Here is a 142,068-nt window from a genome sequence, read left to right on the forward strand (position 1 = left end):
GGGAAAACAGAGAGTTATTGGGGTGGGAGGGGTCCTTGGAGATTTTTGTTGCTCTGGTCCTACAGAGGCTGGTGTAAATGTCTTGTACGCAGGGCAAGGCAGATCTGGTGCAGCGCTCAGCTGCTCTAACCACCCTCTGCAGGGCTTTCCGGTCCTGGACAGAGCAGTTCCCGAACCATGATGGTCAGTATGCTCTCTACAGCAGCCGAGTAGAAGGCCTTTAGGACAGCAGGAGAGACCTTAAACCTCATCAGCTGCCTCAGATGGTAGAGCCGCTGCCTCGCCTCGCTGACCAGTGTCCGTGAGGAAGGGTGAGGTCTTTCTGTAGGTGGACGCTAAAGTATTTCAAAGTGCTCACCCTCTCCACCGTAGCACCGCTGATGTGGACAGGTGAGTAAGAGCCCTGCTACCTCCTGTAGTCCACAATCAATCAGTGAGACATGAGTGGGTTGACGCCCGCCTTGAGGACACCTCTGCGTCACCTATTGCTCCTTGAGAAAAGATATGTCACGATTAGGTGCTGATGAACAAACAAACTATATTATTTGTGCCCTGACAAGTAAAGTGTTACCGGTTTTCTCAAGCCCTACCAGACAAGCACAGTGCCGCTCACCCCCGCTTAACTGGGGTTTGGAGGGGAGCAGCAACTCTCCCCAGAAATTGCATTTTAGTCCATGGGATTTAGTGTGATAGTGCTGAAGCACTAAGTTTACGTTACGTTAAGCATTTTTCCTCGCTTGTCCAGACGAGGATGTGGCTAAGCTTGTTTGCCGGAAGGACGACCTTCTTTCCTGGGGTGTAAGGTCATGCTGGGGTCGCCCTTGTCCAAGATCCCTTTTCTTTACATTGTTTGGCAGTAGCACACAAGAATTTATTAATCTGACATCCTCTCCAGTAGATTAATCCTGGGAACACTTTGATCAAGGAGCTGGTGGCTTATTTTTTTGGTGAAAATTTGAACCAATCAGCAATAATCAATTAGCAGAACAATGAAAGATCAAAGGTGATGGGGAATGTGCATTAATCTCTGCTCGTGCACAATAACACAGGCTCATTAGAGTAATCACGGAAAGGCTGCACATTAAACGGCCATTAGCCGTGATGGATGGAGAGACGACCATAGATAAACAAATGGCCTTATTGCACCCCTTCACCTGAAAGGAAAGGAAGTCATTCACCCAGACTCCCTCGCAGTCCCGCACGCCCTCCGTCAAGCTTAGGGGCTGTCCGTCACTCCACACCTAAGCAGATAAGGCCAGAAGCGTTGATGGAGTGAGTGTGTGCGGAGGTGTGCATCTGTGTTCTAGTGAAGTACGGCAGGCAGTAAGAAACATAGAGTACAGATGGCATGGAGGTTAGGGCAGCCTGGTGTTACCCCTGAGCCTGTAGCGTAGACGTGGTGGAGGTGAGGGGACCCCATGACAGGGTCTGTTAGCCATTCCTGAATTAGATGACAAGGCCCCAACACTCCGACACTCGCGTGGTGGAAATTCCATACAGGCCGAGACATATTGCTTTTATTTCTGGGCAGGGTAGTGAAACCCCCCGACTCCCAAGTTCACCCAGTTTTGAAGTGTTATGTCGACCTTTATTAGGTTGGAATGGGTGCCGGTTTCTTGAGAAACCTCACAAAATTCTATGGGTGGGTGTTCCCAGTGCCCTGAGGTACAGATCCGAGTCCTGGTACCCACCAGGCCAAGGAGGGGGGGCTGCTGACTGATCACCCCAAACAGCGTTACACTCTATAAGCTACTGGAGCCCTGCTTCTGCCGGCTGATCCGATGGGGTGGGACCATGAAAGTGAATTTGTGATGTTTCCTGGACTCTGACAGATCATTGCCAGATCAGGCTTTGGTAAATGTCCCCCCCCTCCTGCAAATGCATGCACGGGTTGGTGAATGTGTACCGCAGCAAGGAATGAGGACAGAACGCATTCCCTGTTTCAGAAGCATCAGCTGCAGCTACGTGCTGCTACATAGCTCAGTTCTGCAGAGGTTCGATTTCCCAGAATCCCCTGCCGGAGGCCAGGTTAAACAAGGTCTCGCCACGGCAGCGGGATGACATCCTGCATCCTATTTTTGACCGCGTCTGTGTTTGGAGATGAGAGCCGTGGACAGACGGAGACGGATGGTCAGGCCAGGCCGGGGTCCTCCTGATGTTCCCATGCAGCAGGGAAAGAGGCAGCTTGCTGGGCGGCCGCCAAACCAAACGTGCCACGGAACGCTGGTGGAAGCGGAGATCGCATTTCTGTTTCCTGAGCACTGAGCCAATGCCAGTGACCGAGGCGGGTAGGGGGTCGGTGTGTGTGTGTGTGTGTGTGGGTGTGTGTGTGGGGGGGTTAGCAATGAGAGCTGAGCCAGGGGGGTAAAAAACAGAGAGATCGAAGAACTTTAATTAAAAACCACTGGAAGGATGTTCCCAGATGTAACGATGGCAGAAAACTTCTTCTTAATATGGGACAAGCTATCCTTCGTTCCATGACGCAAGCCCCATGGGATTCTGGGATGAGCTGCCTGTATGTTAGTGATTAATCCAGGCACCTGAAGACCCTCCACTCCCTCCCGTGATGTCACCGATTGCTACTTCATGCGCCAAAAACCAGAGAACACTCCCAAAGGAGAGCAGTCACGAACACCCCCCCCCCCCCCCCCCAAAAAAAAAACACGCTCCAGAAATCCCCCCCAGCTGTGTGCAGTTAAGGGCTCTTTTGGTTTAAACTGAAGCTGTTGAGTTCCCCTGAAGTCTGGGCGGACGAGGAACAGCATTTACTGTCTGACAGAGAGCTGGGCCAATCCTGTGTTTATCCTGCTCGTTCCTTAATGAAACTCGGCATGTTCTTTGTAACGAGCGCACTAATCAGGAAAACATGGATGAACACAGAGCTTTCCTCAAAATGGGGACAGGGATTTGTCAGCTTGTATCCGCTGCTGTGTGTCACCCTGCAGTTAGCGATAGACAACGTGGGTGAGGGTGCTTTTCATGACATGTTGGTATCAAGTCCAGTCCAACCAGCCTGCCTCCTCATAACCCCCCCCCCCCCCCCCGCTTCCCGCTCCCTCTAGCCTAAATTTAAACCATCCCAGGGCGACCTTGAACAAAGGCGGTAGCGTCCGCCAGGAAAGCAGGCCATGACTGCCCCCCCCGACCCCCCGTCCCGGTGGAACGGCCGCTCTGTGCTCTGAAACAACAGGAAGCACGTGTGGGAAGGCAGATAGGGGGGAGGGGGGCGGCTCGTGTGCACCGGGACCGTGCTGGATCACTCCAGACCCTTCCTCATGGGACACTTCCTCATCTAGCTGGGATGGTGGGGGGGTCATGGGAAGCTGAGCCAGAAGGGAACATTTGAGAAGTGGGGGTATTTTTATCCATATCGCAGGGAGGGACAGCCGGTTGTCATCCTGTCTGCCACATGAAAAATAATCACATGGTTCCAACAGAGGGTGAACACATCCTGGTATGCAGGTCACATCTGAGCTTCACTCTGGAACAAACAGCTTCCTGACTACAACCCAGACTCAAATTCTGACTCAAATCTTGACTCTAACCCTATCCTTGATTCTAACCCTGACTCTAACCCTGACTCTAACCCTGACTCAAATTCTGACTCAAATCCTGACTCTAACCCTATCCTTGATTCTAACCCTGACTCTAACCCTCACTCCCTCCAGTGAAGGACCTGGTTGTCGGGGAAACCCAGAACAGAATGGGTCCCAAGTAGGACCGTTAGAGTCAACTTCTCCCCCACAATCCCCCAGTCAGCACAACGATAAAAACCGTGAGCCTGAATCATTTTCCACTGAAATATCTACTGAACAATCGTCAGAACTATGCAGGGACACATGGTAGTCAGCAAAATTTTTCTGTATTTTTTAATCAGGCTGAGCGCGCTGGGGGCTCCCCACATGCCCCCTGGTGGTAAGATAACCATATCCCGCCCACTCTGGGCCATCCCCAGCCTGCCAACGTCAATGTTTGCCAAGTACAGTAGATGAAACGGGTTTCGGGGCCCTGAAGGGGGGTCTTCGAGTCACCGGACGCCTTTCAATAACACTCCAGGGCCAAATCGAGGCAGGAAGCGCACTGGGAGGAAAACACCCTGATCCCCACTGGGCCAGAACACGGCGGAGTCGTGCTCCTTTCAGGCTCACCCCAGCGTGTCTCACTTCCCTCGCGATCTCCTCGTCGCCCCGGAGCTGATGACCGGGATGGTCCGGGATTTGGACTGAGGGCGTTTATCTGCAGGTGCGATGCAGGAGCAGATACCGCAGTGAGTCACGCACAGGCACGCGCGCACAAGCATGCGGATGCACATGTACACGGCGCACACAAACTTTACATTAAAGGTAGTGCTCGTCCTGTCGGGGCATGTGGGTAATCAGTGCGAGTTCAAAACAATCGCGGGGGGAGCCATGCCGTGTTACTGCAAACCCTGCAGCTGTGATGATGGGAGATACAGTGTGAGCAAGGACACGAGGTAAGCTACCCCCCCTTCGCTAGACACACATATGTGGTGGGGCTCTGATGCCCACCCTCCCCCCTGAGGGAGACCTTGCTTTGAAAACTGACAACACTGACAATTACCATGACAACACCGCTTCCGCCTTTATCTGATCCCATCCCAGGTTTGACATCTAATTTTATCTATTTCCTCCTCAATCTCAGTGCCCCCCCCCCCATTCCAGAATAATACGAAGGCACAGGATTTGCTGGAAGAGTACGAAAAGAAACCCGTGGTTTCCCAGGAATGGCGACGGAGGCCAAAGCCGGCACGCTTGCTGCAGCTAAACAGATTTCATGGGAAAAGGAAAGAAAAAGAAGTGGGGGTGAGAAATGGGGGGGATGGCAGGTAGGAGAGAGGGAAGAAGTTCAAGCCAGGCTGGGGAGCTGACCCAGCACCTGGACATCTTCCATTTTACCCCCCCCACCACCACCCTTGGCCCTGTTTTCCCTCCCTTCTCCAGGACTCGCTCCCCGCTCTCCTGCTTCCTTTCTCACTCATTTTTCGGGATCTAACCCTTTTCCAAGACCAACAGTAAAAATAAACAGAGTTCTTGGGAACCTTCATGCATCCAAGGGAAATTCAGCTGTGAAGCAACACCACTGTTATATAAGCAATCTCCAGTTTACATCACAGTTGCGATATTTCAAAAAACAGAAACGCACACACACTTTCTCATTTAATTGCATATGCTCCCCATATCCAGACGGGGCTGGAGGGTGCAGTGGGGCGGCCTGATTCGGGAGGGGGGGGTTGAGCACAGAGACGCGGGCCAACTCGAAAGTCTGACGACTGGCTTTCTCTCCCGACCACGGCGACAAGCAGTTTCATAACCCTTCCTTTTAACGGCCTTTATTTATAACAGAATTATACACAGCCTGACCACAAGCTTGCGGGGGATGGGGGTTGTTGTGGGGAGATGGGGCAGAGAGGATGGGGGGGCGTTCGACACGCTGCTCTCTGTTTCGCCTGCTGAAACGTGTCGGGTCGTAACCAAAAAAGCACGTGCCCCCCCCTGCATGCTGTTGATAACCGGCAATTTGAGCAGGAGTAATGCAGCCAGTCAGTCAGCGGGCACAGGGAGCACAGGGGGCACTTTTGGTATTTGGGTTTGCTGAAGAAATTACATAATTTTTGCGGAAAAGTTTTCATCTCAGTCAGCCGCTCCCGGTTACCGTAACCTCAGCCCCAACTGAAACTAGTTAGTTATTATCTGTGTCGTACTCAGTCGATCACCTGCATCCGGTTGTGTTTACTTAACAATGACACGCGGGAGTATCTTGAGGATAGCTTCAGAGTTTTGTTTTGTGTCAGTCGCTGCGGTCAATGACGTTTCTCGGTGTGATGGTAGAGCCTCACGGGTCAGTAGGTAAGTGCTTCCATCCTTGTGAGGTTTCTGACAGGCCGCGCTTGGCGTGCACATCATTCCGCACCTCCGCCTGGCACCGCCTGACTCCACTCTCAGAAGAACGTTTCAGCGCGTTGAGGGGGATGGGGGAGAACGTGTCGAACCGATGACATCTCCATCACTCATGCCTTATCTCCGTTCTTGCTTCACGTCTTTCGCTGCCACAAAGCCAAGGCCTGGACCACAGGGTCATCCTCCCCATAACCCCCATAACCTCCCCGCGGTGCCCCACGGATTCTACCATATCTGCTGGAATGTCCCTTTAGGTACAGATATCCTGGAGATTTTCCAAGCAGCTGAACAAGGTTCCTTTATGGGCATGAAAATATTGTGGGATCGAGTATTATGTGTTGGGGTCTCGCATACTTGAGGGCAACAATGGCACATTATGTCTGGATTTCTTCAGGTTGCGGCATCCTGCCATGTTTTCAGAAAGCATCTTTCCATGCATCTCCACTGCCTGGAGCTGACAGTCTCTGCTAATCGCCGGCATCTCCAGCCTGAGACGTGGAAGCAAGAAGTGCATGTTGGTGGAGTCGCTCTTAAAGCCTGTTACGGCGGGGTAAGCGCACCATGGAGATAAGTGCTTCACCATGGGGGTTGGCGGGCCCCGTGGACACGGAGCGACCGGGCCCCGCGTCGACATCTGCAAGCCGTCAGAGTTTCCGCGTCAGCGCTCGAGGTGTTGATAAGCCACAACACGTGTTGGGCCCAATCAGACGGTGAATCAGGGAGGGAGGGAATCTGACGGCAGGGGTGGGTGTCGCTGGTATTCTTAGTGGAAGCACGGGGCCCCAAATCATTTTAACTCCTCACAGCCCGGTCTCTGTTGCTAGCCCAACAGAACGACCGCAATGACCATTTATTACCCTCATACCTCAACACGGTAGATCCACGCATGGCTGGTACCCCTTCCGGTGTTAGAAACGGTCTCCTCCGTGGTGCTGCTCCATCTGACACTACTTATTGTGGCGGATGAGTAACCTCATCCAAACGCTCCAGAATCCTGCAGCAGATGAAGGGTAGTTTTGATTGATTGGGGTAGTATAGGTAGCTAGGTCAGCCACGTCATGTAACTACTCTGGAAAGTGAAAATAGACTGTGAGGATTGATCTGCAGGTCTTGGCTGAGCTGGTGACGGCATGGATTCCACCCACGTCTGATGTGACCTTGCTAGCGAAGGTGTTTTCCCTGCAGTGGTTGTTACCTTTGCCCCTAGGCTCTAATCATCTAATGCCTGCATGGTTTTATTGGAGCTCATGTGCTGGTTTCCAAGTTAAAAACTTTAGTCCCTGCGGCTGGTCATCAATCTCATTTTGGGGTGGGGGTGGGGGGGGGGAGACTGGGGGTAGAGGGTGCCTGTTGGATTCTGGGTTTCCCCCAGAGCGGCTGAGGAATATAGGGATTAGTTAGGGATTTTCAAGATGGGGGGGGTTACAAAGAGGTTCAGGCTCATAAGCTGAGTGGGGGGGATTGACATTAAGCAGCTGTGCAGGATGTCCAGACCGTCGGCGTGGGAATGCCATGGCCGCTCTCCCAGGAGGGACCCCCCCCATCCATCCTGTCAGGCTGCTGCTGATGGCTGAACGCCGCATGGGCCGGAGGTGGCCTTGGCGTCGGCTGCAGACGTACGTGTCATAATGGCGTGACGCCCATCCAGGAGACCGACAAGCCAGGAATGCAATGAACAAATCCTCAGGAGTTTGTATGCCTTTGGCGGGGCACGACTGCATGTCCTAAGCATGGATCTCCAAGGGCATCTGGGACACCGGGGCATTGTGGGAGCAGCGCCTTCACTGACCCTGTTGGATACATGGGAAGCCGATGAAAGTCTTCGATACTGTCAGGAGCCTCCATACCGTTCCTGAACACAGATTATTTATTCTCAATCACTCAATCAATAAAGAATAAATCCATTCACCAGTGTACAGGAGCATTTGTACTGGTGCAGAGATTTAGCGCCGCCCCACAGGATGCCCGGAGCATGACTCTGCATATAAATACGCCGATTGTTGCCTGCTTTTCCGTTGCACTCTTCCGCAGGCTTTGGCCTAGCAGGATTGGCACTGAGCCCCCTGCGCCCCCCCCCCCCCCACTTAATGGCCAAAGTGCCTCCGTTGAACGTCCAAACCCACCACTTTCAGTAATCGCCCCACATTATTGTGAATTCAATAAAAATAACAAGTCCCGATTTTCGCGTTTTTCTTTTTTTAAGGGTTGTAATTACGGGAATCGCAGACCTGTGGGAAACAGCCCTAAAAATAGTGAGCTGGGGGGGGGGGGGGGGGTACTGGACTTAGCATGACCGCCGCCCTGCTCTCTCTGTTTACTGGCCCTTCTTGATTTGTGAGCCTTGTGCTGTAGTTAATCATATGGCCCCCACCCCGCACTCTGGGACCGTTCTCGCTACTCATATATGCTGGGTGTCTTACTGCAGCTACCTTAGACTGGTTTCACCCGGTTTCCCATCCCCTTTTTCTGGTTCTGTGGGGTGACCCATCTGGCCGCAGGCTGTTTCGGCCGCGATGCGGGTGAATCCTTGCATGTGTCGGGGGTCTGTTTCCGCAGCGCCATCACTAACGGACCTGAGACCCTGTGAGCAGTGCTGAAAGCCTGCAGAGGCAAATATATCAGTGTCTTGGAAGACTGCAGGTCAGCAGCTGTTTCTCATTCCCCAACCGACCCCCCCCCCCCCCAAAAAAAAAAAAAAAAAAAAATATATATGAGAAACACAAAACTGTACCTGAACTCTAAATTACAGGAAAGGACCTTGGGAATGGGGCTGCAGGGAAGGGAAGGGCAGATAGACCTGTTAATGTGACCCCCCCCCAGCCCCCCAGAGCAGCCCTCAGGCTCCTAAGTACCTCTGAGGTCTCTGGTAATTGGTGTGTTTAGCTTCTGTAAGAGAACTGTGCTGAGGGCTGACCGTCATGAGGCTGATCCCTTAGGCCGGTGGCGTGAAATTCATGTGTGTGTGTGTGTGTGTGTTGACGAGCACGTGTGTGTTCCTGTGGTTCCCAGGTGGTTCAGTATCTATGTGTGTGAACATGGGTTATGTGTTGTGTGCTGTGATGGTCTGTGTGTCCACTAGTAAACAGCGCACTAGGCCCTCAGTTCTGCACTGGGATTTCTGTGGGTGGGTGGGGGGGGGTGGAGCAGCCTGTAAACTAGCCTGTGGACCCCCCTCCCTCGAGGCCCGATGGGCTCTGCGGCCATTGGCGGCAGAACAGACGTTCCCTGAGCCGTTTCTCGGGAAGCACAGCTAATAAACATAGTAAACATAGTCCTCTCTCACACACACACTACATGCTGCAGAAGCTCAGGTACACACTACTGGAGTGCTGTGTGCAAGCAGGAGTCCCTTATGTGTGTGTATGTGCACATGTGGATTAGGATTATGTTACATTGTGGGGACCAAATGTCCCCCACAATGTAATAAAAACCAGTTTTCCCCATTTTTCAAGTCCCCACAAAGATATGTGACTGCAATCAAAAAACTAAAAATACCATAAATCTTGTATTTAGTTTGGTTACTTTTGGTTAAGATTAGGGCTGGGTTGGGGTTAAGGTCGTCATGTTGGGAGTTTTCCCCATAGAAATGAATGGAGACAAAGATATAATTACACACCTGTGCGTGTGTGTGTGTGTGTGTGTGTGTGTGCGTGCGTGTGTGTGTGTGTGTGTGTGTGTGTGTGTGTGTACACGTGTAACGCACGTGTTCATGCTGCATTAAGCTGTTGCCCTTCATACCCTTCCTGTCTTTGTGAAATCCATAATGACCCCCCTCTTTTCTATTCTTGTGTCTCGGGTTATAAAGCTCATCTTTTTTTTTTGGGGGGGGGGGAGGGGGAGGGTTGAAATGTCGCAAGGACACAAAGGCCTTTTGTCCTGCATATCTGAGCAGGGAAATGTAAACAAGTGCCATCTGAGAGATGAAGGGGTTGCGACCACTAACGTGGCATGATTCGATCTGACCCTAATTATGTGGGCATGGGGCGGGAGGGGGAGTGCTGGTTACGCTGGGGAGGGGGTGACTACCCACCTGCTTTCTCGCAGGGTGTAATGCACGGCACTAACCCGGTCACACACTTTGTGCTTCAGAACTTCTGCTTTTGCTTTTCACTTTAGTTAAGTGGTGGCATACGAGTGCACTTCACTGTATTCAACAGGTATTTCTTAAGGTATTTTAATTACGGTGTAAATATCTAAATATCCATTTACTGTCCCCTTGCTAAAGGTTGTATGATTTCTGTTATTTTTTAATAAGCATTCACTCTGCCCAAAGGGAAAAAAACACAGTAATAAAAACATGAACTGTCCTTCTGGTTAAGAAAGCAGGCTTAGCTGTAGTTTCAGATTACCTGAGAGCAGGGCTTTCTAGAGCAGCTAATGTCATGCTTCATTTTCCCCCAAGGCCGCCGCAGAGATCCGGGCTGCACTGCGGAGGCTAATTATGCTAATTCTGAGTGTAAGGCATCTATAGCGCAGAGGCCTTACACTGATACCATCAGGGTGGGGTGCAGGGCACGTCACACAAAGCAAGCTTCCAGGGGGGGTTAGTAATAACGAGCTGACTTAAGATAGTAAAAATGATGGTAAGTTGATAAGATGATTAAAAAGCTAAAAATGGTCCTACATATGAGAGAAACCCCATACTCTGGAAATTATTAGATTTTTGAGACTGTATTTTCAGCACATACCGCTGACGTAAGCGATAATTTGGTTTGTGTGCACTTTTTATTGGTTTTGTCTGCTTATCTCAGTTAATGGGGAAGTAATTGAGTTTAAAGTAGCACAGTTAGATTTTTGGGTCCTACTTTACAATAAGGCTACCCATATAAAGGGTTTATAAATGGTATATAATCTGGTTATTAATTATGTTGTAACACTTTGTAAATTATTAATAGACAATTTTAAACAAGTTTTCTTTTTATTAATGAGTTACTGCCATTTACAAGTGGCAAAGGGGAACCTTATTGCAAAGTGGTACCGATTTTTGCCAAGTGGCACAACAGGAGGACACATGATTGGCTGATGCATTAATGACTGACCAATCAGGAGAAGTGTGGGCAGGGATTTGCTCTCGATTGGTTGTATCTTATTCTGAGCAAAAGGACCATTAGCACTAAGGTTTGCAATTACTACTGTGGGGGAGGCTAGGGACAGCCGGGTAACCTGGAAGGGGAAGAGTAAACTGCTGCTTTCTGGCCTGAATCCCACATGCAGCCCATGGCATGACCCCCCCACCAGGTCTCTTTCAGCACTTGCTTGTCTGCCACCGTTGCGGAGCTTTATTTGGGGATCAGGCTGCCCCTTCCCAGGCCGTTTGCTGTCCCCCCCAGCTCTGCCTGGCAAGTGAACATGCACACACATGTTGAGCTTGTGTGAGCCATGCGGAGGGGCGGGGGGGCTGCCCAAATTCACCCTATAGGGGGGTGGTGGAGGAGTGTGTGATCCCAGACCTGCAGCATAAACAATCCCAAGAGTCCGGCTTTTAAAATGTAGAAGAGGAGATACAAAGAAATAGCTGCTTTGAGTGACCCAGCAATGAAAACAAACATCTACATCCTAACAGCGGTTCCTTTTTTTTTTTTTGCATAGTTTTCCATTCTACTGTGCTGAATGCTGTAACATTTCAATGCAGACATCCTCTAGTACAGCTACGCATCTGGGAGATTCTGACTGATAACCAGCGGATTTGGGACATTAGGGCAAAGCTTTATCTGACAAGGATTAGCCAAGCTTGGAATAGATCGGGGGGGTGGCATGGTGGTGCAGTGGTTAGCACTGTTGCCTCACACCTCTGGGACCCGGGTTCGAGTCTCCGCCTGGGTCACATGTGTGTGGAGTTTGCATGTTCTCCCCATGTCGTGGTGGGGTTTCCTCCGGGTACTCCGGTTTCCCCCCACAGTCCAAAAACATGCTGAGGCTGATTGGAGTTGCTAAATTGCACATAGGTGTGCATGCTTGAGTGAATGGTGTGTGAGTGTGCCCTGCGATGGGCTGGCCCCCCATCCTCGGTTATTCCCTGCTTTGTGCCCATTGCTCCCGGGATAGGCTCTGGACCCACCACGACCCAGTAGGATAAGCGGTTTGGAAAATGGATGGATGGATAGAATAGATCCAGACTAACTGCCAAAGCAGTTATGGATGGATGGGTAGGTAGTAGAGTTGCACAGTTTTGGGTAAAATATATATCATGATTTTTTTCGCTCCCGATTAAAACTATGATCATTACTGAAATAGGACTGTCAGATCACCTTTGCAGAAGAGCACAATCCTAGGTTTTTGATAAGTAACTGATTTCTAACTGGAAGAAATTCTAAACCAGATTTTAACTTTTCCTAATTATAATACTTTCAAAAATGTTTTTACAAGAAATTTGTGTTAATTCTAAAAGTCCCCCATTTTCAGTATGAGCACAACGTTATTGCTTGAACTTTTACAAACATTCCCCCTCTTCCTCACTGTCATCTTGAGTATCATTTTATTCTCGTTTTCAAAGCTGTTTCTTTCAATGCAGTCCTGTTAATGTAGCTTATGGAGAAAAGGCGAGCGCTTGGTGTGATCCAACAGATCTCCACGCTAGGGCCATCTCGTTGGTGTCGTGTAAGAACGAGCCTGCACAGAGTGACAACTCAAGATAGTGATTTTAAGACGATTAATTGTGCCCTCCTAGTAGATAGATGGGTAATATGGGCTCACCATCAATGCCTATTTAGCTTGATGTGATAGAGCAGATGATTAATGCATATCAGCCACAGTGGGAGTGGTCTAATCAGTCCTAGCCCTGAAGCTCTACTGTGTGACATTACAGCCCTGCTCATCCTCTTTGTGTCTGACAAATGCTGCATCCGCACATCAATTGCTTGATATCTGCTTTGTCCTGATTGGCCCCCGCCACTCCTGGGAACTTGATGCAGGGGCGTGGGTGGGAGTGCTCTCCCCTCATTTTAACTGCTTAATTGATGTTTTTGAGTTTCAGCCCCCCGGTGGTCTTTCTCTGCGATTACTCTCCAGGTGATGTCAGGGGACAGTTTTTTGGGAAGGGGAGTGTAGAGATACAATTTGTTATATAGTGGTTTACTGACAAATAGTGAATAACAAACAGAGTTTGCTGAGCATCGAAAGCTTTTCCCCGTCAGTAACAAGATCACTGTACTTCATGGACCTTCTGCATATACGAGTCGACCATCAACCCTTGCCTGACTTGTAATAAGTTGCACAATGTAGCAATGACGTTACAGAACAGTTGTTTGTTAGTGGCATTTGAATTTACCGCTTAATGCCTATCATCGCCTACCAATCGGGTTTTTGAAAAAAAATTAATATTTCAGAATACTTGAGCACACCCTAAATGTCAACTAAACTCAATAAATTTTTTTGAGTGGAGACTTGATTGAGAGGGTGAGAGGTTAAAAAATCTAAGGTTGAAAAATAAGGGTCACCCTAACACACACACACACACACACACACACACACACACATACACATTTATATCTTTCGTCTATTCATTTCTATGAGCAGCACTCGAACCCTAACTAGGGTAACCCTAACCCCTGCCCAGCCCTAAAGTCACCAAACAAAATACAAGACTTTTCGCATTTTTAGTTTGATTGCAGTCACAGATTTTTATAAAATTCAGTTACTGAAATGTTGGTCCCCACAATGTCAAAATTATAGGTTTTTATCGCGTGCCGGGGACATTTGGTCCCCATAATGTAATAAATATATAACCCACACATACTCATGCACACTCCTGGCTTGCTCATACAACATAAACACATACTCCAGCTTCGGTCGACCCCGCCTTACCCCCCCCCAGCCCCCCCATCTGCCTCATTGTGTTTCCATTCTTCCGTTCAGCTACCTGATTGTCGTTATTGTCTAAACAGACAGACCCCCCCGGTGAGCAGAGATCTCCTGATACCTGGCCTAAATGTGGTGGGTCGGGGGGGGGATCAGATTGCAGCGAATCCTTTTGCATCCCCCCCCCTCACCCCCATCCCCCTAGAGACATCTGAGAGTGTGTACGTGCCAGGCAGGAGCGGGAGGTGTGATTTACCTGTGGGGAGAACCCCTTCCTCCCCCACCACCACCACAAATTGCAAACTCACCCCCCCCTCCCCACCCCTAGCGCTGTAAATTTCCCCTGTCAGGGAGGGGCCCCGCTGGCATGGCAGGACACGGCATGCCTCTGCCTATCAGGCTCCCTCTGCTTTATATAACCTGTGACGATTTATCTTCCTTGTTTTTCTTAACTCACCCACCCCCACCCGCCAAATTCATCTAGCAGACGCAACTTCCAAGGCTATGTTCAGATGCAGCGTGAAGCCAGACTGCTGGGAAATGACAGAAGGTTTACATAAGGGCCCATGTCATTGATTGGAGTAACGGCACGGGGGGGGCAGGCCTGCTTCCAATAAACGGTAACCACCTCCCTTAAGGTATAATACTCACAGAAAACCTTATTGTAACGCTGCTATTTCCTGCTGGGAACTACAAATTCTCCATGCGACACTTTTGTTTTGTACCTCCGTGTGCCCCCCCCCCCCAAATTCTCTCCTTCGGGGTGTTTCGTTTCAGCGTCTGCAATAACCCTCAGTAGCCTGTTTCATTTCCCATGGCTTCCACCAGCTCTAGTGTTTTGGTGTCCCGCTTATTTCAGTTAAACCTTACAAGTGTACTAAGGTCATAAATGTTGCAGTTTCTTGCTTTATATGTCCATCTATATGTCTTTGTGAGCCTCCTGGCCTCAAACACACAAACAAAAGCACACACACTCACAGAGATGAGTGGCCGACAGCGTGAGCTCCGATACTCACATTCGCTGACAGGCAAACTCTGTCTTGAATAAAAAAACTGGAATGAAATGCGACTCGACACTGAGCTGATGTCTTTGGGGCATTATTTTCCTTTGCGATCAGGATGGGGGAGGGGGACTTATTTTCTTCTTACCTTCAGACTTTATGCAGGCCCCTGGTAATCCCTGTACACGTTTGGAGACGCGGTAAGTGAATTCACTTAAAAAAGCATTTATAAATACTGCCAGTGTCAGAACTCTAGGGACAATTCTCATCTTACATTGTGTGAGCAATAATCTAATTGGGGTCGTATCAGTGGAAATTACAAACGTATCCAATGCATTCCACCTGATCCCGCCCAGAAATCCGTTTAAGTAATTCCTGGAAGTGTGTCTCTTCGGGTTTATGCCTCGCGTGTTACTATCTTTGTTCGAAACGCCTTCGGAGAAATTCTGACGCAAGTTGGATCCTGGTGTTCTGTTCAACGCGTTTATGAAAAGAGAGAGGGGAGGAGGGACAGGGGACAAAGAGGAGGCTGGAGGGGGGGGGGGGGGAACAATACGGGGTCACCGTGATGCTCAGGGATAGGTCCACGGTCAGGAAAAGGATTCTTCCATTTTATCGTTCTTCTGTCACTTAGCAACTATCCCGTAAGACAGGACAACTTTGCCCACTTCCATATGTATGCTTATTAGATGTATTTACATTTTGGGTACTCGGCATTAATCCTACAGAGAGTTAATCGTAGGGATGGCATGGTGGTGCCTGCCTCGTGCCCATTGCTTCCGGCATAGGCTCCAGCCCCCCTGCGACCCAGTAGGATAAGCGGTTTGGAAAATGAATGGATAGATGGAGTTAATCGTACTACGTTCACACTTCTTTCGAGCATGCTGGATGTGTGATCTCGCCCCTTCTTGACCAGTAGCCTCCATCTGCATTACATTTGTCTGCAAGCTGTTTGATCTTCCAGCTGCCACCAAGATTCGACTCTGCGAGGCTAGGTCTTGTTTATTTGGGTTCTGCCTCCCTCTCTTCACCCCAAAGACCACCCCCGCTGGGCCTGATCCATGTTTCAGGTCCGTGGTTCTGTATCACTCCCCTCCCCCACCCAGCAGGGGGCGCTCTGCGCAGTGGCCTGCCAAGACCGCATGTGCGCTGCTTTGAAGCATGGGTCAAAAGAAGGCAGGCTGACAAGGGCGTCCTGCTTTATTTCCTGATGTCCGTCCAGCCGGAATGGCAGGTGACTCTCCCGAGTCTCCCAGAGCAGCCAGAGGCTCCGGTTTAACCAGGAAACCTACCCCTGAGTTTTATTCCTGCATTACATCTCTCTTCATTTTGGCCCCGGACTCTAAATAGATCCCAGATGCCCGTGGCGATTCTGGCATAATCGGATCTTCCACATGCGCGGAAAGAGGAGTAATGACATCACGCTGGGCCTTTATAAATAACCAGGGCCTCTCTGGGCCCTCGTAAATTGCGGAGCCTCCCCGGCTGAACAGACAGCAGTGCTTGTGGAAAACACGGGGTTGGGAGGGGGGGATAGGGCAGGGTCTGAGGTGATGACATCACAACACCAAACGGGTAGTGGGGGCGATGTCGTGGCAGGAGGGGTGGATTATGGAAACCCAGGAAATCATATTGCTGATGGGGGGAGTCATGGCTGATGGTTGAGGGATTGAAGGGTTCGGTTGGGGTGGAGTGGGGTGGGGGGAGGCAAATGGGATGCGGGACACAGTTCGGCAGCCCTGGTGAGGCCCATTTGAATGGCAACGGCCATTGTTGTGAGAACAGTTTGTCCTGTGATGTCACTTAGGTGCCGTGAGAGCTGGAAGACATTCACCTTGCCCCAGCCCATCAAACCTCCCCCCCCCACCACACACACTCGCACACTTGCCCCCGTCTCCCGCAAACCCCCTTCCTGCTGTCTCTGAGTGTTTCATTTCACTTCCTGTTCTCGCACCAAGAACTTGGCCATTACGTTGACTGACTTTAAACAGCTCCTATACGTTCCAGCACATGTGGATCAAACCATCTAAGGGGGGAGGGGGGGACATTATTCCAAAAAAAAAAAAACAAGCATCTCCTTCCATCCATCCATCCATTTTCCAAACCGCTTATCCTACTGGGTCGCGGGGGGTCCGGAGCCTAACCCGGAATCAATGGGCACGAGGCAGGCATCTCCTTCCATTGACTGCAAAAGTATGTTTCAGCCTCCCACTGATTCTTAGCTGCTAGTCACTTTTTATGGCCTTTAAAACAATGACTATAGAGGGGACTTTGTTCTAAACCAAGGTGGCCTTGGTACCGCCCACTGGTTAGAGGATGATGGCTGTGACCATGAGGCATGCTAATGTTTTGGTTAGCTGTGAATTACATGGAAACACCACCGTGGTCAGAAGAGCTCTGACCTCAGCACAACACGTCTTCAGGATATACTGGAACTCCTAACCTCACTGATGCTAAAAAGAGACCGTGAAGCTCAGCACAGCCCTCAGAAATGAATAGAAGACCTTCCGCCTTATATTCTATCCTTGCAGATGGAATGTTAAATTGTGTGTGTGACTACAGATGTGCCAAGGCTTTTGATTGGATAGGGTGTCAGTTTTAAAATCGGAGCAGTGTTGCCTTTGACCAGGGGGTTCTGCTCCTTTGTATGTTTCAGTGCATTGTCTTGTGTGATTAACGCTCACCTGGGGGGGTCCTATGGCTTGTCTGAGCACTCACCTGGGGTGCGCCGTCTGCCCCGGCATGCTTGGGCTCCTTATCCCACCGCTGGTTGTCTGATGGCCACACCCCCATGCTGGTGATCCATGCACTTGGGGCATGCTGGGATAGGGGAATGGGGCAACTCCCAGGAAGCCGGTCTGACTTGTGTGTAGGTGTGTGTGTGTGTGTCTGTCTGGGTGTGTGTCTGTCTCTGTGGGTGTCTGTATGTCTGTGTGTGTGTCTGTCTGTCTCTGTGGGTATCTGTGTGTCTGTCTGTGTGTGTGTGTCTGTCTGGGTGTGTGTCTGTCTCTGTGGGTGTCTGTATGTCTGTGTGTGTGTCTGTCTGTCTCTGTGGGTATCTGTGTGTGTGTGTCTGTCTGGGTGTGTGTCTGTCTCTGTGGGTGTCTGTATGTCTGTGTGTGTGTCTGTCTGTCTCTGTGGGTGTCTATGTGTGTGTGTCTGTCTGTGTGTGTGTGTCTGTCTGGGTGTGTGTCTGTCTCTGTGGGTGTCTGTATGTCTGTGTGTGTGTCTGTCTGTCTCTGTGGGTATCTGTGTGTCTGTCTGTGTGTGTGTGTCTGTCTGGGTGTGTGTCTGTCTGTCTCTGTGGGTGTCTATGTGTGTGTGTCTGTCTGGGTGTGTGTCTGTCTCTGTGGGTGTCTGTATGTCTCTGTTTGTGTGTGTGTCTGGGTGGGTGTGTGTCTGTGTGTCTCTGTGTGTCTGTCTGTCTTTGTGTGTGTGTCTGTGACAGGGTTTAGATTACAGCTTGCGTGCTCTTGGCTGTGAGTGTGGGCCTGCGTGTTTGGTGAGTGTGTCTTTGTGTGTGTGTGTGTGTTTGTTTGTTTGAGAAAGCCGCATGGGTGGGTATGTGTGTGCAAATGCTATATAAACACAGGATGGCTAGAGTCGAAGTTGAAGGCGGCGACGCAGTGGGGGGGGAGAGGGTCGTCGCTGAAGTTCACTAATAAATGTGGTTTCCGAGCAAGCAGAGCAAACCCTGGGCGAACGAGCAGGCCTGCAGGTTCTGCAGTTTTCCATGTGTGTCTCTCGTTCTCTCCATGGGGACGTGTAAGCCATGCTGTCAGGCCTCCTTCATGGCCCAGTGCCTGTAAATTAAGGTAGGTGGGCGGGGCAGGCTGATACGAGAGGCACCCATAAACCCCACCCCCCGAGATCCTCATTTACTGCATCAATCAACCCCAGTACATGGGGAATTTTCACCTTCTAACTCATGTCAGAAGCATTGCGTGTTTTGTGTGCTTTTACATGTTTGAAAGGAACCATCTTTCAGTGCTTTTCTCTGTGACGTGCGTGTGCGTGCGTGTGCGTGCATTGATGCGTGAATGTTCATGTGCTGTTGCTTTATCTCACCTGTTTGTGCTGAAAGGTCTGTTCAGAGTGGGACTGTGCTGTGGGCAGCCTGATCTGTAAGGCCTTAACACCAGAGTCTCACCTGGGTTCATTTCTGATTAAAAGTAAGACTTGAGGGTTAAAAAAGGAAAAAAACTCAAAGGGTTTTGTTTCTTTTTTGTCCCGAAAGCGGAAAGTAACAACGTGAACCAAAGCAAATACAGGGAGCTGCATGGGAGGGGGGGCACAGCTGTGTGGCTTCCCCTCTGTTCCAGCCCCCGACCCCACATCCGCTTTGCTTTCACTCCACTGCTGATTGGTCGCTCCCTTGACACAAATGGGCTTGAGGCTCACCCTCAATCCGTCTACTCCAGAACCGGGCCCAGTCATTGGTTCTGTAGCATGAGGATAACGCGGATGCCCTGTCCACCTCACTGCTGTGCCCAGCACGCGTGTGAGCTTGTCGTGGTGATGGTGGACGGGGCCTGTCAGCGGAACCAAGAGTGTGTTCATCCACGCATACACACACACACACACACACACACACATACACACACACACACACACACACACACACATACACACACACACACGCACACACACTTCATTGCTCGCCTCCTGCCAGGTCACTCCCTCAGCTGTCCCCTTGAGATAAGCCCTGCACATCTGCTCTCCAAACACCAAATTTGCACAGAAACACCCCGTCCTGCCTGGAGGTGATTCTGAGAGCGGTGTGTGCCCCCACCACCCAGGTTAAACAGATTACTCCCCCTCCCCTAACCTGATTTGCTCGCATACACGTGGCTTTCGGCCTGACAGTCACCAATTACGTCCCATTAATCCCTGGCGTGACATAAACAGACCCTAGCTCACCCTATCTGTCTTCTGTTTGGATGTACCGCTTATAACTATGCTTGCAGTAAGATCTAATAACCATGAGTAGCCTCTCTAAGATGCTGGGGGGGTGAAGTCAGGTGACTCATTCACCTGTGCTGAATGACCGTATCAAACTGGCTTCCGCTCCCCCCTGTCCCCGACCGGGGTTCTGATCCCACATCATGCCGTAGCCCTTTACGCAACCCCATGCACACAATTTCCCCAAAACGGCTGCCTTTCATTCCCATACGTCTGCATAATTTCATTAAACCCGTCTCCACCTATGTTGGGATATGCACTAGGATATGGACTGGGATATATCTTAGGATGCCACCTTTGCAATAAATCAGTTTGTGAATTTTTTTCCCTGCTTGATATTCCCTGGGCAACTGTAAGTGGTATTATTTCAAAGTGGAAGCATTTAGGAACAACAGAAAATTGGCCACGAAGTGACAGACCGCATGGAATATCAGAGCAGTTCCAAACTTCCTATGGCATTAATCCCAGCACAAAAGCTGTGCGCTACAAACTTCACGGAATAGGCTTCCGTGGTTGAGCAGCTGCATGCAAACCTCACATCACCAAGGGCTATGGCAAGTGTCAGATGGAGTGTAAAGCACACTGCGACTTTACTCTGGAGCAGTAGAAACGTGTTCTGTAGAGTGAAGAATTATGCTTCTCCGCGTAGCAATCTAATGGATCTGGGTTTGGTGGATGCCAGGAGAACATTACAGTTGGCACAATGCAGTCAGGCAGGTAAAGTTTGGTGGAGGGGGGATAATGGTATGGAGTTGTTTTTCAGGCACTGGATTAGGCCCCTTAGTTCCAGTGAAGGGAACTCTTAATGCCTTTGCATTCCAAGACATTTTGGACAATTCTATGCTTCCAACTTTGCGGGAAAAGTTTGGGGACGGCTCTTTTCTGTTCCAGCATGTCGGTGCCCCAGTGCGCAAAGCAAGGTTCATAAAGACATGGTTGGGTCAGCTTGGTGCAGAAGAACTTAATTTGCCTGCCTAACCTCAACACCATCACACACTACTGGGATGAATCAGAACAGAGTTTATGAGCCAGGCCTTCATGTCCAACATCACGGTATGACCTCTCAAACCTCTGCTGGACAAATGGGCAAAAATACCGACACTCCAAAATTTTGTGTAAATCCTGACCAGAAGACTGGCGGCTGTTATAGTTGCAAAGGGGGGGGGCAACTCCATATTGATGCCTATGGATTTAGAATGGGATGTCATAAAAGTTCTTGTAGGAGTAATGGCCAGGTGCCCCAATACTTTTGTACATATAGTGTATAGCTCTCACCCCCTCCTCCCATGTCACATGATGTCAGATGGTTCTGTTCATGGTCTCTCCCGTTTGAAGGCTCACAATGTCCTTATACTTCATGTGTTTCTTTCACGCCTTTCTCCTCAGCTACCTCCTCAAAAGTGTGTCCATCTACAGAAGACTTGATGAATCTGAAATCTGCCTGGAAACTCAGCTCTGCGTTTCAGAGACTTGACCAGGAGCCACGGGCTTCACGCATCTCACTTTTAGAGCCTTTTCCCTAAGCAGGTTTTGGCCAATCACAAGACTGAGCTGGTCATGTGACCCACACACCTTTAAAAGTCAACAGTCGATAAATAAGCAGCTAACCAGCTCGTCACATGTCCATCCGGGTGTCGACGGGCAGCAGTTTGTATCTGTGTCTGGTAAAAACAGCTGATTCTTCTAACCGCAAAAGAAAATGTAAAAACTTTTGGGGGATAGGGGTGTTGACTGATTTAACAGGTATGCATATTGTGTTAAGAATCATGTGATTGGGGAGTGATATTTGAAAGGGGGGAGTGAAAGGGGCTGTGGAGGGACGAGAGGAGGGGAGACAGTGCCTCTAAGGAGGAGCAGGCAGCCAGGACGTGAGCATTAGGGTTAAACCGAGCGCTCCTCCCTGGGATCAGACTGACTCTGAATTCACTGAAAATCCAAAGCCGTCCAGGATCGCCAAGTGGTCTCCTCCCAATCTCTCGAGAGCCACATTGAAATTCCTGGAGTAAAACACAGACGGAGCGGGCCATTGCTGGGAATCAGAGCAGCGACGGGCTGCAAACTCAACAGAACTCAGATGGTTGGAAAATATTTTTCAAAGAAAAACAAATAAAATTAGCGCCTGCTATGCGGTGGGATTCCTGAGCTGAGCGAGTTCCGCTTTCCTGCAGAAATGAGTCCTGTTTGATATAATAACACACAAAGGGCCTGCCTGGTACTTTTTTTTGTCTTTAAAAAGATCCATGTGTCATTTTCTCAGAATAGATGACTGGTATTCTGTCTCCTTTGCATTCTGCCAGGTTTGGGGACAACGGAGGTATTGTGTGTGAAAAGACAGGTGAAATACACGGGTAAAAATCCCCAAATCTAAAAACTTTTCCACTATTACCAAGTTATTAAAGCTGGCCCCATATTAAAACTATGTCTTACAGTCTGCATGAAAGAAAGGTGGGAGATGGGGTCAGAGATCAGGCGTTGTCATGGAGATGGTCCTCGAGTCCCAGCTCCTGAGACGAGGCCTGGCTGCCTTACTAAAGGGCATCTCATCTCAAGGGCCCATCCGCTGGGCCCCACCTGGTGCATTCTGGGAGTGCGCCCACCCAGACCGGGGACTGTACTGGTGAATGGCTTCCTCTTTTGCATTCCTGACGGATTTGCTATAAAGTGGATAGTAAACAAAGGCACAATAAGTCCTGCCTGTTGTTACTTCCCATTGGTAGTAAATCCAAGTCAGGTCTGCTTGTTGGTTCTTAGTTGTGACAGATGTTTACAGGCAAGGAAACAGCTGGCTAACAAAGACACTGGCTTTGACAGGTCACTTCACTGGGGTGCTCTGGGGGCTGGATCATAAAGGAAAAGATCGACCCCCCCCCACCAGTCTCATCGGCTGGATGTCTTGTAACCAAGTGTAACCTTAACCAGGTAAATGTTGTACTGACACAAAGCTAGTCTGCGTTTAAAGAGTGTGTGTTTTACAGTCTGTATGGCATTTCTGCATCTCACACTCAAGTAAGGCTGGCAAACACATTCTCCAATGGCTACCCCCCCCCCCCTTACAAAAACACATTTTCCTGCATTTGCCCCGCCCCATTTGCTATTCTACATCCCAGTTCTACCTACCCTGTGCCATACCTGACCCCCAGCTTCTCTACTCCCCCCCCCCCCCCCCCCCCCCACACCACAGTAACTGTGGGGGCTCTGTGTTCACCCCCCTCTTGTAAACATTATGTGAATTCCCCGGATTCTCTTCTTATCTGACACACGCCGAGCGCTTTGTGGCCGCTGGATGCTGATCGTTAACGGTCATTCAGAACTCGATAGGATCGGCCATTAAACTACCCTAAAATGCCCCCCCCCCCCCACCTTGTGTTTTGTAGTGGCTGCAATCACAGCCAAATGCAGGTTCACGCTCGGTGAGGACTCAACTGAACCTTTTATTCCTGCGCTGGGTGATGCCGGTTCTGTTTCCTTTTCACCGGTTCCCACACTGTTTAAGCATCTTACTCAGTCCCAGGCGGAGGGCAAGGACTCGGTTAGCAGGTTCCAGAAGGACAAAAACAGACTCATATCTGCACCGAGGGCAAATAGGCAAACAGTATCTCTTTATGAGTCTGTGATCTGGGCCCTGCCCCATGCACTTTATAAGTACCTGAGGTTTTTCTTTTTTATGTGTGGGATTCTTACATGAACCGCGGTCGTTAACGGTAACAGGCTTGTTAGTGCCTGTGCATATGTGTGTGTGTGTGTGTGTGTGTGTGTGCGACAGCTCCACCTTGAAAATGAAAAACAAATTAATTAAAACCGATCGTTAGACACCTGTTTATTAAACACGTCTGACACATGTTTATGAAAATCAAGCTAAAATAGGCCCCCTTCTCTCCTGGCCTTTTCAGACCTTTCCTTCTTTCCACATCCCTCAGGACGTTTTCTCAACATTTTCCCAGCGTCAGCCGCAGAGAAGCTGGTTTTCTAACTGCTCACAGACAGGGCTGACAGGCTCCCAGCTGGGGCTGTGTTGGGCTAAACGCTGCGCCTCTCTCCAGAGCCTGTCTGCTTGGGGGGGGTGGGGGGGGGAGTGCTCCTGCCTGTGCATGCAGGCTGGTCTCGCTTAGTTTCAGCACAGGAATGTATTATTGAGAAAGGGCTTTACCGTGGCCCCTCCTATCCCGTGGTCATGTGACCCACCCCTCCCCCCCCCCAGCCCACAAAGTATGAAATGCTGACAAAGACACTTGGCAGGCAGTTGTTATTTATTGTTTTTTATTTTTTATTTTTGTCTGTAGAATGATTAGATACAAAGTTGTAATGTGCCATGATAGGGAGTGGGGGGACATTTTGAGCTCAAACCCAAACATGGCAGGGTCACAGATTGGAGGATACCACCTTAACGGTGCCCTGTCCTGGAATACAAGCCTCTTCTGTATCTCCGACTGGCTGCTTTGAAAGCACAGTAATTCACAACATTTTGCTCCTTTTGCAGAAGATGTTGGTGGTGGTGGTGGTGGGGGGGGGGCAGCATGGTGTGTTTGTGCTCAGTATCCTGGAAGCCCCCCGGAATATCTAGCAAACTGACTTATTGCGAATGTGCCATTCTATAACAGTTACCACACCTGAATTCACTGAGCTCCTGCCATTTGTCACCTCATGCGACATGTGGTGCATTATCTGTTATAATTATGCAGCATTCCAACCTCATGAATGCAAGCAGGTCAGGTACAGCTTTATTGTCACACCATCATATTCAGTACGCTGCATATCACGATGCGAAATAACGTTATAGAAAACATTATATAAAAGTAAAATAAAGCAAAATAAAAGCAAATGATATAAGAAGAGAAAGGATATTGTTGGATGTGACCCATACACATTGAAAGCATAATGCAGGGGTGTCCAATCTTATGCGCAAAGGGCCGGTGTGCATGCAGGTTTTTGGGGTATCCTGTAGGTCAGGTGTTCAGCGTAGCGTGCGTACTCTCAGCATCCTAGTTCTTTGTACTTGCGTATACCCTTAAAATGATGCTGAATAACGACTTACGAAACATTTCAAGTTACGAATGGCCATTCGGAAAGTATCTCATTCATAAGTAGGGGAGCGTCTGTACAAATCTCATGCTTCTTATTCGTGTGTTTTGTTTTTATATTGTTTATCGTGACCTTATTTGCGTCATATAATGGTAACGTTACGCAATTACATAGCCCTGTGCTATTAGAGTATCGTTACAGTGCTGTGCCAGATGTCATTACTACAAAACATCTGTATAGTAGCACATAAATGAATGTCTTTGAAAGGTAAATTGCTGACTGATTTTATCCCTGGATGTGTGGCTTTCATTTAGCAAAAGACACTATCTTTAGTTATTTCTTTTTGTGTTTCTCGCTTGACGCCTGTGACATTGTCAGACTCTTTATACTGCTGTGTATATTATTAGTGCCCAGGCAGTGCTGCCTCTGTCATGTATAGTACCTGGTTTGGCTAACAAATTGCCTTTAGGGCTTGTTTTTGTTTCTTTGCTATAAAAACCATAAAATGACATATTCACTTTAGGTTACATCAGTTGCCACAATTATTTGTGGATCATGAGCTATGGAAACTAACACATAGAAAGACTAGTAAGTTTAGCATTTTTCTTACCATTTAGAGAGTAATCTCTGCAAACTTTGGCACTGTTAAGGTTCTTGTCAGTACTTTAGGAGTGTAAGCGTTGTTAGCAATGCTCGCCAACAATTTCACAATTTCTGGGATCCGTTAACTTTGCTGCAGAAACTAATGTTGTTGCAGCCGGATACACCCGGCCATGGCAATCGCAGAAAAACAGCACAGATCGTACATACAGAGTATTATGCACCAGATGGGAAATTATGCACCAATATGGCGGATGATCCGATTATGGTCCTTGTTTAGTGTGGATGCTGTGTCTGAATTCAGGGACTGCATCCTTCAAAGGATGCGGTCTTTGAAGGTCAAATGGAAAGCGTAGTCAAATGGGACGGTCTGAACATCACCAGTTGTTCCCACCCATACCTTTTGAGTCATGAAGTACCCTTCCTATCGTCTAGCTGCGATCTTTGGTGAATCCTTTGCAAGTCGGCAGAAAGAGGGTGTATTTCCTGGTCCAGCGGTGTAGCCCCCGAATTCGGACACAGTGACAGTGTAATGTCTGCAACTCTCCTTTTCTTGGTTACTAATAATAGACACAGCAGTATAAAGAGTCTGACAATGTCAGTTGCTAGATTTTGCCAGGGCCCTCTTGATTGGCTCTTGCTGGCCCTGCTAAGTGACCAGATAATCCATAGCTGTATCTGAATTCTGGGGCTGCACCTATCTAAGACTGCATTCGAAGACTGAATGTGTCAGAGGTGTTGCGACAAGGCTGTCCCATTTTGAAGGCTCCTTCAAATGCGGTCTCGAAATGCGTCCTCCTCTAGCCGAGTCGCAAAGAATCCACCAATTTACGAAAAATGTTTAAAATTTCTCTTTATTGTTTTTCGTTCCTAGTTGATATAATTGGGCTTTGCAAATAGAGAGGCTGCATTTGCATATTGTATGAGCCTGAAGTGTGTTTGCATTGACCATTTATGGTTATTTGTGGGATCTCAGGCTTTTGCACAAATGCACATTTTCAAGATTATTTCAACATTTCCAAGGGACAATGTGAGTACACCAGGTCTGATAAACCCAATTTTATTTGTGCATATGCATATTTTTCTTTTCATGTGTATACATTTTTTCGTAATTAAATCTGATAAATGAGGCCCCTGGTTCCTGAAAACGGTTCCTGTTCCTGGAAAAAGTTCCTGCCGTGTGAAAGTGCCCAAAATGCGTGGGTGTCTGGGACTATATCTACTGTCTTTGTCGCTCTGGGCTGTAGGGTGAGTCAGAAAAAGGCTTTTCTTCACCAGTACACTCACCTTCCCAGGAGAACACAGCGAACTGAAAGAACAGCTGTGGAGAAAGGAGACTGCTTCACCCCACCACTACTATAAGACACACACACTTCTCTCCTAGAACCTCACAGACATGAATCCGTATCCCGGTAACCATCCTGAGTTGCTGTTGTGGGACTGTGATTTTTTCAAAACTTGGATAGCTTTATTTGTAGGGCTCAGTTACATTTTGGTCTGACATCACTGCCCTCACTGAAAGTTCCCACTTAGGGTAAAACGAGGTGCCCATCTCCAAAAGCAGCCCCACCGGGGGGGATTAAACGAGATCGACGGCAAGGCAAAAGAAACTGTGAGGATAAACGAATGGGGGGGGGGGGGGGTCACAGCTGGAGAGCAGCCGGTGTTGGAGTGTATTTGGTTTTGCGAATTGGGATGTGGGATGGGGTCTTGGTTGGGGGGGGTGACTAGTCGCAGGGAGTAGAGGTGCCTAATGAGGTTGGACAACAGCTAGGTGATGTGTGTATGGGGGTGGGGTCATCCCGTGTCATCTGGGACTCAAGTGTTAAATATATACTGTCAAAAGAGGGATGGGGGGAGGTTGTGCTTTGCTGCACCGCTGAACAACGGCAATGTACCGTTATCAACACTGAGCCGGTGGGCCTGCCCTTTGTCCTGTCCTCTTGCCATAAAATAACAAATGTCAAACACACTCGAGCACAGGGATTACAGGGACCAGGGATCTTTTCGTGGGGGGGGCTGCAGGGCATCCTCCTCGCCTCCTCTGGCTTATCTGCCATCTCTTCACTCCCATGGCACAGAATTGCACATCACCACGGCCTAAATAAGTCCAATCAATGGATGATGTGGTCGGGGGGGGGGGGGGGGGGGGGGGGGGGGGGGGCAGGTGCTTGGAGACACTGATTCCAGATGCCTGTTTGGATATCGAGGAGCAATGGGTTGTCTGTGTAAGGATGGACACTTGGGGGTACCTGTCCTCTGGGGGTGTCTGTATAGGAGGGACATTCCTATCGACAATATTCATAATCCCTTTCCTGCATCAGCTCTACTAAGGACCAGTCAGGAATTATTTTCCGTGCGTGATTTCTGTGAATTTACTACTCCTGATCAGCTGAACTCACTCTATGCCTGAGGCCTGACTGAGTTTTGGAAAACTGCAACTATACCTCTGCCTGTGCTGTGTCTGTGATGCTGTCCACTGTGGAGCTTATTGCCATGGTGATGGATATCCGCACGTGATTCGCTGTTGGCAACCATGCAATTGCATTCGTCCGTGTTCCAGCCCTGGGCCCAACCCTGCTGGAAGGGTTGGCGCCCCCTGCACCCCCACCAAAGTCTCTTGATCCTTCCCAAAGCTTTTGCCTGCTGAAATCTGGAACAGCCCACATGTCAGCTCCAGCCCTGCAGCGCCCCCCCGACTGCGCTGCACAGACAGCCTGACCGCTCACCATACCCTCTCCAGCAGTCTTCAGCTCTTTCATCGGCTGTTTGGGCCTGGAGAGATTTCCCAGCTTCCCCCGCTGTCCATGTCTCTCATCTCTGGGCCCCTGTGGGACTTTTAAGCTGGATGACAGACAAATAGAGGCATTACAGTCCAGCAGGAGCACGATTTTGGGCCAGAGTAGTGTGGGGTGTGGGGACACGGGCAACTTTGGATGTCTTACAATGGTCTGAGGCTGCACGGGGGAGGAGGGGGGGCGCGGGGGTGCCGGGGGCAATGTGGGCATGTTAGTGTGGCTCGGGTCAGAAGCTGAGCAGATTCGATCCCTGCCTCGACATTTCCATAACTCCTAGTAGTAACGCCGGAAAGGCAGGAGTGATGTCACACCCACAACAGAGAGAGGTGCACAGATGGACAGCAGGGGAGGGGGGCAGCGGTAAGCAATTAGCAACCAGCTACACAGCTCGTAAATTTATCAATGAATTGTGCAGGGAAGTCCGATTTCCCATAAGAAGACAGGGTCATTAGAGGGCTAATGTTTACATAATAGCAGGGATGGCGCTCGGATCACGTCCCCGACGGCGCACTCAGCGCGGGGTCGCTGAATAGTCACTGGGGGCTGAATTTGGACCATGGATCTGGCAGCTGCTCAAAGTCTGGAAGGCACACGTACACACACTCACGCACACGAGAATGTCTGTGTCAGGAGCCCGTTAGGCAGCAGAAGGCCTGGAAGGTTCTTGGCGTTGCTTAAGCAGGGCTGCGGAGTGGCGAAGTGTGGCAGGCTGGGGTGGGCACGGTTTGTCCGGGAGGGTCACAGTTTGCCCCCAAAGCTGTATCCTGAAAGGGGGCTTGTTGATGTTCCCTCACGATGGGCTGCTGCTCCCCTCTGATGGGGCCGCCCTCCTTTGCCAGGGGGTGCTGCTGAGGAGTAGCGGCCTTTTAGTGTTCACAGAAGGAAACCAGCAAGTTCTGTCTCCTCCAACCCCCAGTCGTGAATGTAAAGGCGGGGAAGCTGTTTATGCCCAGAAAGGAGCCCTTTCAGTAAGGTGGGGCCCCTGGTAAGCGAGCCGCTCGCCCGGCCTCGTGTCCTGTGCCAGGCCAGAATTGGTACCAGCTCCTGTCACGTGGGAAAAACAAGAAGACACATCCTGGGGATGTGGTCGACAGTCAAGCGATGTGCCAGGTTTCGGAAAAATGGCTGGTGGGGGATCCAGAAAGCCAGAAAGACTGGGTAATAATTTAAGGAATGAAATCTGTTTTTTTTCCCCTCGTACTGAGGCCAATGAGAACTTTCTGGGGGCAATGCATCCCATTTCGTAAATACAGCGCTCATGGGCTGCAGATAATGGTACGGCCCGATAACACTTCTGATCCAAATCATGGATATTAAAAAAGCATCTCATATGTGCCTGAATCTAAAGAAAAGTGTGTTTGTCTCAGGCCCCAGGGGGAGAGAGGGTCAGGTATCTCGCCCCTCCTGCTGGTTTTGGCTGTCCTTGTCTCCCCTGACTCATTACTGTACTTTCACCCATCCCAGATATTTTTTTAATTCCATCTTCATCCCATGTTGGCTTGGGAAATGGCAGAGGTTTCATTTCCTGCAAAGAGCCACGGTTTCTCTTTCTCCGTGAATCCCACCTGGGGGTGACGGGCGGGGGCTTGGCCCCGCTATGCATCAGGTCCAGCAGAACGCAAGCGACTATGCCCTTGACCGGCAGCCCGCATAAGACCCTTACATGAGCGCCGAACAAAGGGCGTTAGGTGGCATAAGTGATCCACACAGGAAATGACACACAGATGCATACATGTGCTGCAAAGCAGATTCATAATTAAAAGTGCTGCATAATTATTATACTCATAATTACAGGAGGTCTTTCTAACCTTTTGCTAATCAAGTACTTAACAGGCAATAAAATTCCAGCAATTAAAGCAAATTAATTCAGCCAAAACCTCATAAATGAATGCCCCTCAATGTCTGAGTTACACAAGACTTGCTTACTTCTCCTGTACGTCTCTGTCCACCACCCGCCCAGAGTCTGGATGACGAGGTCGACAGCTTGTGACATCGCGGATTATGAATGCTTTGCCGTCGCAAACCTAAACAACCCGCAGAGCCCAGGCTGACAGCACGTGAAAGACGGCCCCCATTTCTCGCCAGGCTCTCGCCTTCTTTATCTTCTAACAGCAAACCGAATCAGAGTTGGTGGAAAAGTCCATAATGTTTATTAATGACAGACGCCGCATAACCTTTGACCTCCAGTCTGCTGTTCCTTCTCTTTCGCCCTGCCAAGCGGGATGACCTCACTTCCCTTTGGGCGAGCTGACATTCTCCTCATGCACAGTCTGCCTTGAGAACATGGAAAAATGACAATAATAATAATTATTCCTTCCCTCGTTGGAAGCATGGCCCCAGGGCATCTGTACATAACAGCAAACCTGTCAGTTGTCAGTGCTTTCATAAATATTGCCCAACAGTTAAGCAGTGACACATGTGAATTAACTTATCACACATACTTCTGCTATTAGTCACGAAATGGGGGCCTTGCAGCGATCTGGAACGGAGTGTGGAGCAAGGATGGGGGGGGGTGATGGGGCTGCTTCAGAACATTAATTCCACCTCTACAGCTCAGAGAAAGGTTTAATTTTATCACCCCCAAATGCTTTAAGGAAGACGAGCTGTGGAGAGTATAGGCTGGGAGGGGTTGTTACCTTTTCCACTGAACGGCTGCAGTGTTGTCTGTGGGGGGGGGGGGGGATGTGAAAAATACAGGACCCTCCTTAGTTTGGGATGTAAAAGCTCTGGTGGTCCAAAACGTGGGAGGTTTATTTTAGAACTGCCTGGATCAGAATCATGAGCCAATGCTTCTGCTGCTACACAATATATGGATTCGTTCGGTGTTCCAAGTAAATCTGTATTCTCCTCTCCCCATGGTGGCCATTTTGTGTCAGATGGCTGTCTGCAGAACGCCGGTGTTTTGTAGGAACACAATGAAACTGCGTTTCCCGTGTCTGGCGAGTATTGAAAAGGCCTCCATATCGCGCACTGAAATGGGCCGTTCGCGATGCACGGGTAAATGTGACACCAAAGACAGACTATTTCTGTAGTTGGACTCCCTCTTTCCCTTCCAGGGAACTAAATGCAGATATAAACTTTACACACACTGCAGGGATATGCATGCCCACACACACACACCCTAACCTGCAGTGGAAACGAGGTGTGGTTTAAGGGAAATCGCTTTCGGGAGTGTTTCAGTGAACGAAAGCGTAGCGACAATGGCGGAGTCCTTGGCTACTTTCCACGCTTTCTTTCCACAAGACAAACTCCCATGAAGCATCCCAGCATGCCCTAGGTGAGAAGCCGGGGCCGGGCTGACGTGGGTGTGATCGCGTCACTCCTATTCAGAGCACGCCAAGTTATCACCCGAACACGATACACCGTGAATGATGTGCCTCTGCTTGTTTGGGTGCCACCCCCCGTCGAGTGAGCAGCCTCCCCAGGGGAAGCCCCTCGTTTGGGGGCTGGTGAGCCTGCCCCCAGCCTGGAACATGGGCAGAAATTTTGAGAGATACGTTGATTTTCTGCTTTTGCTAACTACCAGGGTTAACATCGTTGGCGCCCCAGTTTACCAGGTTAACCATGTAATACGTGGTTATTTCATAACCTTATATAAAAAAAAACTTTTCAAAACAGACTCTGAGCGCCGAAAATGTCGAGCACGGAGACTGGAGTGAGCTGAGTTAGTGGTACGGCACAGAGCTGCCTCATCCAAAAAAAAGCCCTTGTTTCCACTGATCTCATACTAATTGCATCTGGCCTCAAGCGTCCCTGGGAGAGCATTAAAAAGATGGTTAGAGCCCTGTCAAGCCATGTTTTTGAAATCAGCTGTGTTCCCGACTCGTAACAGTCAATTATATGAATTTTAGTCATTTAATTTGCGCTGATGTTGGGACTGAGGTGGGTGTGGTGGTGGCGGAGGCATGGGGGGGTGGGGGGCAGGGGCTGACTGTCAGGACTCTTGAGCCCACAGCTCCCAACAACCCCCCCTCCCCCCCCCCCGACCCACTTTGCCTTATCTGATTCACTCCCAGCTTCCCCATTACCCATCAGCAGTCTCACGCTAACGACTTAGCCATGCGCTAAGGCCTGCCCCTGCCGCATTACGTCCTTCCCATAAGTAGATCCTGAGTTTGGGGTATCTTTGTGGATTTCTGGGTGTTTTTTTGGGGTGTTTATCCTCTGTTTTCAACTCTGATAGAATGTTTATTTTCACTGTCTGTCCAGAAAAGTTGCAATTTGTGTTTTACATCCCCTAGTCTTTGTCTTTTGGAGTCTCTAACACTGTGTCCAGCTTTGACCCTCAGCTACCTGTGGGTGAATCTCTGGGCGACGGCTGCCGACGTGAGACATGATACCAGGGATGATACTGCAAGCATCTCACAGAGGTTCCTGACCTGTAAAATCGGGGCCGAGGCACTCATACTAGGACAGGCCTGATCAAGCCGAACGCATAACATCTGGTACTGATCAGCAAGATGTATCTCATTGTTGCTGGGGGCAGAAATGGAGGAGCTTTATATGCTGTAGTTACCCGGCGAAGTGGAAGGTACCACAAAACTCTAATGATCAGCTTGGTTAGCTTCTCTCCTTTAGCCATCAGCATCACGATCCATGGAAACCACATGACCGGGCAGTCAGGAGCAGACAGGAACCAAAGGATTCCTCAGGAGTCCTGACAGTCAGCCCCTGTTAAGTTCCATAGCTAAGTCATGTGACATAAACCCTTTCCCTTTAAGAAGGGGGGTTGGAGTGTTTGCAGTCACAAAAACAAATATCGGTCCAAAAGTAGCCAGAATAAAATTAGCCACAAATGTGCATAATAGAAACAAAATTAAACATCACTTTTTATATCGCTACATACGTCATGTTTTATGGGTTTTCTCTGACAATAACAGCAGTTACAGAACCAGGCTAAATTCTCGACAGGGAGCCTGGTCACTTCTGAGTCACTGATAAATCAGGTTACACTGGAGACAGGCTGTGTTGTTTTTCTGCCGTGTGTGTGTGTGTGGGGGGGGGGGGGGGGTCGAATGACAGTCACAGACTCTCCTGGTTTGCTGAGTGGTTCTGTCAGCCTGCCAGCCAATGTTCTCATCAGTTTACTAAAGAGGGGGGGAATTGCTCCATGCTCGTTTGCATACATAAAACACGAGGAAAACCGTCTCATGGGAGCAGTAATTATCATGTGATCTTGGCTCATGTCAAAAAAAAACCCGTAATCTGTTTTAATCACTGTTAATTACCGCCGGGTTGGAAGTTTCCATGTCTCGCCCCCACCCCTGCCCCCCCCCAACACCACCACCTTCTGGGGGGGGGGGGAGATGGCATCTGAAGCCCTGAGCTGGCTCGGTGGGGGACTTTCTGAGGCTGCCAAGGATCGGGGACAGAGGGCCGTGCCGAACACCAGCCCCGGCTTCTGCCTGCGCTGCTGCCCAGGGGCTGCCTGCGATGGCGCAGGGCATGCATTCCTGCCCCTTATCAGCACGCTCTCCCAGGCCACAGCTAAGAGACTACAGCTGTGCTGAATGAGAGAGCCCTTGCTGACGCCTTCCAGCGAGAGTCCGGTTGGGTCGGGAGGGGGGGGGCTGGGTGGGGGGGGGCTCCTACATGCCATTTGTGCTCCTCTCATTACAATTTTCAATCTGCTTCTTCAGATCAGCCATCGACTGGAATAATGTCTATTTCTGTCTTTGAGAAGCTCCTTCATAGGTTGATTGTAGCATTGTGACGAGCGTCCTGTCCCTGGTATTTAAACACACTAGCACCGTGAAAATACAGAAGCTTAAATTATGCCATACATGGAGTCAGATTCAAAGTGTTTTCATTCAAAATCCAGACTGGCCTCTCAGAGCACAGGACTCAGCAAGTAGATCAGACTCCTGGCCCCATTCAGAAAACATCTCTACCGAGCAGTGGACAACAGTGCCACACTTTGACAAGTTTGGGTACAGCACACCAAATGTGATCTGGGCGCATTAGATTTCAGACCCGAGAACCCGGGCTATGAAAGACGGCTGCAGGTCATATTTAGAGAACAAGAATCCAATTATCAGTAATAAATTGACTTTGCCCAAATGTGATTGCACAAAATATCAACTGGACCCTCCACAATTCTCATTCCCTCAAATCCCAGCTAGTAGCTTTGTGAATACTTCTCACTGACTAGCTCCATAGACAAAGGCTGTTCTTCGTACAGATGAAAATATGGCTTCAGATTTGGGGTACTCACACCCTGCAGATGTCCATCTGTTACTGGTATGTTTTTTTTTAAATAGAAATTCATTACCAAATAGAATGAAGTGCGTGACACAATACCTTCAGTTTACAGTTTTTACAGTGAACCGCAAGATTTTAGTGACAAGTTCACTTCCTGTGCATCTAAAAATGTTCCAGTGATGCCCAAAATGACCACCACAGGCTTGTCAAATACAATAGATGGTTTAAGATTTATTTTACTTCTAAAAAAAGATCAACTGGTGAATGTCGGCCTCTAGCGGACATTCAACAGAATAGGAAATGTAGTTTAGGTCGGGCTGAGCCAGATACTGACCCCTACTGGAATATATCGAGATTAATGCGGGAGCGTATTTTTATATGTAATTTTTAACGCTGATCTTTAAAACAAAATAATTAAGTTCAATTAAGTTCAAATAAAATATAAAAAATCAGTTTTGGATTGGGTTCCCTTGGTTCGTGTTCCAACATTAATTATTCTGAGCGGTTTAGCAGTCTTACATGTGCCATTCCGTTAGCTGGTTCGCTACCGTATTTCTGTGTGTTACACCGGGTGAGAAAACAATAGCGGGGTTTACAAACGAAAATCAATAAGGTATTTTCCTTTGCACACGTATTATTGTTTACTCGTCGTGCTTATTGCGAGAATATTTCCCAACAATTCCAGTGGCCTATTGAAACATTTAGTCGCGCTAACTCACTAGCCGCCCAGACTTTACATCGCTAATTAAGTGACGAATAATACCACTGTGCCGTTTACAGGTAAATGGCTATTATTGTAGCACACCGGGTTTCACTCATGTGTTCGCGATCTAAATTTTTGGGCTATTTAATTCAATACTCGGCACTCGTTTCACGATTACATTCGTTTTCAAAATGTACGTAGGTGACAAATTCTCTAAAATCCTGAAAGAAGATTAAGGTCTATTATTCATCTTAACTTGACTTTTTATTTACAGATACTAAAAAGAAACATATATCGTTTTACTGGGCAAAGTGTAAGAGTTACATTGTCTGCTGAGGCTATAACGTGCGGAGCTCCAGTGGCGCAATCGGTTAGCGCGCGGGTACTTATACAGCAGTACAATGCAGAGCAATGCCGAGGTTGTGAGTTCGAGCCTCACCTGGAGCACACTCGTTTTACCGACCTGCTCGACAAGGAAGCCTGTCATCCGTTAATATATAAGTTTAGCAAGCTGTCCAGTTGCGTTTGCGTTATGCCTAACTTTGTCTTTAAAAATCCATTATTCGCGATGCGTCGCGTTTATTTTTTTAATTAGGCCCACATCTTTATTCCCCCTTTTGGAAAACTGACAGATGTGGGTAATGATTCAAGCAGTTTCTTCTCATCTGTTCAGTACACAATGAAATCCTAACACTGACATTTCCTCACTGCCAACGAAGTTATGTAATTTATTTTAAATGCTAATTATGTAAACGCACACAATTCTAATGGTGCAATTTTTATTTTTGCAATTTGAGACAGGCGTTCTTCTAAAAATCTAATCCCCCCTGAATTCGTTCTGGGTTAGTGGTGCCCATCCTTTCTCAGCAAAGTTTGCTGGTTGACTCGGTTTATAGACGTGACTTTGCCCTTTTCTTTAGTTTCAGATCGGAGGTTGCCTGATAAATTATTAACATGTTACTTTCTAAAATACTAATTTAATTAAGCTTGTGCTAGGAGACAGTGTCGGGCAGAGACGCAATATTAACTATACTATATATTTGTAATTCCCCATTCTGTTCAGCAGGTTGTGCTATTATCTAGCGTCTATAGCCGTATATAACTTATAGAAACGAATGTGAAAACTAACCTTCAAGATGCACCTGTTTTTATTTCCTATGTTTACAGCAAAATGCTCACAAACGTACACTGAACATCTGTGTGTTGAAATATTTTTATTATCCCATTCTTCTTCAGAATATTTCATTTATGTATGGTGTACTTTTAAAATCTGTTTGCCCTTTGTTGACTTTGTACTAGGCCTTTGCACACTATCTTTGTACACAAAGGTATGTTCAGCTGTGCACAGTGTTCATGCTGCTGTATTTCCCCCTGGGATAAAGTTCATTTAAAACCTTTTCCACCTTCTTCCTGGATTCCTTGTAAGGAAATACATAATGCAAATAAAAAAGTAATCGTAGAATGATAAACATAAGATACATAAGATTAAAATAACTTTTTAGGTTTCATATGAGTGGGTAAGTAGGCGTGTGCATTCAGTACCGGGTTTGGTTTCCAGCCAATCATATTCTTGCTGACAGTGTACCCTTACATGCCCCACACTGGCTATATAGTCAAAGAGGAAAGCAGCTTTCAAGGGCAAAGCTCAACATCTTTTGTAGAGGAGGTATTGTGAATCCATCCATCTGTCTATTTTCCCTGACTGCTTGTCCTATTTAGGGAAATAGGGGTCTAGCGTATATCCTGGAGGCTGCAGACACAAGGCAAAGGGGCACATTTACAGGCAGTTTGGTAACTCTGATAAACCAAAATATGTTTCTGGAGCGGAGGGGGAAACCCCATGACAACACAGGAAACATAGAATCCTGGCAGAGATTTGAACCCTGGTTCCAGAGGCGTGAAGCAGCTGTACTAACCACCACACCACCCTGAAGAAGAATATTGGTGGTCTGTTGCTACTTTTTACAGTTTTTACATGTTTATTAAACATAAGGACACTCCATATTTATACAGATTACTGAGTTTTGGGTGTCACAGAACAGCCCTACTTATTATTATAGGCGTACTACTGATCTGCTTACCAAATTGTGGGCGTAAGTAAACGTCCATATAATACGGAAAAGCCGGGCGTCTGCACAAACGATTAAGTCCGTCATCTAAAACCCTGGTGATTATTTTACATGCTCCATAAAATAACAATGTGATATTTTGCAGCCCTATATTTAAGTATTATTTAAGTATTAATAAAAAATTGATTTGAATTAACTGATGGTTGTGCTGTGTGTACTGTATGTACATTATGATGAGTCTTGAAGGGTCATAGTTTGATCTCTCAAGGGCATCAAAATGGGCAGGAATGGTCCTGTGTGAAGGGTACATGATGAGGTTTGTACCATGACAGCCCTACTCGGAAAGCAAGGATCATCCTGTGGGAACCTCCACTACACCTTTCCTCTTCCTGTGCCGCTCCCCCCACCCCACTGACAAGTACAACAGCAGTGAGTTCTAGTCGTAATCTGGTTGTTTTGATTTCTTTGGACTAAACACACCCAATTTCTCGTTTATAACAAGGGTCCAGTGCATGCATTTGATCTAATTCTATACCTTCAGATTGGTTTTTGTAAATCATTGTTCATCCACTTTCTGTACCCACTTGTCCTACTCATGGTTACGGTGTGGTCCGGAGACTATCCCAGTAGCTACAGGTACAAGGCAGGAAACAATCCAGGATGGGGTGCCAAGGCTAATTCACCCACCATTGACATGTATGGGCAATTCACCTTTGCATGTTTTTGGAATGGGTGGGGAAATCAGAACATCTGGAGGAAACCTCAATATAACATGGGAAGATTATATTGTCTGCTGGGTCTGCTGGGCTGGAGGGGTCCCGCTGGGCTGGAGGGGTCCCGCTGGGCTGGAGGGGTCCCGCTGGCTGGGCTGCTATCAGATAAATAAAGCCTTAGCCAACCTGCAAATTCATTGCTGGTTTTTAATAAGGCACATTCAGTGACTGATTTGGACATTCCGGCCCTAAAACATGTCAGTAGTTAAATAGTAACAAGTAGGGCAGACCGAATGGGAGCAATACGGCAAATAAACCGCCGAGCCTGTAAAGCTACAGCTTTGTGTCAGTTCAGGAATAACAAACCCGACGTATTTCCAGACTGAAAAATGCAACAGTAAAAAAAAATATATATACATATAGATATTGTAGGAGATCTTGTAAAAAGGAGTTTGCTTGTATAAGTCAATTGCAGGTTTTCACAATAAAATGATACGTTGTGCAACATTTGTCTCTGACTGCATTCTATGTAAAATCAGGAGGTTCATTACTAAAATATGCAACTTTGTGTCACCCGTAGCCCTTACTGGATATCAAAGCTAGAGGGCTTGTCTTTGGGAATGGACATTAGGGACATGCCCTATCCGGTACTGCGGCAGTACCATATGCATGTACTGAGGCGATGGGGTCGGGCCCATTTGGACTCAATTAGGATGAATTCAAGTGCCATCTCGCTTTCTAATGTAATAAACCCATATACAGTACGATACCTTTCTGCTATCATTAAGGTGTCTCCTTATCACGTCAAAAGAGAAAAATCTGATATTTATTGCTTATAGGGGCTGTGATACAGGCCTATACACTCCATGCACCCATAAGGTAAAGCGGGACGCATTTCAGGTATCGTAGGAGAGGCATTTATTTTAACATCAAAACTGAATAATTTTGCATGGGATTTTGATGATTGAGTTTAATACACAAAACAGCTGAAGGAGCAGTCGAACACTAATCGTGTATCTGGCTTTCTCACTGGAAACCCCCTTTTTGACAAGGTTTTGATTACATTTGGCTGCATTTCTTCTTCCCCATTTGTGAATACAGGATTTCTCCGTTTTGGTTGGCCATGGCCCTGAACGTTGCCCTTCACTCTGCACTGAAGTGTAAATTTTGGTATATTACAGGCCAGTGCTAATGGTCTCAGCTTTGGTGTCTGCCTTTCCTGCCCCAGTTGCTTATGCTCACTCCGGCTCACTCCAGCTCACTCCTGCTCCTGCCATACTTTACTCACCCCATGTATCGAGCAGTCTGTCCCTTCACCTTTCTCACTTTCTGCCTATGTCTGCCTTGGTGCTGTTGTACACTAAAATAATTGAACAAATTCAGGTTGCCCCATTTCATAAATAAACAAATATTATTATTTATTCATTATGCATGTAAGCCAGTACAGCGGTTAGCACTGTTCCCTCACACGTCTGGGACCTGGGTTTGAGTCTCTGTCTTGGTTCTATGTGTGGAGTTTGTGTGTTCTCCCTGTGGGGTTTCCTCTGGTTACCCCTGTCCCCCATAATTCAAAAATATACTGAAGTTAATTGGAGTTATCCAATTGGCTGTAGGTGGGAGTGAATGGTGTGTGAGTGTGCCCTGTGATAGGATGGCACCCCATCCTGGCTTGTTCCCTGCCTTGTGCCCTGTGATAGGATGGCACCCCATCCTGGCTGGTTCCCTGCCTTGTGCCCTGTGATAGGATGGCACCCCATCCTGGCTTGTTCCCTGCCTTGTGCCCTGTGATAGGATGGCACCCCATCCTGGCTGGTTCCCTGCCTTGTGCCCTGTGATAGGATGGCACCCCATCCTGGCTTGTTCCCTGCCTTGTGCCCTGTGATAGGATGGCACCCCATCCTGGCTTGTTCCCTGCCTTGTGCCCTGTGATAGGATGGCACCCCATCCTGGCTTGTTCCCTGCCTTGTGCCCTGTGATAGGATGGCACCCCATCCTGGCTTGTTCCCTGCCTTGCCCTGTAGACTCTGAAATAGGCTCTGGACCTCCCACAACCTTGGATGGGACAAGTGGTTACAGAAGAGGGATGGACTATGAATGTTTATTGAATATATTTGGAACTCCATCCTGTAAAATATGTATTTTCTCTCTTCTTTGTAGATCCTATAAAATTGTCCCACATTTTTTGTCAATTTAAAGTATTTATTTTACTGCACTAGTATATGATTTATATAATTACATACAAATTACGTACAATTTATATCGACACAATCAAAAGCACATCATTCACCTTATTTTGTGATTTCTGAGGGATATTTCAGTAAAATACTTGCCACATCCCCAACTGTGACCTCAGATTAATAAAATCATGTTTTTTGATCATGTGCTTCTACACCAGCTCTCAAGAACTACTATTCTAATTGGATCTACTTCAGGTAGCAAATAAACTAGTAAATAACCGTCCCACGTTACCTGATGTCCGACAATAACCGAATTCACCCGGATTATTGAAACCCCGCGAGTACCCCTTCAGATCACTGGCGATTACGCTACATTTACCGAGGATGAGCAGGTTCGCAAGGGTGAATTAAATAAGCTGCTGTAAAATCGCAAAGTAAATAAGAAGAAAGTATTCGGAAGAAACTACAAATTATTCGGTAACCGATCTCGCCACGAGACAGCTGTGTTCAGTCATACCTGGTATCTAAAGCAATTCGGCGGTGTTGCTTAATCTCTGAACTGGTCTTTGGTCGTGCCTTCATTTATCATTTAACTTATTGGGAAACGGAGTTTAACCTTAGTTCGCAGAAATGTGCGGCACCTCCCCCGTACGTTTTTTTTAGACTTTAATAGTCTGGTCTGAGTCAGTTGGTGGGAGTTCAGGATATCTTCGTACACATGAATAAATTGTATCGCTGATAATGGAGAGCACCGAAAACAGGCTTGTCAATGTGGACAAATGGATTGCGGAGAACGAGAAGGCTTTCCTTCCACCGGTCTGCAACAAACTTATGTGAGTAAGAGGACAGACAACGACAAGGCAGCTGTGCTATTGCTGTGGGTTTGGTCAGGCAGTTGGGGACAAGTAACTCGTAGCTTGGCCATACATCGGAGCCGCGCACACGGGGCTGTATCTAAGCATAGGAAAACTAGGCAGATCGGTTGAAGGGGGCACTGGCAAAATGTGCAGAGGGGCACCTCCCCCGTTAGGTAAACCTTCTCGAGGCTGACACCCCGAGCTAACCCCCTCCCGGAGATCAGCGAAGTCTATGAAGGATCACACCCGATCGGCGACATGTACCAAAACCGGGTCCCCCTCGACATTTATTTCGGGATACAGGTCTCCTTAGGGCTTATGAACGGGTAGAGCGCCCCCACTCTTTGATTTTTTGTTTAAACTCTCAACCATTTCTTCCTGCTTGCAGGTTTAAGCGTCAGCTAAACATCATGTTTGTAGGGGGACCCAATACCAGGAAGGATTATCATATTGAGGAAGGAGAGGAGGTATGCCGATACAAAACCATGTCAGAAGGCACGCACACACTTCCCCGTGTCCGTACTCACACACAGATTTTCCAGATATGCGAAAGAAGTGAAAGTACCTTCTAGCTTCTAGGTACTGATAAATTATAAGTGGGCGATGTGTGACCGCAGTAGCCCACCTGTCCTACCCGATTTTACCGTGTTTTGGGTCAATCCCCGTTTGCGTGGTTTTGCTTCTGCATATATTGGTGCACCGTTGACTAGCGTGTAGCCCTATCCTTTACTTTCTTTTTGAAGTATGTACCATGACCTTAAACATCTGTTTGAAAAAAGCTGGCCAGAAAGGTTTAGACGTATACCTGAACTGGTTAAAAAAATCACTTCAGGACACCCAGTTATGGAAGATTATAAGCACAAAAATTCTAATGGCAATTCATTTTGCAATTGTCAATTCAATATTCAACCAGAGCATGCATTTGTCATTTCAATATTTAATCTGTGCATGTAATTTGAAAACATATTTTGCAATCGGCAATTCAATGTGCAAAGTGCTTATGAAATCCTTAATTAATTTCATAATGTTTTGAATAAAAAATAGAATGACAATTCACTGAATTGCATTTCGTTTTGCCATGGGCTTTTTGCCTCTTTATTCAAATGGAAATTCATTTGGCAATTGTCAATTCAATATTCAATCAGAGCATGCATTTGTCATTTCAATATTTAATCTGTGCATGTAATTTGAAAATACATTCTGCAATCGTCATTTCAATGTGCAAAGTGCTTATGAAATCCTTAATTCATTTAAAAATATTTTGAATAACAAATAGAATAACAAATCACTGAATTGCATTTCGTATTACCATGGGCTTTTTGCCTCTTTATTCAAATGGCAATGGCGTCCCCGGGAATTGCATTGCATGTTCGGGAGAAAACTCAATTTGCAATTCCCAACTGTCAGACCGCTCATCAAGGTGGACCTTCATTAACGACGTCACTTCCTTGTCACAGAGGGTAACCAACTGCGTGACTTGATGTAACGCCTGAAGTACATTAGTTTGCACCCTTCTCGTATCAAGTCCAGTTAAGATTGTAAGTTCCTCAACCCTCTGTGACAACACAAACAACATCATCGCATCAACGCATCTACTGCTGATACCCGATTAATTTCCATGTCATCTGCTAAGGCAGAAATATTTACTGCAAGCTCTTCTGCCGCCATTACTCATTCTAACTAAACGAACAAATCCGTTGAATGGTATCGAGGCCCTAAACAAGGAAGATGAGCGGTCTGACAGTTGGGAATTGCAAATTGAGTTTTCTCCCGAACATGCAATGCAATTCCCGGGGACGCCATTGCCATTTGAATAAAGAGGCAAAAAGCCCATGGTAATACGAAATGCAATTCAGTGATTTGTTATTCTATTTGTTATTCAAAATATTTTTAAATGAATTAAGGATTTCATAAGCACTTTGCACATTGAAATGCCGATTGCAGAATATATTTTCAAATTACATGCACAGATTAAATATTGAAATGACAAATGCATGCTCTGATTGAATATTGAATTGACAATTGCCAAATGAATTTCCATTTGAATAAAGAGGCAAAAAGCCCATGGCAAAACGAAATGCAATTCAGTGAATTGTCATTCTATTTTTTATTCAAAACATTATGAAATTAATTAAGGATTTCATAAGCACTTTGCACATTGAATTGCCGATTGCAAAATATATTTTCAAATTACATGCACAGATTAAATATTGAAATGACAAATGCATGCTCTGGTTGAATATTGAATTGACAATTGCAAAATGAATTGCCATTTGAATTTTTGTGCTTATAATCTTCCATACCCCAGTATGTGCTAAATGGGCATCTAACCAGAAATGATTTTACAGGAGTTGAGGTCAGGCCACCCTACCAAAAGATCCAATAGATTTCGCCGACTAGAGAGCCTGGAGCAGAGGCGATTTTAGGGCTGTGGGCAAAAAAACACTCAAAGGAGCCCTCCAAGTAACCCTCCCCCCAACATGGTAAAATTTTGTATCACTACCGTGAAGGTTGAATTAATAATAACAAAATTTAATGAACACATCAAAAATCGTCATTTTGTGTAAAACAGGATACACTAATATAAGTGTCATTATGTCATATTTCATATCAAATTGTCATTATGATGTACTATGCAATCGGCACCCCTCGGGGGCCCCTCCCAGCTAGGGGCACCAGGCAATTGGCTGCTCTGTCACTCTGCCTCTGGGAGGGAGCAAATTTCTTTATTTTACTATCTGCCTACAAGCCTGCTTGGGAGCAAAAAAAATCCTGGGGGGGGGGGGAGTCAAACCAATACACTTGCTTTGTAGCTACGTGCCTGGTGCTGAAATGTCAAACTGTAACATGCAGTGGCTACACATCTGAGCAGTAAAGTGTACATGTGCATAATCTCTGTAATTACTGACACTTCTGCTTTGCTGTGCTGCAGCTGTTTTACCAGCTCCGAGGTGACATGGTGCTGAAGGTGGTAGAGAACGGAAAGCACAGGGAGGTGCCCATCCGGGAAGGGGAGGTGGGTTCTCCCTCCTAGCGGTGGCAGTGCGCGTCGTTGTGCTCGCTAACCATCCCAGTGATCCATAATTCAGCAGTCATGTTTAGTCTACGTTTTTAAGATAGTGATGTTACTAAGTATCTTTTGTCTGGGGTGGGGGGTCCTCAGATGTTTTTGCTCCCAGCACGGATCCCCCATTCCCCCCAGAGAGAGGCCAACACGGTGGGTCTTGTGGTGGAGCGGAAGAGGCTTCTTTCTGAGACCGATTGCTTGAGGTACTTCTGTGGGCCCTTGAGGAAACCACTGTAGCTGTGACTCGCAGTAAACGCACATCACACATCTCTAATTATCTGGGACTCAGTTTTCCCTCTGAGTCTTCTGTCTGTGTTCCAGATATTACGTGGAGAACACCACAGATATTCTGTTTGAACGCTGGTTCTACTGTGAGGACCTGGGAGTCCAGCTGGTTCCAGTCATCCAAGAGTAAGACATGCACTCTCAGAACTCAACATTACCATAAAAGGGACAGAACCAAATGTCATCTTACCAAGAAAGGAGGATGTCGGTTAAATGAAGTGCTGTTCTGGGTATGACAGTGATGGAGGATGTGTGGTAATATTGCCCACAGAAGCTTGGTTACTACATCTTGATCTCAGATTGTGGAAACTTGGCAGATGTTCTGTTCTGTATTCACTAGTATGGTGTGTGTGTCGCAGGTTCCTTAAGTCCGAACAATGCAGAACTGGAAAACCAAGCCCAGGTGACTGATCCATTCCTCATGCTGGCGGGGTATTCCCAAAAACCACACCACCCAGCTTGTAGTAAAATGAACACTTTTAATACTAGGGTCAATCTGCACCCCAGCTCCACCCAAAATCCACATGTTGATCAGACGTTTATATGGTGCTTTGTTTAATGGCCGCTGTTTCCCATCACACACAGGCGAGTCCTTCCGCCAGCCCCCTTTCCAGCTGAACACCATGAACGTGATGACGCCATTCAGCTTTGGGGACTGGGTGTCTCGACGCCATGCCGAGCTGGGCCAGGGACGACCCCTCGACATGTTCGGGGCGCAATTTGAAACCGAGGTACCCCTGGGGGCAGAGGTATCACCTGCCCAGTTACAGAGGCCCGATCAGGGCAGAGTCGGGGCTCTGGGATGTTCAGTCTGGCGGGGTGACTGTGACAGGGCAAGGTGGGCTTAGTCCTGCTGAAACACGGGGTCCATTAGGGCTGAACTAGTGACAATACAGCCGAGAGGTGAGCTTGAGTTTGCTGATAGTCTGTTGTAATAGGAGGGACTCCACTGACATCGATCTCCTGCTTCTCAGGCTGTGCTGTATGGGCCGGGACAGACGGAGACATGCACACGCAACACTGATGTTTGGATCTGGCAGCTGGTATGTCGCTGTGCTGACCCAAAAGAGTGTGGGGTCTTTGAAACCTTCCTCTTCAGCTTTGATCTGACAGCTAACTGGAGCAAATGGCAGCAGACCCACTGAGTGATGTGTGATGGCTTTGCCCATGGCGGTCCCTCGGGGAACTGCTGCCCCCTTGTGCCCACCTGCCTGCTTTGCATCAACCGTCTCTGTCCCACACAGGAAGGAAAGTCCCAAGTGACTGTGGACAGCACCCTGCACTCGCTCTCCCCCAGAGACAGCCTGCTAATCCCTGGTCAAAACGGGTGAGTGGGCAAGGAGCGGATGTATACCGTAGCTCTTTCTAAGGAGGTGAAGATGGAGGGCAGAATGAAGGCTGCTGTGTAATCGCAATACTGTCAGTGCCAGAGGAACCTCTGAGCTTTTTCTTTCCCTTTCAGGTACCAGTGGGCACGTGACAAGGGTTGTGTCGCTCTATTGGTCACACAGGATCCTGAGAGGAAAAGCACCTACACCTGAGCTGTGTCACTGATAGAAGATTGTAGGCAGGGGACTTTACGGTTTTACCTGCTTGAAGGCAATTTCTTTTAATTTCACATTAATTCCACTGTCAAATTATCCATTCCATTCTGACTACTATATATGTAAATATGTGCAGTAATTAATATATAAATGTTTATACTGGCAAGGTTAAATTGTCTGAAGATAATGTATTTTTTTTTCTGCCTACCACCACCCCCCCTCTTCGGAGGACAATTTTATTTTAAAGTTACAGTGTAAAGAAATTCAATTCCAGGGTAGCCACTCTGAACTCACCCACCCTACTACCGTGTTCATACAAAAAAATAGGTGAATAAAAAAATAAATAATACAGAAATAAAAGGGGAAGGAGGACACAGAAACAACAATCATAACAATGAGACATTCATTATCATGGGGAAAGAAAAATAAATACATAAATAATAATAATAATAATAATAAGGGTGGGATGGAGAAAACAAAGTGTAGGGGAATGCAGAGTACAAACAAATAATACACACATAGCACTCATTAAAAGGACATGAAACAACAAAATATTAATAGCAGGCTAATGATGACGACAATAAAAATGTATAACAATAATATCAACAGTAACAACAATAATAATAACAAATAGGATGCAACCCACCACCCAGCCGAAACCCAACTCCCCAATTCGCATAGAAGGGCCCAGAGCATCCCAAGAATCCCCGGACAGCCCGCCAGGGCCCCACCCCGGCGCAGCAGAACCAAGGACCACCCGGCCTACGGCCCACGAGCGGAGGCCGCCCATACCAGCCTGGGCCGCCTGCATCCCCCCCATGATGGATCCTCCTCACGGTGTGCCCCCCGCCCACGCAGAGCCAAAGACTTGGGGGGGGGGGCCTCAGCCCCCATCACTTCCCTGTACCATGTTAGTGTAAAGTGTGTATGTATATGTGTGAGAGAGTTGAGAGAGAGAGCTGTATGGTACTGCTTGGCGGCGCTGCATGGTGCTGTTTGGCGGCGCTGCATGGTGCTGTTTGGTGGCGCTGCATGGTGCTGTTTGGTGGTGCTGCAAGGTACTGTTTGGTGGTGCTGTATGGTGCTGTTTGGCGGCGCTGCATGGCGCTGTTTGGCGGCGCTGCATGGCGCTGTTTGGCGGCGCTGTTTGGCGGCGCTGCAAGGCGCTGCTTGGCGGCGCTGCAAGGCGCTGTTTGGCGGCGCTGCATGGTGCTGTTTGGCGGCGCTGCATGGTGCTGTTTGGTGGCGATGCAAGGTACTGCTTGGCGGTGCTGTATGGTACTGTTTGGCGGCGCTGCATGGTGCTGTTTGGTGGTGCTGCAAGGTACTTTTTGGTGGCACTGCATGGTGCTGTTTGGTGGCGCTGCAAGGTACTGCTTGGCGGCGCTGTATGGTACTGCTTGGCGGTGCTGTATGGTTCTGTTTGGCGGCGCTGCATGGTGCTGTTTGGTGGTGCTGCAAGGTACTGTTTGGCGGCGCTGCATGGTGCTGTTTGGTGGTGCTGCAAGGTACTTTTTAGCGGCACTGCATGGTGCTGTTTGGTGGCGCTGCAAGGTACTGCTTGGCGGTGCTGTATGGTACTGTTTGGCGGCGCTGCATGGTGCTGTTTGGCGGCGCTGCAAGGTACTGTTTGGCGGCGCTGCATGGTGCTGTTTGGTGGTGCTGCAAGGTACTGTTTGTCGGCGCTGCATGGTGCTGTTTGGCGGGCTGCATGGTGCTGTTTGGTGGCGATGCAAGGTACTGCTTGGCAGTGCTGTATGGTACTGTTTGGCGGCGCTGCATGGTGCTGTTTGGTGGTGCTGCAAGGTACTTTTTAGTGGCACTGCATGGTGCTGTTTGGTGGTGCTGCAAGGTACTGCTTGGCGGCGCTGTATGGTACTGCTTGGCGGTGCTGTATGGTTCTGTTTGGCGGCGCTGCATGGTGCTGTTTGGTGGTGCTGCAAGGTACTGTTTGGTGGTGCTGCAAGGTACTGTTTGGTGGTGCTGTATGGTGCTGTTTGGTGGCGCTGCATGGTGCTGTTTGGTGGTGCTGCAAGGTACTGTTTGGTGGTGCTGTATGGTGCTGTTTGGCGGCGCTGCATGGCGCTGTTTGGCGGCGCTGTTTGGCGGCGCTGCATGGCGCTGTTTGGCGGCGCTGCAAGGCGCTGCTTGGCGGCGCTGTATGGTACTGTTTCGCGGCGCTGCATGGTGCTGTTTGGCGGCGCTGCAAGGTACTGTTTGGCGGCGCTGCATGGTGCTGTTTGGCGGCGCTGCAAGGTACTGTTTGGCGGCGCTGCATGGTGCTGTTTGGCGGCGCTGCATGGTGCTGTTTGGCGGCGCTGCATGGTGCTGTTTGGCGGCGCTGCAAGGTGCTGTTTGGCGGCGCTGCATGGTGCTGTTTGGCGGCGCTGCATGGTGCTGTTTGGTGGCGATGCAAGGTACTGCTTGGCGGTGCTGTATGGTACTGTTTGGCGGCGCTGCATGGTGCTGTTTGGTGGTGCTGCAAGGTACTTTTTAGTGGCACTGCATGGTGCTGTTTGGTGGCGCTGCAAGGTACTGCTTGGCGGCGCTGTATGGTACTGCTTGGCGGCGCTGTATGGTACTGTTTGGCGGCGCTGCATGGTGCTGTTTGGCGGCGCTGCAAGGTACTGTTTGGCGGCGCTGCATGGTGCTGTTTGGCGGCGCTGCATGGTGCTGTTTGGTGGTGCTGCAAGGTACTGTTTGGTGGCGCTGTATGGTGCTGTTTGATGGTGCTGTAAGGTACTTTTTGGCGGCACTGAATGGTGCTATTTGGCGGCGCTGCATGGTGCTGTTTGGTGGTGCTGCAAGGTACTGTTTGGTGGCGCTGTATGGTGCTGTTTGGTGGCGATGCAAGGTACTTTTTGGCGGCACTGCATGGTGCTGTTTGGTGGCGCTGCAAGGTACTGCTTGGCGGTGCTGCATGGTACTGTTTGGCGGCGCTGTAAGATACTGTTTGGCGGCGCTGCATGGTGCTGTTTGGCGGCGCTGCATGGTGCTGTTTGGTGGTGCTGCAAGGTACTGTTTGGTGGTGCTGTATGGTGCTGTTTGGTGGCGATGCATGGCGCTGTTTGGTGGCGCTGCAAGGTACTGTTTGGTGGTGCTGTATGGTGCTGTTTGGCGGCGCTGCATGGCGCTGTTTGGCGGCGCTGCATGGCGCTGTTTGGCGGCGCTGCATGGCGCTGTTTGGCGGCGCTGCATGGCGCTGTTTGGCGGCGCTGTATGGCACTGCTTGGCGGTGCTGTATGGTACTGCTTGGCGGTGCTGTATGGTACTGTTTGACGGCGCTGCATGGTACTGCTTGGCAGCGCCGTATGGTACTGTTTGGCACCTGTTTGACAATGCGATTTGACATTGGTCCAGAATGGAAATTGGTCCTGATGTGTGCTGATGTTCAATATTTAGCCTGCAGTGTTGTTGAAAATGTGAAGATTAGAATATGTAGAACTAATAGTAAGTTTTTTTTGTTTTATTTCTTTTCTTTTGTGTGTTTGAAGGTTTTCAACCTAACTAAATAACTAAGTAACTGACTGATTATTCATCTGTGAATGAGAATAAAAGGAGATTAAGGAAGTTTGAGTTGAGTCGTGTAACCCGGAGGTTAGCCAATGCCTTTTTCAAGTTTGGGCGGAAGTTAAGTCAAACCCTGATGACTTGATAATGACTAAAGTGCAAAAGACGGGCGAGCAATTGAAGCACGATCACCCCACCGCTGGCAGACGGCAAAGCACCACCTGCCTCAACCCACCTCCTCAGCCCTAGTGTCATGTGGTGTCTAATATGCAAGTAAAAATTGAGGGGCAGTGTCTCGGCGCATCTCCTCACTGCCCCTCAAAGCCCTAGTGTTGTGTGTTGTGTGATGTCGGCAGATTATTCCACCGTGCCAGGTCATCTTCTGCCTTTTTAAGTAGAGGACTATGACTTAGTCGTGTCAGATCTGACTGCTTGGCAGAAACGCTAGTACCCTGGTATCTAATGTCTCCAGATTGAAGTGGGATAGTTGGATTGAACTGGAAGTCACAAGATATAAGAATAATTGACTTGTTCCAATTAATAGAGTAATCTGAGAGGCAGGAGAACTTATCTGTGAGTCTTACAGCTTGAGAGAGAGAGCCCTATATATTTTGAAGAAAAAGTAATACATCGTCCGCATAAAGACTAATTTTATGGGTTATATTTGCTGTTTGAATACCTTTGATATTATTATTTTTCCGAATTGATGCTGCCAATGGTTTGATAAATATAGCAAATAGTGATGGAGAAAGTGGACAACCTTGCCTAGTGCCCCTTCTGAGAATGAAGCTTGGGAGATTTGATCATTTGTTTTTACGCAGGCTTTAGGTGAACTGTATAAAACTTTACTCCACGTTACGAAGTTCTTGCTAAGTCCAAATTTTAGTAAGGTTGCCAGTAGAAACTTCCAGTTTACCCTGTCAAAAGGCTTATTTATTTTGGTAGGTCGAAGTTGCTTAAGAACTCTTATATTTCAGAATTGGTTGGATTAATATTAGGTGAGTATAATTTTTTTATAGAAGTCCCTAAATATTCCATTTATCTCTCCTGGGCTATGAGTTGGTTTGCTAAAAATTTACTAGATTTATTACTATGTTCAAAATTGTCCAAGCGTAACCTCTGTAAGTAAAACTGAGTTTTTTTTTTTTATCTCTTAATTCTTGCAGATCCATTTTACATTTTCTCAGCTCATTGAGACGGTGTTTTTCTTGGGAGGCAGCATGTGCTGATTCCAAAGTTTAAATTTCTGTTTTAATTCTGTCTCTAGTGCTTTTTCCTTTTTCTTTTTGAGTGCTGAATATGAAATTATTCTACCTGGTATTACAGCCTTTGCCGTCTCCCAGATTAAGCACGCAGAGATACCTGGCAGGTCATTTGTTTCAATAAATGTTGTCCAGTCATTTTAATAACTTCTAGAAACTCTGAGTCTCTTAGTAATGATGTATTCAGTCTCCACCGTTTAAAAGGTGGTGCACTAGCTTTTTCGGTGACCGTCATAGTGACAGGTGCATGGTCACTGATTGTGATAGGCTGAATTTGCGTGTCACATATATCCTTCACGACTGAACTGCTGGTAAGAAAAAAGTCTATCTGGGAGTAAGAATGGTGGACTGGCAAGAAAAACGTGTATTCTCTGAGCGCAGCAGGAACATGTATTTAACCTAATGTTTTAAAATGATGTATGTTGTATTATGGAATAAGGTCATTTTTGTGTCTAACGTTTACAATGCCAATTGCAGAGAAAACTATGTATTTTTGTATTTGCTTCATATATCTGCAAATATGCTGGTAAATGTATGTATAACATACATAAATACATACTTGCTAAATTGCCCTTAGGAATGCGTGTGTGAGTGAATGGTGTGTGAGTGTGCCCTGCCATGGGCTGGCCCCCCATCCTGGGTTGTTCCCTGCCTCATGGCCATTGTTTCCGGGATAGGCTCTGGACTCCCCGCGACCCAGTAGGATAAGCGGTTTGGACAATGGATGGATGGATAATTATGTATAACAAATTACATATGCATCTTCAATAGGAATGTCATGGTATGCTTAGCTTTGTAAGATAAATAATGTGTTCACAATTTAGCATAACCACGATGCAATAAAATGGCAAATGAAAATAAAGGGATGTCTACAACATCAGAGGTAAGTTTTTACAAGAAATTCCAAAAAAAAAATCCCCATTCAATTACAATTTCAGACCTTATAGAAGGACCCATACACATTGATTCTTCATTCCATAAAAGACCACTAATTCAGTTTATCTAATGATCAAATTTAATTAGCTAATGAGATGGACCAGTGTTATGTCTGCTTTTATGTACCAAGCATTATATTTAATATAATATTTGGGAATGTTCCCTTATCTCAACATTGGAGGGGTGTGCCTCTCACTCTCCCCCACTAACTATGAAAATGGAATTTCTATGGACATGCAGTTGGAGAAAGCTGGACCAGTAGTTTTAGTTTATTTTAACTATGGGAGATGTTGGTGGCTGATGCAGGCCTAAGGTTTAGAGGCCTGTAGTCTTTTGTGAACTGCTCTCTTGATGCATCCTATATTTTCTGGTATTAAGCAATGAGGAAAATACAGGCCAAATCAGGAAGGGATATTGTTTCGGGAAGCTCACCAGTTGTAGTTCTCACTTTAGTGCCGGCTGCCATAAAAACCACCATGAGTATTTCTTTGCAGTCCAGATCGTTAACGGACAGTATGACTCTTCAATTCTCAGTCTGCATCGTTTACACCTCTTCCCACACAGCCGCAGGCACATGTGATTTAATTACATTATATAATTACAAGTGAAAAACCAAATCGTATGCTTTTTTTCCAGAGTTTTAATGTGATTTGTTAAAGAATTTTGAGGCTTTACTGTAAAAATCATAATATGCAACTAGAGACGTTCAGAATGGATCAGAATAACTGAAAGTGCACTAAGTTTATAGCAGTTTCGTTATCGCTAAAGTACCCGGGTCCCAGAGGTGTGAGGCAACAGTGCTAACCACTGCACCACCATACCGCCCCTATGGTGAAAACATACAACACGCAGTCCTCGCCATTTAAAGCTGTCATGAATATTTTGGGATATGGGGGGACACGTGGGACACGTTTTGGGATTAGGGTTAGGTTTTAAGGGTTAGGGTTAAAGTAAGGGTTTTAGGTTTTTTTTGGGGGGGGGGTTAGCGCTATCGATTAACACTACGGTGGCCTAACTCGACAAAGTACCTCAATTCGACAAAACATGGGCAACGTGTCCGAAAATTGTAGAACATTTCGGCAGCAACGGGAGTCGCTAGCAAACCTGCTAAGGTACAGTCCTCGCAGTTTCTTCTTGTGGCTGGTTAAGATGCGGCTTAAGTGTATAATACCGTAGCTTTTAACAACAGTGATGACAAACATAACTTACAAATTCTCATGGATAAATTCCAGGAGTACTGCAACACAACTTACGAACGGTAGAACATTTTCCCGTGTGTGCAAGGGGATATGTATATTACCCAGTATGTTACGGAGCTAAAACGAAGGGCACGGTCATGCAAGTTTGGTGGTTTGCTTTACTCACTCATTCGGGACCGCGTGGTTTGTAGCATTTCCTCGGATGTATTAAGAGAAAGAGTGTTAAGGGGCGGATATCACTCTCGACAACGCTGTACAGGAATGCATCGAGTCCGACACTACTAAAGCTCAACTTCAGTGAATGCAAGAGGAGGATAGGACTGCGCAAGTCTTCCCACATGACAGTAGCCACGTTGGTACCGTGAATCCCAAGCAGACCAAAAATCCAAATAGCCAAAATAAACTTAAAGGAGAAAATAAACTGTAAATTTCACTGTAAAAGATGAGCACGGACCACAACGTTTTCAAGCTTTTGGTGAACAGTCCAAGAACTGTGAGAAAAGTTATAATTTTGCAAAAATGAGAGATCGAAAAAAAAAAAAATGTCGTTGAAGATGAGGAAGTCACAGAACAGTGTGCAACTTTCTGGGTGTTGTGCAGACCCAGCAACCATCTGAGAAATGGGCATTTGACCTAAAAACAGGATGTAAATATTTTAGTTAAAAATTAGATACGGGAGCAAAGGCAAATATAATTCTTTACAGCCTGTTGCACTGATTAGACCAAAACATTAGAAAGGATTAGCAATGTAAACATGTAAAAGGAAAACATAGCCTGGAAGCGTGCTACAAGAATGAGACACATGCTGTGGAGTTTGTAGTGGTGAAAAATGAGGTAAAACCCAAACTGGGAATTCAAATATGTTAAAAAAATAAACAAATCAAAAGGATCATGGCTTTGAGGACAATGAACAAAAATGATATTTTTGCTGTATATTTATGGTGTGTTTGAGGGTGCAGGGTCCCTTGAGGGTGAACACAGAGTCCAGACAGATAGTGAAGTAGCTCCAAAAGACCACCCACCAAGAAAAATTTTGAGTTGCATCGTGGGAAAAAAAACTTATAAACAAATTACAGGGAATGGGGAAAAAATGGAGGGGATTAAAAAGGTTGAGGAACCAGCACAGTGGGTGATGGAGGAAAAACCTAATGGCCACTTAAGGATCTTTTGGGACCCTCGGAACCTCAGCACGGCTGTGATGAGAGAACATTATCAGCTACCTACAGCAGAATAAATAACAGACAGACTGGTAAAAGCTAAAGACTTTTCCATGCTCGATACAAGCTCAGGCTTTTGGCACCATAAATTGGATGATGCCAGCTCTTTGTACATTTAACACTCTGTGTGGCCTCTATAGGTTTCTTCGTCTTCCCTTTGAGATCGACTCGGCACCTGAAGTGTTCCACAGAGCAGTGAAGCAGCTGTTAAAGGGGATTGAAGGTGTTGAAACCTACATTAATGACATACTTGTTTGGGACAAAACAACAGCAAAAATAAAGGTTAAGACAAGTGTTAAAGTGAGCCAGAGCTAAGAATTTTTGACTGAATAAAGAAAAATGTATGATTGGAGTTGAGGAAATCAAATATCATTCTATCACAAGATGTTTTGAAACATGACCCAAGCAAAACTGAGGCCATCAGGAAAATGCCCAAACCTGAGTGTAGAAAACACGTTGAATTTTTTTCTTGGAATGGTCACACTCCTTTCAAAATTTATTCCGAACATGTCACGACACACTGAGTCATTACATTAACTCTCCAGAGATGAAAGACAATGCTAAGATTAGCACCAGCAAGCATTCACCACACTAAAATGCCTGCTTACAAAATTATATTATTTCAAGAAGATAAACTAGTGGCATGTGCATGACTTGCAATGACTGAAACAGAACACTGTATACGACTTGAGAAGGAGATGTTAGCAGTGGTATTTGGAGTTGAATGTTTCCATCAGTTTGTGTGTGACAGAGACGTCAAAGTACAGTCTGACCACAAACTGCTGAAAGCAGCCGTGGAAAAAAAACACTGAGTATGGCATCAGCAAGAATACAGAGATCGTTAATGAGATTGCAGTAGTGTCAAGTCAGTGGCAGTACAAACCAGGAACAGAAATGTCTGCTGCAGATGTTTTGCCCAGAACATACTTATCAAAGATTGACATAATCGAAGAAGCTGAAGCTCAGGATCACATAATTATGGCACACTTACCTGTGACTAAAGAGAAATTGGCCAAGATCAAAGAGAAAACATGTAAGGATGGAACACAAAGAACATTAATTGATGCTCTGCACAGGGTATGGCCCGAACGTCAAGTTGCTAAAAAGTAAGAGATGAGAGAATTATTGTTCCTGAAACAATGAGAGGTGAGATATCGGAACAAATTCATGAAAGTCACCAAAGTGCAGAGAGGCACAATCGGAAAGCAAGACACATGCATTTTAGGGCTGGAATGTCTAAGAGCATAACTGACATCGTGAACAACTGGGATGCGTGTTTCGCATTCAGAAGGTTGCAAAGCAAGGAACCACTCCTTCCACACAGCACACCAGACAGGCCATGGCAAAAGATAGCTGTCGATTTATTCACGTTTGACAGCAAGACTCTTTCATGTTGGTGGATTATTACTATAAACTCGTTGGAATTGAGTGGCTGAAGCACTAACATCATAACCCATCTCAAGTTGCAGTTTTACAGGTATGGAATTCCTGAAACTGTTTTTCTAATAGCGATACACAATTTAATTCTAAGGAGTTCCAGAACTTTGCAAAAGAGTGGGAGTCTAATGGCATGGCTGAGAGCAGGGATGGATTACGGACCGGGCCAGCGGGGCCGCTGCCCAGGGGCCCTTGGGGTGCAGGGGGCCCGTGGGGCCCCTAGCCCAAAACAATTTGCAACGCTTATCAACAATGTATTTTCGTTTGTCTATTTTAGAGGGCCTACATTCTTTGATCCGCTGCCTACAAGGGCCCCTGACCCTATAGGGAGGGCGTTTGGCTGCCAAGGGCCCTTGAATTGTGGTGGTTGTGGTGGTGGTGCTGGTGGGGGGGGGGCCTCGCGAACGTTTTGCCCAGGGGCCCACACAACCCATAATCCATCCCTGGCTGAGATAGTGCAAACAGTCAAGATCATGCTGAAAAGGGCTAAGACTGCAGGAAGAGATCCTTACCTTGCTCTGTTGAACTGGAGAAGTACCCCAATGGAAGACATTGGATCATCTCCAGCACGGCTGCTGATGGGCAGGGCGAGCTGATGAATCAGGCTTCCAGCTCCTCAAAAACTGCTAAAGCCTCACATTCCAAACAGTCCAGGGAAAACTTTGTTAGAAAGCCAGGAAAAGGAAGCAGAAGAAATATTTTGATTAATGAGCCCAATTACTTCAACGGCTTCAGCTTGGAGATGGTATGAGACTCTGGCAGGATGGTGTGCGGAACAAGGCAGGAGTTATAGCATTTGATCAACAATCCAGGTCATATGTGGTACAAACACTGCATGGATGTGATGTACTTTTGTTTTTTTAATAAAAAAAATAGGGCATGTCATGATATTAGAGTCATTGGATTAATACACAGGGCTAGAGGCTGCCATTATGCTATTGAAAGGAGTCTTAGCAGACAAACAGCAGGGCATAAGTAAAGGAAAACTTTGATGGTTGAACCCAGCTTTGGCTGTTTGATTTATTGTAAAGCACAGCACAAATCAAAAACCACCCACAGCTTATAGAGGCTTTGATGTATTAATTACCTAATGCACATTTCATGCTGATCGCAATTTCCGCTTCTACGATTCTGGGCAGCAGGAGCACCTTTTATGTGGGACTTTCGGGGGTTTTTGCCGCTGACTTTTGTTCCGCGGTGTCTGTAATTTGTGCATTGTCAGCACGGACCTGATCTTTTAAATGTTCTGTCAGTGTTTAATCTCTGCCTCTCTCATTAAGATGTATTAAGAATCAAATACTTTACGAGTCTTGTTTGGACACACCTACCCATTGAAACGTTTATTTGTACTATTCTCTAATTTTTCCAATAATTATAAAGATATCAACGCTGTAAAATAATATGAAATTATGCACCGACCTAAAAAAAAAAAAAAAAAATAATTTACTGGGGGTGGCCTGACCTGACCTGATCTGGTGGAGCACAGCTTTGTGGGTTGGGACTCAGAAGGTTGCAGAGTGCTGTCACCACTGGGCCCTTTAGCGAGACCCTTAACCCCAGTTGCTCCAGTGACTGGCTGACCCTGCTCTCTCCTCTGTCCCAGTTCCATGATGTGGCCTCCTGGGATGTTTTCCCAGCTGTCCTGAAGGAGATCCCACATACATGCTGAGCACTCACTGGCCACTTTTCCATCACTCAATGGTCAGACTCCTCCAAAAACCATTTCTACTGGGTTTAGGTCAGGTGGCCAGGTCATGTGATGCGACACTATCACTGTCCTTTGTAGGCGGCTTGGCTTTGATTGGTACTGTAGATGTGGGTGTAATTGTCGTATATTCAATGATTTAGTTCAAATGGGATGCAGATTGGGAAAATGATGAGAACCATCTCCCTACCCCACCCCCCCTGGTGTGTATAGCTCAACTATTGTGTAATTTTAATGAGAAGCAGGATTACTAGAAGGTGTATGTCAAGTTGCCAAGTTGTTTAAAATGGAAGGTAACCCAGAATGGGTCCTCTTAATTATATTTCTTGATATAGTGCTTTGTTGTTATGTGTAATTGTGTGCCTTAGTGAGCTAAGCCTCTGTGCTTGTGATCAGAAGGTCACCATCCTTGGCACATCTGCTGATCTTTGAGCAAGGCCCCCTGGATGCCACAGCAGGTGGCTGCCCTTCATGGCCAGCTTGCTCTCGCCTGTAGAGAACAAGTTGGGGGAGGTATAAAGAGAATTTCCCCATAGGGACCAGTAACATGTCTATTACTATTATTGTTATTGTTTTTGTTATTATTAATGAATGTATTTAATAAGGAGATCTGTATAAATTCTGTGTATCCTTATGTTCATTAAATTGTGTTTGGGGAGCACACCACACGCTGCTGCTTTGGCAGGCTGCCCATGTCATGGACGCTATGAGCACTGAAGTGCAGCCCCACAGCCACAGCATCTTTTGAAACAGAAGATATTGTGGATAAACAAGGTAAAAAAAAGACTTAAAGATAAGGATATGCCGAATTGATACAGATTACTAACTTTTGCACATCACAATACGTCTCTCATTAAAACTTTAGGTGTGGGAGCATAAGTAAATGTCTTCATAATACCGAAAAGCCGACGTCCAGACAAATTATTTCACCCATCATTTAAAACTCTGGTCATTATTGTGAATGTGCCATATAATCGCGCTGTGATAACATGCAACACTAGTTTTCAGAGAACAAACAGCAATTAGTTACCAGTTTCCAGTTTTTACACATTAAATTATATTATCTATTATAGCTATAGATGCAAACAGAGACCAATCCCCAGGTTCCAACAGGCACTATTGGGTTCTTTCAGGTTCCAGCATGCTCAGTAAGGCTTACTTCCTGCTACTGCGTTCACCATGGTCACATGACCTGCTTTGCTGAAGCTTCAGCTACTGTATGCTGGTTTGAATGAGGCCAATTTTCCTTTTATCACACGCTTTCACGCTCTTTTGGGGAGGTTTATTGATCAGGACCAGAAGGGACATGCCTGTATCATGCCTCACAGGGCACCGACTGCTTGGTCAGATTCTTCCCGGGGCATGTTTTGGCCATTTCTGTACTTTTCCTCTCCAAAAGTGCTTGGCGAGCAGGGTCAGTGAACTAGCATGATTTTTCTCCTTGCGTCACACCAAGAAGGGGGGGTGGGGGAGGGTCGAATGAGGTCCTTATTCAGAGTGCAAAGTAGGAGATCTCACCAGAGAGTGAACTTCTGTAAATTGCTTGGCCTGGGCCCAGTTCCAAGGCGTATCCTCAGCACGGGACGCTAGCCCCTAGCTTTGAGCATCGTGCTGCGCGCATGTATGCTGGTGAAATGCATGTCCTCCGAACATTCGTGCTCTGTTTTGCACTGAACAGAAATGCAAGCGCAGGACAAAAACGTAAGAGACATGTTAATAAACTGTAATCATTCTCACAGTGCTGTAACCTCCTGGTCTCCCTTTGGTATCGTAAGGATGACTCACAGCAGAGCAGTTCATGGTGTAAGTGCGTGGGTGGATCGGCATAGCTGATTAATACGAAGCCCATTAGTCCGTGACGTTTTTTTCTCTCCGGTTCGTGGCCCACCCCACCACTGAAACAACAACACGGGCACCATATCCCATGCCTGGCCACAATGCACGATGAATTCCATGCAAGGAGAAAGAAATGTTGCAAGAAGGAAGAACTCGCCTCAGCTCTACTGGAAGCGTCAATTGCAAAACATCAGGCTTGACACCTCCCCCTCACCCCCCTCCCCAGCCCTCAATGTTATCATTCTGTGTGATAGACCAGCAGGAAGTTCTTCTGCAGTGTCTTGAGAGTGCGTTTCAGAGCAGGAGGTGTTGCCTTATGGAGACACAGACACAAGCTCTCGCTGTTGTTTTTTTTTCTCCTTTCTGTCTCTTATCTTTTGAAGTGGAACTTCGGGAATATTCTATATCCTCAAATCCCGCACCCTCCCATTCAGCCAGGTAAGCTCTCAAGTAACTTGATATGGTTATTTTGCACAATACGATGAGTAAACCAGTCACTGATGATGCTACTATTGAGGTGCATGCTCTGAAAGTCTATAAATTAATACATCTCACTGGATATCCATGGAAACCAGTACAATCTCATTTTATATTTTTTTGTTAGAGAAAATGACTCCATGAATATTTGAAGAGGAGATCTCTCTTGTGTGTTTTCATATCACTATAAATTGGTAATTACCACTGGTAAAAACAGCAATACAGGAACCAATAAAATGAGAATCTCATTAAAAACAGTTTGACAATGGAAATGGAAATATATGTTCATCAGGTTTTCTTGGCTGGTGAAGTTAAGCTTGAGGTGCTACGGTCATACGAAGGTGCCATTTATATGAGTGCTTAGTGGCTGTTCCTCTCTTCAACCAGAGTCTTTGTATAGGTTCCAGATAAAAAAAGATTGCGTGAAGATCAGAGTTTTCGGCCTTCTGGGGTAAAGCTTTTTGGCACGCGATGGTGGAGAACTCATCCCAGGACTGCTCATCGTCTAAGGAGTCTCTGGCCAATGTGCTGCCGACGTTCTTGTCCATCGAGTTCCTGCTGGGCTTGCCTGGCAACATACTGGCACTCTGGATCTTCTGCTGCCGCCTGCCAAACCCCCTGCCTAACACAGTGTTCCTGCTGAACATGGTGATGGCCGATTTCCTGCTGCTCGCCGGCCTGCCATTCCAGATCGATTACTTCCGCCGCCACGACAGTTGGATGTTCCCCCCGATCCTCTGCAACATCACCCTCTTCATGATGGCCGTCAACCGCTCGGCCAGCATCGCGTTCATGATGACCGTAGCAGTCAACCGTTACTTGAAGATTGTTCACCCACACCATCGCATCAACCAGATAACGGTGAGACAGGCACGGCTCATCTCCCTGGTGGAATGGGTAGTGGTGGTGTCCCTACGACTCCCCCTGCTGACCAATGAGCTGTCATGGCCTGAGAACAATGTCACCCTGTGCCAGAGTTTCGGCATCTCGACCCTGACCATGGGTTTGATGCTCCACTATGGTGTCCACCTGCTGGAGTTTCTGCTGCCCTTCCTGGTGCTACTTTTCTGCTCCTTCCGCATCATCTGTGTTCTGCGCCACCGGCAGATGGACAAGATGAAGAAAGGGCAGCGGGCCATCCGGGTAGTGCAGGTTATCGTGGCCATATTCATCTTCTGCTTCATGCCAAGCTTCGTCACTGGTGTGATAGGACTCACCCTGAAGAAGGATTCCTGTATGTACAACCTGGTCAGCACGCTCTTCAGGTTTTCCATCACGTTCACCTACCTGAACAGTGCCCTGGACCCCATCCTCTACTGCTTCAGCAGCTCCTCCTTTCACAATGCCCTCAAGATGTCCTTTAACAGACTGGGCCTGGTCCAGTTCCAGCTCAACCGGAGGGGAAGCACCATCAGCGAGGAATGACACCACCTTATGCCCGACATTGGGAAGGGAGACACCCCCCAGAGCCAACAATGGATACTCTAGTTCGTCCTGTAGTACTGCCTGACTCTTCCCTGCCACTGCAACACGCCCCACTTGTGCCGTACGTTGTAACCAGAATCGTAAGGTGCAAGTGTACAGATACTGTTCGGCATAAGTAGGCAATTTATCATACACTTGTTTTATTTTATCTGCTATGTGTAATATTATCACTAGTCTTTTATGTTTTTTAATGTTTCCACTGTACTTTAGTATTAAAATTACGGTCATATATTTTAGTGAAAATTTGCTTTTGGATTTGCTGTAATAGCCTCTTCTACACTCCATCAGCAGAGGGCCCAGCGTGGGTCTCCTCTGCATACGGGGGTTTGTTGCCGTGGCGAGACCCATGGGATCGCAGTGTGGTTTGCAGTTTTCTTCGTTTTATTCAGCCCACTGTCAGCCATTTTCTGGCTCGTCAGTGTCTGCTTTACACAGTCTGACTAAACCTGAAAAATGGGGGCGTGTTTCTGACTTGCCCGCAGATTTTCCAGTTGACTGACGGGATGGCTCAGGCTTCCCAGGCAATACTTGAACTTTGTGCATCACTATTAGCGCCATACGAAAATAAATAAAAATATAAAATATTCACAAAGGAAGATCTGAATTTACAAATAAATACACTCTGCTTTAGTTCATGTAGTATTTCCAGTGTTCTTACACCACGCAGATTTTGAGACCTGATAACTTAGACGGTATTAATCTTTAAAAAAAAAAAAAGTGTTCTGCTGTTAGAAACCCACTATTCAGAAACTGTATGCTTGTTAAAATAGGCTGACCAATCAGAGAGTGTGTAATGAGCACAGTCATTCTTACAGGAAGTCATTCTTACAGGAAGGAGGGTCATATTGGCACGCAGCAGAGCACATTATATCGGGCAAAGGTTTTTGCACCATCCTGACCAAAAGTTTGAGCATTTTGAAACGGTGTTACCGGCGTCGGTGTCATTCCACTAGGAAAGCTGGGTGTGTCGGCCTCTGGGGCTGCAAGTGAAATGAAAGGGATCGTCGGTCCATATCCCGCGACTGGTGACCGAAATGTTCTTCATCACAGTGGGGGAACTGGTGTCAGTCCCTAGCAGAGGGGGCTGCAGGCCAGCCTTCTCTTCCTGTGATACAAACACTCTAGATGTTTGTCACTAGTTGCATCTTATCCAGCGTTTCACACGAATGACCTTTTGCTCAATCTACGCCCTGTATCATGTTACTTCTGTTAACAAACATGAATAATCTGATACCACAAATATGACTAGACACTAGTGAAAATTATACCAATTTTTCATTGTTTATGTACAAATAAGTCATCAAAGTCATGCTACATGTAATATTTAGAGAAATATCCATGATTTACCAAAATATGCACCTTTTCACTGTGCCATGCGATTAATCAATCCTAAACAATGATGATAAAAACAATTTCATTAATGTGGTTGGTACAGAAGCAGTAATTTGTAGCAATGTTTATTTAGAATGGATAACAAAGGTGTAATAATGATTCATATAACAAACCCCCTAGTTAAAGTGTTTATTTACTCTTGGGTAGATATGACCAATATTAGTCTTTCATCCATTGACCTAATTAGATTCTGAATTTCCACAGGTAGAATATTTCTTACTGATGTTGAAATAACACCCTACAGTTTCGAGAAAACTTGCATCAAGAGCCATAATTCTATTGCTTTATGATGCTCCATAGGTTCTCAATGGGAATAAAATTGGATGAAGATACTGCTCACTCCATAAGATAGCTATTTTTGCAGTCTCAGACAGTATTCATCTGTCTTCCTTACAGCGTATGACTGAGCATTGTCATGCATGAATAGCCAAATGCTTAGTTTTACACCATGGAACAAAGTTGCGTTTTGGAAATTCAACATAAGCATCTGCAGTCAAGTTTATACCTTCAGCAGCTTGCCAATGGCCAATCAGCTCACCACCAATTGTTCCAGTCCAGAAAATCACACCATTACTCCTTGCTGGAGTTTGTCTGTGAGAATGAGGTCTTCCATTTTTGACCAAGCCCTTTCTCTATCTGTTCGACCCATCAGTGAATGATACCATTCTAAATATTTCCAGGCCCATTCTACAAGCTTCACTTTGCAGCTGCCCTCCAGTGGAGGTTGAAAATCATAAAACATTTTCCAATGTGGTGAAGTATCCAGCAACCTTGTTGACCTTGAGACATTGCTGGCTTCGTTAAATCTCTTTGCCGTTGGTTTTCTGTTAAGCTCTTCCTCAATAAGCGAGTATTATCTTGGGAAACATCTGAACTCTTCCTAAATACATGCATCTTCATGGCACGATGGTCTCTGCTTGTCATCCTAGCAATTTCAACCTAAGTTCATAATAATAATTGTCTTCCCATCTTGCATCCTGCAAACTGCTTTGTTAACAAATTTACAGCAATTCGTCTAATACTTTAGCAGCTTTTATACCCAGGTGCAGTAATCAATTACAGATGATGCAGATTTTCTGTCATCAATGTCTTTGCAATGTAAGAGAGAAGGTATCATATCCAGGTGGGGTGAGGGTTTGACTGTGACAGTCACCTGTTGACAGTCGCGTTTTATTCCGCTTTGCATCTCATCAGACACTTTGGACTTATAGGAGAAGCAGAAGAAAACAGGGTAGAGGAAATCGCAGGCTTGTGCAAATCCGGGAGCCTCGATGTATCCCGCTAGAGCGAGTGATGGCGCATTCAGAGGCGAGCTACACAGTGCAAAGGGGGGTTAGCTGTTGAACCTTTGAACGAGGTGTTTACTGTGAATCTACCTAGAAAAACGTCCGGCTGCAAACTGAAAGGCGACTGAGATGAAGCCCCTGGCCTGTCTCATGGTGGCTGATCTCACCGCCAACTCGCCACTCTTTAGGGTACCGATTGTCAGCAAAGTGTGGGATGGAAGTATGGCTGAAGCAAATATAAAACCCAAAGGTCACTGTTTAAAAACACCATTTCAAAAAACTGGACAGTTTGTTATTTACAATGGAGTAATCATCATGGAAGGAAGAATATCCGTGTAATAGACTGTACGCGCAACGTACGGTTTTTAAATTTGCTATTTCTGTTGTTTCTTTACTTTTCACCAGCAGAGGGCAGTCATGGGCACATGTTATACTGTGCGGATATAGTATCTTTTTTTAAATAATTAGTTCTTCCAGTGATGCTGGTACATGATGGGAATTCTGGTTCATCGGGGGAGCAATGAACCGAGAGCCAGAATGGGTAGGAGGTGGGACAAGGAGGGTGGGGGATGTCAGCGAGTTGATCACAAAGGTCTCCATCGGGGGTCAGTCCTGGATGACGATGGGGTCTCGGGCTCTCAGGTCCTGGAGGTGACCGTGGGCCGGGCCATGAGGAATCTTTCTCCTGTGGATCTGCTCGCACGGCTGCCTACAGGCCCTCCTGAGCTGGGAGTGAGAAACCAGCCTCCGGATCGTCCTGGAGACAGGGACAGAGTGAGGTCAGGGTCGGCATCTTACAGGAGCAGAGAAAAGCACACCCAAGACCAGCAGTCCCTACTGACAACCTTCATGTCTACATTTATCGACTGATAAGTGACAGTCTGGCTAAGGAGAGTGCATGTCACCCTGTGAAGCGATGGGTGGTTGTATGGGGGGTCAGTAATGAAATTTATACTCTCAGCCTGTCATAGGAAGAACTTTCATCAACATGAAAACAAATCACTTTGGAACAGGTACAGTGATAGTAGGGAGTAGTCATATTCTACGGCGCCTAGAGAGGGTCCGAATCTGCCAGGGTCCACTGTTAGCGAATATCTATCAATTTACTTTCAGGTCCACAGGGGACCCATCAACGTCTGTGACTGTGACACATCTAAACCCAAGGGCCAGGAGTTGTGGTGTGATTTTCTGCATGAGAAATATTTCAAAAATCTGCCATCAAAACACCAAAGAATTAATAGTCATAGTGTGATGTTGAGTCTGTATTAAATAGATCAGTTAGATCTGATTAGATCAGACCGGATATTTGTAAGGTTTTCTCCGCTACTGCATAGTGCAGCTCTACTCTGACTCATCCTAAACTACCATCGCCCTGTTGTTTCTTTTGAGAACATTCATCTCATTTGTATTTCTTTATGTATTGTGTTCTGCTCTCTTAGCTGTAACTGCATGATAAATAGGCCTTGAATCTCTTCTTAAATTGTGAAAAATTCATGATTTTGTATATAAAAGTTTTGGTCAAAGTATACATCATGATGCAAGGTTGGTAGTAACCTCTGCTGGCCAAGTATCCTGAGGGATTTTCTGTCCTTAATCGAATGCACGTGCCCACACCACAGTAGACTGAACACGCAGAGATACGCACAGTTACACAACACGCAACGCATTTGGGCAAACGGACTTGAGGGCTTGATGATTGCCCAGTTGATTGGAGCAGCTTTACATGGGGCATTTACACACCACACTATGATTCCACCAGAGGAGCGGCTGGCAGACTGACAGGGAAGCACCCTGTTTTCATAAGAACGTAGTATCACGTTTCTCAGGCATCCGACAGACGTGGGCCATGTGAGCCACCGCACAGGGATGGTCCCTTGCATGAGCTCAGTGTGGTGCCCCCCCACCCGTCTGAAGAAGAGAGCCATTTATTGACAGGAAGTCTCACTTCTTTTATGGCACCAGAAACCCACAAACTCGGCGCTCCTGACATCAGTGACTAAGGTCAGTGATAATATCAGGTCACAGTTGTCCGGAGGTAATTGCTGTGTGTTTCAGGGCTGCTCAATGGCCTCCTCCTGGCCCATGGCATGTTAAGGGTGATTCACAATGACGGAGATGCACTTTGGAGTAATTACATCATGTATAGATCTTTAAAAGTAAAAGCCTCTTATGTAGAACGCTTTGGAGATGGAGAGGAAAGGGTGGAGACTCTGGCAATGATGTCACACTCCTGTGGTGAGGAGGGGTGGGGTGGGCTCACTTTGTCATGCAAAGCCAGGATTAATACACGAAATCACAATTAATGCCTGCGGACACCTCTTCTGACTCTAATGAGCGAGTGCACCCCGCCAGGTTCACCCGTGTGGCAGGAAGCTCTCCAGGGGCCCCACCCTCGCCACCCACTGTCGAACGTTCATTCGTCTCTGGTCCTGCTTGCTGCTAATGGCTCATCCGTCAGGATGACAGGGCTAAATTTAGGCTGGAGCCGACATTTTTGAGTTTGATACCGAATCACATGACAGAAGGCTGGTAGTATTGGACAAAAGAAGCTTAAAAAGCCTTGGAGTGGTAGCTTTGCCATGTGCTGTCAATCATGGCTCATTTAAGCCAATTGGAATAAACGAAGCGTTGAGTGGGAGGAGTCTTCTGAGCCTCATTACAGTGACTTAACTCTGCATGTTTTTAAGCACTCACGGTCGACCCGCCGTGCACCAGATTTACCACAAAAGCACCACCAACCGGACATTAATGGGCTCACGGGCCCCACCAGTTACCAAGTGCCGAGAAAAAAGGTCAGGTGCATGTGTGCTGGGCCCGGCTGGGTGTGTACAGGGTTTTGGGGAGGGTGCGGTGGGAGGATACACTTACCGTCAGCAGGGGTCTAACGGCTGCGGCACTGAAATGAAACAAGCAGCCGGTCATTGACAAGTTAGTGGCAAACACATCGGAGCCTACCCCTGCGCTGGCCCACAATGCACTGGGAGCCGAGCCGGGGCAGTACTGCACTGTCAGAGGCGCCCTCTGTGCCCTCACTGTGAGTGTCACGTGCTGAATCATGCTGTAGGTTTCATCACTGGTGAGCAAACGGAGGGTTTAATGTGCCTCGGCTCGTGGCACCCTGATCTGGGATCAAACGTTCCGGCATTCCGGTGTGCCGTCCGCCAGCTCGGGGCCCTTCTGCCACATGTCCCATAGCGAATGTGAGGCTGGTGTATCACCATCATGTACTGCCAGAGCTTCGGGGAGCACTGCAGCTTTTCGGCAGCCAAGGGCTGGGAGGGTGAATACGAGTAGGAGTGGGGGCCGGTATTCATCCATTCTCCATCTATCTTTCAACTGCCTCTTACGCCATACTGACACTGTACAGTGACTGATAAGAATGAGGTGAGCTGGTGGTGGTCTCACATAGATAGACCTGATAGGTAAAGATATACCTAATGGGGGGGGGGTCCAAGCTCCCCCCCAGTGACCCATGTGAGACTGGTACAGTGTCTGCAGCACCATGAGCAGCGTTGGCCTCTGGGTTACCTGTGGCTCCCAGATCACTGGCACATTCTCCAGAACACACATACGGGGCATCTCATGCCATCTGGCTTTGGGCAGAAGCCGCGCCATCCGCATACAGCCCTGACGCTCCGGCGCTCGCTCCGCGACAGACCCCTGGCTGGCGATATGCTGGAGCTTCTCCTGCCATTTAGCCACCCACCGGTTCAGGGGGGCCCCTAGGTGGGGAAGCTGAGCTGGGCAAACAGGCCCGCTGGCCCATCTGAGCGCGTGCAGACGCCTGGTGAGCGGTTGGGAGCCATCAGGGCCCGCGCTGTAATGTGGCATGGCACCGACGTGCGACGGAGATGTGGACGAGGCTGTGGTGGGGGAGGGATATCTTTCAGGGAAGTGGAACAGGCGATTGATTGAACATACCTGGTTTCCTGGGACACCAGGAAGAAACTGTCGTCTGGTGCCTCAATCCAGTTGGGCCGTCGCTTATGGAGCATGGTTTCGATGTTCCGGGGGATACTGCTGCCGCTCCTCCCGTTGTGCTGGTTGGAGGGATAAGGGCAGGCGAAGGAGATAGGTGTTAACCAGAAATACCCGCTGCCTAGTTTCGAGTCACGAAGGCTCGCCTTCTATGGCTTGAAGAACAGCATTTTCCAGCTAATGTTCCGCACACATGTAATTTACTGTTCTTTCCCTGGCGAATCACGTCACCCTGAACTTGAGTTCTGCTGCCAATGGGAAAAGGCTCCCCTTATCTCCCACACCAGCCAATCCCACCCAGACAGGACATGAGAACCGACTCAGTGGAGCCTAGACTGGCTAATTATCACGCTGATGGACTGGAAATCAATCTCGTGCAGTTTAACAGTCCAAAATCAGAGCTACACAGGCTTCCCAAGAAGGCTAATGACACTGAAATTGCCTCCCGCAAAAGGAGGGGGAGGAATCAGAGTTTGAAATCCTTATCGCTTTTAAAAGCATCTCCAGCCCATTGATGGATTTCAGCAGGTATCAAGTGCCTTCGTCTGTAGAAACATTTACATTTACGTTGATTTATTTAGCAAACGCTTTTGTCCAATACGGAATAGAAGCGAAGCAGATAATGTATCACAGGCAAGCAGCTTTCAAGGTGTTGACTGGGCATAAGTGCAGCAAGGCTGAGCTTCCAATGAGGAACAAATGGTTAGGGGTATCTGATCAGATTTATATGTTTTCATTACCAGGAGATATCTGCAGGACACAAATTCATTACGCTATTATATTAAACATCATGCATGTAAAATGTGTTAGATCTAGGAACTGAAATACAGGCATACAGTATCCTCAATAAATTTCCACTTCATGTATATCCATCCATCCATTTTCCAAACCGCTTATCCTACTGGGTCGCGGGGGGTCCGGAGCCTATCCTGGAAGCAATGGGCACGTGGCAGGAAACAACCCAGGATGGGGGGCCAGCCCATCGCAGGGCAACTTCATGTATAATTTTTTATAATTCTATTACTCTGTGTCCACACAAAGTTTGCTGCAGTCATATTCGAAAACACATCATACACAATGTGCGGTATGGGTCATGTGACATAAATAATATTTGTTTGGATTTTATTGTGGTAAGATACACATCTCAGGGAGATGCTCAGGGACAGTGATAAGTGGAGCAGAACTCACCAGCATGGACCCTACAACGTGGCTGGAGTTATCTGTAAGAAAAGCAAAAATGCACAGGATGGAGAGAAGGCACCGAGGACACTGGACGCGGTTTGGTAAGAGCAGAGAGTATCGTGGGAAAGTTTCAGCAGAAAACCTGAATGGGCCTGACTGTCACGGCTCAGCTTCCTCCTGGACCTGGCGTGGCATCGACAGAAAGTCCCAGTTCGCTGTGCTCTGACACTCAAAGACAAGCAGGCATTCGCCATGTCGTCTGACATCGCTGCTGGCTCTTGTCACTAAACGGGTAAAGCGTGGCTCTATTTGTTTTTGGCTTGGCACCTATTAGACGGCCAGCTTGTTGATCTTATACTTTGAGGTCACTTATCAGCACACAAGATGCCAATTTCCCCTGCCTCTGAGAGACTGGGCTTTAGAGATAACCCTCATGGGGGGGGGGGGGGGGGGGGGTGGCTGGGGGCGGTGAGTCTGCAGTGTCTGCCTTTATTGGGACCACACAGGTAAGTACTTATAGTCACCAGCCTGCCCTGCCCCCCCCCCACCGCCCACCTGCACCCCCCCCCCCCCCCCGAAGATGGCTCGGTGATTACACTGCTGTTTGAGAAGGGGGTACGATGACAGAGGAAGTGCAGCGATGGGCAGGCAGGTTCCAGCCCACACAGGCGTGCGGTAAAGATGTGTTTTGATGTTGCGTGTCTGAAGATGACTCCTCATTCCCATCTATTCTGAGATACTCGCAACGAGGACACTTACAATCAAAGGAGTTTCGGTAATGAAGTCCTTCCTGAGCGTCACACTGCATCATGCTCTAGTTCTCCAGTCATGCGATGTGTAGCGTCGGGGATTGTGTGTCACAGTTTACCTTGACAACCCACACTTCCCCGCCTCTCTGCTGCCTCTATTCGGCTATGGTGGTGGTAACTCCGCTTTCCCAGCATGCCGAGCGGCCCGTGGTTGGGGAGGGAGGACAGCAGGCTCTTGGGGGGCTGGACCCGAAGGCCGTGGGTGCGGGGTGTACGAGGAGCGTGGGCAACGGGCCGAGATTCTGAAACGGCAGGACCTTGATCAATGGAGGGCACTGGTATATAAGAAAAATACAACTGCCAGACTGCCTGTTTGTGAGAATTGGGGTTTATATGTATGCATCCCGGTTAATTAAGTTCACATTTATTCAGCAAACATACAAACATGTGACTCAAAGACAAGTTTTCATCTCATTTCTCGATAAGGATGATGAAGTGACCTGTTCACATATGTGTTTGTACAAATGTGTCTGGATCGTGCATCTTGGTCGTGTTTGTACATGTGCACGGATGACTGTTTGCCTTGTTCACCGATCATTGTTGTGTATCTGTGAATGCGTGTGATTGCAAGTGTGCCCACATGTGGCTCACCCAGGTACTGCAGGACACTGGAGAGGGTGCTTCTCTGGGATGCTCTGAGGCGGGCTGGCCGGCCCCCTCCCTCCGGACCTCTGCTCATGTCTGCAGAGAAAAAGAAACAGCATGAGGTTACAGAGCATAGATGGTCATCGGAGGACCCCGAAATGCACATACAGGCCTGCTCTCCCAGAAGCACTATACCTTGCTATTTCACACCTATAGTTATGGGTGACACTGGCCTTTGACAGTGACAGCCGGCCTCTGCCAGTGAGAGATGGGAGCCATAGAAGAGTCAGGACAGCGGATGTCAGGCAGTGTCAGGCGCTGGGTGGTTTTGAAAATGTGAACTGAACCACATAGGATGGGGGGGGGGGGCATCCTATCAGGTTCACCCTGTACTGAGTCCCAGTTCTTCTCTAGACTTATTCCCTCTGCAGAAAAAACACTATGCACTTCTATTCCATCAAAATGATACATCTGCATCTTCTTCATGCCACTACACCTGGCAAGGGATCCTGGGGGCAGCATCCAAAACAGGTCAGACCAGAACCCAGGGACTCCCGCTAATTCGGGGGGACACCCAGACAGTCGCACTCCAGCTGAGAGGAATAATGTGTCCCTCATCCTTGGATGACTTTGACCTGTGGCTCCCAAACCTCTCCCCTGACACCATGCATCTACCTGTCTAAGTAATTCAGTCAACTGGTCTTTAAGTCCGTAAGTCATTGAATTTGGTGTGTAGCTGAAACAAAACTAACGTAATTGGTAGTTGGTGTCTGAGACCACTTCTCCGTCCCCTTGGGTACGTGGTGTTCAGTGCTGGGGAAGTTGCTCACAGAAGGAACCCATTGCAGAGAGAGGTTCAGAAAGTACAGAAGTTCAGGTCCAGAAAGTACAAACCCAGACCAAGGTTTTGTTTCAACCAACTAGTTGAGTCTCTGTAATTGTGATTATAACTCTTTATACTCAACTGTCATGGCTGTAGTCATGACCAGGGCAGCAGTGTGAACAGGTGACAGAATAAAATGATCACATTAATAAGTATGTAAAGTGGAAGGGAGGGAGGGGGGCAGACAGCAGAGATCTCAGCACACACCGAAATGTAAAAGGCTTTGTAAGATCTGCCTTTTTTCAAAGAACCGCTAGAAAATCACAGGAGCCAATCACAGTCTGAGCTTCGATCCAGTACTGACCTCCACTGAAATGAATGTTGTGAGAGCTGGTGAAAGACAAGCAGAGGTCAGGCGGCCGGAAAATGCCAGGCTAAGACCACCAACTGCTCACTAACCACCTCAAGCGAGGTGAGCTCTGAGATGAGAAATCTGTCAGAATTTAAATATCAGACCAAATCCTCAAGCTGACATTGACAGGTTTTGAAATTATATTTGAAAATGAATAGGTTGTGGTTGCGGATCTCAGATGAAATGATGCTGATCAATATGTTCTCCCTTGCATTATAATTGATGCCCCTGGCCCAGTTCAGCAGTCCCACAAATGATGGATTGATCATTTATTTTCAGCCGCCAGACTCACATACAGGGTGGAGAGGTGCAGCATGGGAGAAGCAGATTGGCCGTGTGCAAGCCAATCAGGACGCCCTCACAGAGTGGACAGGGGCTGAAGCTGGTAACTATTTCATGAAATTACAAGAACTCCAAGGGTAATTTAAGCCATGGTTTTATTTTTGTTCATTCATTCATTCATTCATTCATTTTCCCTTTTCTGTTTTTTGAGCAGATGGGGATTGGAAATAACAAGACACTCGCAGACACGCAGCAGAAGCACAGGAGCATGAAAGGTGATGCAAGAACAGCAGATGGTGGAGAGAGAAATATTCTGATAGAACAACGTCAGAACTCGCGAGTGGTTAATTCATAGTGCGCCAGCCCACAGCGGGCCGAGGTCAGGACAGAAAAACACTCAGCTGACATGTTAGTTTATTCACAGGAGAGGCACAGTTCCCCATAAAGGCCAACCAAGCTGGTTGGGAAAGCAAACTGCAAAACCTCTAGCAGAAAATGTCCAAGTGCATCTGGGGTTCCTGTTTGAATCGACCCAAAAATGAAAGCACAACACAAACGGAGAAACGAAAACTTGAAAGTTATATATATCTCCATCGGCAGTTCTGCTTTCACGTTTTCGTTTCACTGCCGGTGCAGACGTAGCGTCTCTCTGCCTCCCAACGCTGCACTGAAAAAAACGGCTGATCCATCTAGAGTTTGCTTCAAGCACGACAGGATCTCGGGGGACCTGAACTAAGGCTTTCCGTTTATGATGGTTATCTGGCAAACATGTTTCTGCGGGGTCTGGAAGAGACACCCAGGTCTGGCTCTTTCTTGAGCCCTTGAGGGTATCTTCTTCTTCAGCTCCACTTCCCACATGCCCTCCCAAACACACCTTAGGAAGTACTTATCAGAACAAAGGGCTAGATCTTTCTTAAATAGCTTTTATTTAGCAGGACTCATCGGCCACTATTACTGTTACAATATATCGTCAATGATCATTTTGTGTTTTTGCATTTAACATTTACAAAGCTTTCCCTACATATAGAGAAATATATGTGTATTAGAAGGAGCTGGACAGGCATTAATTGTACAAAAGAAACACTATATTTCCTAATAGTACTTTCTCTTGGCTGCAAATACAAGGCTTTTGATAAGGGAACAGCATCAAAGAAATAAGCCATATAATGATGGAAGACTGTCAGCACCTGGGTGACAATTATCTGCATGGTAGACAGTCAACTAGGTGTCCAGGCAGCTGATTAGTGTGCAAGCTCAAAAGGTTTCTTTCATGTTTCAACGGGCACATTAATGAAACAGTCTTGCATGTGCATGTAATCAGATGGTCGACTAAGTATGCCAGGATTGCATTGTTCCTGTTGGATACTGCGACAATAAAGGAGTCTATTCTGTTCTGTTCCATTTAGGGGTTTTGTCACAAGGTGGCAGCAGTGTACACATTCAAGCATGGCTTAAGTTATAGATACCATCATTAGTTAAGTGTCATTTTCAGTTGTGCCAAGTCGTATTGCTTTGATAGTTTGGAAGCTTTCATGGAGCAGCATCTAGCGTTCTAAGAAGAATATGCCGACTGGCTGACCTGCCAGTTTCACATACAGGGAAAAAGGGGGCAGCGACAAGGAAAATCACTGAGCCAATCACTGATAACTATTCAGATCAGCTTTGAATCTATTCCCAGTCAATGCTCAGAATAAATCAAAATCTACCACATTGAAGAACTATATGCATGGACTGATTTTGCTGAGCCTTTTGATATTCAATAGACCTGAGAGAGGATTGGTAACCATGAAGGTATGATAGGCAGTTAGAGGTTTCTAGTAAGTGTCAGCAACTTTTTCTAGACAGACCTTTAAGCCACCGTGCTGATTGGAAACAAACCTTAAGAAATAAGGTAATTAGACAGAATGATAGTCTCTCCTCTCCTAGGAGCCCAGCGATACCTATTCATAATACAGTCAACCAAGTTAACCTCACCAGGTCCTTACTGACAACCAACAGCAAGAACTACATGTATTTTTTGTAGTTAATTACATCTATTTTTATACATGCTGTTTATACAACCAATTCATGATGGATTTAAAAGAACAAAAAATGCAAAACAATCATGAAAACTGATTAATGAAGAGGCAGCATTGTGTGTGATCGGCTCAGGTGTGCTTCGCGAATAGGCCTACTGGGAGAGACTGCCACTAACACACATACCAATGTGTTGGAAAACCATTTTTGTCAAATCTTCAAGTGCATTAGCTTGCACAGTATCTATGAAGGATATTAGCAAATTAAGTTTCGGCATGCTTTACTCTGCTTTATTCCGGGCTGAGTCCAGAACACAATACCTAAGGGTGCATCTGAAATGAGTGAGGGGGCATGATTCCCACGACCGTATCACAGTCATGGACTGATTGACTACCTCTTAAGGGAGGACATTATTAATCTGAGGGTGGTGTGCACCCTTAGGCATCTTTCTAAACCAGAGTCTGGCTTTATTGGAAACAGGGTGAATCCTTTGTGCCGTCAAACGTCTGTTCTTTCTGACTGTCCTGAAAGCTTTTTTCTCTAACTTCATAAAAGAAAGTGCAAATCCCAGGGGTGACAGAGGCTGTATGAAAAGTGTGACCCTCTGCAGAAATAACCAAAACACATAAACAATACACTGAAAACACAGAACAACCTGTAGGCCTACATCGAGTTTTACAGACTGCCATTAGAGATATTTTTTACGTAACAGTATGAATAGGAAACCAGCAAACTTAATTAAACTCAATATATAAGCACTGAAAATAAAGTAGACAATAAAGCATCCTTTGTTTTAGCTTGCGACATTTTTTGGTGTGATTTTATGTGAAGTGTGTTATATCTTTAATGTAACGGTGTTCATCTGCGATGTATATAGGGTCTATTTAACATTAAATATGATTAAATCATAAATCGAAGTTCGATATGGCGTTTAATGAAAACTTTTATTATTGTCTAATGTTTTGATTAATGTAGTTCATACTGTAGATATTCTATATGTTGGTTGCAATTAGCGGGACAAAGTTATCACACTGCCTTGAACTAACAGGGACGTAGAAACAGTAAAACGCTCCCCCCCCCCCCCCCCCCAATTTTTTTTTTGAATTGATTAAGCCCCCCAGTAAATAAGGCTTTGTATTTAAATATCTGACTCTCTACTATGCAGTTGATTCCATATCATCTGCCCTCCTGAGGGATATGGGTCTCCTTGATGGGCATAAAGTTGACCGTATAGCCTAATTGATTTATCCTAGAAACTGTTTTACTACAGTTATTTAAAACAGAGGTCTATGGTCCGGACGCACTATTTCTTAGCACAAATAGTGTGTCACTTTGCAGTATTTTTATCCAAATTTTATCAGCGAAACGGCAGTTTCATCGTCCCTCTGGCGTTTGGGTCCCTTTCCGGGGGGGGGCCTGTCTAATAGGTCACATCATTTTCCCTACAATAATATAAACATTTAAATTAGCCAATTGAAAAATCGCTATTAAACGTTAGAATCGATTCTCACAATGAAAACAATGAGATCGAAAGAATCAATATTTCAGTGTCCATCTGTACAAACCCCTAGTACACACCAGAATGTACTAAACTGTCTGCAAGTATCAAACCTACACCGTTATCCGTTATTTAACGACCACCATATACGGTGATCAAACCCTACAGACTATATACAAGGCAAGAACTCATACATGCATGTAAATTCGTGTGCATTTGCGTGCGAATTTGTCTCGCATTGAAAATCTCACTCCAGCCAGCTAACCAAAGTCGACAACCCTGACAAAGGCAAAACCACTAGAGCAACAAGCATATTTTTGCTACACAGGAAAACCATCGGAATCCTATGTCATACCTTCATCTCATCAACCCTCCACCACAAAGCCCACCGTCACTTTTTAAAAATCATTTTCGCACCCCAAAGACATATTCCGGAATATTAGCGCACCCGGCTCAGATTAGCGTGACATCTGCAGACTTGTTTACATGGGTCACGCGGCACTTGTGATATTACGCAAGTTTCGCCAATGACTAACAACATCCAAGACTGGTGATCTTTTGCACTTGCTTGTGCGAATCAGCTTTTAAATACCTAATGTAGGACCCAGTATATAACACGATCTGTCTCTCGCTCAACATATATAACAAGACCAATCTAATATGATGTGCTTCCTTAAAGGTTATTCCGTTTCAGTAAATGTATTTACAGACAAATTAAGATTTTTTTTTTCTGTGACACTTTCTTTGAACTCTATTCCTGCTGTAGGTGGGCTGTATATTTTTCCTGATTCAGCCTGTATGTTCTCTTTTATCCGCAGCGGATGCAAACAGAACAAACTGTTCAAACAAGGCAGCAAAGGAGACCATAAGACGGCAGTTACCTCCCATAACCTTAACTTCCCTTTACAGCAGGATGTGCTAAAGTGTAATGCGGACAAGCAGCCTTGTGGGAGGGAGCCTAGTGCTGTCACCCACCCACCCACCGAGAAGCACAGAGCATCTCCATAGCCAAGGGACACTCACATGACTGAATCAAGCCATCCTGTCCTCATTGGTTCTCTCTGGGTTACTCATGCCTCCACCATGCATGACAGACACCCCCTCCCTTTCTGTATTAGATCTAGCATCCTTGTGCATCACTTACCTGACTGCCCCCCCCCCCCCCCAGGACAATCCATCAGAGGGCCTCATCCACCACACGTATCTGATCACCGATTGGAGAATTACTACCCACCATGTACACGGGCAGGGCGGGCCCAGGTTCAGGCAGAAAGAATTAGTTACCCCATTACAGAGAGAGCGATGACAAGCACTTCCTATGTGATGCCCTCCTAATTGAGTAATGAGCCATTGGTAGGGGGTGGAGGGTGATGACGAGATCGGCCGAGCGCAGATTTGATTTGCAGCTAGAATGCAAGCAGTGCAGCTTTCTGGCTCAGTGGAGTGTAACTACTGCTGTGAAAAGCAGGACACAGCCTACAAAGTAACGTGAAGTGCTACAGCAAAGCATCTAGAGAGGGCCCCTCTACCTCTAACCTACTGGGACCCAAAGCCCAGAGAACATACAAAAAAACATGCTTCAAAACACTGGACCTCCTTTTCCAAACTATGCCCATTAATGGTGTGCCAGATCTGACATTATTCTGTCCTCCAGCTTTGGAGTCCCCCCCTGGGGTATTGGCGGTCCTGTTTTCAGACACCATGGTGTATGTATTTCAGCTTAATCAGACACCCGCCTGGCCTTAAACTTGCTTCTGTGACTCAGCAAATGCAGCAGAGAGGACAGACAGAGCAGGGGTGTGACCCCGAAATGTCACCTGGACAGGGCTGGGTAAAGGTGTGGAGGGAGGGGGGGCTGCGAGGTACCTGCCACACCGGCTCACCTTACTGATCAGCTTCTACAGAGCTGTGCAGGTGACACTTTAGGGACTCAGCACCTGCCACAAAGACCATTAGCATTAAATCTGAGGGATTTTAGCATAAACACACAACAAAAATGGCATTTTCCTTAATCTCTAACAACATGCTCTCAGCGGCTGGAGGTAAAACATGGAGTCAGCGTCACATAAGCAGGAATTACAGCACTATAGAGGAGAAAGTCACTTATAGTCAAGTCCTATAATCAAGAGAGTCTCTGGTATGTTAAAGCATTGGATAAATAAACATATATCCCTGCAAAAATACAGCTATAATTGCAAAGAACATGGGGAAAAAACAGCCCTTGGGAAGACAAAATATATTTATATACAACCTAGCCTTCAAAATATAAACCTTAGTGTTAATTGCATCTTTCCATTCCAGCTGTTCTGGGCTAGCGCCTGCGCCACACGTGAAGAGAAATTATAAAAAAAGTAAATAAAAACATCGAACTTAACATTAACTTGAAGGGATGAAAATCTATAGGGAGAAAAGGAATAATGACTTTTAAAATGATGAAACGGGAACGAATGGGGTGGGGGCAGGTACTCTTTATTGGAACCAAAAAAATACAAAATAAAATATAATAATAATATAATATTAATAATAAGGATAAACAGGTAGATGGGGGAATGGCAGCGAGATGGAGGGTGACGGAAGTTAGGAATTTAAAGAGCTCTTACACTCCGCCTTTATAGCGCCACAGTTAATGGGCACAAAGGGGCGGCGGGCTGCCTGGCGCAGCCTGATGAGGTCACGGCACATGTGACGGGCCAGCTTGGTGAGGCGTGTGGCCTGCAGCAGGAAGGCCTGCTTGGTCTTCATGGAGGACCTGGGGCTGTTGCTGTTTCGCATGGGGACCATGTGGGATGACTGCCGGGGACCGTGACTCCGTGGACGGGATTCCTGGGGGGCCCAGGGGTGGCAGCGGGGCGGGGAGAGAGAGATAGATAAAGAAGTGGAGGTAAAAAAAACCATCCCTATGCACAGCGCTGTGGCCTCTGGGAGAACTGTAACCCTAATCACATTATGTAAGAGGTTCCTGTGTGCCCGTATTTCTCCGATAGCTGTTTTGCGAGCAGCGGTTGCCATGCCGATGCTCTAACATCAGTCAACCTTATCGAATGACATGAAGACCACGGCAGTTTTTCGGCAGTAATGATTTTTCCGAGGTGCATTTTTTCACGAAAAAGAAAGGGGGGGGGGTTATCTGTAACCCTGTGGGACGCGGTGAGGATGGTGACAGGCAGATGGAGCGTGCAAGGTGTCGGGGGGGGGGGGCTTACAGTGGCTGCGGGACTGGGGGGCGCCTTTTCCTCGCTTTCGCTTCGGCTGGGCATCTTCAGCCCCCCGTACTTCTTCCAGTACGTCCAGCAAGACACACACAGGCGACACTGCATGTTGGGGGGGCCCCATGAGTACCACTGGGCAGACTGCATGGCTGGGGGGGTGGGGATGGGGGAGGGGACCAAGGTCAGCTGACACATAGACACTCCCACTGACAAACAACAGAGCATCTCTGAGGTCCAGAGAAAGTCAAACAATTGAATTAAAGTGCCCTTTTTATTTGCTTGTAACTGTGTCCTGCTGTTTTGAAACAGGAGGAATAATGTGATTCATCATCGACCCGATCAGTTGCAGGCCTGGTTAAGCCAGCAGGGAACTATTGATCAAGATCAGCAGAAATGAAAGAGCTGCCTGTAACGATGACAAAGGATAAGGGCTCTAGGAGGGCCAGCCGGCCACATGCCCCGGCCCCAGGGGGCCCCCGATACTCACTGAAGCAGCTCTCGCAGGCCCGGCCCACACCCGCCGTCTGATATCCACCTGGCCCCGCAGCACCGTTCACGGCGGCCATCTTGCCATTAGTGACGGAGATCTGGTTGGGGTTGGGCTTGTTACTACCGGTAACAGGAGAGAGAGAGAAAGGGCAGGAGGGAGACAAACCGAAATAAGGAGAAACTCGGAGGAAGGGAAGCAAGGGGGCATGCAGGAAGGGGCGGGAGAACTGGGAGGGACCAGGGGCTTCTGCAGTCAGAGCGACTCACTCACTATGTCGGGATGTAAACTTGCTTCAGCTTGCTCTCCGCTTCTGCCGCCTTCAGCCGCTTCTGATTGTGGGAGGGGCCGAGCAGAAGTGTGAGAAGACTTCTCATTGGACAAAAAGCCAACTCATTCATCACAGCAGTAAAACTCAGTGGCAGGTGGCCATGTGGCTAAGGATGACTGTGTAGTAACCCAATGATTACTAAGCTGGGCCCAGGAGGGGTCGTGTTGTTAAAACCTGGACTAGTTAAGTTTATAGTTAAGCTATCACATGGCATATCGCATGGCATATCGCATGGCATATCGCATGGCATATCGTTTGCCCGGGAAAAGGTCAAAATTCAGTTTGATGATTACTGAATGTGCATCGTTATTTCAACATCGTAAAGTTGAAATGTCGTGAGTCGAAGCACCGTAAAGTGAGGAGCATGAAAGATATGAAATCAAGCCACCTGCTGCACGTATCTGTCCGTGGTCTTCCACATGTAGTAATACTCGATGATGCTGGTCAGCGACTTCCAGGGAAGCTGGGAAGCACAGGAGAATCATGTCACTGGGGGCACTCAGTGTGACCTGCAAGGCTGCCGTAGAAGGAAACATGGAGGAATGTGTGTGTGTGTGTGTGGATTATATTACATTATGGGGACCAAATGTTCCAAAATATCGTATTTTGTTTGTTACTTATGGTTAAGGTTAGGGCTGGGTTGGGGTTAAGGTCGTCATGTTGGGATTGGAGTTCTCCCCATAGAAATGAATGAAGAGTCCCCACAAAGATATAATTACAAACCTGTGTGTGTGTGTGTCTGTGTGTGTGTGTGTGTGCGCCACAGGGATGGGAGCACGCCCACTGTCGGCTCGCTATGGGCAGGTGGCCGGTTAGCGTAACAGCCCGTGGTAAGTCCCACTGGGGGAGCTGAGAAATCCTAATGGCTTCTAACTGGCCACTGTATGTGTCTTCACGCCTGAGTATTAATCAAACAGCTCAGCTCCGGTGCCCATGGCCCTGGCAAACGGAGATGGATTTGGCCCAATATAGGGACTCAACAGGATCTGTTAATCTGGCTACACTACAGTCGCTGCCCCCCTGCACACAGACAGCCGGCAGGCGACAGGGAGGGCGTCCAAAGCTGAAGAATGGAGGTAGGCTGCCCGCCGAATTAACGGGAGGATATGGGTCATGATGTTCTCCGCCTGCCTGCATCCCATACAGACAGCAGGTGGGCGCAATGTCACAGCGCCCCCCAGAGATAAAAGAGAGACACCTGCTGGATCCGTTTGATCGGGCAGCCCTGCTCTCCGGAGTCTCCCTTATCACTCTCTCAATGCTATTTCTGTTTCAGTATCCTCCTCCAGGCCTGGTCAAAATCACTCCATCTCTCCTTCCTCTCACCTCCTCAATCACTTACATCAATTTGTCTCCTCTTTCCTTCTCAATCTCTACATCCGTGTCTCCTCCACCCCAACCCCCCCACAGTGATCCTTTAGTGGTGTCATCATTTCTATTCTATTCTCAATCGTTATCTCACTTTTACAAAACTCTCTCACTTTCATTTGTCAACTCTACTGCCATCTCCCTGCCTCCCTCTCTCTCACTGGCCCAGGCTCCCCGCCTCCCTCTCTCTCACTGGCCCATGCTCTCTGCCTCCCTCTCTCTCACTGGCCCAGGCTCCCCGCCTCCCTCTCTCTCACTGGCCCATGCTCTCTGCCTCCCTCTCTCTCTTTGGCACATCCTCTCTGCCTCCCTCTCTCTCATTGGCCCATTCTCTCTGCCTCCCTCTCTCTCATTGGCACATCCTCTCTGCCTCCCTCTCTCTCATTGGCCCATTCTCTCTGCCTCCCTCTCTCTCACTGGCCCATGCTCTCTGCCTCCCTCTCTCTCACTGGCCCATGCTCTCTGCCTTCCTCCCTCTCTCTCACTGGCCCATGCTCTCTGCCTTCCTCCCTCTCTCTCACTGGCCCATGCTCTCTGCCTTCCTCCCTCTCTCTCACTGGCCCATGCTCTCTGCCTTCCTCCCTCTCTCTCACTGGCCCATGCTCTCTGCCTTCCTCCCTCTCTCTCACTGGCCCATGCTCTCTGCCTTCCTCCCTCTCTCTCACTGGCCCATGCTCTCTGCCTTCCTCCCTCTCTCTCACTGGCCCATGCTCTCTGCCTCCCTCTCTCTCACTGTCCCATGCTCTCTGCCTCCCTCTCTCTCACTGTCCCATGCTCTCTGCCTCCCTCTCTCTCATTGGCCCACCGCCGCATGAGACTCACAAAGTCCTGCCGGATGTCGTTGAAGTCCTTGCCGTACTTCTCCAGCGCCTCCTCAAACAGGCTGGCCTCAGAGGCGCTCCATTCTTCCATCTCATCTCGACACAGCACCGGGCCGCCCTGGGGCACCAGCACACTGATGGCACTGGCCAGGTTGTAGCCGTGCCGGTGTAGAGTATCCATGGCATGAAACTGTTGAGTGGGGGGGGTGGGGGTGGCACAAAGGGAACAGTCTTAAAGCAGCACAGAGGGCTCAGACACATCTGCTCCAATTGGAAGGCAGGAAGTCACAGGTCCGCAGGGAATTTATATCTTCACATGCCACATCACTGGGTCACATGATTCTAACCTATAATGCTGACTGGGTGGATTTGGCGTCAGCTCAGTGATCATGAGTAAGGACCCTCCCAAGGGCCCCGATGCCCTAACTGAGGGTCCTAATTATTAAGGATGAGCAGTTTAGGGCGGCCGTGCCGACGTCAGCTCTGTGTTCATTCCTGCCAGAAGGAGCCATCGATCTTCTGACTGTCTGTGGGAGCGGCAGCAGGGTAGTCAGGCATGGAAGCAACACCAACAGCCACCCCTTCATCACGGCCTGCTCACACTCACATGGGGGGGAATGGGGGTGCCACTCCTTATTTCTCACTGGTTATTAAAACGCGATTTCCCCTGAGGCTAAAGCCCTGAATGTGTTTTGCTGGTGAGCAGCAGGCAGACAGGAGCTGGGCCTCAGTGTGCCTCTGATCAGGGGCTGGGCCTCAGTGTGCCTCTGATCAGGGGCTGGGCCTCAGTGTGCCTCTGATCAGGGGCTGGGCCTCAGTGTGCCTCTGATCAGGGGCTGGGCCTCAGTGTGCCTCTGATCAGGGGCTGGGCCTCAGTGTGCCTCTGATCAGGGGCTGGGCCTCAGTGTGCCTCTGATCAGTATGGGCACAATGACACCTTGGACAAAATGGACGAAAAGCAGAAAAGTGAGTTTGCTCTGGCTTCTGATTAAAAAGGAGCCATAAAACACAGCATGACTCCAGGGATTCTCCGGAGTGTCAGGCTGGAGGGGGGAGGGGCATCAGTCAAAGGAGAAAGGGAACACCTTCGACCGCTATGTGACAGCAAAGTGTGGGATACAGTTAACCCTCTGGGGTCTAGGGGTAGGGAACACACTTTCACTGACTGGCATGGTCACACATTTCATTCAATATCATAAACTTAATTCATGGCAAATAAATTATTTCTTATATATCTGTTTTGGCATTAACCTCGTCTTCATCTTAGTGTACTTTATAAATATGTCAGATTTATGTGAAGTTTGTGATTTGACATCAAAATATAGACATTGCAAATTGCAGTTTGGAACACTTGCAGAAACATTATAAAAGTACATGGTAAGCAATGGTAGCAGTTTGTTTTGATCCCAGGTATCTGATCACCAAAGTTTTGGCTACATGAAGATGACTAAATGGTGCAGTTGCAACATTCAGTTTGATAAATAAATAAGGAAATGAAGACTCATGTCACTATTTCTGGCTCCTTTCATTAAATATAGAATCTTTCATGTGCATGCAGGGCCATTCACACCTAGCCCTCCCCTTTTATGGCGCTGATGGGGATGTATCTGGATCGCATCTGGATCACCGCTGCGTTGTTCATCAAATTACCACGCGAATGCGATTTGAATATCCGGAAATGCGGATACTTATAATGCGAATAGCGACCTGCAGGTGAGGGCGGCGCTACACTCCCCCCATGCAGGTAAAACAAAGTAAGGTGACATGGTTTACTTTTCAGCCGATTTAACCTAATTTTAAACACTTTCATACTTTCGACAATGGACATTTTGAAAAGAAGACAGATTACGGATTTAGTCGGCATTTATTTCATGATTCTACATGAAGATTTCAGCAAGATATAAACTGAAATAGACGGGAAAAGTACGCTGCACCGCCAACGACGCACTCGACCCCAGAGGGTTAAAACTGATTCCTCTAACGCCGAGGTTTAATATGACCCTCAAATTAGATGCCTTTTGTTGTCAGAGAACTTCTACTTTGTGCAATGACAATAAAGCAGAATCTAAATCTAAAATAAAATGGAATCTGAAGGCCGTGTCTCAACAACTTGGGACCTGTAGGGGGCGCTGCGGAGCCAGTCCTCTCACCAGCGTGATGTCACGGGAGGCGGCAGCGGCGCTCATGTGGAGACTGGGCTGCCGGACAGAGCTGCTACAATCCAGCGCGCGGGCGAACGTCCCCACCGCCCTGTGGGAAAGAAGAGGATGAGGGTGAGCGCCTTCATCATGCCTCCCGTAAGCATCTCCAATGGGCCGAGGGGACTAAGCAAAGCAGCAACGGGCAGCCGAGTGCTCAGATGCAAATCCGTGTTATAGAGTTGGGGCCTAAGGTCAGCTGGCGCAGCGTGGGGGGGGGGGGGGGGGGGGGAATTAGCTGATACAAGAGAGCGACTGCAGCTCTACGTGGAAAATGGTCCAGAGTCACTTCCGGGGGGCGCCGTGCTCTGACAGGAGATGTAATTGGGTCACACAGCGGCTCGCTCATCAGCGGTCCGTTCACGGCGCCCGCCGTCTCCCTGACATTCGGAGGCTGATTGGCAGATGGCCCCCTGGGGCGGAGCAGACCTCACGCCTCCCACTCAAAATCAGAGATGACGCGCTCGCAAGAAGCAGCCGAAACTGGAGTGCAAGGTAGGAGCAAGTTTCACACGCGAACTCCTGTTCCTGCCCTGCTGCTGCTCCTGATCAGGGATCAGTAAATCACAGTCACCGGGTTCAGCTTAAAATGTAACAGAACCCAATACAGTCGATGTAGCAAGATCCCATTACTGCAGAAAAGCCTCCTCCATTAGCATGAAGTTACACTACAGCCATCACGGCCGCTCTATCGCCATATACGGGCGCTCGCTTGTTTGAAAGGCTGTAAATATTGACAGCGCTCATCAATACAGGCTGTCAATGTTAACCAAGCAAACGCGTCTGCTGTCATCAAAACTCATATTCCACCATACTGCTGGTGAAAAATCTCCAGCCACATTTACAAAGTCTTGTACTGTGCCAATCAGATGTAATTTGACTTGGTTTATGTAACCCACAATTCGTACAAGTTTGCTATACAGAGGCTCCTCTACTTATGAACAAGATACATTACAAGCGGCCGTTCGTAACTGGAAATGTTCGTAAGTCGTTATTGAACATTTTAAAGGTATAGGCAAGTACTAAGAACTAGGATGCTGGGAGTACGCATGCTACACTACTGCGCAGTGGGAGTAGCGGCTGGAAGTCGTACTCGGCAGAATTGGCGTTGCAGACAGGAAATGGGAGCCCAATGAACACAATTTGGACTTACAGTCCTCTTCGTTCGTATGTCTGAAAGCTCATAAGTTGAAGGTTCATAAGTAGAGGAGTATAGGTATATCACAATTTTTAACCACAGTCACTCAAAGGTCCAGCAGAACATCCCCTCCTGGGAGCTAACCAGCCGACCCCCTGCTGTTCAGCCTGTGGCACCAGCAATCCAGCAAACTGGTGCTGATTTACCGCCTTGTTCTCCCCTGTATCTGACTGGTGTTCAGAAAAGCCCCTAATTTACCCCCTGGTCCAGACGAGTGTGGCAATCGGCCCCTTTCCCCCTCCATTCACAGGACCCTGTTGTGAGTAATGACCCCTCAAATGGCCCCACAATGGACCAGCTCCGCCATCTTTAGATCTTCAATGGGAGCCTGTCGAAACTCTGTAATTGCCTAAATCTAAAAGCCCTGATTGAGGACGAGGCTATAATTGATTATTGACTGATCGTGGAGGGCATCTATGAAAAGACATTCAAACCCCCGACCCCCCCCCTCCCCCACCCCGTATTGATCCGCTGCGTGCTTAAAGCCCAGGGGCAGTGACACACATTTGAAGAGTGTAATCGCACCATACACCACCGACGATTGCCTTTAAATACACACTAAAAACAATCGCTTCTGTGGGACTAAAATGAGATGTCCTCGGGGAAGAAAAAAGATAAGGCAGGCGCTAAAATTCACCAAACATACTGTCAGCCCCCTTTGTGTCCCCAGATTACCAATTTCAGGTAAGTCGCCAGCTACACACTTTGGGTCACTGAATGAGCCAGAGAACTAAATTAAATCAGTAGAGACAGTGAGAACTACTATTACAAAGAAAATACTTCAATGAGCCACCGAATTGCAACATTAAATTATGTCACAAACTGGGGGTGGGGGCTTCAGCATATTTTGCTGATTGCGATCGACCAGTTAGCCACCAATGAAATAAAGCATCTCCCATTAATCATCTAGCCATCGACCTGGGCAGCCCTGTTTTATTGTAACTGGTCTCAGCAATCCTCTATCCCCTGTCAGTCCCACTTTATTTCAAATTTGAGAACGTCACCCAAAGTACCGCAGCATGTCATTCACTACAGTTCGCTGCTGGTAGCCATGGCGATATCGAAGCAGAGTACAAGGACAGTTTTCCGAGTTGCTGTTTCAGCCTTCGATCACTCCTTTACTTAACATTTTATTAATATATTGGGCACTTTTGCCTAAGTGACTTACAGTAGAAATAGGGTTACAATCTGCGCATGCTCCCTGGGATTTGAACCCATGACCTTTGTGTTGTTGGTGCAGCGCTCTACTTGTTCGAGTACTCAATGTCTCAAAGCTCCAAACTCAGCGCAAGTACAGATTCCAGCAGGCATCTCACGCAGAGGAGGGTGCAAAACCTCTGGAGATGAAAGGTGAATGGTGAAGAGGGAGTCAGACACCTACCTGGCCACCACGAGAAACTGGTCGATCTGCTTGCTGGTCAGGGGACACTGGGGATCCCACATCTTCTCCTCCAGCTTGGACTGATCTCTATCGTCAGGCTCTCCTGGTGAAACAAGGTGGTGGTGGTGGGGGCTGAGTTGTATTTCATTCACGCTTTATTTACTTAATGTGTGTGGTACTCAGCTGACATCAGCAGAACGACGTGGATGGTTCTCACAGCATGATGTATTAATAATCCTAACACAGCCGTCCATTTATTGCAGCGGGTGGGAAAAAAAAGTCCATAATGAAAGAACTCATCATCCGGATAAAAATACATAAAAAGAAAATTACTATTCTGTTGACTAGTCAATGCTTTTACTAGACACTGCTGGATGTTTCACTCGGGGGATTAACAGTAAGGTCACCAACCGGCTATGAGGCCAATTCTTTAAGCACTACGCCACCTGCTGCCCAGGAGTCCAATTTACTGGATAGAGAGAGATGCACACGGAACAGAGGCAATATGTGTCTCAGAAAAGTAAAAAAAAGGAGCATAACCCACCCACCTACCCCCTGGAAACTGGGGGAAACCCCCATTTCTTTACGGTTTCATTGAAGCACTGTTGGGAAAGTCTGGGAACGTCGGCAGCAGAGCAGCCTGACAGGCGCAGAATAAAACTAACGGCTGTAAAGAGAGAGAAACAGCGAACAGGACTACAGTGAGGCAGCAGAGGGAATTAGTGAATAAATCACAGCAGGTAAACAGGTCCGGGGGCGTTAATCAGCCCCCCGCATCCATGGGAACACAACTACTCCAGATGGGGGGTGCAGACTCAAATGCCTAAGGCTGTCCCAACAGTTAGGAATTAGTGCACATTGGGGGGGCTTTTAAAAAGAGTAATTGCTAATTAAGTGCAAATACGTACTTTCTTCAGATGTAAAAGCAAGCTGTTGTACCGTGCCTGGACACAGACACAGGCCCGCTCTCCCCGCTTTAAGGTGCATTTCATTTCCCGTAGCCGGCATGCGACACTCAGACCCACATCTTGTAATCCCCTGCAACACTCAAGGGCGCTCTGATCGCCCCCGGCCCTCACCCTCGCCCCCGCCTCATTCAACCTGTCTTTCCTAATTACATGTGCTTATCCCTGCCTCACTTTTGAAATCAGCCGATGGCCAGGCGAGACAGTGAGGAGAGATGAGTGGGTTACACGAAAACTAGCTCTAGGTCGCTCATAACCACCCCCCCCAAGCCACCTCCATCCTTCAGCAGCAGGTGGGTGTTCATTAAAAAAAATAACAACACTACTGTCTCTCTGGTGCCAGACAGATATTTTAGCAGAAACGCCAAGATGGAATCTGAACCCTTCAAGAAACTTCAGCTCTAAAAAGTGGTCCGCAAACAGTAATAGCAATCATAACAGCTCTTCAAAGTGGGGGTGGCAGGCATGTCAGTCAGGGGGATTGTGGGTATTTCGGACGGCAACTTCACAGAAGGGGCCACGCTATTTGCAGTATCAAATCTAGAGCATATCTTTCAGTGGTTTGGATCAGAGTGTGCCAAGCAGTGGCAACAGAAAGTAGGTGAGATCCAATCCCAATCCCAAGCACTGCTCCACTGGCGCTCTGGTGTTGTTCCACTGGATACAGTAGATGAACGGTATGTCTATAAAGACAGACGCACTGCATCCTGTTATCTCCACATTAATAACTAAACTCCAGCTTGGAGGTGTGCCAGCTTAGCTTTCCCTGCCCCCCGAAACCCCCAGAGGGCACTGGAGGGACACAACCCCAACCCTCTCCCCACATGCTCTAATGGGCTGAGCTCATAGTCCATCACGCAGCAGTATGGCGTAGCCGTGGTTGCAAGACACTTTTGTGGCTCCCACTTGTGAGAGGGGGGGGTTGTGGGGGCAGATATGGAAAGTGGTCGTGCCGGTCAGAAGCTGGATGGAGAAACTGCCGCGTGACTGAAAAGGAAAGCCAGGCAAAAGCAGAGCCAAGGAGAGAGTCTGTGAGGGGCGTCTGTGTGGGGCGTCTGTGAGGGGCGTCTGTGAGGGGCGTCTGTGAGGGGCGTCTGTGAGGGGCGTCTGTGAGGGGCGTCTGTGAGGGGCGTCTGTGAGGGGCGTCTGTGTGGGGCGTCTGTGTGGGGCGTCTGTGTGGGGCGTCTGTGTGGGGCGTCTGTGTGGGGCGTCTGTGTGGGGCGTCTGTGAGGGGCGTCTGTGAGGGGCGTCTGTGAGGGGCGTCTGTGAGGGGCGTCTGTGAGGGGCGTCTGTGAGGGGCGTCTGTGTGGGGCGTCTGTGTGGGGCGTCTGTGAGGGGCGTCTGTGAGGGGCGTCTGTGAGGGGCGTCTGTGAGGGGCGTCTGTGAGGGGCGTCTGTGAGGGGCGTCTGTGAGGGTGCCCGTCACAAGCTGAAACGTGTCTCTGTTTCTTTTTGCACCCGTCTTAACAAGAACGCACTTGACGCCGCCAATCTGCTGCATTATTCAGGGAATTTGTGAATTGCGACTAATTACAGCCAAACGGTATTCTGGGAACAAGCCTCTGCTTTAGGAAGAGGAACATTCCGGCATTAGCTACACGGCTGGGGAGGGGGAGTCTGCCGTCAGTGCAACCTGTTATGGTGTCATTAGGGACTGACTCCTACTGACCAGAAGGCCGCAGCCCAAACGACACCCCCGCCATCCTCTGGGGTGTCAGAATCAATGAGACCACAGTGTTCAAACTGCACCTTGATCAACAAACCAGATTTGTGACAAAGAGCATTTTCACAGTCCCTCACTCAAGAGTACAACACCAGAACAGCACGTTTAACAGTTACGCCCCAGAAAAAAAATCATAGCTGGAGCAGGTGCCTGCTCTCCCCTTCAGGAAAACACGACACAGAGGACAGAGAACAAATCAGCTTAATGAAGGAGGTACTTCATGCACCTATCAGGTATCTGCTTTGCAGGAAACTGGATACAAAACTTTGAAATGAGTACACTTAATAGAACTAAATTCAAGGTAATTACTAATCTAGCTAAGGTCCCACACTCAGTGATAGTCTCAATCTTTGCTTCATATAAGAAGAACAATTGGAGAGGTCAGAGGTTGGTACTACACACACAAAATAATTTCAGCCCTAGCTGCCTTAATTTGGCTTGTCCTGTGGACGGAACGTTCCATCGTGGGCGGGTTGTCCACCAACGCCCCAACAGTTAAAATGAAATGCCTGCGGTGAGAATTAAGCATCCACAGTGAGGCTAAAGCCCATCCGATCAGCATGGGGGGGTGTCACACAGCATAGCCCTTAAGGAGGAGAGCCAGAGAGAGAGAGAATCGGAGCTGAGAGAGAAAAGAAGAAAATAACTCGACACACACAACCGACAAAATGTTCCTATTTGCAGAAGGAGCCAGCGGGAGGCCTAGCAAAGTCCTACTAGGGGGGGGTGGGATGGAGGGGGTTATAAGTGTTCTTCCCTACAGTGTAGCCACCTGCAGTGGGGGGGGGGGGTTCATTATGAGCTCTCATTCATATTACTGTGAGGATGATGAAAGTGGCAGGACTCTGACACCACGTATTATATAGGAAAATAACGACCAGCACTACAGGCAGGGGGTGGACCCACTGTGCAGAGCCCCCCCCCCACCCCGACACCCCCCAGCAGAAAATCGGTGCCGGCAAAACCCTTTGAGGCCTGGAAAATCACTCCGTGCAATGTGCTCTGAATTATTCAGAATCAGAGATGGGGGGGGGGGTGGGGGGGATGGGTAGATGGAACATGAAAATTTAAATATTGCCTATTTAAGGGAAAGAGTGGTGTTTTTCCAAGGTGGACAAAGTTTTTTATAAAGAGACTGAGACAAGAGGGGAATGTTGAGCGAATGATCATTTCCTGACCTTAAATACGTGCCCAGGTAACGACGCTGGGGGGGGAGGGGCTAGCTGAGCCTGGCTCATAGAACTCTCATCCCGCCCTCAAGCCCTGTCCAGCCGGACCTCCACGACGCACCACAAAGACCTGACCACATGTCTTTTTGGCTGTGATTCAGCGCGGCCAGGAACAAGGCGGGACTGGGGCCGTGGGGCGAAACACCTAGCGGCACCCCAGTGGTCCCCGGGCAATCTGCAAGCACTTCCACTGGAAAAGGCGGAAATGAGTCGCATACTTAAGAGGCCATTAGCTTTCAGAGTCAGAGGGGCAAACAACAGTGGGGCCCTGACAGGCCGCAGAGGAGTGGGGGTGCGTGGAGGCCGCGCACTTGAGAGTCACCACCACGCAAGTCGGGCTCCAGCCTCCCGAGTGACATTACCTCCATCCCGGCGGCTGATTGCTTTGCAAATCCTGACCTTCTCAGCGCTACACGCTCCAGTTCAGCAAGTAGGGAGGGGGCACTGGGTAAGGAGGGGGTGATTCAGGGAGTGCAGTGCCACACGGAGGCTGATTAGCCACTGGACACACCGTCAGAAGCAGAGGTCTAGCTCCACCACCCAACAGGGGGGGTCATGTGACCAGGTTGCCATAAGTATGGAGGTGTTTGGGTTTTATCTACAATGGATCCACACCCAGGAATCTCCGGCACAATCTGGAAGTCACTAAATGACCGAGGCGTTGAAGGAATGCATCCGGGCGCAAGAGCCGGTCCCCTGCATGGAGAAGCGGAGGAGGGGGCTTTGACCTGTCCTGGCGAGGCAGTAAACGGGGGGCATAGCACGATTCACAGCATATCCCATCAACATGACCACCTTCCTGGGAGGCACATAGGGAAGAGGGGGCGAGGTCGCCCTGACTCGGATAAGCTGGGGGAACGGGTTTAACACGTTCTGTCGGCCTCTGGAGATCAGAGCTGCAATTTCATGCCTGGTTACCTCTGCCCGCCCCCCCGAATCCTTCATTCAAAGCAGTATTTATTTATATATCTGTATCTATTTTTCTCCACGCCCCTTTGAACATCACAAATCAAACCCATCACTGAACATCAGGAGCCGCTCAGGATCATGTCACAATGGCTGTGCCATGGCAACAGACCTGCGGGAATTCCACATGGCATCCGGCCGCCACGCTGCCCGTCACAAAAAGGGCGTGTACCTGAAAATCTGAAGCGCGAGGCTGCGACACTCGCGCATCTTTATTTCTCAGCTCAAAAAATGTCAAACAAATGACCAGGGGAAAATATTTATGTAAACCAGGCAACAAAAAAATCCCACATTCAGAAAACCCATTAGTGCTCTTTACCGATGGTTGGATTTAATGAGAACAGAAATGATGTAATGAGACAGATAAATGAGGGATAATGGAGCCTTGGCCAGCGATACGTCCTTACTGAGTGTTTTCTGGTATCAGATTAAATCAAAAGCATTATTTCTGCTCTTTTTCATAATGAGCGGTAAGAAGACACTGCCAGCATCCGCCAAGATGGCCTGCTGGTATGGAGTGTTGTGAGAGGGAGGGGGGCGTTGGCCGCATCTCCCATGCCACCGAGCGGCATTTGGCGATGCCTGGGCTGGCTGGAGGGTGCCAAGCAAAACATAGAGGGATTCTGGCCTGTGGAGCCGTGCAGATGAATAAGCGGACAGAGCCGGGGTCGGTGTGAGCCAGCCTGCATGCGCGAGAGGCCACGAGGACTAGGGCAATGGGCGCGACACACACGCAGGCCGCACCAGGAAACTCACCCTCCGGCAGCATATCTGGAACGTCGGCCTGGAAGCGGAGGCCCACGCGGATCTCCCCTTTGTCCGCCAGCAGGGTCTTCTGTGTGGGGTCGTACACCAGCGAGTAGAAGAAGGTGTCCTGGGTGGAGGGGTGTGTGTGTGTCACATTTCAGCAAAACGCTTTGCACCAGGAGGAGGAATGCAGACAGCTAACCCACGTTTCCAGACACATCCCGCAGACGTACCTCTTTTTCCAGGTACGAGAGGACGGCCTCGGTCTCATTCAGCAGCGCCACGCTGCACTTCCCCCTAAGGTTGGAGGGGACACAGGAGAGGTGGTTGGAAAACGAGGCCATGGGGGTCTAAACAGCAAGCAAGCTGAAGACCTAGAAGGGCGCTGTTGGAGGAGGCAGCTATGGATCTGGCCAATCAGCAAGGCTGAGGGATGGGGTCGTCTGGGGGGGGGGGGGGGGCTGTTTGTCAGGAGCCGGTCACACGAGGACACTATTTGAATACCTTATATATACAAATCTGACAGATGCAAGTAATTAAAAATTGATTTGCTAAAGGTGACTACTTATCCATCTGGGTGGCTGAATATTTACCGAGGCAATTCCAGTTAAGTGTCTCACTGAAGACCGAGGCCTTGCTGCCGATGCGCTTGACACACCGCCGCGAACGCATGCGGCTTCCCCCGCCTCGTCAGGTAGGAGGTGCAGCGGTGAAATGACCGCCGGGGGCAGCAATCCGGTACAGGCGAGACACTCTTCATCAGCGCAAATATCGACCGGCCCAAGTGATTGAAAGGATTACACAGCTACTCCCCAGAACCCCATATAATTCACCTGGAGAAAAACTCTCCATAGCCAAGCACCCACTGGGAGAGACGCAGCCAGACTGGACCTCCCTACCAGCTCCTCCCATTGTCGCTCACGGACCTGATCCCCGGCAGCCCCCTGCACACCCACTCCCCATAACTCCCGTTTTTATTTTGCTTTCTACGCAGTGCAGTGCCATCTATCAGTCCATTTCTCGCTCTCCCAGTCCTCCCCATTCCCACATTAAAGACCCTGTCCAGTTCATTTTATACCCTGAAAGCCCCTGATCGTGAAGCCCAGGGGCGGCGGACACGCACCGGATATGCGTAGCTGGCAGTGACTCATACTGCCGCGACAGGAAAAGCTCGCGATGCCGCAGCTGGTGCTTCTGCTTCTCATTGAGCTCGGGGTCTCGGGGACCCTCCTTCTCCTCCTCCAGGTCTCCTGTGTGACACAGAGGCTAAGGCTCAGGTAGAGGCAGGAGAGCCCTCATTATCAGCTCCCAAAAATGGAGATGTTTCTCATTAATATCACACGGCTCTGAGGCGGGAATCCTGCGGATCAGCTGTTTGGTTCCGAGATAATTAGCATTTGCGGGTTTGGTTCCCGCAGTTCTGAGACAACGGTAATTAGCATGCAGGACCTCTGCAGATGTTGGCCTCAGGCGAGCATGCGGAGGGTTGTGAGACCTGTTGCGCTCGATTCATTTTAAACATACCGCAGAAATCAAATGATTAACTCATAAATGATTATATTTTGTGCGACACACGCATGGGGTACCGGGCCCAAGGCCACGGCGACACGTGACACACACGTGCACACTCACTCGCGTGTTTGTCCGCCAGCTGGATGAGGCTGTGGGAGATGTCTCTCCGTCTGTAGAAGCAGACCACCTTGGCTTCCACGTTCCCGCTTGCTGTCTGAAAGGCAAAACGCACATGTGCAAGACCTCAGCCACTGGAGCAGGGTTTAAGGAGGTCTACAGATAACGGCAGGGAAAGAGTTTGCAGGTAACATTTAATATGAAGAGTTCAAGAGAATCATTTTCAGGAATCAAGACATCTTACAGAAGAAAAAAAAATCAGTAAAGAGTTTTACCAGACTGACATATTACATAAATTAAATAACCGCATCATCTGTTCATGAATATGTGGGGGAAATGGAACAGGAGGTCCGCACACGCGCACACACGCACACACACACACGCACACACACCTACAGGCAACATCATTTTAACACATGGCGACGCCTTGTGTATGCAAGTGGTGAACAGTCTGCTTTTCAGATGAGCGGCTGACATTCGGTCTCCACTGTTGACTGTCTGGAACTGGCTTTGATAATTAACAAAAGTGAATTGGTTATTAATGTACAAAACAGGATGTCGATATCGAACAAAATCATTACAAGTTTGCCTTTACTCCTCACACTACCCCGCCCCGCTTCCCCAAAGTGTCCCCCGTGGCCCACCCCCCCCGGGGCCGCTCAGGAAGCCCCGAGAAGGCCAGCCTGACCAAAATTGTCTGCACTTCTTATTAATTTTGCATAAATTACAACTTGTATCTCTGGGGTAGCAGCTGATAAAGTACAAGTCTAATTCCCCGGATAGTGCTGCCAGGAACGCAGGAAAGAGGAACGGACACTTATCAGACAGAGGGAGACAGGTAGATGGATAGGTGGTCCCTCTCCTGACTCAGCCGGGACTGCTCCCCCCGCCCCCCCAGATGTGTGGTGTTTATGCTCCTTTCATCGTCGCCTCGGATGTGTCCAAAACATCCAGGACAAATAGCCCGATATGTTCATTAAGAGACTGTCTCATTTCCACAGTTCTACGATGACAGTTTAATTAAGGCGGGATGATTAATGACTGGCAGGAGGTGTGTATCTCGTCTTTTCTGGGGAGGGGGACGGAGCATGGAATCCTATGAGATATACGCCACCATTTTACAATCCCAATAACATCTCTCGGTCTGAGTTACCCGACCCCCCCAACATCCTTATCAGTATACCAGTACAAAAGACACTTTTGTGTTTTGAACTTTACCGAACAATGCCGACCGTAATTACACCACCAGCCCCCCCACGCCCCCCCATCTTCCAAGCTGCCCTTTTGAAGACTGGGCCTGCAGTAAGAGCCTCACATAACCAAAGTTTCAAAGCTCCACACAGGATCAGCCTTTGTTATCAACCTGCAATTTCACACGTACCCAAGCAATAACTGTAGAAAATGATATGGAATTACTGCTGAACAGAAAAGAAAAACAAGCCGAAAGTGATTTAACACATTTACTTCAACAGAAAGCTAAAGAAACACCTAGTAACCAAATATAAACACCCCCCCAGTCCAAACACCATTTGGTGTATATACATACTCTGATATAGTCATACTGTCAGCCAAATCATAATCCTTGACTAATTCTCAGAGACCATTTCTGACTCCCACTATTTCACTCATCTGTGCACGTTATTTGGCCTCTGCTCCAAAGCAAAATGACTCATTCCAGCCATTTAGTGGCACCCAGCACCTATGTCCCCCATCTCTAAATGGTCCACGCTGTCAGCCACTGCCAGACTGTATTTCATTCCCATCATTTAGTTTGGGATGAAGGCTTTTATTTTGGTCTGAACTCCCCACGACACATTTTCTTTGAACACACACACAAAAAACAGCAGGTTTTCTCACTAAAAACTGTGAAAAACTCCATTTTTGGGGCCTAATGGGGAACAAACCTATGGGACAAAAGGACTGAGAAGACTGAACGGGGGGGGGGGGGATATAACAGGTGGGTGAAGCTAACTACAGACTGTCCCCAACTTGCCACTGGGTTCCGTTCTGACTAGGGCTGGGCGATATCCAATATTAATATCGACATTGCATGTTATGCGCATGCAATTCCCACATCGCCAGGTCCATGACTGTCACCTGGGTTGATATCAGGAATGTTTTTTCCTACCTTCATACTGTCCTGGCATTATACCATGAGCACGGCGCGGTGCTCTTAAGTTTCGCGGAAACATTTTCACTCAGTCATGGGAATCAAAACTTCGCAATCGCAATTTTAACAATCGTTTCTTTTCAAGTACACGTGGAAAAAATCTATTTAAAAATCTATTTTAAGACCGACGCTGCTTTTGCACGAGTTCCGCATGCATTCTCTGACCTGCTGAAATCAAACGCATTCGTGACAGATTTAACAAAATGAGTGGGGAGGAGGAAAGTGCACAAGAACTGGTTACTAAAAGCCATTTGCCTTCTGTCATATGAAAATATTTTGGATCCCATTGAGATGATATTGAGCAGAAGCCAATGATTTGTCGGCAGCAACATCCCAAACTTATTTGTCAGACTGTACTGGTAGATAAGTTCAATTTGGCTAGTTAGTTTTGGGTGTATTCTGAACACTTTTTTGCTTTATAAATATTGCAATATTTATCGCAAAAAAATCCCACTGCAATTTTTGACATCTTTCTAATATCGTGGGGCCCTAGCATGTCGAAATGGATGTATGTGAGAACAGGATAATCGCATTAATTCTTTTGTGAGAATAAGACAGGGCAATGTGAGGGCAATGCGAGGGCAATGTGAGGGCAATGCGAGGGCAATGCGAGGCTGCGAGGGCAATGCGAGGCTGCGAGGGCAATGCGAGGCTGCGATGGCAATGCGAGGGCAATGCGAGGCTGCGATGGCAATGCGAGGCTGCGATGGCAATGCGAGGGCAATGCGAGGCTGCGATAGCAATGCGAGGCTGCGATGGCAATGCGAGGGCAATGCGAGGCTGCGATGGCCACGCTTTCCCACGGCAACGCTGTACGGCATGCAGCACACACTTGGTAGCATGGCGAAGTCAAGCATAGAGCCACCCGGAATTTAATTTTACATATATTCACTTTTCTATTGTAAACTTTAGTCATGTGTGCAAGTCGTAGTAAGTTGCGTAGCATGTTAGTCAGGTACAATCTGTACAGACAAATGCATGTTCTTTTCTATACCATAAAGCCCCAGTAAACCCCAAAAGCTGAGTTACTGCTTCCAATCTCCCTCTTACCTTCACACATAACAAACTTACTTCATATTAGTTACATGTATCCTCGACCCTCCAATTAAACATCCAAGGCCTCGCACATCAAGCCCTCTAAAGACCACTTTTACTTATGGACAGAGGGCGAATCGCTGATGAAGGAGGCCGTGACGTGACAGTGTTCCTAATCATCAATGAAGCTCATCAATGAGCCAGGCCTGGCTTGCTTCATCACAGGGAGGAGGCCCTTCCGTATTGATCCCCTTTATCAAATGGATGATGCTTCAGCCAAAAACCATGACCCAACCATTGCGATTCGGAGGCTGATCTCGGCCGCAAAGCCCTGACTACGGGGCACTTGCAAGAAGTCGAACCTTTTTTGAGATTCCACACTGAGATGGGAATTGTCTGAAATGACACGTGGCCTAAAGTCAAGACACACACCATGATTTTCTACATTATATACCAAACCAATCTCAGGAGACTGAGTCTACAAATAAGTGTCTATATAGATCTTTGTGACATGTGGCAGCTCTTCTCCCACTGTGCCGCAGACAACTGAAACTGGGCCACCGGTCTCCAACTCTCCTAATGAACGAACACAGGTTCTTCTTGAGGGCTCCCTCTTAACTGAACAAGGGCTGTGGATCCTCCAAGCTCAGTGATAAAAGGTGACATTGACCCTTCCTTTGGCTGCAAGAACATTACGCAAGGTGGAGAAACTTGGTGGTTGACAGCAATGTCCAAACTCAATTCCTCTTTAAAGCCTGGCAATCCCAGCATGCACCAGCTGGGCAACAGATACCCTCGAAAGTCCACTTATCAGATGAAGTAAAGGAGATACTGGCTCCCAAACACTAACCAGGATTCAAATGAAAAGCAGTCAATATCCAGAAGCAGCTTTAGGTGTCGACGGCCAGACAGACAGACGTCTGATTGCTTCTGGGTACATCCATAAACAGGAAGTCATGAAAAATGAACTCAAAATACCAGCAGTTCTTTTCAGATAGCCTCTGTCTCCAAGACCTGCCCAAAACTAAACATATTACAGCCAATTGTGTATATCGTGCTGTTCCACCATTGCTTCAATCTTACCGACAGACTAGATGGACCCTAAGCATAAATGTTAAGGTCCATTCACAACTCTGCAACATTCTGAGCGATAACACACAGATGTTAACCGTGTCCGACGTGAACCTTCAGGACCGAGCAACCGAAGAAGGAATGAAGGTCTAAGAGATAAACTGAGAATAGTATCTGAGGAGGAAAAAGAAACAAGAGACTGGCTTCTGAGCAGGACATACATAAAGAGCTGGGGGCCATACTGAGATCCAATGAGTCGATGGGTCATGTGACCCGTGTTGTCATAGGTAAACACCCGTCACTGTGAAGGCTGCCTTTAGCAGAAAGGTTACACCCAAAAAGAGGACACTACCTTATGCCACTTTTATGACAACAGTAAAAAAAACAAAAAAAAAAACAACTGTATGTCAAGAATCATTCAGGCAGAATATCAACTATATAGCTCAAGCAATTAAAAAGTTAGGCAATACGAATAGAATGGGTGGTGTATGGATCAGACATGTGAAGACTCCGATGGCCCAGTTGAGTTATACACCCATTTCGCTATACTATACCTTATTCAGCTCTTCTATCCGCCTTATCAGATAAGGGTTGCTGGAAGAGTTCTCAAAGAAGACATAGTCTGTAATAACATAAAGAAGCACAGAAATACACTGTAACACTAGCGGTGATCGGTCTGTAACAAATGCAAAAACTGAAACACCAGGGGTCTCTCGTTTAAAGGCACAGAATCTGACTCGTTCGCCGACTGTATCTGCAAAAGTCGCCGATGATTAGCTGTGGACATGCACGCAGGATGTCCGCTACTGTTAAAAGGCTTGCATAATGTGGCATTTAAACACTATTGACCTGTACACTTTCCCTGTGTGTTAATTCAAATAGTTTAAGCAATACATTAAATGTCAATACCTGGACAAAAAAAAAATTCTGTGGTATAGATGAATTATGTTCAATGTGCAGACCGAGTACTGCGCCGGTTACCCCCATTAAAAGGTTTTCTTACAGCATTCATTTTTAAAGTTATAGAATTCGCCGAGTTTACTTAATGGGTGATAATGGGCAGCAGTTTCAAAAGCCATTTTTTGTCAATGCAATCCACGAATTCAAGACTCCAAAACTACATAGTGAAGCAATTCTTGACCCAAACTTTACTCTCTCCACGTGTGCTCAGAAAAAGTCAAGAAACAATAACTGATTCATAAAAACCCCTCTTTCAGCAAATTAACTCCAGGTGTTTTCCATTTCTTTGTAAAATTGTAATGCTTTCCATTAATAAACAATTCAAAGTGTGTTACATTATAAACATGCTCATGATTTGGGAGTAACTATAGCTTTTAGGGAACTCTCCCAAATACAGCAGTGTGGCTGCAATTTGTCAGACTGGTTTGGGATACTACATTGGACCAGACTGGCTCTAAAGGGTACGTCGAATTCGTATTCCCACTTCATTAGTCCAGTTATACATGATATTTAATTACAAAGTGATTTACTTCAGAAAATTCGGCTTTAGCGTCTTAAACCCGTTATTTAAATTCAAAACCAGACTAATAACCGAAAGCGACAAAGTGGCGTAAACCGGGAGGCGAAGCCCCCGCTGACGCGCACGGCCGTCACGTGACCGGCGCTCAGATACTGGTATCGAAATAAATTACAGCGTGTGGCCAATTTACCAACGTTAACACCAGGCGTCCGAATAATTTACCATATCATTTAAGGGTTTCCCGACACATTATGTAGTAATGTAAATATATCTGTTTGCAGCTATAATATGATATTTTTAATCCGACATCGCGTCTGAAAATCTTGCATCAGCGTTGTTGCACTTTCGTTATTATTACAATCTGCTATTAACAAGCTCCCCGAAAAAAATCACGTATTTGGAAATTTCCTAATCATTTCGCATACAACAGCCAGAGTCCTACGGCGATCAGAACAAGCGCATATATCTTCAATAGCATAACTAACCGGTCTAGCATGTGGAGCTACGCCAGATACGTCCCAGTAACAAATGAACCTCAAATGGTCCGATTAAATATGCATTAATGTAATATTCTGCACTTTAGATAGATGTAAAATCTCTTCCGTCAATCACAGCAAGGATTTATATCAGTGTTTTTTGTGTGGGGTGTGTAGCCTTTAGCCAGATCGCTAACTAGCTGCTTTCTGGGTTATTTTGAGGCCCGACACATTATAATTCCAAATCCTTTAAATCCCAGGCGCATGCGGCTCATGGAGTAATTACCGGGGTTTATTTCTCATAAACAAATATTAATGGATATTAAATATTAATCAAAGCGCTCTATCTGTTATTTATATACCGCAGCAGCACTACACACCGAAGGCACGTTTCATACTGAGACTGACATACCTCCGACCCGGTACATGTTGGCCGCCATTTCTGCCCTCCTCTTGAGGTGTGCAAAAAATACAGACAAAGCATGAACTGCGAAACACACAAATAAATAATCGGACGTTTTTAATTTAATCGTGTCCAACTCTAATTGAAAAAATACAGTGCAATTAAATAGCGTCGTTGTTGTTTATTGATTTTTTTGGAGGGGGGTAAGAGTCGGGAGTTGAGCGGGAGAGATTTAAAGAGCCCCCCTCCCAGCGTTCACAGATCGGCGAGCGAAACGGCTTCAGGAGAGCCGGACCAGTGTTTCCTGGTGTGGGTGGGGGAAGGAGCAGAGTGGGGCGGGGTGAGGGTCCAATACGCACTGTCCCTGTAGCGGAAAAACGACGCTCAGTGTCGTTGCACCAAATATCCCATTCAGTTCACCGAATTATCTCTCTGACTGATATCAGATTCACTTTTGTCTTTTTCCCACGATTTTATCTTTAGCATGTTATTTACCCACGTGTTACAGATCTTTAAGCTTTTGCCAGGGCGTTAATTTTATTGTACAATTTTAATGGTCAGCATGTTCCTGCATTGTTAGTATCGCACTGGTTATTTTATTGAATGCATTCGAGTGCAGTGCGACGGGAAAATTAACTGGAAAGTAAGTTTAAATAAGATTAATATTCCGCATTGTGTGTTAGGCGCTTTAACTGAATCATGCGCAAAAGTAGCGTTTCAGTTACGTTTCACATCGTTCCACTTCCCCTCATATGCAGATGATTTTTTTTGGGATTAGATAACTTAATGTTTTCACGGATGTCTTAATTTGGTCCTTGGTTCTGCACTATTTCTGGACATATCGTGAGACATCATTAATAAATCATTATTTTGAGTCGAAATCCCAGTTCTACGACAGTGGAGCGATCAGAGTAGGGTTGAAACCATTGGTGGTCTGTTGGGATCCGCACTTTTGTTATATTTGAAAGAAATGTTTGCCGCCGGGTATAAATTAACACATGATATTGACTTGACACTATGTGTTACGGGTTTGTCAACACTCACGGATGCGGGACTAACAGGGTGCCCGGGAATTTAACTTCAAACTACTCAAATAATACTCCACTGTACAAAGAAAACGCCCATGTTATTGATCTCTGTATACTAAATTCACCTTGTCTTGATCAAGTTAATTTAATTCATTTAATGTGTACTTTGATAAATCGGGTCTAAAGTAGGCCTAGTTCTCTGGTTCTATAAAGACTCCCAACCTGAGATTTAACCGATCTGTTTATTGGTATCAGGCTTTTATCAGGCCAGGAACGTTTCAGCGGCGTGTCATACCGATTGCAGTCAAAGCTGTTTCTCGTTTATCCATCCATCCAACTGCTTATCCTACTGCGAAGCGGGGTGTCCGGAGCCTATCCCGAAAGCAATGGGCACGAGAATGGGCAGGGAACAACCCAGGATAGGGGGGCAGCCAATTGCAGGGCACACTCACACACCACTCACTCCTACGAGCAATTTAGCAACTCCAATTGACCTCAGCATTTGGACTGTGGGGGGAAACCGGAGTACCCGGAGGAAACCCCACGACGACATGGGGACGAACATGCAAACTCCACACACATGTGACCCAGGCGGAGACTCGAACCCGGGTCCCAGAGGTGTGAGGTAACAGTGCTAACCACTGCACCACCATGCCGCCCTGTTTCTCGTTTATGTCCTATGGAAAATCTAAAAATAATTTAATTTAAATTATATTTAATCATCGAATTCAAACAGTTAAGAATGAAAGTACAAAATATACGACGTGGAAGATTGAAGATTACGGACTATAAAACAAAAGGGGTTGAAAGTTTTTATTTTTTATGGAATATAACTCATGTGAAGGCATATGAAAAAACATCAAATTTTACTTAGTATAATGCGTGTGATACGTGACGTTAAAATGGCATCAAATTATAACCAACTTCATTGTAAATATGTCCATCAACATTTTCAGACTTATTCATATAATAGTAAATGCTGGATTTATATTCTCAGCTAAAATAGCCCATTAATTCGCTCCTCAGTCTTCTTATTTTTATATTAACATATATATTTACATTAGGTCTAAAACGGCATGCCTTGTGCGTAGCTTATTAATCAATGTTTGTACAAGTTTTATCCAGTTTCCTAGTTGTCTAAAGAAGGGAGGGGGCGTGCTGCATAGGGTGACATCACGGTCCGGGGCTGCCCGCTTTGGACTAGCTGGGTTTGACAGGCGGAGCCACAACCCAGTCTGTAGAAACGCGAGGTGCGCTCGGAAAATGCGTTTTAAACGGAGGAGTTTTTAAACCCAACAACCTGTCGAGTGTCTCCCTGAAAAAGGTCAACGATGCCTTCCTGCCCGTCCAAGAGCAGACGCCAGTTTCCTGGGAACTTAAGGATATTCGGATTTGGACTTGGAAATGGGGAAAATAAGATGCTGAGTTATACATCTGAGAGAGAGGGTCCCCTCTCTTTCTGCTTTGTATAAACCGGAGGAAAGCCACTTCCTATGCATGCCAAGGTGGGAATTTAACACAAAATGAAGTTTGGGAAAAGCGTGTGTATTTTAAATGTGGGTGGCACTAAATATGCGTTACCCAGGGATGTGATAAAGGACTTTCCTCTAAGGAGAGTGAGTCGTCTTCACAATTGCGCTTCTGAGAAAGAAGTGCTTGAAGTCTGTGATGACTACGACCGAGAGAGAAACGAGTTTTTCTTTGACAGGCACTCCGAAGCCTTCGGCTTCATTATGCTGTACGTGAAGTACGGAAAGCTCAGGTTTGTCCCGCAAATGTGTGAGCTGTCCTTCTATAACGAGATGATCTACTGGGGTCTGGAGAGCTCACACCTGGAGTTCTGTTGCCAGCGGCGATTGGATGACAGGATGTCCGACACATACACCTACTTCTCCGAGGAGGACACCAAAACAGAGGAGGACCCTAGGGGGAACGATGAGCTGGAGCAACCGGCCGCCGATCGGAGAGGAAGCGCTAAGTGGCTGGAAAGGATGCGGAGGACTTTCGAAGAGCCCACCTCATCTATCGCGGCGCAGATTCTCGCTTCTGTTTCCGTAATTTTTGTCATTGTGTCCATGGTTATCCTTTGCGCCAGCACGCTGCCGGACTGGAAAACGGCCGAGAACAACAGCGTGGAAGAGCACAGGTACACAGAGAGTTTAGAAGATCCTTCAGGGTATTTACGTTTTATTAATATATTATATTCGTCACTGTTCTTTATGTCCCTTTGTCTGTTTACATCGTAATAGAGCGTACTGTTGACTTATTTGTGTGAGTATTCTGTGGCGTGAACAACAAGTTGTTATCTCAAATTGATATACAAATGTCAAGTGTAACAGTAATTTGAAACCCATGGAGGCATAAAATAGTCTGTTATGAATTGCCACATAATTACTCTGCACCGCTAATAACGTAGGTGGCATAACTGTATGAAATTCATTTTAAACAAATTACAGAATATATCTGACACCAGCTCTCGAGGTATACTTGAAACATGCAGCGTTTCTTGTTCACTCCGCAAGCGCGCACATGTAAACGCGCGCACACGACAGAGGCTGAAGCACTGTAACCGTATATTTAATTTCCATGGACGTGATTGTTGATACTAGGCCTGTTTGGTTTCATAGCAGCATAATTAGGACAACAGAAAATATGCAAAATAGAATGCATTGTGCATTCACTACTAATAATTGGCAGGTGAAGTCTTGTTGTGACCCGAATATTAAAGAAATCGAACATTTTTCAAGAATCACGTCATCTTTCGATCATTAAGCAATACAGAGATATATTGGCATCTGAAACCACTTTTGCTGTTTTCCATGAATATCATTATGGATTGTTTAATGTTCTATTGTGTTGTTTTTGTCGGATGTCTCAACTGTTTTGTCTTCTATTTTTCAGAGTAAAAATGCACAAAATACAATATCCACCGAATTACCCACACTACGCTTTCAAAAAAAAAAGAAACAAACAACAGATGTTTCCTTCCGTTAAAGAACAACTGGTGTTATGCGTTCGATTGAACATTTTAATATCTGAATACGAGGAAACGTAATACAGGCCAAGCAATATCTTAATCATATTGTACTGAGTCTAGTTTATATAAAAATTAAAGATTACAAAAAACTTATGCATTAATTAATGTAATGGTTAATAATGTAATTTAAAATTTAGAAAAAGAAAAGTGTCTAGATCTGTATACAGTTGCAATACTAGTTTAAATATAGGAATAAATGTTTGGAGGGTGTATTTGCGTGGTCTTGCCATTTTTAATCCTACAGGCACAGCTAAACGCCTGGATTGGACCGCGCCACTCCTTCAGTTCAGCGCGAATGCCTTGATTTAACGAACCTCTGAGTTTCAGTACAATTCCATTTTACGTCTGACCGGCAGTTCAGTAATTCCGTCTCCCAGCTCCTCGCTTAATTACAATTAGGTCATCTGCTTTCGACTCTCGATCATGTTGCAGTGGAGTTTAAGTAGTACGCCCTATATTGATGTGATAAAGCAAAGTGAAGTAAATGTCATCCATAAACCATTGTGCGAGTATGACAGTCTATAGACTATAGACTATAGTCAAAAGGCGTTTACTCTTAACTTCGAACGTTGTCAGATGTTGACGCCTAACGATTTTCCGTACTATGCACATAAAAGCACGTTTTTAATACAAGTATTAAGAATTTTCAGTATTACATTTCTAGGATGGTGTGCATCCTTTGGACAGTAGCAAGTTCACAGTAATCCTATTTGATCTAGTGCACATTGGATTTAACGCGCAAAGTGTGTCAGATCAACCGGTTCAGCCGATCACCCGTAAATTCAATCTGACGGTAATATCTGTAATATTTAACTCATACAACACCATGTGTTTCCTGGCAACGTCTTTCCACCGTCCAATCTATTTATGTGCGGCAATGGCACTGTCTCTTGTCCATTTATTTTTTTCCCTCTCAGTCTGTTTTAAACAGTCTGTCTTCTTTCCATCATCGCCGCGGGGACTTAACGGAGGAAGTCAGAGAGCTCATAATTATATAATTTGATTGCATGGATACGCGTGTGCATTGCATGCGTGCAGGGGGTGGGGGTAGGCATCTTCGTGGCTCCCAGCCTGCACCAGCACAAGGGCACAGTCCAGGTGGGAGGTAACACCTGGTGCCTAGCCGGTGAAAGGGAAGCTGGAGCCACGGAACGCCCAGGTTTGTCACGTTACGGTCGTGGCAGCACGGAGCCACAAATGCTGGTTCACTGGAGCGACGGCTGAGGAGGTAGCCCAGGTGACTCATTACCACCTGTGGTAATGCATATTTTTACCTAGTTTTTACACATTCCCTGAAGCATATGATTGACATACATTAAAGCAGAATCACACACGCAATTAGCTCACGCTTTGAGCTTTCTTGTACAGTTTTGTAGAACTTAAGTTGTGGTATCAGTAAGCACGTAGCTTTTCAGCTGTACTTTGTGGCAGAATACGTCAACAAAGCCTTCGAGTTTATCTTTATGTTTCATAAGTTCGGCCAAAATGCACGGCACAACTGAAAACAATGGTTAATTGGCATTTGACGCTTAATTGGACCTCCTCTTGCTGCTAGCTCTACTCTGGTCACGTGTCACCCCATCCCATCGCACAATCCCAGCGCTCAGTCTTCCATATGTCTCGTGTGTGTTCGGCAGCAATTCTGCTCTGTGGCAATACTGTTTAGGGCTTTGTGTAGACCTAATATGAAAGAAATAAACCCCTACCCCGTTTTGTTGCTCCGGTTTTTTCCCCTCTTAAATGCGTCACCCTTTAAGGCACAGCAACCTCTCATGAGGCAGACTGATAGATGCATATGTGAGATTGGTTATTGGTTCCAATATGGCCCTGGTTGGCACACGTGGATTTTAAACGATCCCTCCATGTCTGTGCAAATTCTTCCTCGTGGTCAGGTTTTTTTCCCCCTCCGCATTTCAGAGAATGTGTGATGGATGAAATCAGGGCACCTTGACATTCAGGTTTATATCTGGCTTGTTTTATATGTGGCTAGTTTTCTGTGCTGAGAGTGGGTTCCATTCAAGGGGTGCCATGCCTTATGCGCTTATCACACTCACTAATCAGCACAACCCTGACCGTGGAAATCACTGAGATGGAGGATGTAATTTTTTTCTCTCCCTTTATTATGCTGTATACACAAAGCATATATCCTGACAGATAAATAAAAAAAAAGTCTGGTCCTTAAAGGGTGAAAGAATTGCATGGCTGATATATTCATATTACCATATAGGTTTAAGCAGCAGGTAGTGCATATAGAATAAAGGGAACAGGGATCTGTCAGGTCCCTTGTGCCTGGGGAGCACTTATGTGCTTGGTACCGCCCCCCTCCACCCCATAACACCTCCCTCTCTCTCCCCTCACCCCCTGTGGCTTCAGGATCATCGAGGCGGTCTGCATCGGCTGGTTCACCGCCGAGTGCATCGTGCGCTTCATCGTGTCGAGGGACAAGTGTGAGTTCGTGCGCCGGCCGCTGAACATCATCGACCTGCTGGCCATCACTCCGTACTACGTGTCGGTGCTGATGACGGTGCTGACGGGCGAGAACTCGCAGCTGCAGCGTGCGGGCGTCACGCTGCGGGTTCTGCGCATGATGCGCATCTTCTGGGTAATCAAGCTGGCGCGCCACTTCCTGGGCCTGCAGACGCTGGGGCTGACGCTGCGGCGCTGCTACCGCGAGATGGTCATGCTGCTGGTGTTCATCTGCGTGGCCATGGCCATCTTCGGCGCACTGGCTCAGCTGCTGGAGCATGGCCTGGACCTGGAGGTGGGCAACGAGGACTACGCCAGCATCCCGGCCGCCTGCTGGTGGGTTATTATCTCCATGACGACGGTGGGCTATGGAGACATGTACCCCATCACCATGCCCGGGCGTGTGCTGGGTGGCCTCTGCGTGGTCAGCGGCATCGTGCTGCTGGCGCTGCCCATCACCTTCATCTACCACAGCTTCGTGCAGTGCTACCATGAGCTCAAATTCCGCTCAGCTCGCTGCACGCGCAGTCTCTCCACCGAGTTCCTCAACTGACCCGCCTGTCCCTTCTCCGCCTCGTCATCCTCCTACTCCTCTGACTCCCCGGATACTTCTGGTTACTCATTTTCTTAGAACGTTCCTTCTTTGGCCTTCTCTTATCATGCTTGTTTTTCTTTTCACCAGGATTTTATATTTAATTTTTTTTTATCTGCAATTTGATGTTTTCTTGATATCTCAGCTGTGGGATTTACTCTCTGTCACTTCCCTTTTGTTCGTGTGAATACTCTCAGATGAGGCTGGGCTGGGGGGGGGGGGGTAGGCTGCACAGGCAGAAGAGCAGAGTGAAGACCATACCTCTCCCCCTCGGAGTGTGGGTATCTGCAGAGAGAGAACCTCCGTTAAGCATTAAGGCTGTGGAGATTTTTCCTCTTTAAACATTCACCAAGTTTTGAATTTCACGCCGCTCTTCACTGTCAGTGTCAGCGTGTGCCACTGGTGAATCATCTCCGAGATCACCTGACACTCCACTTCCCTTTAATTCCCATTAGAGTATAAATACAGTTCAGCCCGGCAAAGAATCATGCATCTTTTGCACAATGAACTGTAAACTGGAACATGCCCTACGGAAGCCACTGTGAAGGAGTTACTGCGGTAACAATTTCGAATTCTGTAGGAGACTTAAAAAAAAAGAAAACATGCCATTTCCAGCATCTGCGGAATAACAAATCTGGTATATAAATAACATTTTTACATGTTGTTCGGACCCGGTGTCCTTCCCCAGGTATCCCCTGCCATTGCCCTAGGCTTCCTGGAAGAGGCTCTGGGCCCGTAAGTGGTTCCGGAAGATGAGCTGATGGATGTGTTATGTAAATCACATCTGACATGTTGCGCCATGAGGTTTGTTAACAGCCGTGCCACGTCTATCAGAGTACCTAACAAGGGCAGTCGTGAAATACGCAACAGGTTATGCATTGTAAAGTCTACACATTCCATTGGAGAAAAGCTCTTGCTAGTGGAATTTGGTCAGGCAACAGTTTTATGTAGTAAACATGTTGTCTGTGAAGCATATTCAGGTTTAGTGGAACGGTCCTCTGACTGAGAGCTGGGAGAACAGCTCTGTGAGCTGTGTGGGCAGGTCAGTAATGTGGAACAAAATGCGCCACAGAGTGAAGACATGTCATGGAGAAATCGGTGGTTTGGCTGATGCCAGCACAGTGAATGGCAGGAATGTCTGAGAGCGCAGCAGACCTGGGACAAGCAGAATGTGGCCATTGAGACCTATGGCTCCTTGCCCATTTGCGGGAGAGACGCGGGGCGTCCTGGAGGCTGGCCTCAATGCACATTCCCTTCCGGCTTTGGCTGTTCCACCGCCTTCTCCTCGACACGCTGTCGCTGCTGCGTTGTTTGGCCCTGTGACACATTCGCCGTCCTCTGTAGTCCTAAAACGATTGGGGTGTCCCATGCCTCGGCCGCAGTCAGGGTCTCCTGAGCCTTGACCCGATTTCAGTAGGGCTGACATTGATTGCCCATCACCTTCACTTTCAGCTTCCTTTTAAGCCCGACTCATCTTATTCTGACCTTCAGCGCCGCAGTATATCCAAGCAAGATCGCGTTCTCCGCAAAACTGACTAACGAACTTCACCCGTACATCTTCGGAGAAGCCAGGCTCATCCCTCTGCCATTTCCCTCAGCTCAGCCAAACTAAAAAAAATATAAAAAGCACAAGCTGGACCACAAATCCGTATTAAATCCATAATGAGTTTTTCTAATTTCAAAAGCTTTTATGTTTCTGTTGAACATTTTGGAGACTGATTTACACTCGGTGTACTTAACATTATTAGTCCATAAATTTTTACAAAGCTGAAAGTGCATATTATTCATAATCAAGGACACACTTGGTGATTTTTATCTAGTCAATATTCTCCACGTGGTTCCTGCTTTTAGAAGATTCCACACAAAGAATAAATACGGGTTGCGATGCTCCTGTCGAGGGGAAGCAGATCTTAGCAGCTTCTGTTTTCAAGGTGTCGTCAGCCTTGTCTGACGGCCTGTGGCTGCATGTCAGCGACCCACCCACAGACATCCCAGAGGGGTTTGGTGTCCGCAAGACTAGCAGGTCCTGAAAGGTGATAACGGTGACGTAAACGTTTGTGTCCGTCTGTTCTCACACAATATGTCAATTTCCATACTCTGGCTGCCTTTTAGATGTACACCATTTTTACAGCTTGTCATTTTTGCACCACTGGATTGTCCTTTGTGAAGGACAGTAGAATCTTTACTTCTTTTTTACACTTTCACGAATTTGTAAGCACTCTGTTTTATTTTAAATGAGAATGTGAAATGTGACACAATTACGTTTTTCTGTCTTGATTCTTCATATCCCATTTTCCTCTGTCAAATTGTTACACTGCCTCCTCTGTTCAGTGGGTTACTTTTGCTGTATTTTATTCAGTTGCCAGTACAATGTAAAACCCTGGGAGCAGAGCTGCGTGTTTGTACAGATCTGTGAAGGCTACCTATGATAGCCAGAAACTGTTTGTAGAATAAAGCCACAAAACAATGAGTAATTATTTTCGTTTACACCTCAATGTCTGGTAGATATTGTAAAAATTCCACAGCCCCCCCCCCCATAATTATTCTGCTTCTTTAGATTTTTAATTAGTAAAGTGTATTAATTTGTTGTAAACTGTCACTGCAATTTATGCAGAACCCTGTTTTCTTTATTAAAAATGTTTATAGTTTTTAATATCATAAAACATCTATTTTATATAGATCTTATGTTTCCAGATAGAATGGCTTTATGGATGAAAGTACTTGAATAATAACAACGATGACAACAACAATAAAAATATTTTGTTTCTGTGATTTATACCACATTTCTTGTGTTTATGGCCGCAGGGTCTCTGTAACATAACTATTAGTTACCATACATATAGATGAGTGTGTGGGAAAGAAGCATGATGCCATATTGGATTATGTCTGGAAATACATGAGCAACTGTAATGTAGAGTCTATGATTAGGGGCTTTACGTATTGCTGGAATTAACTGGAATTCCACTAAACAGGGATTGTGATAAAACCCTTACTATTATCCCACATCACAACGTGGAAGGTGAACCGTTACCTAGCGACCCTGTATTGAAGAAGCATTTACCAATATGTATGACAAGTACCATTAAATAAACACACAGTCCATAATAACTCTAATGCTGACTAATACAGTCCTTAACAATATGTAATTAAACGTTTTTGGCTACAGTCAGGTTAGCTCTGTCACCTTGCATCTCTGGGATGAGGGTTTGAGTTTCTGCCATTTTCCAAACCACTTATCCTACTGGGTCCGGATCCTATCACGGGAGCCTATCCCGGAAGCAATGGGCACGAGGCAGGGAACAACCCAGGATGGGGGGCCAGCCCATTGCACGGCACACTCACACACTCACACACCCACAGGCAAATTAGCAACTCCAATTAGCCTCAGCATATTTTTGGGGAAAATTTTGGGGAAACCGGAGTAAACGGAGGAAACCCCACGACGACATGGGGAGAACATGCAAACTCCACACACACATGTGACGCAGGCGGAGACTCGAACCCGGGTCCCAGAGGTGTGAGGCAACAGTGCTAACCACTGCACCACCATGCCGCGCCCCCACCTTTGTTTCCTTCTACAATCTAAAAACGTGCGATGACGTTGAATACCTGCTCGTGTGTGTCCTGCAATGACAACTCACACAGTAACACACATACATAGCATGTCACACAGTAAAATGTTTCGTAAAATATAAATATCAATCCACACTGGCATGTTACTGTTTTAATTGTAATGAAGCATTTTAAATCAGGCAGTGCAGAGAAACCTTAATCCATTCATTTGGGTCCTTCGGCCTCTTCGTACGCTGGAAAGTCCGTGCAAACATGTGCGTAGGAATAATTATAATTATACGTGGAGTCCACTACATCAAACCCGGGCCATATCCAACAAGGCCGACTTGTGCCGGCAAGTAAAAAAACCTTTAGTTAGTATCCCAGTATAATTTCAGAACTATTTGTTATTTTGTTCGTCACAGATTCTGTGAAGTAAACTTAAAGTAGATAATGAAGACCTCGTTCACACTTGGTTTTAAAATGGACAGCGCTAAATACAAGTGTAAACGGAAACCAAGACGTACTGTGATCTCATCGCTCAAACCACTTGCCGAGATGGTCTGAGATGCGTTTGACCACATACATAAGTACTGTGAATGCTGATGCGTTACAATAAGGGGACGCAAATTATTGTTTTACATCGTGGTTTTGGGAAACATAATTTATATTCATGAAAAAAGTGGTGCTTGATTGGCCAGTGGATGCCTTAGACGGAGTTTGGTGCAGCTTCCCTTATGAATATAAAAGTTATCCCGAACCAGCCGGATAAAACACGTCTATGGGAGCACATTCACCAGCCAATCAGGTTGCTTCTCTCATGAGTATAAATGAGTTTTCCCTTTAAAAAGAAAACGCACTTACGGAGTGTTAACGAAATCTGAACACAAATGGTCAGCTGGGCATTTTGGAGATGCATGATAGACTCCGCTGTCTACTGATCTGATTGCCCAAAACGCATTTTAAAACCAAGTATAAACAGGGCTTTAAAGACTTTATGCGTCATCAGTTATTACTGTGACTTCATGTTTAATAGGGGTTTCCAACTTAGAGGATGCAAGTTTTAGCTGCCTAGCAACCACACTGTGGTACCGTCCATGTATTGGTTCCACAAAATGCTTGTTCGATGAGCAGCATGGTTGACAGGCTGGTGAGGTGATGTATGGGTCACAGTGCGACGTAAGGATCGTGTCAGTGTTTCAAACAGCAGGGAGCAGCAGGTGCGTTTGTATCGGAGGAGGTTTAGGTAAATAGTTAAATGTAGGTCAGCAGAGGTCTGTGGACAACAGCGAATTAAATTAACAGTGCAAAAATAGTTAACTAACCTGTGCAGATGGTTTAGTGCTTGTAAAGTGAGTTTGTTTCTTTATAAAATGTTTAAAACCGCCGCCAGTGGCGCCGTCACGTTTCAGTATTATAATTAGTGCACAGTTATTTACTTATTTAAGTAATTATCTGATATTTTCACAAATGCAACTCACAGAGTTACTAAAGTTAAAGATATGAATTAGTAATAGAGCGTGAATTGCTAGACGCAAGGATTCTTGGCAGGTGTGATCAGGGAGCGAGCGATACTGATGAGTAGCCTGTGTGCTTGTAATCAGAAGGTTGCTGGTTCAAACCCAGCCTCAGCAGATCTGCAGCTCCCTGAGCAAGACCCTTAACCCCCAGCTCTCTGGGCGCCCCAACAGGTGGCTGCCCTTCGCAGACAGCTTACTCTACAAAGAACAAGCTGAGGGAGACGTAAAGGCAATTTCAATGAAGTATCAATTATTACTATATTTCAACATCAGAGGATGGTTACTAAAATCGTTCCGAATTTATTTTAACACAGAATAAGGATGAAAGTGATTTATAATGTGTTACATGATTTAAACGCCTTGAAGAAACAATGTCATCTACAATAAACATAAAAGGACCGTCTACAATAAGTTTTAAGTTCATGAGAGATGGTTCTTTAACTTATGGTTTTGACAAATATGTCTCCCTTCCTGTTTATTTTAACTTTCACTTTTATGCCATGATATGTATTAATCATGTGTCAGTTTCTTTAGCTGCACGGTCAGGGTGTGGAGAATTAATCTGCCACACAGGAAGCAACTCAAACGTAGATACTTTGATTAGACTCTTTCTTCCGTTAATTCTTAATTATCTGCAATATTAATTCCATTGAAGTCCCTGCAGTAAAACGTGGCAGCACATGAACGCAGAGCATTTTCAGCTCTTCAGATGATGTACCCTGTCTCTTAGGGGTAGGACTCTGCAGTATGAAAATGATGAGGTTAATTGAGTAATAAATAAAGAAAACCAGAGAGAAAACCTTTGGGGGTGGGGGGGGGGGGGGGTTGGCAGCCGTATCGATTTGCTGTTTTTCAACCCCCAAGATTCTCTGATTCGTATTGTCCCTTTCAGGTACCCTTGTCAACGCTTATATACCGAGATCCAGATGACGCTTAATTGGTGTACCATATTAATTGGCGTACCATATTAATTGGCGTACCATATTAATTGACGTAGCATATCAGTTGTGGCTCCTTAGGCAAGCTTGATTCGTTGTGGAACTTTCAGCATTACAAACAAGCTTAATAACTTCATTGTCTTACGCGGTTATGTTGAATATTAAATTTTAATTATCGCCAGTGGTTGGAGACTCTCTGTAAATTGTAATACTAAAAATAACCTTTGTTGTTATATATGTCATAGATGTGTAATTGCCAATGGTAAATCTCAGAATACAATAACGCAATATTCATTATGGGTTTATAGAGTATGTGTAAGACATTGTGTACTATAATAATTAAAGCTTTTGAGTTCAAATATAAGCGACAAAGCAGCCCCAGAAATAGAAATTTGTAGCCAAATTTAGGGGTAAACCTCTCCCTGGAAGAAGAGCACCCCCAGTTTACGCGCTTGTTCTGAGGTTGTTTGACACCTCTCTGAGTACCTGGGGGGTCACTGGCATGCAGAGGCTTTTCAAGCCGCATGAATTCTGTGCGTCACATTTAGTGAGTGGAAGTATTGTGGGACAGGGCTGCGATATCTCGAGTGAATGAGCAGCACTTATGGGACAGAAATAAACCTGCAACAAAGTGAGTGTTTGGGGCCACAGACAGAATGCCTCATTCTCTGGCTTTCTCTGTTACAGAGGACAATATCTGAGCTATGTACTGTAGCAGGTATTGTGGGTGTGTATTATTCTATAAAGGCAGACCGAGGACGGGTGACGTGGGAAGCAGCCTGTTGAGTCTCACACACCTTTAGTCGACCAACAGTCGTACAGTTAATTCTCAGTGAGGTGCAGCTTATTTTCTACACCCACAATCCTACAAACAAACAGTTAAGCAGCTGGAAGCCATAGCAGTAGTAATAATAATTGAATCATGTAATGATTGTAAAGGTGACTGTACAGCTATTGCTGGAGTGAATTATGCAGCGTTAGGCACCGTCAGACGTGACACAAAAATAATTGAATACAGAACCTGATGGCAATCAGTTCTCGTTAAAAATGTTTGCTTGTGCAGAGGAATTAATTGAGTTTAGGAGAATCCCTTGGGATGATGTCATCCCCAGAACACCAGCCTGCTAGCACATGGGACTTGGGTCTTTGGTTTAATGGGCTGATCTTCCTGCCTGCTATGCTGGGCTGGTTTCCAGAGGTGTGGGGCCTTCTGATCTTGGGCAGCCAGGGTGTATAGACCTGTCACTTACTGTTTCATTTTCCCTGCAGATGGACAGGAGCCCAGTAAACTTGAAGCAGGGCATCCTGGCCAAACTCCTGTACTGCCCCACCCTGGCCCTCACCATCGGGGAGACCCTGTACTGCCTGATCGTGCCGTTCTTAGCCGCACTGCCCTAGAATAAGTGGACACACCTCCTCCTCTTCCCACTTAGCATTTTCGCTAATGGACTGATCTTGCTGTTACTGGAATTGGCATTACTGCTGTAATGGAATCGTGTGGCTGAAGATGGCCGTCGATGAGGGACTGGATGCAGTCCACACTCTTACCTGGCGGCTGGGACATGTACTCCTTTTATTTCTCCAGTCATATATAAAATGAGTTGTAAGTGTAATTTCTAGAAGATAGACACCATCTACGGAAAGAAAGGGTAGCATCAGATATGGGGCCATACTTTTGACTTGAGAAATTTAAATATTGTTTAGTTTACGATACCTGACCTGCTGGATTGCATTCCATACATGCATACAACTCAAAACGTCTTTAGTTCATCAACATCGCATCAACACGCAAGCAGAATTATAAGCATGCAACACTAACCATTATTATTAATGTCTGTAACAACTGTTCGCCTGACATACATATTCGAATAAATCCAATAGAAAGTTTGACGTTATTTTTTTTCTGTTATAAATGACCACTTTCTTACAGCCGCGCCCCATTACTAGTTTGTCCAGCGTTGGCTCTCCCTGTCATCCACCCTGATCTGCCACTGTGCTACCGCCTGGACTACAGAAGCCTTCCTGTCAGTCTAATTTCATTTGCTTAACACTCTCTATCCTGAGTTATTGTTTTCCTGGTTGTAGAGCATGTACAGTGGCATGGGAAGGATACCTCTGGCAGGATGTGGCAGATTTTACTTGCCTCTTGTATCTCGGGCCTCGTTTCCTTAAGGCGCTGTGAATAGATAGGAGGATGTGAAGGCAGCGGGGGAAACTCAGAGAATGAGCCACTCCTCTGCTGATTGTCTGGTTTGCCATGAGGTCGGTGTTTGCCTGGCTGGGATCTCTGGTAGTGGGTCTTCAGGGAGAAGTTTGTCGCACGTCAGGCGCCTTTGTGCCTCTGCTGTATAGGTCAGTGACATGATGCTCCTTCCATCTTTTGTAAGATGTGTTTTGTGTCGAATTGGTTACTAATTTATCCATTTTTCATACCCGCTTGCCCATTGACAGTAGATACGTCAGCGAAGTGGATTTAACTTGACGTGTTTGAGCAGATTGCTGTACTCTGGGGTTTTAAGTACCTTCCTGGGTGCTTGCGGGAATTTCGAGTGGCCAAATGTGGATAAGCCTCCGCTTCACTCGGATGTTTCAACAGTGCTTCTCTCTAAATCAGTCTTTGAGCCCCCCAAGTCCCCACTTGTGGTTACTAATTTGGCCTCGCTCCAGGCCCAAATTTTGTGGGGAGTCCAATAGGTTCCTCTTGGTAGATTTCGCCGATTGAGGAGGGGGGTGGTCCTTCATAAATTTCATGGAATGGGTTCAAACTTGTAATTTCACTGGCTGGCCACTACATGCCTGACTGTAGGGGGCAGATTTTATGAGATAGAAACGTCTTGCCTCTCACATCTTGCATGTATTTTGCATGCTCTACTCCTATTTGTATGGATCTTTTCTGTGGTTTCCTCCTCCAGTTCAAAATGGGGGTGTATTGGGGGGGGGGGGGTGGGGGTAGTGGAAGACCCCATCTGAACAGTGATTGGCCCCCTCCTCTGTCACACACTGATTCAAAACATATCATTGACTACTGATAAGGATGACCTCTATGAATGAATTATGGCCCTTCTTACCTTACAAAAAATCTTGGAATCACCCCTGCTCCTAACAATGCCTTTAAGGTGGATCGGTGTCTGTAAAGTGCCCGTAGTGTGTGAGTGTGTGTCCTGTGATAGCCTGGCATTCCATCCTGGGATTCCTCTGTCTACTGTCCTGCGTGTCCTGGAGTAGACTCCAGACTGACCATGACTCAGTACAGATTAAGCGATTATGGATGGATGATAATTTGTGTATCTCTGGTTGACGCTGACCTGGTCTTGAAGCCCGCACCTCCTTTACTTTGTGTGGGATAGACCTCTCTGACGTGTCGTAAGAGTCCCTCTCCATCCAAGCGTGGCCGGCACGACGATTCAGATTTAATTCTGACGATGGCTATTCTTCATCCTTTCAGCGGTGAGCACGTGGCAAGGAACAACGGCATTAATAATAGTGCTCGGAATGATTCGACGGGTAGGGAAATGGACAACGTAAATCTTGGGGAATGGAACACTGTGCTGTGTGCCGGAGTTGGTGGTCAATCATTCTAGAGTTAGCCGACTAATCTCCCAGCCTAGGAGAACCGGGCCCCCCAATGGCTTGTAGCTGTGCTGAAAAGGCCTTTTCTCACCACGGGAACTTTCTTTCAGGAACCAGGATATTTTTTAGAAACCAGGAACTTCTGTTGCATTCCTACTACAGGAACTCTGCCCGATCGTAGTTCCGGACCCTTTTTTAGTCTCTACTCTGGAGTACGTACTTTTCTTTTGATCAGTTACTATTGGGTGGAGCTTACAGTGATAAACTTTGCTGATTGATAGACCACAAGCACTGGCACTAACTTGGAAGCGAGGCAGAAGCGTAGGGAAAAGAGAAATATTGGAACAAAAATTGAGCAGATGGAACACTATGTTTGTATCTCAGTTACATTAAATGCATTAATGAATACATTTTTTGCTTGCAATTTTTTATTTCTGAATCAAAAAATGTAACCAATAACTGGTATATTTCTGTCTAATATCACTGGTTCCAGTGGTGAGATGTGCCAGTACTTATTAGCAGAATAATATTACATCATTTTTATTCTGTGGAAAACAAAAGATTGATCTGGTGGCCAGATTTGTGAATGACTTACAGACGCGGCCATATAAGATGCTGTCTTGATTTGTCCTGTGTTTTTGGACAAACAAAAAACTAACAAAATGACTTGTTCATCCTTCCATTGTTTTGGGGTGATATAGTTTCGCCTGAAATTACGTGTGAAGTTTTACCTACAAGCTACAAATCTCTCAGTTTCTTTTGTGCTGACACACTAAAGCGGTCAAGAGCTACAAAAATTCCCGGTTGAGACGGCTCAGGAACTCGGAACTAGGTTCCTGAACTTCAATGTCAAATCACCTAAAGCGGGTCAAAGTCAAAGTAAACTTTATTGTCATCTCTGCTATATACTGTACAGGCACATAGAGAGACGAGATGACGTGGCTCCAGTTTTTTTTCAGTGCAGACGAGAGAAAGACATATAACAAATAGGCACGTGGTAAACAAAGTAAATAAATATAAGGTATACACTGTACTTGGAGATAGAGGTAGATTTACAACAGAGGTTACAATAGTTATATATATCAGAGGGTGCCAGTTCTCCCACATCCCGATCTGTCTGCCCAGGCATTGCCATAGCGATTACGCATCTTTATTTCCAAGCATATCAAGTTGCCACTCCAGCATTGATCGGCAGGGCATAAATCGCACAGCAATGAATTCTTATTAGTCAGGAGCGAAATCTGATCACCCTACACCCGGCGCCAAACAAGGAAGACAGAACGAGACCTGAGATGCCAGGCCTTACTCTCGCCAGGCACTGGGATGCAGCTGTTCTCATGGCAACGTTCTCATGGCAACATTCCTATGGCGGCGTTAGGCCTTGAGCACTCCGCACGGCGTGGCCGACATGGCAGGCATGTAAACAAAAGCCCATTCAGTCTTGCAGTTCCTCCATACATTAATAAAATGTTCTTGCCAGAGTGGGATGGAGGTGTGGAGGGACACCCTGGGTAAATTTGTCGTCTTTCATCTGGATTTACATTCAGTAATATTGCCGATAAACTGGGATGGAAGCAGAGACGAAAGCGTGGGCTGATTTTTTATTTTTTTTTTCTCCAAGGGCTTTCACTGGGTTGATTTACTGTGAAAAGACGGAGTGGGTGAGAGGCATGCTTCCTGCCCCCCGCTGCATGAAGGTGTCACAGGCTCAGGTGCTCCACATCGCGTCCCCGGCTGCCGTAAACCAGCCCTTGCATTCCCACCCCTCCAACCTTCCTCTCAGGTGGTGACCTCCGCTGGCTGAGGGACCCTCTTAGGGGCATCCTGATGGACGGCTAGCGTCTGAACCGCCCCGGACCTTTTCACTCCTGCTGAAAGCAGTCCTCATTTGATGTGTATCAGCTCAGTGTTTGCTAGTCACGACCTACATTATAATTCAGACATTTACAAACCCCCCTCCACCCCCACCCCCTGCCTACCGGCTCATTTGTAACGATTGTTAGTGTCTTCCGTGCGAGCTGACGGCATCAGGGTGTATGCCTTGAGCTCGCAGCCAGAGCCTGCTGTAATTCCTCGGAGACTTCGCTGCCAGATCCCTTATTCTGTCCTTCAGCTTGCGGCGCCAACGCAGATCCCGGCTTCTGCTCGGTCCTCGAAAGCCGTAATAAGGATGATACCTATTCAAGGGCCCGAGCTGCCGTCAAGCTGCCTTGTTCTGTCTGTTTAATTGTTTATAATGGGGATTAGTGCAAATGTTTGGCGGGCTGATTCAATAGACGGCATCTTAATATTTCATAGACGCCACATGCCACGCTCACAAACACGACAGCGAGCGTATTGTCTGAGGGAAGCAGGAGGTGCAGCATTAATCACTGAAGGCTCTCTCCATGAATATTACTGTCTGTCTGGGCCTCGTGCTGGCATATATGACACGTCAGGCCGACTGAGCGGTGCCCCGAAGAAATGGATTGGCCTGTTAATTAGTAGTAATTAAGCTGAGTGCTCGTTAGCAGTGATGAAGCGCCCTGATGCTGCTGTCGAGCTCTCTGAGGTGGATCTCTGCCGGCTTCAGTTTAGGCTGCTTAAGCGTTGGGTGTTTGGTTCCCAACCATCCACTTTCTGACATCTTGCTGCTTTAGAATACGTTTGGAAGCTTCCAGAATTCAGTATTAGCAGTAGACTGGAGCGTTGCTCTGCGAGGTCAGGCTGAATGACAGGAGGAGGAAAGCTACCCAGTACCGGCTAGGTGGTCTCCATCCTTACCAGTCAGCGCAGACTAACTGACACGTCAGGTGTGGGGGCCGATACAGTGGGAGGCCTCCAAGCCCATTTCCAGAATCGGTGGCAAGTGTCTCGGCCCTCCGTTTCGTAGCCTTTGAGTTGTGCAGCCCAGCGTGGGAGACAACCAGGCCGTTTGCGGAGACTCGGGACGTGGCTGTCTGCCTACAAGTTGAACCTCACCTCCATTTAGGAAGAACCGTGGGGCATTCCGGTCCCGGTTCACCTTGTGGCCGCTCGTGGACCTGGCTTAGCCAGCCTGGGTGGCCCCTCTTAGAGAGACGTCACTTTGGTCGATTGCGTGACATGAAGCTGAAATACCAGGAGGTCGACAGGCTGTATGAAAGAAACAGCAGATGAGCTTATGACTGGAGGGTTGTGCCAGGATTTAAAAAAGCCCACAAAGGTGGTGAGAATGAGGGTGGAGCCTTGAGAGCAGCAGAGGAACATCTTCTCAGTCAGAAGGACTCTGTTGCTTTCTAATCACCACTACTGCTATCATTGGCTGTTATTCTTTATGCAGTTTTGTCAATCTGTTATATTATTTGTCTGCCAGGATTTGAATCCACAACCCTCTGGACACGGGTGCAGATTCCTAATAAGAAGATTCCTACATACTCCCCTATAATGGTTATTCCTCTCCCCTTCTAGCCCCCGTCCCTAGCTCGTAAGAAGAGGTAGCGTTCAGTGAAAGTAAGTGTGGCCACATGTGTTCAGGATGAAGAGGAAAAGACTGCAGTGCGAACGCAACTCATGTGTACATACTGTATGTGACTGCGGCAGAACAGAAGTGTGTTGTAATTATATGGTAGATCGGTTCCTCATGGTCACCCGCGTAAAGCTTACTCGAGACCAGCCACCAATCTCACTGCTTCCAGAGTCTCGACTGCCCCCTCTACCTCTATAATGTTCTGCTCATTTGTTACTGGGAGACCCCCCCTCATGTCCCAGATGTATACTTTTCTGTGGGTGCTGTACAGAGGGACGATGAGGATCGGGGTGGATGAATCCTGATGCACCTGTGAATTTAGATCTAACTCATTTACCTGATACTTTTATCCAAAGTGAGAGTAGAGGGAAGGATTGTGATACCTTTATGTGTGCTACCTGGCACATGAGCCCCCCCCCCATTTGCACTGGCAGAACAGTGCTCTACTTTTTGACCTACAGGAACTACTACATGTAGCTATAGGAACAACAGGTGCTACTACATGTAACTACAGATACTACAGGTGCTACTACATGTAGCTACAGGAACTACAGATGCTGCTACTACATGTAGCTACAGGAACTATAGGTGCTGCTACTACATGTAGCTACAGGAACTACAGGTGCTGCTACTACATGTAGCTACAGGAACTACAGGAGCTACATGCCGTGAATGCAGTTTGGTGTTTTTTCCTCCAGTAAATCCCCTGAGCTCTCACTCCACGGTCTCATGTAGCCTGCAGTCACAGGATCGTTCTGTTGCTACTGTGACTAATGACGAAATCACCATTTGCCTCTCTACTGCGTCTTGCCACCACTCCCCCCCCCCATGCCAAATCTTTCCCCCCTATTTATGATGAGTGAGCAGCTGTGCAGTGACCACAGCGGTCTAGTTGATGCCAGTGAAACAGCGCCCGCCCACTCCCTCAGCTGACGGCTCGTGGTGCTGAGTCCCTTACTGGACCAGCTACACCCTGTGCCCCTTACATGAGCCGGTCCCCTGTTGCTTGAGTGTCAGGTGTGTGTCCATAAAACGGAAGCAGCTGGGTGTATTTTTCTCTGTGGCCTTTACTCAAAATCTGAACATCGAAAATGAAAGATAGCATATTTCTGAGATGTTCCATGTAAGACGCCGGTCGGATTTAGGGTTCTTTTTCTTCGCTCCTATTGGCCAGATCACTGACTTCTGGGGGTTTTATGAAAAATGATTGGTTCAGAGAGATAGCTAGCCAGATTGTAGAGGAGATGGGTCCAAGCAACTAGAGGAGGCGGGACCATCAGATGTCTTAGTCCCGCCTCCTCTAGTTGCTTGGACCCACCTCCTCTACAATCTGGTTGGTCTATTTTAGTTCTGCCATCAGAACATTTTTATGTGGGTAAAATTCCCATGAGTAGATGGCTGCCCCTGCAAACAGCCCCTCCTCGTCTTTATCAGCAGATATCGATGAGCAATGGTTCAGGGTTTAGATTCGGCCATGGAGAAGCACGCAGGTGGGTATGATCCTGGAGGCAGAGGAGGACGTGTTACCAAAATAATGGGCAAGCAGGTTCTGGGGAAGCATCTACTGTCTTGGCAAAGTGGTACAGAGCCCAGCGTTTGTATGATGCCGTCGCGTTGCCGCGACCCAGTAGCAGTAATGTTAAACATCAGCTGCCTGGCACAGTTTTGAGCCAGCTTGGTGCATCCTGATCTCCAGAGGGGAGCCCGGGGAGTGGGTGTGCTCCTTGGCACCACTGAGCCTCCTGATCAAATATGCATGTATTCTAGCTGATAATTGCCAGGGTAGACTGGAGCTGGAATTATAAATAACATACTTACTGCTCGGCGATTAGAGGGGCCCTCCTGTTTATTTAATCAAAGGCGGCGAGCTTTAATTATCCCACTCTACTGATGTTTGTGCTCGATTTGCCCTCCCGACTCATGCAAGTCTGGCCGGTTCCTCAAGCCTCACGGTCCCTCCACTCTGCGCCTACTCACCCCCTCCTTGTGTCCCTTCCCTTGTTTCCTTCGGGATCCCCTTCTCCTCTCCCAGGCTTTGTCCTGTGCCTCCCTCTTTCCCATAATCTCCCATCCATCCCGTCCAGCCGGTTGATGGCTTTGCTTGCCGTAGCGCAAGGAGGCGTTTTCTTGCGTAAGCCTTGAAATAAGAGCAAGATGCCGTGAGCTCTCATTAATTAGTGGTAATCACTTGATTAATGATATCGGCTTCTACCGGAATGTGTCTGAAAGGGCCGTTCACAAAGGGTCCCCTTTCACTTGTACACCATACGTGCCCCTAAGGAAGGGTGTACACCTGCTCTGGGTAGAGAACGCACACGGTGCTCAGCTTGCAGAGGTTTGGCTTACATGGGAAACGGCAGAACAAAGGCTTTCAGCCTGTGGATTAGTGGGAAAAGACTCTGCATTCCAGATTGTCATTGTCGGAACCTCTAACAGAAAGGCTGGGATGAAGGTTAAGGCAGACGTTGCAATGTGGATTAAGATGAGTACCAAGGTTTTGTGTATTCAGAGACTGCAGAAGCCTATTACGGGGCCCAGCGAAGATGACTGGTACCTAAACTTCACTCCACAGAGGCAATCACCGAAGGCAGAAGGGAATCACTTATTCTCACCCTGGCACAGCCCGAACTCACATGGTGTCACGTGACGGCGTGAGAATCGGATTGTCGCTCTCTCTGCGGCTCCCGGCGGAGGGAGCGTTATGGGAGGGCGATGCACCGGCGGAGGGAGCGTTTTGGGCGGGCGGCACCCCGACGGAGGGAGCGTTTTGGGAGGGCGATGCACCGGCGGAGGGAGCGTTTTGGGCGGGCGGCGCCCCGGCGGAGGGAGCGTTTTGGGCGGGCGGCGCCCCGGCGGAGGGAGCGTTTTGGGCGGGCGGCGCCCCGGCGGAGGGAGCGTTTTGGGCGGGCGGCGCCCCGGCGGAGGGAGCGTTTTGGGCGGGCGGCGCCCCGGCGGAGGGAGCGTTTTGGGCGGGCGGCGCCCCGGCGGAGGGAGCGTTTTGGGCAGGCGGCGCCCCGGCGGAGGGAGCGTTTTGGGCGTGTGGAGCTGCACGCATGCCCGCTGCCTGGGAACAAGCTGTTTGGAGTGTTATCAGGGACCATCTGCCTCTGCAATCTCCAGATGGGCACGGCTGGGCACAGAGGTTCACTCTCTGTAAATAACCGCTGGCTCACAGGCCTCCCTTCCACTATCCCCAGCCCTCCGTTGACCCTGCTCTCACCTCTTTTCATTTGTCCGTCTCCTCGCTCGCTTCCAAGCCCGCTCTGCACCCCACTGTGGGGGGTGCCAGGGTTTGGAGGGAGCGATGTGTCCTATTTCAGGAGGTAACAGAAAACGTTTTCCCGCCACCCCACTCTCTAACTATGAGGGGGCCGTGGAAGTCACACGGCTTTGAGGCCCCCTGGAGCGGAGACTCCTGATTGGTGGGTTTCTGTGGATGCTCTCCATTATGTTACCCTGGTACCTAATGAAGCTCCCACAGTAGGTCAGCTCTCTCTACTTAAGGGTGACCGAAATAAGATGTTACCACACGACAAAGCCGGCGTCTCCGGGATCCAGCTAATGGGACCAGATACGCAGGCTCTTAGACTCAGAACTGCACTATAGAGATATCATTTTGTTTTCCTGTTATTAATTACTAGCACTTACTGAGATGTCTTTTCGCCGCGCCGTATCTTCAAAGCGTGTCGCTCTCCCAGCAGACGGACGAGCTGTGCTTATTAATCTGCCCTCACGGCTGATTTGAATTACTGATAACAAGAGGAAGTCGCACGATAACAGGTTGGGGTCACAGCCCACTTCGCGCTAATGGACCCCGCGATTCTGCTCTCCTGTCAGATCGAGTGTCTTTCATCCACTTCTGTGTGTGTCGATTATGTTTATATTATATTGTGGGGACCAAATGTTCCCCACAATATGATAAAAACCCGTTATTTTGACATTATGGGGATCGTTTTTCAGGACCTCACAAAGATCTATGAATGCAATCAAAAAACTGAAAACGCCAAAAGTCTGGTATTTAGTTTTGTTACTTATGGTTAAGGTTAGAGCATGCCCCTGTGCCGTGCACTTCCCTCCTTAGCTGCCAGGTCACAGTGAACGCTGCAGTAGATGAGCAGTTCTGGTGAAATAAAAATACTATAATTAGTGCTCTAGTCAGTCTTCCCTTTCAGTATTTAATGCCCTTATAGCCAAGATTGTAAGAATATTGTCCTGCTGTAGGTATTTAGGACCGAAAGGCTAACTGATGGCTTATGAATCTGCCATTTTCCTTTTTCCTTTCGACATTCTGGTGGCAGGGCTCAAAGTGCCATGTCTTCAGTGAGCAGTAGAGGTGAATGGGCATTGAGCGTGTTTTTCTCTGGATGGATCGCCTGACTGTGCAGCATGGATCTGCTAACTATCTGAGACTAACAGCAGGCGGCGGGCTGATCCGCATCTCCGAGCTGCCATGTGGCCACGCCCACGACGTCCCTCCTCACGCCCTGGCACACATCCTATGCCAGCCATCGCTTGACAGCCGCCTGTGTGAGTTTCAGTCCCCAGCCACATCTGGCAATCGCCGATTGGCCGTGTTTGTGAGTGTGACCCCGTTCTTTAGTTATGTATTCCTCAGTCAGCCCCCCCCCCCCCCCTTGATGACCTTCAGTCGGCATGTAAGATGATCATGTAGCCAGCTAATGCCAGCAATTTGCAGGTGTTGGAAAGTGTTTCATTGAGTCTAAACCTGTTTCTTTCTTCTGCCAGGTTCTGTCACTATTTTTTTTGTCTATTTCCTGTCTGAGTCAATAAGAGCGTTTAAACTGGGGTAAAGTGTCCAGCAAGGCATGTGAGGTGGCTGCCTTTCCGTTCTGTGTGTTTCTGTGCTGCTTTGCTGCTGCCAGGATTAGCGCTTTGCTGCCAATGGCGTATCGCTGATGGGCTAATCAGACATGACTGGGGTGGTGCGGCTTTTGCCAAGCCGATGTTATTTCTGGAAAAGCAGACACCTTAGTGCTGGCCCACATAGGTCTCTGTGGCGTCACGCCGGTACTGTGGTCTGCATCTGACCCTGGAATATTCTAATCTCAAAGCTTCAGCCTGCCTTTCATCGCAGGGAGCGTTTCGTGGTTAACATCACCTGTTACCCTGTGAGGGAGGCAGCTTCCACAATAGCTCTGACTGATCTACATACAGGTCCCCAACGGGGGGGCTTTGTTCCCTTGTCTATCTCCCTTTGAGGTGGAGGTGGGGGTGGGCGGGGGGCTTCTACCCCTGCTGCTTGTGTCTGACTGCCCAAGCTGGGTGTCATGGTTATGTTTTGCCCTCCCCCTCACCCTGTTTGCTGGCTGCTGTCAGGGGGACGCTACACGCTACACGCTACACGCTTGACTCTGGAGTCATGGAGTGGCTTCTCAGCCCTGCGTGAGCTAGTGCCCAAGTGATCCAAAGCCCATGTTTTCTATCAGGCAGGAGTGTCTTCCAGTTTTGCATTTCCTGATGGGCTCTCAGTTCCAGGTGGGGGGGGAGGGGGGGTTGCTCACGTTTCAGCATTTCTGATGTAGGGATCACCCCCGCACTTCGCCACCTGGGGGATCCCTGCAATTGCCAGGCGCAGCGGGGTGTCGTCTCCTCCGAGAGCAAGCAGAGAAGCTCCGGGTCCATGTGGGGAGCTTCAGCCCCCAGTCGCACGTCGCACTCCAGACGGCTGTCTCCGGGGGCAGGGCGCCGCGTTCTGTTGCATCCCGGCATTTCGGAGACGGAGCAAGTGCGCCGCGTGACTCATGTGTCTGCTCGGGCTCTATTTCTGGCTGCCCCCGGTGTCGCTCTTCACAGCTCAGATCGCTCCTGAGGGCAGCGCGAAGGCAACCGGGCCGAGACGAAAGCGCGCTCTCTATGGGAGGCCCCACAGAACCCTCCGGGGATGAAGTGCTGTCAGGATGACGCCCCGGGATAGGGCGGTCCAGAGGGGGCACCGCCTGACTGTCTCCGGTGGCCTTTTCATTTGCTTCATCATTGCCATTTCTGCCGTGGAGCGTCTAAAAGGGGGGGGGGGCTCTTAAACATTAATCCAATCAGACGTTGGTTGTCCTTTTGAAGCGCTGTGATGCTGGGTGTTGGGTGGCATTCGCAGGCAGAGAGACACGCTCTCACTGCACTCTGCTGAAGTGAAACATTACAGGGAAAAATTCATGATTCCGCCGCCCGTCTCGCTCCTTTGCCAGCGTACATTTGCCCTCTTTAAAGGCACCAGTGGGGCTTCATATGTGACTCGATTTGTTTTGCAGTCGGCCAGCTTCTTGCAGGTGGCTGACTGGCGTGTCACTGGATTGCATTAGGATGCAGTGACACCTGCTACCTGCAGATTATCTATGTCATCACGGATCTGTGGATGTTTTATACCCACCTCCTCCTTTTCTGGGAATATAAGGCACTGCCACGAAGGACATACGATTGGCTTTTTATCTGTGTTATGGATCACACTTGGATGGAGGAAAATTCTGAAATGTGGGCCCAGATCATAGGTAGCGCACGTGGGAGGGACTGAACCCTCAACACTTACCTTCCAGATCCACTGGCCGCCTCGGGGTTGTTCGTCTCGCCTAGAGCTAATCAGGGATTAGAACAGCATATCGACCGGCGGCACTCAAGACTGAACAGGCTGTGTGCCGCATCCAAGCCCCCCCCCGTCCTGAGCTGCAGCCTCAGGCAAATGTCACCTCACAGTCACAGGCCGCCATGTGACACCCACCCACCCCAGATGGCGACAGAGGCGCAATAAAATGCACATGGTAAGAAAAGTATGGGGGGTTTTAACCCCCCCTGGAGTCACGTTTGGCTTCGGGTGGTGGGGAGATCAGTCACGCTCACGTTCCACACTTTGTAGGAGCAAAACTGTGGAATGTCCTGCTTGTCTTCTGGATGTTTACAGCACCACATATAACTACATCCACTGAAGGGAATGTTTGTACATGCAGCACCTCTTGGCCTGCAGGAATCCCACCACATCTCTTGGATGTTTGGTATTTTTACAAGTCACACACACAGTTTTGTAATTATATCTTTGTGGGGACATTCATTTCAATGGGGAAAACTGTAATCACAACATAACCCCTACGCAGGGGGTCCAGAGCCTATCCCAGAAGCTATGGGCACGAGGCAGGGACAACCCTGGTCAGGGGGCCAGCCCATCGCAGGGCACACTCACACACAAACTCCTATGGACGACATGGGGAGAACATGCAAACTCTGCACACACGTAACCCAGACAGAGGTTCGAACCCGGGTCCCAGAGGTGTGAGGCAACAGTGCTAACCACTGCACCACCATGCCGCCCCCACAACCCTAAGTAACCAAACCAAATATGAGACTTTTGGCATTTTTACTTTTTTAACTGCATTCACAGATTTTTCTGGGAACCTGAAAAATGGTCCCCACAATGTCAAAAAACAGGTTTTATTACATTGTGTGGGGCGTTTGGTCCCCACAATGTAATATAAACCTAAGCCACACATACACGCACACGTACATGTATTCATAACCTTATGGGGACCCTCCCTTCATTTATATGGACAGGACACTCAACAATGATACCCATAACCCTAACCCAATCCTAACCTTAACCATAAGTAAGCAAACGAAATGCAAGACTTTTAGCATTTTTAGTTTTTTGATTGTTATCCTTATGGAGACCAAAAACGTGTCCCCACAAGGTAAAAGTTACAGGTTTTATCAGATTGTGGGGAAATCTGGTCCCCACAAACTGTAATAATTACAAACGCACACATGCACACACACACCACTCAGACTTAATAACTCCATCTGCCACAATGGAAGACAGTTTCACTATTCCTAAGACCATGTAATTGGGTTGAAAAGCAGACATGACTAACCTCTTATATACTGTAGCTGGAGAAAGTTTTCCATTGCAAAATACCATCTAAAACTTTTTTGAGTAAATAGATGTTTAAAATCATTTTCTTTTTGAAATGCTCTCAATTGTAAAGTCTCTTTTTCTATTAAAAACTTTCTTTTTACAATTTTTACGAGTATGTTTTATTATTAAAAGGATGAAAGGATAATGTCAGTCTGTCATGCAACACAGGCATCAATAACAATCTGAAAAACAGCCACGAAGCAAGAGAGCATCCCATTGTTCCCCATTTATAATCAATGGGTCGTTCAATAGAATATGGAATTTAAAGTGGAAAAAGTTTTAGATTCAAGTCCTTGAGGTGGTTCTGCTTCTTCACAATTGGTCTGAAATGCGAGATTGATGTGTAACCGCAAACAACGAATGTCCTTTTGGATAATTATCCCCCAAGGTGTTCATGCTGGACTGATTAAATTAGCTGTTCTGTGTTACCTTGTTTCCACCAACTCCATGCCTGGGTTTTTTTTTCAAATCCAGAACTGGTTCCACGCATTTCCGACACAAAAAACTGGCCCAGGACCAGGGAAACATTGGCTCCTGCACGGCAGCACAGAAAAGCCGGCCTCAGAATTTGGATCCGTAATGTCAACCCAAGCCACATGGGCTGTCGCATCCGAACCTTTCACATACTTAGAAAATTCAGTCCATATGCAATATAGTTTTGTCTAATACCACCAGTGCCGGCGGTGAAACAACCTGCCAGCTTATTAGCGGGAAAACGGTGCATCGTTTTTTTATTTCGTGGAAAATGAAAGATTGATCGTCGGGCCAGATTTTATAAAAATGAACGTCACAGGTCGAATAGAATATTATGACACTGGAGTGACAAAGAGATCATGAGGCGGACAGCAACGTTCAGTTTTTCGCAGGCTATTTTACTGCACGATCCTTAAGAGGACAGCGGTAAAACAGCGAGCGAAAATAGACTGACTTACAGGCACAGACTGGGGAGAAATACAGCCGTTTAGGAGACAAAAGTGGATACAGGCGATAGAGACAGAGTGCAACAAGTCATACTCTGAAAATTATGTGACTTAAAGGCTCATATTTTCAGTTTGTCAGCGTATAAAAACTTGCAATCCGAAACATATCAAAATAAAGCTAAAAAGCGGATGCAATGAATCTTTATTTTACTCTGTTATGCTTATGTAACCATCTCTCTTCTGCTCTTTTCTGAAACCGATGGAAACACAGACAGGTTCTCAAAAGGCACCAACAGAGAACCAGTATAGTACCAGCACGAGCTCTGTGTTGGTGGAATCAAGGTATGTGTCTCACTCAGTAACATCCTGGAGACGTTGTACTCTATTTGGGTTCTCTAAATTCATTTTTATTTCTCAGTATAAAACATCAGGGAATTACTATTTTATACGCGCCAATGAACAGCATAGGTAACTATCACGCCACGCTCTGTAAGCTCCATAAACCACCTGTAAAAACCAGGCACTTCCACCTGCTCCTCCTGTTCTGGGTCATTGGGCCTGTAAAATCCCTCTTGTTTTATGAGAGTGCGATCATCACAAAGCCAGGTCCGGTACCACCCACACTCGCAAGGCCCAGCTTGAACTGAGCACAACCCAAATCCTGCCCACCTTCACATATTGCTGGAGATAATGAGCACTACCTTGGGCTGAAATGAGGGGCCCTCTTTATACACTGTCCTTTGCCTCTGATTGGTCGCTTCCCTCAGCCTGCCGTTTGATGCCACAGAGCCGTGACACGTTTTTCCGGACCTGACAGTTATGCATTTCTTAGGGGAGGAAAAAACCGTGCTGCGGTGTCATGCCGCGGGTGAGATTTTTCACGAACGAGTCAATCAACACCTGACATCATCGCCCGGCTGATCGGGGGAAGTCACATGATCATTGCAGCTAGGGAGGACAGAGCTGTTGCTGTGGGTGGAGAACCCCCCCTCCACTCCACCTCAGACAGGAAAAATGGGTCATTCGGTAAATATGTGCCTTACCGTCTGCTTTAACTGGGCGAGACGCTGACTCTTCTCAATCACTTCAATCACTTACCCGGTTTCCTAATTCCTGCTTCGCACAATGCTGGCCAGATTAAAGGTATTCCCTCTGTTCTGCACCTTATTTATGTCTTTCATTACTGTTCATTGATCGATTTAAGGTCACAGACAGAAATGAAATCAAAGGGTATCTGCAGTATTACAGAATTATTATCTCTGACTGGAATGCACTCTCATGGGATGTAACTGGGGGTTGTTGGCTCTAATAGGTGATCTAAAGAAACCAGAGTGAAACTGGGAGGGTGGGGCACTTGGCAGGTGGTGCAGCACATTGATCTATCCACCCACTGCCCTTAGCAACAGTAGAACATCTGGGGGCTGATCAGTGTGGGACTGCAGACAGGTGATTCCAGCTGCCATCTTTGAAATCCGTGCAGACGTGGATGATCTGAGAGCACGACGAAAGTGAACTTTGATAGGCGTAAAAAAAGGAAGATTTTATATGCTGCACTGCATGTGGTGTGTTTCGTACGGCCTTATGTTAATCAGATGATGGGTTTTATCCGGTCTTTGTGCTATTGGCTGGTGGTCTGAGAACTGGGACTGGGTGGCATTTTGCTATCCTTGCCTGCAGGAATTTAATTGCATTTGTAGGTCACCATCCAGTGGAACATCTATCGAAGAGGTGCGTGTGAGCTTGCAGAGGTGGAAAGTTTTCGTCCAGAAAATATCAATCCAGACCAAGGTTTTGTTTCAGCCAACCAGTTGAGTCCTCTGTGACTGTGATTCTTTATACTCTACCACTTGGTTGAAACAAAACCTTGGTCTGGATTTGTACTCTCTGGACCTGAACTTTCCACCTCTGCAAGCTTGTCTCTCCTGCGGGTCCATAAATTATTATCAGAATTGAATTTTTCCCAAACCAGATGAGCAGTCAAACTCGTTTGTTCTTGGTCCGGAATATGATATAATTATAGGTCATTAAATGTAATTTCTTCTTGCTCCTGAAGCCTGAGCACAGTGCTTCACTGCACTGCAGCAGATCTTCATGAAGCCTGAGCACAGTGCTTCACTGCACTGCAGCAGATCTTCATGAAGACTCCAGCCCAGCATCTGTTTGCTCCCACCAATGGTAACACCCAACCCCTGTAATCCACTGGACAGCACCCCTGCCCCCCCCCCCCCCACATGCACCCCCATGAGATGGTCAGAGCACCTTCCCTGTAGCCCTACATGATGTCCTATGGACGTCCTCGTAGCAGTAGACATATGTTTTTGTATCAAATGGACACTGAAGAGGGTCTCCGTCTTACAAAACCATGGTTTGTCCTCAGTTACTCATGCAGAGTAACTTTTTTTCTTAGAAATCTGCCTTTTTTCTGTGCTTATCTGGGTCAAAAGGCCCTGCAGGGATCCCCGAGCATTCAGAGGCACTAAACTTAATTGAAATGGGGTTCTGATTCATAACATTTAATGGGGTTTAATGTTTCCAGTAACTCAAAGTCTTTCTATTCACAAAGCAAATTACAAGGTAATGAGGTTTTACAAAAATGCTCAGGAAAGCCAGTATATTTCCCAATGAAATCCAAGTATTTCGGCTTACAGTTTATAACAATATATAAAGATTTGCAATTGAATCGAGCAAAGGGTCACTACATAGGCAGACTTTGTAACAAGCTTTGTTTCTCAGGAGAGGTGTGTGGTTCCGTGGGTTTGGCCACCAGGTCACACCCTGTACCTGGCAGAGTGATTCCACTGTTCGGTGTTCAACTTCACTTTCTACAGGGACTGGCTGCTCCTGCTGTCCAATTCTCAGTTTTCATTGCTTTGGACAGAAGCATCTGCTAAATGAAAATGTAATGTTTTTGCCAGCTGATGTAACTTCAAGGCTTTCGGGTTCAGCGAAGCTGACGGTGTGTAAATGTAAGTTCTCGTTTGTTGCACTGCTACACCGAAACCAGCCACCGTGAGGCGCTGTTTTCTACCTACCTCCCAAATACTGTGGCTCTTCGACACACCCCGAGGCCTTTCATGGGAAAATGAATGTCTTTCTCCTTGCGTGGGGATGGGGGGGGGGGGGGGCACATATCAAACACCAGCACGTCCACAGCTGAGAGGCATGCCTTGCCCACCGTGCATGCTAGTTTCATCCTCTTGCTTAGAGAGAGCAGCAGCTCACACCCGACATCACACACCTTATGCACTGCCTCTTGTATGCAGTTATTTCTGTTCCCGCCTGTTGCCAGGGAAAGTAGGCCAGTCCTCACCTCGCTGGTGGGGAGGGACAGGCGCAGCAGGGCCCGGCAGTCGGCCCCATTCATGGAAATGTGAGATATTTGGACAAAACATCTCATGTCTTTTGCTTCCACCTCCTCGGAGTTCATATGGCCTGGTTTCAGTCTTGTTGATACTGTCTCAAGCACTCTTCCTGTTCATCGGGGTGCCTTTTGAAACCCCATCTTTCTTTCATCTGCAATTATTTTAGCTGCGATTATTGTAGCTGATGCAAAAAAAAAAAAAAAAAATAGGTGAGACGTTTTGTTCGAAAGTGGTTCTTCGCTGCATCCTCTTTCGGCTCCTTTCATTCCGAGTGCTAGTTGCATCAAGCTGTTCCCTCCAAGGTCGGGTGCCTGAGAGAGACACGCGAGTGAGTGCGTGCGATGGTAAACAGTGAGGAATCATCCCTCGACAAAAGAAAGCTATTTGTCTGGCGGCGTGGCCTCGTTTGAGCGTGCTTCTCAGTTGGCTGAACAGAGCTTCACGATAGAAGGACCACAACCTCCCAGAACATGAAAGAGTAATCAAAAGCTGCCGCTGTACAGAATTAGGGCATAAGTCTGTTTTTGTTTTCACAAACTTTCAGATGTTCCACTCCGATTAAATGGGTAGAAATGGATCCCCAAATGAATCCAACCCTTGCAGCTGTCTGACAGGTGGATATTATTCTTAGTAGCTGCAGTCCTCCAACAGGGTCATCGTGCCATCACTCCAGCTGGTCCCTTCCTGTTCCACTACCCCAGGCATGGCCAGTCTTATCCGCAAAGGGCCGGTGTGCAGGCAGGTTTTAGGGGTAACCTTTAGGTCAGCTGTTCAATCCCAGGTGTGAGGACTCTTCAGCCAGTCAGTCCTCTAATTAGTAATCTAATTAGGGAGCCCCAGCAAAAACTTGCCCACACTGCGGCCCTTTCTGGGTAAGATTGCCCAGCCCTGCACTTCACGTTTCACTCCCTGAAAAACTGTTGGTCTTTTGGGGCTGTGGAAAGTCACAATTTTAGATATTTCATTTAAAAGACATTTCGCTTAGGCTGTTGTGTGGCTCTGTGGGTTACGATGCAGCTCTTATAAGATCGCTGGTTCAAATCCCATGGCTGGCAGAGTGATGTCACTGTTGGACTCTCGACCAAGGTCCTTAACCTTCACCACTCCAGCAATAGGGTGAGAGCAGGATCAGTCTCTATTTTGCATGTGACTTGGATAAAAATATGTAAATGTCTTGTAATTGCCTATATTTCACGCTTGACCTTGCTGCAGAGCTTATAATGCGTGTACTGACAAATACCAAGCTAAAATATAGACATCATATCAAAACATGCATAAGCAGTAGCTTCTGCTTTGACAGTCATGGCTGAAGAGCCATAATAGTTGCTCTGAGAGCAACCATAGAAGAAATATAAGCTAACAAGCCTAACGAGAGCATAGCCAGTCTATATGGTTACATATATCTGGGTGATCAGCACCACCCAATAATGATGCTCTCTTCACACCTGTGCCCTATGATTGGTTCTCCCTTGGGCATATCATTAGCAAGTAAATGTACACCAATCAGCCGTAACATTGACACCACTGACAGTTTAAGTGAATAACATTGATTATCTCGTCAAAATGGCACCTGACGAGGGTGTCATTATATATTAGGCAAGTGAACAGTCAGTTCTTGAAGCTGATGCGTTGGAAACAGGAAAAACAGTTAAGCGTAAGGATGTGAGAGATTTTGACAAGGGCCAAATTGTAATGGCTAGACATCTGGGTCAGAGCACATGCAGTGGTCAGTACTTACCAAAAGTGACCCATGGAAGGCCAAACAGTAAACTGGCGAGGGGGTCATGGGCGTCCAAGGCTAATTGATGTGTGTGGAGAGCGAAGGCTAGTCTGTCTGTTCTGATCTGACCAGAGTGCTACTGTAGCACAAATTGCAGAAAAAGTCAATACAGGCTATGATAGAAAGATGTCAGAACTCAGTGCATCCCAGCTTGTTGCGTATGGGGGTGTATAGCCACAGACCGGTCAGAGTGCCCCTGCTGACCCTTTCCCATCGCTAAAAGTACCTACAATGGGCATATGAGCTTCAGAATTGGACCATGGAGTAACGGAGGTAGGTGGCCTAGTCCAATGAGTGACATTTTCTGTTACATCGTATGGACGGTCAGGTGTGTGTGTTGTTTACCTGGAGAACAGATGGAACTAGGATGTACTATGGGAAGAAGGCAAGCCAGCGGAGGCAGTGTGATGCTCTGGGCAATTATCTGCTAGGAAACCATGGCTCCTGGCATTCATGTAGATGTTACTTTGACACGTACCACACACTTAAACATTGTTGCAAACCAAGTACAGCCCTTCGTGGCTATGGTATTCCCCTATGACATGCTGCAAAAATTGTTCAGGAATGGTTTAAGGAAAATGAACAATCCAACTGATGTGCTTTACAAACCATGGAGGCTCCACCTTGCAACTTAGAAGACGTCAAGGATCTGCTGCCAACATCTTTGTGCCAGATACCACAGGACACCTTCAGAGATCTTGTAGAGTCCATGCCTCAACGGGTTCGAGTTGTTTTGGTGGCACGAGGGGGACCTACACGATATTATGTTATGGCTGACTGGTGCAGTTTATGTGCTAAAATGGTGCCTGACTATAGAACCATCCGGAAGATTGTGACTGAAGATGGGCCTGAATACTAGAAATCGCAGCACTAATGAGAAACCGAAGGCTCCTTTACTCACCACTGCAGGAAACGCACTGAACGATTTCAGCACAGGAACCTCTTTGGATCACATTCCCTTTCAAGTCAGCCAGGTCTCCTTGGTGAAGCCTCCTCTTTCTGTCATTTAGTAGCAGCCGGCCGCACAGGAGACCCAAAGTCATCGGAGGCAAACTGTGATTGGAGGGATGCTCTAATCTCTCTCTTTGGCCCATAGTGTCAGGTCTTCAAATGAAGGCTTGTGTATGTGTGGGCGTCTCAATAGCGCTTGGCATTTCCTAAATTACTGTCAGATATCTGCATGATGACCCAGGGCATGTTTCCTTATTTTCTGAGCGACCAAATGGTTTTGTTGTGCAGCGGGTCATGGCTAGGCCACCCGCGATGTGAGGAAGATGAGGAGAAAATATCCATCCGCTCCTGAGAATTACACTGAAACACAGGAGGGCACTGAGCCTAGTTCTCCAGATTAGGTAGGATGTTGGATTATTGGTGGTCCACAGAGGCATCGAATGGGAGAAAGCAGAGGTTCCTGTTTGTGTTTTACACGCAGACCATGTTTCGGGGGTCAAACCAGCATCATGGATCATGGTGTTGGGTGAGTGTGGGATGAAATATGAGGTATTGGATGGAATTTTGGACCCAGGCTCCAGTCCTGTGATGACACTACCGCAGGTGTCACATCCAGGGTGTTAGTCTACCTTGTGCCCTATGCTGCCTGTGATAGATGCAGCGATACATTATGCTTCCTGTGAGCTAAATGATGCCAGTGATAGTAAGGGTCACCCTGCTGTATTTTAGGAAAAGGCTGCAGATGTGTGAAAGTGGGTTACTGTGGTTTAAATTCCCCTCCCCCAAAGGAGGAAGTGGGCTGTTAGAATAAGCAGTGGGCCGTGTGACAGAGTGACCAGGAGACGTGGACGTCTGAAGGCGCAGGTGATAGCCGACGAGGCCCGCAGCGGTCACACTTCCCAGCATGCACCTCTCTGCTCGGCTTGGCCTGCACTGAGATGTGACGGTTGCCAGGTGATTTTGACATGGGGATTGAATAACCTGGTTCCTGGGGGCCCCCATTACAATCAGGCGAGGCTGTGGGAATTCAAGTCCCCGCGTCACAGCGCTGCTAGAACTTAGTTAGCAGAATAAATTTGCTGGGAAAAACACGAGTAAACAGCAGTATTAAATCAAAGAGAAACACAGCTTTTGATAAAAAAAAGGTTGATTTGATACTATTGCTTGGTATTTCACATAAATAATACATCCTGTTTTGCCAGTTTCTTGAAGCGTAACGAACAGAAGTAGTCAAACAGAAGTCATAGATCTCAGTCTTGACCACAGAATTGCAGGCAAAACTTAGTTTCTCCAGTTCTGTATTTGAGATGATGGGTCGTGCGTGAGGGTCGTTTTCCTGAGCGATGTAATATTTTAGCCTGACAGCTCGCAGTCGAGATGGGCTCGCCCCCGGTCGCCATTACCATGGCGACAGATCCACCTCCCGTGTACGGTTCTGACCTGTCTTTCCGAGTGCGGATCTCGGTCATGTCGCCTGGCTCACTTATTGAGGGGTAAACGCAGAAGCAGACGGAGCGCATACCAGCCACAGGGCTCAAAAACACATCGAGATAAGGGGAACTGCACCCCAGGTAGAGAAATGAACAGAATATGGCCGATTCATTCATAATCAGTGCATCTCTCCTCCATAACGTCACTTAATCTTAAATGTCAGCAACAGCACAGAGATAAAATGGCACTGAGCAAAAAACTCCAAAGGGCTGTTTCATCTTGTCCTCCACCCCATGTTAAATGCCTCTCTCTCGCTCTTTCAGGGGCTTTGAAAAACCAGGCTTCCTTTCTGCGAAACCGCAACATGACACAGAGCCCCCAAGTCAAGCAGGTCCTCCTAATAAGCAGCAGATCCAAACCCTCAAAGGAGCCTTCCTCTCCTGTCCCGCAGAATAAAGCTCACCGGTTCGTGAGCCCAGCCCTTCCACGCCCCGGAGGCTCCGCTCCTCTCTATTCGTAGCTGGTCCTTGTCACTTGGCAACCCTCCTGTCTGCTGTTTCATCTCCCCGGCGTTGCATGTCTGGCCTCTGCGTCTGACGTGAGCAATGCATCCACCGCACCTCCACTTACTTTTTGAGTTTGTTTGTGCACTTATAAGTATATTTGCTTATTAATTATTAACAGTTATTTTTGGAACACACAGAATGCTCTTTTCACTTTTGCTTGAAAAGTATTCTTAATTGTACTCTGCAGCTCGCACATATAATTGGCAGGTTGCTTCTAATGTACCATGTCCATAAAATCACAATCCGTATGTGGCACAAGCTTTGTTTTTTGAATGAAATGTGAATCATTTTTTAAGCTTAATCAGTCATTATTCAATAGACATCAAGCATGAAAGAATGACATCTTGTGATTTTCTTTTTGTCAAACTAGGAATGTTGGTCCTGAGTGGCTCTTGGAGAGATGCGAGACTTTTCCTGGAAGGTTGGAGGACAGTGTGAGCTATGGAGGGGAAGCTCAGTGCCGTCCCCTGGCTTGCGGACTCCAGTGAGTTCCGGCTTCACTGGGACATGATTTCCCAGCCCCTGCTTAGGAAGGCGATCTTCCATCTTCTCCCCTGTGGCTGTGTCCCTAGCTCCTTGTGTGACTCCAGGGAAGCCAGGAAGGGAGTCTTCTAGACTATGTGTCGGTGAAGCCCAGTGTCACTCCTGTCACAGAACTTGCATGATGCTGTTGACCATCTCCCTTTCCTCTAGTGCTCTGACAGTCTGTGAATCACGCTCTCTGTTTTCTGGAGACACAAGGCTGGAGAATGATGCTGGAGCAGATCAAAAGGATGCTGAGGGGTCCTGGACCCACGTGTAGACCTCCGGTAAAGGCAGAAAACCAGTGTCAGGACAACCGTGCAGTGCCTCTCTGGAAACTGGACCAGGGGTGAGTTTCCCAAAGCCTTCTTAACACTATGCCGTTCGTAGAATCTACCTTTAAGCATAGAACTTATGAACAATGTAGCATTAAGGAGGCTTCGGGAAACTCACCCCAGCTCTTCAGGAACACGTCCCTCCAGAAAGAATCAGTTTTGATGTGAGAAGCCTTTCTTTAATGACTGTTATGTATCAGTTAATTTAATGCCATGGTGTGTTTCCTCGGACTAGTTGTGGTTGATTATATGAACTTAGACACTTCCACATCTTACTTGAATATAACATTTATACTGGCGTTTTGCCGCAAATCCAAGCTCACACTTCCAATGCTTGTGCAAGATGGGTGAAGCAGACCTCCATCATTTAAGGTAATAAGTCACTCACTACACAGGCAGAAAAATGAATATATGTATGTGTCAGGCTGTGATTCATAGCTTAACTTCATACTTGTATGTTTTATGTTTGTACTCTGGCATTATTTTCATTATTTAAAAATGATTAAGACATTAACTCTCCTTGCCTGCTGTTACAGGTGTCAGTAAGACTAAAAATTTCGTTGCAAAACCACCTGTTATATGATGAAAAAAGTCTGTCATTTTTAGGGAAGTAACCCCAGAGTGTGTTGACACTCTACGTTAAATGTTATTCTGCATGATTTTTTTGGTGATTACAATACTCACTTTTGGCCACAAGGGGGCAGAATGCTGGGGGCAAAATGAATTTTGCATTAATGAGTTAACCTTATCCCATTGCTTCTGGGATAGGCTCGGGACCTCCCGCGACCCAGTAGGATAAGCAGTTTGGAAAATGGATGGATGGATGGATGAGTTAACCTTATAGTCACTTCCATCTAGTGTTTTGAAGAGGTTAAATAATGTATCTTTACATGGCTATGCTTAAAAGTGTAACTACTTCTCAAAAATACTATTGTTTGTTGTATTGTTAAACACTGCTTATGTTTGTCAGCAGCTTGATGCTTTTGCTAAAGTCCCCATTGCAGACTTTTTTTTTTTTAAATCACAGGTAACAGTTAGTTTGAAATTGGCCTGTTAAACAGACCACCGCCATTGCTCTATTTTCCACTTTTTCCGAGAGGATAACAGTCTTTCAGAAGTTCACCACAAATCCCTCCCATATAAAAAAGCACCATATGAAAATGGCATCTTGCAGGTAACTTTTGTGAATATAAACACAATTTTTCATGTAATTTCGCATGCAGCGTATCATGTGCTGATTTTCTTGCAAATTTTGTTTAAAATTTTTCCATGTCAGCAAATAAAATGGACCTTCATTAATTCTCATCAGATTTAACAGAGGGACACTTGCAAAACGGAGCAATGAAACACGGCCAAGTGCCAACAGCTGAGTTAGCAAGACCCGAAACAACAAAAAAGATGAAGGCAATTTATCCTTAGCTGTTTAGATGGTTGTGTTGGCATTTGTTCTCGGCAGATTCCCTCTGAAAAAGCTTCCCTGCAGCTGGACCTGGCTTCCCCACGTGCAAGGCTCTGTCTCCGTGGAGATGCTGTTGGCGAAGCTGGAATACATTGCGCTGAAAGATGTGTCATTGTATATTTTATTCATTCATTTGTTCTTCCATGTGCCTGATTGCATTTATTGCTTGTGTGTGTGTTGAATCTAAGCCATAAATGTAAGAACAAGAGTCATACTGCAAATATCCATCCATTCTCTGCCACTCATCTGGTTCTGGGGGGGGGGGGGGGGGGGCGGCAGCAGTCTAAGCGACGATGCCCAGACCTCCCTCTCCCCAACCACCTGCTCCAGCTTCTCGGGATGGATACCAAGACGCTCACACACAAGTGATAATCTCTCCAACATGTCCTGGGTCTGACTGGTTCTCCTCCCAGTTGGACATGCCCGAAACACCTCGCGTCCATGAGACATCCCAGGCCCATGCCCGAACCACTTCAGCTAGTTCCTGCCGAAGCGGAGAAGCAGTGGCTCTGCTTTGAGCCCCTCCCAAACGTCTGAGACCCTCACCCTCGAAAAGGCTGAGCCCAGACACACTGCAAAGAAAGCATTTTCACTGCTTGTATCCATGATCTCATTATTTCAGTCACTCCCCAAAGCTCATGACCATAGGTCAGGTTAAGAATGTAGATCGATCAGTATATACAAAGTTTTGCCATCTGACTCAGCTCTAGCTTCTCTACGACCGGTAGAACATCAGCAAAACTGCTCACATTGCCCTGATCTGCCTGTCACTCTTCTGCTCCAAACTTCCCTCACTCATAAACAGGACCCCGAGATGCTTAAACTCCTCCACTTAGGCAATGACTCATCCCCAACCCACAGGAAGTAATGTGCCCTTTTCCTATTCAGAACCGTGGCCTCTGAATTTGAGGTGCTGGTCCTCAAACTGGCTGCTTCACACTCAGCTGCAAACCGCCCCAGTACATGCTGTAGGTCACATGAGCACTAGATGAAGCCAACAGGGAGCCACATCATCTGCACAAAGCAAAGACGCGACCCTGAGGTCACTGAACCAGACCCTCTCCGCCCTTTGGTTGCGCTTAGAAATTCTGTCCGTAAAAATTATGAAGAGAATCAGTGACAAAGGGCAGCCCAGACGGAGTACAACACCCAGCAGGCATGAATCTGACTCACTGCTGGTGATGTGAACCAAGCTCTCGCTCGGTTATGCAGGGACCCAATGGCCCATAGCAGCAGGCCCAGCACCCCATAATCCTGAAGCACCCACCATAGGACCCCCCCCCCCCAAGGGAAACATATCTTTTCCAAGTCTGCAAAATGCATATAAACCCCCCCCAGTATCCTTGTGAGGGTGAAGAGCTGCTCCAGTGTTCCACAAGCAGGAGGGAATCTGCATTGTTCCTCCTGAAGGTGCGACTTCCTCCTCTGCAGTACGTTGGCGTAGACCTTCCCAAGGAAGCTGCGGAATGTGATCGCTTTGAAGTTCCAACACGCGGTTCGGTCCCCGTTTTTTTTTTAAAGATTTGGATCACCATCCCAGTCTGCCAATCCAAAGGCGAGAAGTCAAGACAGCCCAACAACATCCAGAGACTTCAAGAACTCATGGTGAATCTCATCCACCCCTGGAGCGTAAGAAGTTAGGAATTTTTTCATTACCTCAGCCCTTGTGTTGGGCGAGTCCTGCTCCAAGTCCTCTGACTCTACTTTCTCCAAGGAAGGCGTGTCAACGGGATTCAGGAGGTCCTGGAAGTGCTCCCTGCTTTGCCTGACTCCGCCACTGCCATAGTCCACTTAGCCTGCCCCTACCTGTCAGCTGATTCCGGGATCCCACATCCTAACCAAGTGGTCAGAAGGTCTCTTTCTCAGCCAGTTCGGGGTTGCCACCACTACAGGCACCTTTGCAGTTAAAGGTCTGCATGGCCACCTCAGCAATGGAGGCACACATGCTCAATGTCTCCATCCTCCCTTGGAGTGGAGACACTCCCAACATACTTTCACTCTACATTTGGATCTACCAGATCTGCCTGGCATCTCCACACCATCTGATTCAGTTCACCACCAGATCAGTGATCAGTTGTCAGCTCAGCTCCTCTCTTCACCTGAGTATCCAATATATATGGTTACAGAGCTGATGATATGACTGGAAAACTGATCGCTGATCGAGAGTCTCAGGTTTCCGAGTTCCAGGTGCACTACTGAACACCCTTGTGCTTGAACATGGTGCTCGTTATGGATAAACTGTGGCCAAAGTTCACCAACAAATACTGTTCAGGTTCAGACTGGGCAGGCCGCTCTTCCCAATCACACCCCTCCAGGTGTCACTGTCATTAGAAAAATAGAGGGGGCACCTTCCAAAATTCCACCCAAGGTCTCCAAGAAGGTTGGACACTCTGGACTGGTGTTCAGTGCATAAGCAAAGATCACAGTCAGAATCCATTTCCGTGACTCGAAGAGGAAGGGAGGAGACCCACTCATTCACCAGGGTGATCTCCAACATACTGGTGCCTAACTAGAAGGCTATAAGTAGACCCAGACCTACCCTATGCCTCTCACCCAAAGCAACTCCAGAGTGAAATAGAGTCCATCACCTTTCAAAGAATTTGGTTGTAGAGACTGTGCTGTGCACTGAGGTGAGCCGGATAAAATTAAGAAACTATATATGTTTTTTTTTTTTAAATCTGCATTTTTAAATCCTGGTTTAATCTCGGTTCTG

General features: G+C 47.2%; 6 protein-coding genes, 1 long non-coding RNA gene and 1 other non-coding gene across 50 annotated transcripts in view; 7 read left to right on the plus strand and 1 right to left on the minus strand.

The window, feature by feature from the left end:
- The first annotated feature begins 35,351 nt into the window (after positions 1-35,351).
- Positions 35,352-35,446, plus strand: trnai-uau (transfer RNA isoleucine (anticodon UAU)). Its single transcript has 2 exons — positions 35,352-35,390; positions 35,411-35,446. It is a non-coding gene; the product is annotated as a tRNA-Ile (tRNA).
- A 5,084-nt stretch (positions 35,447-40,530) lies between these two features.
- Positions 40,531-45,884, plus strand: haao (3-hydroxyanthranilate 3,4-dioxygenase). Of its 2 annotated transcripts, XM_049002812.1 has the most exons (10): positions 40,547-40,791; positions 41,204-41,282; positions 43,748-43,831; positions 43,979-44,085; positions 44,204-44,293; positions 44,527-44,570; positions 44,753-44,898; positions 45,142-45,210; positions 45,412-45,494; positions 45,630-45,884. In XM_049002812.1, the coding sequence occupies exons 1-10, from the start codon at positions 40,700-40,702 to the stop codon at positions 45,706-45,708; spliced, it is 873 nt and encodes a 290-aa protein (XP_048858769.1). In that variant the 5' UTR covers positions 40,547-40,699; the 3' UTR covers positions 45,709-45,884. The 2 variants fall into 2 exon arrangements, with proteins under 2 accessions (XP_048858770.1, XP_048858769.1); XM_049002813.1 differs by lacking the exon at positions 41,204-41,282 and having other exon boundaries at positions 40,531-40,791.
- A 133-nt stretch (positions 45,885-46,017) lies between these two features.
- LOC125726417 (uncharacterized) lies at positions 46,018-51,360 on the plus strand. 36 transcript variants are annotated; one of them, XM_049002787.1, is made up of 5 exons: positions 46,018-47,265; positions 47,449-47,471; positions 47,922-48,013; positions 48,060-48,404; positions 48,520-51,360. In XM_049002787.1, exons 1-5 carry the CDS (start codon positions 46,698-46,700, stop codon positions 49,058-49,060), a joined length of 1,569 nt encoding a protein of 522 aa, XP_048858744.1. In that variant the 5' UTR covers positions 46,018-46,697; the 3' UTR covers positions 49,061-51,360. The 36 variants fall into 36 exon arrangements, with proteins under 36 accessions (XP_048858744.1, XP_048858756.1, XP_048858742.1 ...); XM_049002799.1 differs by lacking the exon at positions 47,449-47,471 and adding an exon at positions 47,335-47,380 and having other exon boundaries at positions 46,018-47,035; XM_049002785.1 differs by lacking the exon at positions 47,449-47,471 and adding an exon at positions 47,335-47,380 and having other exon boundaries at positions 46,018-47,288; positions 47,922-48,197; positions 48,336-51,360.
- A 7,092-nt stretch (positions 51,361-58,452) lies between these two features.
- hcar1-3 (hydroxycarboxylic acid receptor 1-3) lies at positions 58,453-61,018 on the plus strand. Of its 2 annotated transcripts, none has more exons than XM_049002810.1 (2): positions 58,453-59,251; positions 59,678-61,018. In XM_049002810.1, exon 2 carries the CDS (start codon positions 59,762-59,764, stop codon positions 60,713-60,715), a length of 954 nt encoding a protein of 317 aa, XP_048858767.1. In that variant the 5' UTR covers positions 58,453-59,251; positions 59,678-59,761; the 3' UTR covers positions 60,716-61,018. The 2 variants fall into 2 exon arrangements, with proteins under 2 accessions (XP_048858767.1, XP_048858768.1); XM_049002811.1 differs by having other exon boundaries at positions 59,691-61,018.
- Positions 61,019-62,033: 1,015 nt separating this feature from the next.
- Positions 62,034-100,189, minus strand: LOC125726421 (metastasis-associated protein MTA3-like). 3 transcript variants are annotated; one of them, XM_049002802.1, is made up of 20 exons: positions 99,934-100,189; positions 98,120-98,187; positions 93,293-93,386; positions 92,784-92,910; positions 91,894-91,957; positions 91,670-91,787; positions 86,032-86,134; positions 83,405-83,504; positions 81,256-81,444; positions 79,454-79,528; positions 79,008-79,066; positions 78,735-78,859; positions 78,242-78,396; positions 77,639-77,861; positions 70,014-70,103; positions 69,482-69,664; positions 68,620-68,651; positions 67,375-67,493; positions 66,322-66,349; positions 62,034-64,210 (listed from the first exon to the last, which is right to left on the minus strand). In XM_049002802.1, the coding sequence occupies exons 1-20, from the start codon at positions 99,959-99,961 to the stop codon at positions 64,163-64,165; spliced, it is 2,028 nt and encodes a 675-aa protein (XP_048858759.1). In that variant the 5' UTR covers positions 99,962-100,189; the 3' UTR covers positions 62,034-64,162. The 3 variants fall into 3 exon arrangements, with proteins under 3 accessions (XP_048858759.1, XP_048858760.1, XP_048858761.1); XM_049002803.1 differs by having other exon boundaries at positions 78,735-78,856; positions 99,934-100,188; XM_049002804.1 differs by lacking the exon at positions 66,322-66,349 and having other exon boundaries at positions 78,735-78,856.
- On the plus strand, positions 71,486-72,051 carry LOC125726426 (uncharacterized). Its single transcript, XR_007388176.1, has 2 exons — positions 71,486-71,627; positions 71,739-72,051. It is a non-coding gene; the product is annotated as an uncharacterized LOC125726426 (long non-coding RNA).
- Positions 98,958-109,662, plus strand: LOC125726422 (potassium voltage-gated channel subfamily G member 3-like). Of its 4 annotated transcripts, none has more exons than XM_049002809.1 (3): positions 98,958-98,986; positions 102,661-103,128; positions 106,363-109,662. In XM_049002809.1, the coding sequence occupies exons 2-3, from the start codon at positions 102,686-102,688 to the stop codon at positions 107,006-107,008; spliced, it is 1,089 nt and encodes a 362-aa protein (XP_048858766.1). In that variant the 5' UTR covers positions 98,958-98,986; positions 102,661-102,685; the 3' UTR covers positions 107,009-109,662. The 4 variants fall into 4 exon arrangements, with proteins under 4 accessions (XP_048858766.1, XP_048858765.1, XP_048858763.1 ...); XM_049002808.1 differs by lacking the exon at positions 98,958-98,986 and adding an exon at positions 100,281-102,457; XM_049002806.1 differs by lacking the exon at positions 98,958-98,986 and having other exon boundaries at positions 100,281-103,128.
- Positions 109,663-122,826: 13,164 nt separating this feature from the next.
- The window catches only part of LOC125726388 (zinc-binding protein A33-like), a 41,211-nt gene continuing 21,969 nt past the window's right edge, over positions 122,827-142,068 (plus strand). The window contains exon 1 of the mRNA XM_049002717.1: positions 122,827-123,256. Coding sequence (XP_048858674.1) covers positions 122,827-123,256 — 430 coding nt within the window. The remainder of the gene's footprint in view (positions 123,257-142,068) is intronic.

This window comes from Brienomyrus brachyistius, unplaced genomic scaffold (assembly GCF_023856365.1).
Source record: "Brienomyrus brachyistius isolate T26 unplaced genomic scaffold, BBRACH_0.4 scaffold71, whole genome shotgun sequence".
NCBI classification, from domain to species: Eukaryota; Metazoa; Chordata; class Actinopteri; order Osteoglossiformes; family Mormyridae; genus Brienomyrus; species Brienomyrus brachyistius.

Excerpts from the sequence above, each read along its gene's own strand:
- haao (XM_049002812.1), top strand. The coding sequence starts at position 40,700 with ATGGAGAGCACCGAAAACAGGCTTGTCAATGTGGACAAATGGATTGCG. Across the intron at positions 43,832-43,978 it reads TGCCCATCCGGGAAGGGGAG|ATGTTTTTGCTCCCAGCACG; the intron begins GTGGGTTCTCCC and ends GGGGGTCCTCAG. Across the intron at positions 44,294-44,526 it reads CTGGTTCCAGTCATCCAAGA|GTTCCTTAAGTCCGAACAAT; the intron begins GTAAGACATGCA and ends TGTGTGTCGCAG.
- LOC125726417 (XM_049002763.1), top strand. The coding sequence starts at position 46,639 with ATGTATATGTGTGAGAGAGTTGAGAGAGAGAGCTGTATGGTACTGCTT. Across the intron at positions 47,266-47,448 it reads CTGTTTGGTGGCGCTGCAAG|GTACTGCTTGGCAGTGCTGT; the intron begins GTACTGCTTGGC and ends TGGCGATGCAAG. Across the intron at positions 48,405-48,519 it reads CTGTTTGGTGGTGCTGCAAG|GTACTGTTTGGTGGCGCTGT; the intron begins GTACTGTTTGGT and ends TGGTGCTGCAAG.
- hcar1-3 (XM_049002810.1), top strand. The coding sequence starts at position 59,762 with ATGGTGGAGAACTCATCCCAGGACTGCTCATCGTCTAAGGAGTCTCTG.
- LOC125726421 (XM_049002804.1), bottom strand. The coding sequence starts at position 99,961 with ATGGCGGCCAACATGTACCGGGTCGGAG. Across the intron at positions 91,958-92,783 it reads CTGCCAGCTACGCATATCCG|GGGGAAGTGCAGCGTGGCGC; the intron begins GTGCGTGTCCGC and ends CTCCAACCTTAG. Across the intron at positions 67,494-68,619 it reads ACGTTGTAGGGTCCATGCTG|CACAACGGGAGGAGCGGCAG; the intron begins GTGAGTTCTGCT and ends CCCTCCAACCAG.
- LOC125726422 (XM_049002806.1), top strand. The coding sequence starts at position 102,476 with ATGAAGTTTGGGAAAAGCGTGTGTATTTTAAATGTGGGTGGCACTAAA. Across the intron at positions 103,129-106,362 it reads AGTTTAGAAGATCCTTCAGG|GATCATCGAGGCGGTCTGCA; the intron begins GTATTTACGTTT and ends CTGTGGCTTCAG.